A 127,621-nucleotide genomic window follows, 5' to 3' on the forward strand; every position below is an offset into this window, starting at 1 on the left:
AGAAAATCTTGTTGGAATTACAACTGAAGAATGGCTTAATTCATCCATAAATGTAGAGGGATGCCGTCCTTACAAAATTATCTTCCAATCTCCACTTATTCAAGACTCCTATTATCAAGAATTTCCTTCCTAGGGGGCACAGTGTAGGCACAGATTCCGATTCCCAGCTCTGTCATTTCCTGGCACTGTGACTTTGGGCAAGTTACTTCTCTGTGCTTTTATTCTCTCGTTAGTAAAATGTGAATGGTGATATGTCACTTGCAGGGTGTTGGGAGGATTAAATGATTTGCCTGGAACATAGACAGCATGGTTCACGTGGTGCTCTAAACCTATTACATCTGTTAAGTCAGAGTGGTTATTGCTGTGGGCATCCTGTCTGTTTCTCACTTTAAAACCCGGTTCCAGTGTTTCACCATTAAGCAAAAGAAAAATAACCTATGGAAATTTTCTTAATATGATCTGTTACTATTATACTGTTTTGTTTATCTAGAATGTATATTGACTTTTATCAAATGCCTTTGCCACATCTGTTGAAATCAACATACTTTTTCCGCTCCTTTATCCATCAAAATAGAGAATTACATGAAGAGATTTCCAGTATTAATCCATTTTGGTTTATTAAAATAAGCCTCTCTTGGCCATGGTGCTCTCTTTTACACATTGCTAGACTCTGCTTAGCTTTATTGGGGCTTTTCATATCAGTATTCTTAGGAAAGACTAGATCTCTTAAATAATTGTAAGAGCTACCCTACCCATTATTTTATACCAATGGTGTGCTTGCTTCATGAAGATAATTCAGAGGCTTGACTTCTTTCTCTCTGTTCTAGAACATTTTTAAATAGCCTAAGAACCATCTGATCCTCAATAATTTAAAATTATCCAAGTGGAAACTGTCAGTGCCTGGTATTTTACAGCAAATGGCTCAATTTCTTCCATGATAATTGGTCATTTTCTTTTTTTTTTAATTCCTCTTGAGTCAGTTTTATTAAAGCCTTTTCTTAGAAATGTATTCATTTAGCCTAATTTTTCCACTTGTTAGAAGATAATCTGTGTTCGGATTTACTGGTGACAGAAAAACCATAAAAATTTTCTAGTTCCCATTTGTTTAGTTTTTGTTATTTATTTCCATAGGTTTATTTATTAATTGTTAATTAAAAAGAAAAATAAGCCATGGTTATATACAGCTCGCTCTGTGCTTTTCATAGACAACTTCCCTGCTCTGCCCTCCCCACCCAATCAAATGCACAGTCTTTGACCGCCCTTATCAGTGCCATCCAGTATGAGCAGAAGCCCTAGTGCTACATGAGTCAGGATGCAGGAAGGGGAGAAAGGCGAAGAAAAGCCATTGTCAGTGGGGCAGGAGCCTTGAGAGGCTACGAGAATGACTCTCAACACTAACCACACATCAGAATCACCTGGGATGCTTCTAAAATAAATGGTGATACCTGGACTTTTCTCCAAACTAATTAAACCTGACCCTTCGCGGGTAGAACCCGGGTGTCAGCATTTTAGGTCTCCTCAGATGATGCTAATGCGCACCCAAGGTCGAGAATAAATGTGGAGCGAGAGAAGAAACAAAACCTTCAAAGGAATGTGGCCACACCATCTCTATCCCACATTCCCTCAAAGACTTCGGCCCTAGACCCAGTGGGTCCCATGTGTCTGCTTTGGAGATTCTGTTTTCAGACACAATGTCTTAGGTGTCTCTGCAGGGGTATGAGAAACAGGGTCACGTCCTCACCACCTAACACAGGCTTCTGGCATTAGAAATGCCTCAGGCGAAAAAAAAAATTCCATACACAAATATACAAAAATTCTGTCCCAACAAGGTGGAAGAGCAGTGCCTGCGGCACAGAAACCGCAGAGAGCCGGTTCTTGTAGCTCACTGCTCTCCTCTCCTCCCGGGCAAACGCACCATTTCCTCTCAGATAGATTTAGCATCCTAGGATAAATCCTGGGAGTAAAATCTCTATGACTCTCATCCATGACCTAGAAGTGATAACAAGGCAGGATGGCAGTTTCAAACTGGATATATGGCTCAGAAGAAAGTCTCTCGACTCTCAATCAAGATAGGGTTGAAACTTTATTGCGTAATTATTCGCCACGCAACCTCATTCCACTCCCCGCAAAATAACCCAACCATCGTTTAACTAACCCAGCAGGTCAGTCTTTTCCTATTTTATTCTTCCATTTTTTCCTAAGGCTCAGTCACTTACCTTTAGTGCTGCATGACAATGTCAGCTAGTCAGGCTTTTGAAATTCTCCATATTTAATCTAAGAGTAATTTTATACATTTCACATGACAATCAATGTCAAACCCCCAAACTCCAGCCTCCCTAGTAATTCAGGATGGAGTCAGACAGACTAGTCCAGGTCCCAGCACTCACTGTGTTTGTATCCCTGGACACATTTTCAAATTTTAGTTTCAAATACTACCTTCCTCATGGGACAGTTATGAAGATGGAATGAGATAACTCATGAAAAGTGCTTGACAGTGCCTGCCGCCTCGTAAACACTACGTCCACTCATCCAACAGCTGTTTATTTGCTGTGTTATGCAGTACGCATCAAGGACTAGGCTGGGCTAGGATATGGTGATGCGGAAAATCAAACTTGATCCCGGCTTCCGTGGAGCTTACGAACTAATTCTCAATAAATGCCGGCTGTTATTATTTCAAGATGCTAAGAATGGGAACGACCCTTTTGCTGCTAAAAATGAACAGTGTGAGTGGTACAGCAAGAATTGGCAACCTTTTACTTGGGCTTACTGACTCCCAAATGGCAGGTATTTGTACGGTTAAGTTTCATGGAAAGAAACAAATGCTGCCCTGAAGGGCTGGATAGCTTTCTGACTTTGATTAAACTTGAAGGGACAGGGATCGGGGAGGTGTAGATACAGGCAAGAGATGACCAACTTCCTGCTCCCAAGAAGACTTCCCAGGGCATTGTAACTTCCACTTAAGTCACTTCGCCTCTCTGGGCTCTGGTTTCTTCCCCTGCAAAGTTCAGAGACTGTGCCAGACTCTAAGATCCCTGCCAGCTCCAACATTTTCCAGTAATTTTAATTCTTTCCCTAAAACAATGATAATCCGGGTCTGCCGGATTTAACACGGCAGTACTGAAAACAACTCAGCAAAATGCTTTTCCGCAGACTGAGATTTTAAGTAACGTTAACAAAGATACACACACGGAGGCTTGTAGTTACCTGCTCCAACATTCACTTTCCCTTTCTCCTGGGCAACTGAACCCAGTTTTATCTGGAGTGTCAACGTGCCCAGCTTGCAAGACCTTATTCTCAGCCTCCCTGGTGACGCTGGCTAGGACGTTACCAAACTGCAGTTAGCGACATGTAAATTGGTCTTTCCAGTACATCTTCTTAAATGGGGAGGGTCAGGCCTTGTTTTTTCCCTCATGAACAACAAAACGAAAGGAATATGTGGGAAGAAAAATGCTACTGAAATATGCAAAAGAGTTATTCTCAAAAGTCAATCTTTTAAATAAGCTTTTTGCTTAAACATCACCATAACCCAGCAAGTCATATGCATTCTCTCTAGAGGATGAGATGAATGGTTCTTACACCCACTACACTGCTGGGGGGGAAAAATGTCATCACAGACTAATTGCATGCTTTTCATCCAACATCCATTCACAAATGTTTATGATCATTGAAGATTTCCCATGCACTCTTCTGTCGTCTATAAAGAACAGCCAAAAATCCTTATGTTCTAAGTTACATTTTTATTAGAAAATGTAATGCAGTTACTCCAAATGGAAGATTTTATCTACTTTCATTTAAGAATTCTAAAATGTACTTCTAGGACAAAGGCAGCTGTATTAGTCAGAGTTCTCCAGAGAAAAAGGACCACCAGGATGTATTGTCTAGAAAAAGAGATTTATTTTAAGGAATTGGCTCACACAATTAGAGAGGCTCTGCAAGTCCAAAATCTGCTGGGTAGGTAGGTGGGCAGGCTAGAGACCCAGGGAAGAGTTGAAGTTCAAGTCCAAAGACCGTCCTCTGGCAGATCTCCCTCTTCTCCCAGGGAGATCAGTCTCTTTTTTAATTAAGGTCTTCAACTGACTGGATGAGGCCCACCCACATTATGGAGGGTAATCTGCTTTACTTAAAGTCTATTAATTTCCAAGTTAATCTCATCTAAAAACCACCTTCACAGAAACATCTAGAATAATATTTGCCCAAATATCTGGGTACCATGGCTTAGCCAAGCTGACACATAAAATTAACCACTACAGCATCTTAGGTAGTTTTATTCGCAAACCTTACTAATTTGTAAAGATAATCACAGTTTATGCAAATCTGTCGTAGAGGGTATGCAGGAAGGGACCTCAGTGGGGTCTGTGGCCATACTGGTCAGGGGCGGCTGTACCTGACCTTCCACTTACCCAGTCTTGCAGTAAACTCTCAGATGAGTCTGAGATTGTTACCAGTTACACATAAGGAGTAGCCACGCACATACCTAGTCTCCCAAGCAGTTGGAAAGAGACAGGAGGATAGAGGCACCCTGAATCCTTCCATCTGTCAACAACATGACCAGATCCCCACCCCCATCAGACGGTATCACAAGCAGCTGAGAAACCTCACGAGCCTTCAGGGCCAGAAACTGCACCAGCCCACCTGGGAGGATGCCACGGCGTCCCCCACACTGAAGAGCCATTCACAGGTAAGTTTACTATCATCTTCTTACTTTAAAGGAAGCAGTATCTTCTCCCTGTGTTGAGCAGGGTCTTGCAGTTGATTGGCTGATAGCCTGTTTGTAACCAAATAGAGCAGTGAAGCCACGGCAGCAATGTCACAGATGCCAAAGTCCACACTGAGCCCCACAGCACCTGGCACCACCCTGCATAACGTCTTTAACACGGGCTTAAAAACGCTCCCCGCATCGTGCTCAGAGCACACCACACAATTCAAAAACGTTCATCAGTGCAATCTGTTAAACAGGTGGAGAAAGTAGTAAACTGTCTTTTCAGTATAATTTTCAAATCGCTCAATTTCATAACGTTTCCCTCCCCCAGTGAATGTGAAAATTATAAATATCCTGTTGGAACAAAATCACTTCAGATTTCTTGCCCAACATTCCCCACAGTTTCTCAAAGTATCTGCATTTTTTTCCAGTTGAGTAACAAGTATCAATTATATGGATATCCAGTTGTCTTATTGGAGAAGGAAGGAAAGAGGGAGGAGGAAAAAAGAAGGAAAAAGTAGCCAGAAAAGGAAGAGAATGTGGAGGAGGAGGTGGAGGTGAAGGAGAACATGTATTAAATGTTTCAAATTATCCATGGGCTTGAATTAAGCAAAAAGGCTATTTTCAGATTAATAGGATCAAATTATAATACTTCTGACATACAAAGAAAACAGGTATTTCTTTCAAGTGACAGTAAAATATTAATAAAAGAAAAATTAAGTGTTAGAAGGAATCCACCCATGAACAAAACTGTGGTGCCTAAATCATGCCTCTTGACTACCGCTGACTGCAGTCTAACTTATCACAAGGTGTGGACCCCATGACAGTCTGAAATATTACTCATGGTTCTGTGAGACTGATAAAGTGGGCTTCTTTAAGCAGGTCACGTATCTAGAAGAATGGAATCTGCCACTGCAGTGTCTGATCAGCTTAAGTATGGAGACAATGGCAAACCATATGGACTTAAGGAAAAAGAAGTTACCTCTTCAGGTAAGCAAGATTTGAATTAAATAAAGAAACACAGATTTACAGGTCACAGAATTACAGGGTAAGAGCTGGAATTTGTCTCAGTGACCAGCCGCGTTTCTTTGTTTTCTAGAAATTGCGGCTTCAGTCCAGAAGGCTTAAGTGATTCCACCGGTCAGATAAGCAATAGAGCTGGCATTTAACCCAGACCTTAAGGCTCCAGTTCAGTCCTTTAAGTGGTGCCCCCACAGCTGATACTTCCAGGTGGGTGCTATGATCTGAATGCTCATGTCTCCCCCAAATTCATACACTGAAATCCTGATGCCCAAAAAATGAAGGTATTATAATGGGGGAAAGTGATTAGGTCATGAGGTTAAGGGGTTGTTACTTTTCATAAAATTGCCCCAGAGAGATCCCTAGCCCCTTCCATGGTGTGAGGACACAGAAGGATCCGCTATGAACCAGTAAGGGGGCCCTCACCAGAAGGCGAGCATGCTGGTGCCTGATCTTGGACTCCCGAACTGTGAGAAATACAAGTCTGCGGTTTATAAGCTACTCAGCTTATGGTGTTTTGTCACAGCAGCCCAAGACAGTACGTGAAGTAACTCTGGCCATTTACAAAGTGTTTTCATCGAAAGGTTTAGCTTCTCTGCTTCAATAAATACAATTCATGGTTACCAGTGGTCTCATAAAAATTGAGCATATCAAATCAAAGCCGACCAGAAATCAAGTCTTTGCTGACAACTCTTCAAAAGTGTGCACCAATACAGGGGATGTCAAAGCATGAGACACATTCTTTACCCAAAGAATTAAAAGTTACTTGAGAAGATCAAGCTATACCTGAAACAGCATCGAAGTCATGATATGTGGTTCAAATTATTAGTGTTAAAAGATTTCAGAAAAGGTCCATGAAAGTTAAGACTTAAATGAGTAGAGAGTTCCACTTTCAGCCATGAAAGAATAGTAACTGGAACTGGACCAGTCCTTTCACTATAAGCAAATGTTTCAGAGAGTGGACAACACACCTCAGGACTGTGATCCCTGAAAGACGGGAAGTAAATGAGGTGAGCCGTATGAGCACCAGTTTCTATGACGTGGAGGCATTTACCAGATTCCGGTACACAGAGGGCAAATACAAAGTCTGGAGGAAGCAACGGTCTGGGAGAGCTGCAGAGAAAAGGATCAGAGTTCACGGAGGCTGAGACATCTGAAATCTGCACTGCAGGGCACCTGAGAGGAGGGAGCTATGCAGGAAGAGAGGTCCAGAAACCTACAAAGGGGTCCATTTGCATCTTCGGCTCTAGACTAAGCTGCATATTCATGGCGTGAAACTCCATGAGCCAAGCAAAGAATTACCAGCGAAAAGTTTCCAAGGACCCGTTAGCTGAACAACTATCAAAATTCTCACAGGGCTGGGAGACATCCAAGATCTGAACTATAGTGGAGTTATATGGTGAAGTCGTTGAACTCCCAGAGAATTCCATGCCTTACAAACAGGGCTACTCCAGACCTGGAGTAAAGGCTCCTCTGGACCTGCCCTGATGAAGCTTTAAAAGCTCCAAAAGAATCAAACTGTTGGGACTGAAAGGAGAAACAGAAAATACACAGCTGTATGCAGACACTTGAACACCCCCCTCTCAGTAATTGACAGAACAAGCAGACAGAAGATCAGTAAGGACACAGAATTCTTAAACAACACTATCAACCAACACAACTTAATTACTATTTTTAAATGTTACAGCCAATCACTGCAGAATCTGTATTCTTTTCAAGAGACATTGACTAAGATAAATTGGATCCTAAAACAAGTTTAGATACATTTTAATTGAAATCAGAGCATCTTCTCTGACCACAACAAAATGAAGCTAAACATGAATAACAAAAAAGAAATTTGAAACATCCTCAAATAATTGGAAATTAAACACCACGCTTCTAATCAGCACAAAGATCAAAAATACAAGGGAAATTAAAAAAAATTTTGAACTCAATGAAAATAAAAACATGATCTATCAAAATATGTGAGGCAGTTAAATTAATCTTTGGAGAAAATTTTAGTATTAAAAGCCTATATTTAAGAAAAAGAAGACCCAAAATCAAAATTAAGCTGACATCTTAAGAGGCTAGGAAAAGAGGAAATTAAACCCAAAGTAAGTTGAAGAAGCTAAATAGCAAAGGTATAAACAGCAATCAATAAAACAGAAAGCAAAGAAATAAAAGGAAAAAAATCAAAGAAACCAAAAGCTGGTTCTTTGAAAGATAAATAAAATTGACAAAACTCTTAACTATACTAGTAAAGAGAAAAAGCACAAATTGGCCATTTCAGGAATGTCTTACAGACGTTAAAATAAGTAAATATCATAAACCGGTTTATGCCAACAAATAACTTACAAGAAATAGAAAAATTCCTTGAAAAACACAAACTGCCAAAATTGACATAAAAAATTTTAAAGCTCTCACAGTGAAAAGAAAAATGTGACATTGAATATATGTGTGTTCATGTATAACTGAAAAATTGTGTTCTATACTGGAAATTGACACATTGTAAATTGACTATAACTCAATAAAAAAAAAAAGTTAAAAAAAAACTTTTTAACTGAAGAGCCCTGTTTCTGTCAGTTTCTCAGCCCCCAATGCCTCTTCTTTGACCTGCTTTGTGACACTGGAGCTGGGCCCATAAACACTTCTCTTTTGCCGCCAGCATGGAGGGTACCACAGGGACATGGAGAAGGAAGGCGCCTTCACCCTTGAGACAGCGTGCTTTCTTCTTGCTCCCGTGGTGTGTGGCTCCTGGCAGCACTGGGGACATCCTGTGATGCACCCCTTCCAGCGAGAGCGGGGACAGCCAATGGTACTTACCCTCCAGTGACTGTCATCAACACTCCAGGTGCTTTCCCAGGAAGTTTCACCAGCATCACAAAGGAGAAGTTTCTAGAGTTTCAGCAGCAGCTGAGGAGGCAGCTTTCCAGTGAGTCTCAAACACACCCCAGAAGACAGTTTCCTGCTTGCCAGGACCAGCATGCGCCATCTCAGCAAACTTCTACACCATCCACAGTGTCACAGCCACCCCCTTTCCAACGAGACCTGAATCTCAGTCTTGCAGCAAAGCCCTGTTACAAATTTGCTCCTTCCTTGAGTCCCCTGCCCCAGCCAAGGAAGCAGCTGATCTCTGCATCCACCATTTCTGTATTCTTTAGGGTTCTCTTTACCCCTTAGTAGTTAATCATGCTATTAGTTAATAAGCCTTTAAGTTTTTTCCTAGTGTGGCTTCTGTCTCCTAACTCTACCCTGACTGACACAACTGATCTAAGATTTAAGAAACTCACAAAACCTTCCAGAAAACAAAGGAGAGGAGGGAATACTTCCCAACTGATTTTACAAATCATCATCCTGTTACCAAAACCAAACAAAGATACTGAAAAAAAAAAAAAAAAAAAAAAGCTAGATCAGTATTCTGCATAAACATAGACAAAAAGAACCCTTAACCAAATACAGGCAAATCAAATTCACTACTATATAAACAGGGTAATAAGCCCCACTTGGTCATGATACAGCTCAGGAATACAAAGTTATTTTAATATTTAAAACTCAAACAATGGGATATACCACCTTAATAAAATATAGGAGAAATATCTTATTAGGTGTAGAAAAAGTATTTAATAAAGTCAATCTCTAGTCATAAAAAATTCTCAACAAATTGGAAATAGAAGGTAACTTTCCCTAGACAAAGGGAATCAACAAAAACAACAAAAAACCCTCTATAAGCTAACATCACACTTGATGATGACAGACACTTCTCCCCTAAGATCAGAAATACGGCAAGGACATCTGCTCTCATCACTGCTTCCCTACCTTGTACTGGAACTCTCAACCAGTTCAGTAAGGCAACAATATCAGAAACAAAGCAGACGTACAGGAAAGGAAGAAGTAAAACTAACTGTATTCACAGGTGACATTACTATATATGTAAAAAATCCTGAAGAATTTATTTTTAAAAAAAGCTACTGGATACACCAGAAATTGACACAGCATACTATACTTCAATAGAAAGAAAGAAAGAAAAAAGGAAAGAAAAGAAAAGAAAAGAAAAGAAAAGAAAAGAAAAGAAAGAAAAGAAAAGAAGGAAGGAAAGAAAGAGAAAGAAAGAAAGAAAGAAAGAAAGAAAGAAAGAAAGAAAGAAAGAAAGAAAGAAAGAAAGAAAGAAAGAAAGAAAGAAAGAAAGAAAGAAAGAAAGAAAGAAAGAAAGAAAGAAAGAAAGAAAGAAAGAAAGAAAGAAGAAAGAAAAGAAAGGAAGAAAAGAAAAGTCTACTGGAATAAGTGAATTTAGTAATGCAGGAGGATTGCAGGTCAACATAAGAAAATCAACTGTATTTCAATGTATGCACAAAGAACTGAAAAATGAAATAAGGAAAAAAAACACCATTTACAACAGCATTGAAAAACCTAAAATATTTAACGATAAATCTAATAAAATATGTACAAGATCTGCTCACTGAAAACTATAGAAATTGCTGAGAGGTATTATGAGAAGCCTAAAAACAGGGAGATGTAACATGTTCATGGATTGAAGGGTAAATATTATTAAGCTATCCACTCTCCCCATCTATAATTTCAATGTGCTCCCAATCAAAATTCCAGAAAGCTGTTTACAGAAATATATGAGTCTAAAATTTATGGAAATGTAAAGGACCTAGATTATCCAAAGCAATTTTGAAGAACAAAGTTGGATAAACTGAGTTCAATATTTACTATAAAACTACAGTAATGAAGACAGTGTGGTATTTGCCTAGAGATAGACACATAGGTCAGTAGAACAGAATACAGAGTTTATTACTGGCTGTACAGTCAATTGATTTTTGACAAAGGAAGGTCTTTTCAGCAAATGATGCTGGAAAAACTAAATATCCATATAGGAAAAATGAACCTCAATCCTCACCTCTCACCATGTACAAAAAGTAATGCAAAGTGGATCACAGATCTGAATATAAAAGCTAAATATATTACACTTCTAGGAGAAAATTCCCGTGAACTTGGGGTAAACAAAGATGTCTGAGGATACCAAAAAAACACCTACCATAAAAGAAAAAAATGATAAATTGGACTTCCAAATTGAAATTTTATACTCTTCAAAAGATATAGACTTGGAGAAAAAAAATCTTCTACTCAAAATGTATAAAGAGCTCTTATAACTCAATATTAAGACAGAGAACAAAATTTTTTAAATGAGCAAAAGATTTGAACAGACATTTCCCAAAAATAAATGAATGACACATAAGCCCTTGAAAAGACGCTCAATATCAAATGTACATATTATGAAGCCACAAGAAAGGATTAAAATTGGAAAGAGTAACAATAGGAAGCCTTGACAAGAATGTGCAGCAACAAAAACTCTCAAACATTGCTAATGGGATTGTAAAATCATACAATTATTTTGGAAAACAGTTTGACAATTTCTTATAAAGTTAAACACACACTTTCTGAAAGATTGAGCAGTTTCACTCCTTGGTATTTACCCAGAAAATATGAAAACATATGTCCACACAAAGACTTGTACACAAATGTTTGTAACAGCTGTATTTGCAATACCAAAAACTGGGGGACAAATTGTGTTCTACTCATACCACGGAATAATCTTTGAAATAAGGAGCAAACCGTCGATATACATGGCACATAGACAAATTTCAAAAGCTTTATGTTGAATGAAAGAAACCATTCACAGAAGAATACTAAGTGCATGATGTCACTTTTATAATGTTTTGGAACAAAGAAAACTTACCAATAGTGATCGAAATCGGATCAGTGGTTGCCTGACATTGGGGTCGGGGGTGAGGGAAATGACTGCACAGGTGTACAAGAGAGCTTTCTGGGGTGATGGAAATGTTCAATATCTTGGTTGGGGTGTTGGTTACCTGGGTGTATCCATTTATCGGGACTCACTGAACTGTACACTTAAAATGGGAATATTTTATTGTATGTAAATTATACCTCAATAAAGTTAATTTTTAAAAATATGTAGGGACCTAAACTGGAAATCACTTAGACTTGAGTTTTAACTTTAAAATTTTCTCTGTAATCTAATTTATTCTAATATTTAGTTTCTTGTCTCTAACAGTAATACAAAATTTCATGTCAGTTTAGCCTACATTAAACCACTACAAATTCAAAAATTGTAGAATTCGTTCAACAAAGCTTTAAGCTTTCATTATAAAGAATTCCAGAATTTACTTTATCCACATGAATAACTGAGTTGTTTCTACGAGGTACACTAATGCTTAGATGTAAATTACACTGCATTAGAAATCTGCTCACCAGTGCTTAAACATATCTGTACTTCAACGAAATAAATGCATCTAACTAAACAAAATGTTAGAGGATGATCCAATTCTGTGAACTAGCAAAAGGCTAAGGGTTCTTCTTCCAAGCACAAGGTGATAAATGTATTCATTCGCTATTTTAGTCTGTCTCCAGCGCCACAAGAGAAGACAGATCATTAAAGGCACAATGAAATGAAACACAAGAAAACTGCTACAATTTACCTCTGGACCCCCTTCCAGCATTGGCTATGTGGGGTTTCCGTCCTCCTTTCAGCCACAGAGAGTTACAAGGGTCACAAGACCAAAAGTTGGATTCAAAAGAAATAAAAAATGCAGATGACTCAATTAATCCACTGCTATTTATTAGTGTAGAAATAGCTTTGGAGGTAGTTTATTAATGAGGCATTTTTCAAATCATCCCACTCATCATGTCTATAATTCAAAAGCATCATCTTAAAAAGGAAAAGAAAAACACTTGTTAGTGTGTAAGCATAACACGTTGAAGTGGTTTTCAAAAAGCAGCACTTCCAGTGTCCTTCAGCTTCCTGGTGCGGCAGCGTCACCTGCGAGGAGGTCGCCAGCTCCCTCGGACACGCGGTCAGCATGAAGAAGTGCATCACAGTGATGATCACATTGCTGCCATCTGCATGGTCACTTGCAAATAAGATGACGAGAGCTCCCTCAGCTTAATACGAGGCTTTGAGGTCTGAACACCCAAGCCACTCCTAAGGACAGGACCGACGTACACAGGGTCCTGTCTGCAGGACATAACAGGTCACGTCAGAGGTTCATCCATTTCCCCTTGGAATTAGTTAAAAAAAAATCTTCCAGGGGGTCTAGCAAAAATATTTTTTTCTCCCCATTTCTCTTCATTATTTTTAGCCTCCAAAAGGCTCATCTATTGATCCATCAGAACAAGAATTGGCTCTGAACCAAAACCAAAAAAAAAAGAAAATCCCTGCAGGGTTCTGTGGCACTTCATGAGTATCAGTGTGCAGCTTCCACGTGGAAGTTGTCAAACTGTGCGAACTCAAAGGAGTGCGTTCCTATCGCGGCCCAGCCGTGCTTCGGGAAGGTCACGGACACATTCTTCCAGAGAGGCCGGCCATTCAGCAGGCCAGACGAGAAGCCACCCTGGAGCGGGGAGAAACACAGCCCGTGAAGACACGTGAGAATGATCCTCTGGAGTCTGTCCCTTAATGGATGGCCCACCTACTTAGTGCAGCAAACAGCCTTCTCACTTAAGACATAACCACAGCAAAACGATTCCACAAGGTTGAGCAAAAGTTTGAAATGCAGGGAAAATTCTCCCAGAGGAAATTCTTATCTATTTATATAAACAGTTTTGAAGGCACAAGGAAAATCTTAATATTTTCTTGTACTCCACCAAAGTGCTGTAAAACTGGAAGAAATGGAACACTTTTCCTAACATTATGATAAAATTTTAGACAAAAGCTCACTAAAATAAAAAACATCTGTTATTTATAAGTAGTTGCAAGTACATGGGTGGTGGCTTACAGCCACCAGCTCTTCAGACAGGACTGCTGAAGCGAAAATGTTTGTTTAAGATCTTCATTCAGGAACCTCGGCCCTGCCGGGGGAGTAGTAATTAACCTTAGTTTTATTGTTTTATCCCCATGTACAGAGTATCGTTTCAAAGTCACATCAAGAGCCCACCCTTAAGTTAGAAGAATAGTAGCCATCAGTTAACCCGATGATTTGGAGGGTGGGAGAGGGGACGGGGAGAGGAAGGAAAGAATCCATAGGAACAACTCACTGATCACTGACAGAGTCCTCCGCAGACAGCTGCCATTCCTGCTTAGCTAAGCGCCTGGAACACAGCGAACAATGCACATGGACCCTTACTATCACCGTCCAGCATGCTTCTGAGCGTATGTTCACAGCATACTCCTTATAGCTACACTTAAAACTAGCTAATTTCAAAGGGTGAAGAGCTGAAGACCCAAAGTACTAGGCCAAGAACCAAAATGAAATCTGCTCTTAAGTCAGAGAATTATCATGGGATGGGCCTTCATTTAGTTCTTTTATTTAATATATGGAGCCACTGCCAAAGTAACAGGATTAAAAATCAAAGTCACAGGTTTACCAGCAGCGCTAGGGCTGGACTTGGAGTTGCCCAACTCCGCATTCAGAGCCACACGCCCTTCTGTTACTACACACCTGCAGTGGTCTTCAGCCCTCAAAGTGCAGGCTGAGTATCTTCTTCCACTTAGTGAATGGTGAATATTAACACTGAGCCAAGGGACTCAAGTATACAAATCACATTAAGCGCGAAGCCTGTGTCTAACGGCACCTCATCCCATCCTCCCCTTGCCCTCGCTCCCCAGGCCTCGGCCATCCTGGCCTCCCAGCTGCTCCTCTCCCGAGGCTGGTCACAGAAGTGCCCTCTGCATGGCTGCTCCTCCCACCAGTCGCATCTCAGGACAAACATCACCAACTCTAAACAGTCTTCCTGGACCTCTCACTAGAGAATCTGGCAGGGGAGCTTCTTTACCTCATTATCCCATTTTTCTTTCATAATTGTATTTACTTGTTCATTCAGAGCAGGAGTCAGCCAACTATGGCCCCCAGGTCAGCCACCTATTTTCATAAACTAAATGTTATTGGAACACAGCCACCCGATTCACCTACTTACTGTCTGTGGCTGCTTTCCCACCGCCAAGAGCAGAGCTGGAAAACTGCAACACAGACCACATGGGTCACAAAGCCTGAAACATGCACTTTCTGGCCCTTTACAGAAAGAGTCTACTAGCCCCCGTCCTCGAAGAAAACGGGCACCGAGAGAGCCGGAACCTCATCCGTCTTGCTCACGGCTGCATCCGCAGCACCGGGAACAGTGCACGTAACAGATGCTTGATAACAAGGTGTCCAGTGAAAAAATAAAAAATACTTGACTCTAAAACAACCTACTTCCATTTTACAGATAAAGAAACAGAAGGTAAAAAAGTGAAATAACTTGCTGGAAGTCTCAGCATATGCCAGTAAGGAAAGATGAAAGCTGTCTGGTTCCAAACACACCCACTGCTAAGAGTATTAATTTGACTCATTAAGTGCTTACCACATAACAGGTACTGTACCAAACTTGCAAATATTTACTCATATATACATATATATGACTCCATGCACAAGAACGGTGTGTCTTCATGATATTATGATGAGAAATAGAGGCTGAGCAACAAAATATTTTCAAGTCTATTGCTCTAACCATCAAGCAGCAGTGCTGAGATAGAGCATCTGGTGTGTGTTGAGAAAAATTCAAAAATGGCCAACGTTAAAATGAAAAAATCCTAATACTGGCAGTAATTTGGAAAATGAACATCATAAGAGATGTTTTGTTTTTCATTTATGGAGTGAATTTTTATACACCAAATGTTACTTAATGCACTGAGAATCTAGGATGAATGAGAAAGACAAGGTCCCTGCTCTTAGGGAGCTTACATTCCAGCAGACGGAGACATACAAACACACACATGATAAATAAGAGCTTAGCAATAAGTAGCACGTGAAGAATTAAAACAGGTTGATGTTACAACGAGTGCCTGGGGGACCACTTTAGATTGGAGAGTTGCAGAAAGATTCTCGGAGTGCGTGTGCAGAGCTGAAATGCAAGGGAGAAGCAGAACTGCCCAGAGTTGACGGAGCAAGAAATAATGGGGTAGTGGGTGGAGCAGGTGTAAGTCAGCAAAATCCCCATCTATCCCAGTAGCAAGATGGGAATTGATTTCTAAAAGCAGTAAATCCCACTGTATTAGAGAGATACCCGAAGAAACAGCGAACATCGTTCAAAGTGGCTGTGTCGGAGGAACAGAACAGAGTAGGGTGAGGAGGAAGGGACAAGCGGCGAGGCAGGAGGCAGCTGTTTTCAATAAGCCCCTTTGATTTTGTTAACTATGTATGCAAAGTATCTTTAGAAAATTAGGAAATTTACCTTTTAAGTCTCATTCATGATTTCAAAAAATTCATAGTTACTAAAAATAAGCCTAACAAGAAATGTGCAAAAACTACAAAAATAAAACTGAAGGACATAGTGGGAGATTTTAATAAATGGTGAGATGCAGCATGTTCCTGTGACCATGTTCTTGAGAGGGAAACACATTATTCTAAACAAATATATTATTTTTACTCAAATTGATGTATAAATTCAGTGTAATACTAGCAACATTTTTCATGGAACTGAAAAGATGTCTTAAAAATTCCAATAGAAGAGTAAATATACTATAATAGAAAAGGTAATTTTAAAAAGAAATAATGAGGAGCTTGCCTCACCAGATAACCACTCATTCATTCAACAAGGATGCACCGGGCTCCTGCTCTGTGTGTGCACCAGGCACTTTTCTAGGTGCCGGAGAGCCGGCAGTGACTGAAACAGAGAGGTGCCTGTCGTGAAAGGAGCAGGTCCTAGTGAAGGGAGCAGGACAAACACACAAGCGATCAACAGAACATGCATGATGCCAGGAGGTAGTAAGAGCTTCGGAGAAAAATAAAGGAAGGAAAGAGGGGCAGTGAGGGACATGGGGTACTATGCTACATAAGGTGCTCAGGAAAGACTCAGAAGGAAGGAAGGGAGTAAACCACATAATCAAAGATTTTCTAAAGTAGACACAATTTAAAATGTGATACTGGATAGTAACAGACAAAGCAATTAAAGAACAGAAAAAAGTTCAGAAATAAGCCTCTGCACATGTGATGAGTTGTTGTATCAAAAAGGTGGTCTTTAAATCAAAAGCAAAAGGACAGTTTATATAATAAATGATGTTGGCTATCCATTTGTTTTAAAAAATATATATATATATAGGGCTTTTCTCCTTATGATTCACAAATAAATTCCAGGTGGATTAAAAACTTAAACACACACAAAAAAAATCCTAAACTTTGTTTAGCTGGAGGCAGAAAAATGTTTCTAACCTTAAGAAAAGGTAAGGCCTTCTTAAATAAAGCAAAAAAGCAATAAAAAAAGTAAAATATGTGACAGTACCAAAATTTAAAATTTCTATTCATGAAAAAACCATAAGCAAAACTGAAGTACATGAGACAGAATGGAAGAAAATATTTGTGGCATATACAGCAGACAATAGGTTACTACCCGGAATATATAATAAATTCATACAAATTCGTCAGAAAAAGACAACACAATAGGAAAATGAGGAAAGAATGTGAATGGGTAACTTCAGAGAAGAAAAAAAAACACAAATAGCCAATAAACATAAGAAGATGTGTGACCTCCTTAATTATCTAGGAAATAAAAATCATGTCTATTAGTTTGAAAAAAAATCTTTAAAATCGATAATATCAAATATGTTATAACTGCTATAAAAATTGATATAGTTTGGCTAGCAATAGGGAAGTAGCTGTTAAAATTTAAAATCCAATTCCAAGACCTAGTATCTTCCTAAACAAACAACAGCACATGGGTACCCCAAGAGGCAAGTAAAAGATCCCTCCCTTCTGCCTGCAAGTAAGCCAGCCCTTACTGCCTCAGTTCACTGCAAAAGGGGAGAACTGGGAGCCAGGTTATGCCCATCAAGTGTGACACAGTTAAATAAACTATGTTACACCCAAACCCGACATTCAGTGCATGTTACTGTTACTGCCAGAAAAATCAGTAGTCACTTTTGCTGGTTGAGTAAGAGAACAAGTTCAAAGCTATTTGAATTCCATTTTTAACATCTACTGTAACCTAGACAAACTTATGACAGGACTCTTTTAGCCAAGAGCAGTACATTATACAGAGGACTTTCTCCACACAGCATCCCTTGGAAGCATGTCAATCAATTACCGATGATCAACCAGTAAATTGACACATATTTTTAGATTCCCATGATACTACAGTTAATCCGGTGTCAATCTTCTCTGACAAAAAAAGAGTCATGGAAACCAACTTCTAAAAAAAATTGTCTTTATAGTTGAAGACCAAATCATTCTTAACCATCAAAAATAAACTTATGTGGCTTTGCTTTTATACCTGTTAGCTCCAATCAGAATCTTGGTTTAAGAAAACTTGAAAAAAATAGTTCAATTATTAAATTTATCTATTAATTACTCTTGAGTTTAAAAAACAGAAACAAAATTTGAAAAAATAGTGGGGGTGATAAAGTCAGCTGTCGATGGTTCTCACGTGGGCTTACCCAGACACACACTGTCATCCCAGGGACAGTGGTTTGCTGGTATCGTGGCAGATTCTCTGCCTATTTCCACTACTTATCACACTTTCCCCCTCCCATCTGGTAACAGAACATGCTAAAAAGTCACAAGGAAAGAGCAGTTTACCTCCAGGCGTTCTGATCAGCAATACTCACCTTAATAGTTAAAGTGAGCGTATACCACTTTTTTGCTGTAATGTCAGCACGTCCTACAGTATATATGGTCCATCCAGCTGTAACACAAAAAGATTATCCTGATACATCTTTAAAATCTAAATCACAGAATCGCAGAACTCAGTGGGGGTTCTCAGGTGCATTTGTATGCAGCAGAATCAGCCTTAATAAAATTGACGTTTCCATAACTATAACTGATTCTAAAGCAAAACATCCTTCACTCAGGCATGCATTCAACATGCAGAGAGAGCCAACCCCAAGCCATATACTATATATGAGCTCACAAAAGAACTAGAGAATAAACTTACAAACTAACTATGGTACAACAGTGTATTAGTGTGTACAGTTCAGGTATATATATGTACACCCGATTGGATTAAATACAGAGGATAAGAAGGAACAGTCAAAAAGTACCATAAGCGTTGCAGCTAGTGTAACTGGCCACATGGTAACAGCATTCACTGAGAATTACGCAGAGAAAATAACCATTTTTGAATGCATTATATTTGAATGTCCGAGAGAAATCCAGAATGAGACGTCCGATGGGCAATTTAAAACACAGAGCAGTGGGGACTGAAGACACAGATTTAAATTCCTAGTCCCAGTTCCGCCACTAACTCATTCTGAGACCTTGGGCCAATCAGCTGTCCTCTCTGGCACTCTGTTTTGGATTGGAAAATGTGAGGTACCTTCTCGATCGGTCATGCTATGATTATGCAATTCCTATTCTAATTTTTTTTTACACACTCCTTCTTTAATTGTTATTTTATAATTGAAGCCCTTTTCACCTCAGGAAGAGGCAAAGAGGAGTAAACTTTAGGACAGAAGAGTTTTTATTAATGCAGGATAAAATTCAAGAGACTGTGAATCAAGAAGAGTCACCAGCAATAAAGACCAGTTTCAACAAAGCAGTGTGTGCACAAACCAAAGTGAACTGGATGGAATTCAACCTGAACAGGCTCTAAAAGTGCCCATTCTGGATAAAATACTATTCTACTAAGACAAGGACTATTCAGATGAACGAGAAAAGTCAAGCTGTTTTCAAGTTACTGACTAAGCCAAGAAGTAGGATTTCTCCATTGTAAGCAAATCAGTCCTTCCCCTTACATTTCCATAAGCACACCTGCAACATTCTGACAGTCTTGCTTTTATTTATAGTATTTCCTAGGCATCCTCTCGGTACTGATACCACCTCACCCCCAGCCTACGGTAGTCCTACCCTGGCAGCCTAGTTCTCCTCTACAATAGCCGAAAAGCTTTGCACAATTTTCTCTTTCACTGTGCTGCCTCTCTCTGTACCAATTAATTAACACTATAATTTTGAATTGTTTGGTATTTGCTTACTTGTGTTAAATCTCTGCCCAATTAAATGTCCAGCACACTGGGGTATAAAGCTCTTTTGTTACTCCCTTAAGTAGTAAACAGATACAGCAACATATCACATAGTGAGTCACGTGCTATAGAGGAAGCTACTTACCTAGATCACCTGTAACTCTGTAGGTTCCATCTGCAAAAATCCAGAAGAAAACTCCTCTGGCACTTCTAATCAAAATGCCACCTTTATTCACTCTTCCAGCAATGAACACACCCCCCTTCTCAGGGGTCTCTATATAGACATCACACTTTATAGTCAGATTGGACCTGCAGAAGGGAGTGTTAGTGCTTTTAATTATGTCATTTCCAATGTAGCACAAATGGCTCATTTCACAGCCACATGCTTCCAAACTTCTCATTGAGGTGAGTACGTGATTTGCTAAGCCTACACTTATGGCAGGGATGGCCTTCAAGAATCTTCACTGATAATGGTTTTAAGCTTTACAGGATTAAAGTCAAGTCATTTCATCACTCTTTTAATGACTTACTACTGGAAAATAATATTTACTGTTTTCAAGTTTACTAAGAACATATTTCCTATCTCTCTATAATAAAACAATTTCTCATTCTAAAAATATAATAAAAGCCATTTTCTCTAGGAATACATAAAAGGTAAGTTTTCACATAATTCTGAGCAAAGAGGTTTATTAAATTTCCATCAGCAGAGAGAAGCAAGAAGACTACTAGGAGCCTTTGGGAGAACATAAGCTACATTGGGGCTAATTTTTACGTTTAATCCTAACAAGACTTAAAAACTCCAGAAGAAAGATCTAAAATTATTTCTCTGCAAAGACACAGTCAACTCTACCCTGACTCTATAGGCAGGGGTTTTCAAACTTGAGCAGCGTTGAAATCACCCCAGAGGGCTCGTTCGATTCAGTCTGCTGGCTCCCCCACAGGCTCTGATTCAGTAGGTCTCTGGTGGGCCCCTTGACCTTGCATGTCTAACAAACTGCCAGGTGATGCTGACGCTGCTGGTTGGGGAATTTCACTCTGAGAACCACTTCCCCCTATAGAGCATCTCTATCTACACAGAGGCAGGCAAACTCTGGTCCGGGGATCTCTGGTTGACACCAGTATATCAAAGGAGGGGAAAGGTTCAGCCAGCCAGGAACTATCAGAGCTTTAACAGTGAGCTCTCCTCCAGGCTTCCTTCTAGAAACGCTACTAGACGCCTTCTGCAGCGATGCACCACCCCGATCCAACATGAGCAAGGAAAATAATTCCCCTCCTACTCAAATTCTAACTGCAAATGGGAAAGAGTTAGAAAGCCTGCACACAGCCAAGCAGTACAGCAAGCAATTTATCTAAAATAAAACTAAGAATGCCAAGAAATATATTTTAGAAATGGGGAAAAACTGAATCTTGAATTATGTGACTTTTTACATTTCTCAGAGTTTCTAGTCAGTGAATTTTGCACAGTGCAATTTTACTACGTAAAGGAAAATATAAAAAAGAAGCACCTACAACAGGCACACAGCAATCAGGAAAGTTCACATTTAGTCATTTAACCAAAGCTGGACTACTTTATGGGAAAATCAAATGCTACGTAACTAAAGCCCAGTCTCTCTCGTGTGTCCTCCCACAGCAGAGGGGGCTTTCCTCTCTGCAGAGCATCCCCAGCACGAAACCACTGCGGATCAGCCTCGCCCAGCACATCCCCACCTCCCTGCTGGTTCATCCAAAGTCTGAAAGTGTACAGGTCCTGTCAGCACCACAAACTTATTCTATTTAGAGTTAAAATAAGAGAAGATCAAACGTTTTCCTTTTTTTTTTTTAACCTTACATTCCAAAATAAGTGATTCTTGCATCAGAATTTACAGGCAATTTTACAGATAATGAAGGAAACTGAATAAAAGTCTGGTTCAGTCTTCCACAGCCATAATCTCTCAGAGTGCTGAGAGAGCAAAAACCAGCCAATATATTAAAGCAAATTTGATCAAAAGGATGCAGAGTTCAGATGTGTGCAGCAAAAGATAGTTTTGTGATTGTCTTCAGATCTCAACCAAGGCTCACTAACAAGGTGGAAGTCCTAAGGAGCTTTGGTAAAGTCCACCTTTTATAGTCAAATTACTGTGCTGATACTTCACTAAATCTAAATATGAGAGAGGAAGTTCTGCCATAAACGCAGTTCTAAGAACCGATGGCACTGTGCACACGTGGCGCCGACTTACTCAAATAGCACCTGACTTTCCCTCTCCTACTCTCAGGAAGAAGACAGTGATTAAAACAAGGCTGTGAGGTGTATTCAAAAGAGCATGGGCTACAGCACCAGACAGACTTGGCCTCGTGTTCAGGTTCTGGAACTTCAAAGAATGGGATCTTGAGTAAATCTAGCCCTGAAGCCTCAGTTTCCCGATCTGTAAGGTAAAAAGGATGCTACCTCTGCCATAAGGTGGCTGTGGAAAGCTCACAGCAGCGTTTAGCGTTGCCCAGTTTTCAGTCCCTCCTTCCCCTGCAATAAAGAGGCATCACAGCCAGAAAACAGCAATGACCGTAGGATGTCTGTGCCTCTCGGAACAGATCCGGCTGCCTCAAATCCAGAACAAGGTAACAGCAAACAACACACAGTAAATAGCATGAGACCAGATTTTAAAGGGTCTTGGAAGTCAGGCATAGAAGACTAGACTTCTCAAGACTAATATTAGAGCTTGGGACTAGAGTTGGGATTTATAATAGGGAGGAAGGCAATACGGAGGGATAAAGACTTTCTGCAGCATCCCACAGGGGAACAATTCAAGGTTCTTTTCTGAATTATCTTCCCTTTCCTGTCCAATTCCTAAGCTATGACTTGACTGGTCACGATAAGACTGGTGATTTGGCATTAATAGTTACTATCACCAAACCTGGAATGCTTGTGTTTTATGTTTCACATTGGAATTACACTAGTTAAAAGAAAAAATAGAAAAGATACACCTATAACAGTTATAGTAAGTCAATACATTGGCATTTCATAACTGACTTAAAGGGGAAGGTGAAGTTTTGGTTTGGCCATTATATTTTGAGTGAAGAATAAATACATCTTCTTTCTTTGTCAAATGCCCAAAGACAAGAGTGGAGTGCACCAGCCAACTAAAAGCTGATTTGCTTTTCACTGTTGCCATCTACTGTCACCTGGTAAATAGATTTTCCACCAAGGCTCAAACAGTGCAATTCAAGTGTGGATCCAGCAGGTGGCAACACCAGATCAACATATCAATTCACCAGCAAAAACAAAAACTTAAAAGCAACAGGCAAATCACAAAGTCTGCTTATAAATAAATTTTAAATTATAATTAGTCCCCAAATCCTCAATTTCTATACTAAGATCAGTCTTATCCTGCAATAATTATTATTAAATTGGGCAAGGCCACTGAGGCAACAGAATAATTGGCTGGTTTGTGACCAGATATTCAGCAATTACCACAAACCTGTTAGGTTCTTAGACAAGGAAGAACGTTAAAAAGTCCTGGCTTCAGAATGTGCCTGACAACGTTACAAGGTTATTCCAGCCAGAGCAATGTGAAGGACGTCAGTTTTACATACCACTGGTAATCTCCTATAACACTGATCGTGTTGAACGCATCAGCAGCCCAAGTAATGGGTCTTTGATTGAGAACCTGGCGCAGTGTGAAGCGATGCTCTCCAGGGTCTTCAATATTCATGAAGTATTCAAATACGCCAGTCTGATCAGCAAAATTTGGAGCTTCACTAAAAAATGGGTAATCTGTTCAGGACACAATAAGTTCTGTTCAGTATCAAATCCTTACAGAGTCTCTCCTTTCTGACATTTTCTGGTACATTTGGAAATACTTTGAAAAGTTTTAAATAAGTAAATGATACTTATAACCAGTAAAAGTTTAGGGATTTGGCTAATAAAGAGCGATTGACTTTTATATCATCATTATTAAATATCACTATGGTCAGCTTGACATCAGACTTTACATATTTAATCCATGCAACTGCCTAAGAGGGAAGGTGATGAGTTCTGGAATAAGGCAGACCTACATTCAAATTCCAGCTCAGCTGGTTCCATGCGCAAGTTTCTTAACTGCCCTGTGTCTCAAGTTTCCTCATTTTCAAGGGCCAGAGGACAAGAAAATTAAATAAAAGAATGTATATAAAGTGTGTATAAAAGCTAGCACTTAGCAAGGGTTCAATATGAGATAGTTTTGTTGTTTCTAATATGTGTCAAACAAGGTTCTAAATCACTGGTCACAGTCAGCAGCTGAGAGAATGTCAGAAAAGGCTGACTGCCAAGTTCAGAATTTACAAATGGCAACTTCTCTTCTCTTTCCAAAATGGAGCAAAAACCAGTTTGGGGTCTAAATTAGTTTTATTAAATTATAGTCCTACAATGACGAAGGCTATAGAAGATCAATTTGAGTTGTAATATCTTATAGCCACTTTGCACTTCATGCTTTTTCAAATGTTTTCAGACTCGCCACAACATTTCAGACATCAAAAACCCTATAAAGCACCTTGAACAACATGAGGACTAATCCGCATATAACTCACAGCTGGCCCCTCCCCATCCGAGGTTCCTCCGCATCCTTGGATTCAACCCACCACAGACGAGGGAGAGCTGCGGTATCTACCACTGAAAACTGCCCACACGTAAGGGGACCTGTACGCATCAAACCTGTGCCGTTCGAGGGTCAACTGTAGCTCTAAGGTCTGGCATATAGTTTTTTAACTTTAGTTTTTAGTTTATTTTGCAGCCAATAAAGCATTACATTTTGGATTTGAAGACTTGGAGTTGCCTTTCAGTTTTCAGGTCACAGAATACACGGTTTTGGTGTTGGCAGAAGTTTTTTAGTCATTAATTAGGCATATCCCAAATCCCACACAGACTCCTCGCCTACTGAAGGTAAGAAGCGTTCCCTTTGCCAACAGACAGCTGAGCAACAGACTGCTGCCCCTCTCGAGGTTAGCATTAATGGGTCGTCTATGAGGCCACTTCAGAGTTGCAAGGGAACAAAGCACCAGGCTCCCCCGAGGCTCACGGTGTGTCCAGGACAGAGTCCGCAGGGCCTGGTACTCCAATCAACCAGGAGATCATTTCCTGGGAAAGGAAGGTGAGACCCTGTGGCAGGGACTGGAGCGGGAGGGAGGAGTCTCCAACCTCGTGGAACAAGCGGCCGGGCAGCAACAGGAAGTTCAAGTTGCCCTCCAGCAACGGCAGTCTCCCTCCCGACCTCTCTCCTACAGCTACAGGTTTTAGGAGCAGAGAACAGGGCACCTGGCCCCTGTCTGTGAGGTCAGGGGTGCCAGACAACATCATCTACCAGTCAACAAGTTCGTCGCTTACTGAGTGACCTGGGAATGTAACCACAATGACCGTGCCTTCAAACTTCTCACACGGTTCTCCTAAGTGACCTATAATCAAAAGCTTTTCTACTAGCTTTAGGACAGATCTTCCGAGAAAACCAGGAGAGCACAAATATCAAGCTCCCAGGCACAGCCAGAGGGCAGAAAGTGGGCTGGGTTACCCAAGAACAGCTTCACTGCCCGTGGCGCTCAGTCTGCGAGCACTGTGGGAAGACAGGCATTTAAGTGCTTTAGTCTCCTCACATGCGGAAGACGTCAATAACGGCGTTCATGAAATACGGATAATGGGACAGTAGCAATGTTACAGATCTTAACTTTCACCCAGAAAAGGTTATTAGAGTTACAGATGGTCCCCAACTTACGAGTCTTTGACTTTTTGATGGTGTGAAAGCAGTGTGATTCTGTAGAATTGTACCTCGAATTTTGAATTTGGAATTTGGATCTTTTCCCAGGCTCACGATACACAGTACAGTCCCTCTTGTGATGCTGGGCAGTGGCAGTGGCAGTGAGCGGCAGTGAGCACAGCTCTGCCTCCCACACGATCACGAGGGGAAACAGCCAACACAGTTAGAGTCTAGAACCGCTCTGGACCCAGACTATTATTGCTTTTCCCTTTCAGTAGAGTATCAATAAAGGACATGAGACGTACCACACTTTATTATAAAATAGGCTTCGTGTGAGATGATTTTGCCCAGCTGTAGGCTCGTGTAAGTGTCCCGAGCATGTTTAAGGTAGGCTGGGCTGAGTTACGAGGTTCGGTGAGTTAGGTGTATTTAATTGCATTTTTGACTTAGGATATTTTCAACTTACAATGCATTTATCCGGACGTAACCCCATTGTAAGTCAAGTAGGATCTATATAACTTTCATTCTGACAATAACCTCTACCATTTTTTTTTGGCACTGAAAATTACAGGGCCCTCAACTTGCAATTTATCTTGAAGTAACCCAAGAATAACATCCGTTCACCATGCAGAGACTTACACCTAAGTCAATGTACCTCTCACAGCCACCCCATCACGCACTGGCGGGACAGGTAGAAATCCGTCCACTATTACTGAAGATGGACACCAAGTTATGTCTGAGTACCAAAACTTACCGACATTGAAGTCATCGTTGTAGACACAGGGGAAGGGCTGGGACTTGGGGGGCAGCGGGTAGCTGCCTTTCCTTCCCGTGGTGAGGGTGGTGAGTGTGAACAGCTCGTCCTCCTGCAGTTCCAGCGTGAAGCTGCCACCGCTGTTGAGCTGAGAAACGAACAACACCGTGTTCAAGCCAGTTGCTTTGGCTGATCTCATCTGGGCCAAATGACTCTTGAAAAAATAAGCTTAAAGAAAAGCCAAACTCATTTCTGTTAGAACTTCCTAACTACTTGTGAAAGACACACTCAGTATCAAGGCTCTCGGAATCTTTTTTAAGTTATTTTAAAGACTTCATAAAATTAAACTTTGTAGAAAGGAGCTTGAAAGAATTTACTTCACGGAAGGAAGACTAAAGGACCCCCAAATCTATTTCTATTAGTCTATTCTCTTCCATTAGGCTGTCAGATCCCTAAAGCTGGTGCATAATTCAACACATGTAACTAAGAGCTCTTCTTATCTACATTTTAGAACTTAACTAAGGTAGAAAAATTCATAAAATCTTACTGTTGACTCAGCTGTTAAACACAGAAATCCTTTACTACTAAGAAAAAAAGTCCCACTCATGATATGTTCAATATATATTTCAATTAGTAAGTTAGGTTTATGTCCCATTTATGATCTTGGCGATTTAATCTCTTTAAGCCATAATCTCCTCATCTTTAAAATGAGGGGGGAATGCATACCTCACAGGACTGTGAGGATTAAGTGAGATAATGTTTATAAAGTTCTGAGCCCACTAGGGGAGGGTGTAGCTCAAGTGGTAGAGCACATGCTTAGCATGCACAAGGTCCTGGGTTCAATCCCCAGTACCTCCTCTAAAAATAAATAAACCCACTACCTCTTCCCCTGCTAAAATAAAATAATTAAGTAATATGATAAATAGATAAAATATTTTTAAAAAAATAAATAAAGTTCTGAGCTCAGTGTGTGTGACCTACAAGAAACACTCCCTGCTCACAGCTGTCCTATGGTAAATGTAGACACTGAATGCTTTGCGTAAGTGATGTAGGTATTAAATGTACGTCCACTATATGGAATTTGAGGTTTTTTCCTACTCTGAATTAAAAGGGTTTATATCATAACTTTGCTTTAATAAATTATTGGTCAGATCTATGAACTATCTAACACCATGTTCTGACTTAGTAAGAGTATTTTTCCTATGGGGAAATTCAGCTTTATTGAGCTATTTCTAGTAATGTGTTGTGCAAAAAGTAGAAACTACACTTTTTTTTTTTAGAATTTAATATATTTTTTTTAATAGAGTTCCTGTCAGTGGGGAGGGGGGTGGCGTTCCCATGGTGGGGATACAGCCGTGCTGCTCAGCCCCCAGAGGGCAGGGCCAGGCGCCATGCTTCTGCACACAGCCCATCGGCTACATGTCCCACCAGGAATAGCGTATAATCATTGACACTGAGTAGGGGAGTCACAGAGCGTTCATTACCAGAAAGAGTAGCAGCTTTCTGTCAATCAGATGAAGTGATATGCTTCATTCTTTGAAACATTTCCTGAGAAACCTCTGTGTGCTAACAATCTCTCTAGGAGGCACCTGGGACAGAAAGCTAAATAAAGCAGAGGCCCAGTCCCTGAGGCACCCAGTGTGATGGGAAAAGTGTCTGCTAGGTAAGCACATATCCCTCAGTGGCCACAACCTGAGACTGGTGGGGAGGGTTCCAGAGGAAGCAATACATGTGAAGAGTCTTGAAGGCTGACAAAGATATGAGCAGAAGGCATTCTAGGGGGAAGAAAAAGCATGTGCAGAGTCACAGAAGCCATTAACTTGGCACGCCATGCTCTGAAAAAGGCAAGAAGTTCAGTCTGTGAAGAGCGGCCAGTTTGGCAGGACACAGCATCTAGAAGGAAAATCAGTCTTTTACCTCATGAGGTGGTAACAAGGGTCACATGCTACACTAACAGATGTGAACCTAGAGGGAAAATTGCTGAGGCGTTTTGAGTACAGGACTGAGAAAAATCAGATGTGCATTCTAGACACATCATTCTGGTAGCAGCGTGGCGTGGAGAGAGTCAGATTAGAGTCTGAGAATACAAAAGGTAGTTTCTGAAATCCAAGAGAGAATGAGGAACTGAAACAAGTGGGAATGGAGAATAAGGAACGGGTAGGAGAACTATGTGGGTGGTGGTGTCTGTACTTGGTCACTGATGGTGCACAAAGGGTGAGTGGGAAAGACAGGCTCAAATGAGACTCAGATTTCTACCCTGGGCTACCAAGTGATGATTGGTACCATGCACCAAGACAAACTAAATACCAAGAGCAAACACACCTACCAAACTTCTATACTGCCTTCAAGAGGACTTCTACCAAAAAAAAAAAAAAAGAAAAAAAGAAAATTGAGAGCAACTTTATCTCTATTATGCTTCAGCCATAAAATCAATTATGAAATTAAAAATTAATTCATTAACCAAATGTCTATTTCCTTTTACTGTTGCAATGCTCAGATTATAGGAATTTATTCAAAACTACCCATAGAGAATCCAGTTGTTTGAAAAGAAATCTCTCAGATGGTTTTCCAAGTTTGGTATACCACACCTGTAGCTCTGGTATTTCACTCTAAGGAGAAAACACACACAAAAGGCACAGTTGAGTAATTCATCATCTCCTCTTTGAGGATTTCCAAAATCAGTACCAGTAAGAATGAGCCAATGACAAGCGCATTCTATTTCTATTTCCAAAAGACCCACCTCAAATCTTACATAGTAAACGTTTTGAAAGTAGGAAGACATTATTCAAGCAAATACTTTATTTCCTATAAATACTACAGACTTTTGGCAAATGTTTACGATTTCAGTGCCTTTGCTTCAAAAGTACTCATTACTATATCTGTATAAAGAGCTTTTTAAGAATCTCCCTGCATTAAAAACAATTCTTATGCAATTAATAGTCAGAAAGGGCACTATATTTTCGTATTCAAAACTAACAATAGGTAGAAATAACACGAATCTTGTGTCCCTTTTTTTTTTTTTTGGTACAAAGTACTACAAAGATCAATGTTTGAAAGTTCCCTCGACTACACAAATGATGCTCTACCAACAAGAACAACTCTCCTGCAAGTAACCTTTGTTAAGGTTCTTCACAGCCACAGAGAGCTTTACCTCCTAGTGACTTCTGTACTGTTTCACTAAAACCAGTCAGCAGAGAGAAGACACCAAGGCATTTTTCTATTCATATTAATAGTTTATAATATAAGACTTCACATAAGAACTGCTAGTCTGTGAAAATACAGAAATTCCCAAATCAAAACCAGAGTAAAAGTTCCACACATTTACTTACAAAAGAACCCTTAAGGACGAAGGTAGCAAATTGTTGTGACACATTGAAATAGGGAAGAAATGGCCGTATACACATGGAATGTTTATGACTCTGAGGAGAAAAAAAAAATCATGTAAGTTATCCAAATGCTATACATGCCATATTAGGGGAAAAAAATCAAACATTTAATGCCCCAGATTAACAGAAGTGGTACACATTAGGTGATAAATACAAGTACATTTCAAATTTTTAAGGTTCTTTTTTAATTAACAACTCTTATTGAATGTCTATTGCGTGTGCCTAGTCAAAGTAAAACTCAATGGCATTTTGACTGAATTGAACTTTGAATTCCAGAATCACTTGGTGGCACAGACAAATTAATTCTTATCACTGTTTTTCAAGTAAAATACATCAATACAGTTCAGGATGTTTTCACTGAAAAGACATCTAAATACACCTTCAGATACACAACTGAGGTAAGCTAAGTGCATACAACAAATCTCATTGCCAACATCATCTTTTACAAAAATAGTCACTACATCACTACTATGGGCTGGGATCAAAAGAATTCTGAGACATAATCCTTACTTTAGGGGATTCAACAATCACAGAGCACTTACAATATAAGGTTCTGGGCCAAGCTTTGTGGGAAATCTTAAAAGTACAATTATAATTAGAGATTCCAATACCCTACCCTCAGGAATTGATAGCAAACAGACAGAAAATCAACAAGGATATAGGTATTTGAAGAACACTACCAAGTAACGTGCCTGGATTGACACCTACAGATCACTTCATCCAGCAACTGCAGAATGCACATTGTTTTCAAGTGCACAAGGAACATTTACCAAAGTACACCACATTCTTAGTCATAAAAGATGTCTCAATAAATTCAAAAAGATTCAAGTTACACAAAGTATGTTCTCTGACTACAATAGAATTATATCAGAAATGAACAACAGAAAAACCTCTGGGAAAATTCCAAAATATTTAGAAAATAAATAACAAATTTCTAAATAATTCTTGGCTCAAAGGAAAAGTAAAAATAAAAGAAGAAATTAGAAAGAACTTTGAGCTGCACAAAAATGAAAACACAACACATCAGGACTTGTGGGATGCCACTAAAGCAGTAGTTAGAAGAAACTAGCAATTAACACCTAGATTAGAAAAGATGAGAGGATCTGAGACTTCAGCTTAAGTTTCTAGGAAAAGAAGAGCAAATTAAAACTAAAATAAGCATGGGGTATGGGATTAAGAGATACAAACTACTACATATGAAATAGATAAGCAACAAGGATACAGCACAGAGAAATATAGCCATTATTTTATAATAACTTTAAAGGGATAATAATCTATAAAAATATTGAATCACTATGCTATACAACTGAAACTAATATAATATTATAAATCAATTATATTTCAATTAGAAAATTAATTTTAAAATAAAACCAAAGTAAGCAGAGGAAAGAAAATAATAAAAATGAAAGGATAGATCAATTAAACAAAACCCAGAAAAACAAGAGAGAATAAACAAGAAACCAAAAGCTGGTTCTTTGAGAAGATCGATAGAACTGAATAAACTTCTAGCCAGACTAATCAGAAAATCAGTATAAAAAGAAAGAAAACACAAATTGCAATTATCAACAATAAGAAAGGTGACTTCAATACAGAGTATATAGATATCCAAAAGAATAATGGGGAATAATATCAATAACTTTGTGCCCAGAAATTTAACAACGTGAATGAAATGGACAAATTTCTTGAATGACACAAAAACCCAAAGCTCACTGAACAAGATATGGACGATCTGAATATCCCTGTATCTGTAAAGAAAGTTGAAGTTGTACTTAACAACCTTCCCCCAAAGAAAATTACAGTCCCAGACAGCTTTACTGGGAAATTCAAGTCAATCTTGGAGCTTTGCTCAAATAGGAAGTAAACGCTAAGGCAGTGTTGTAAACTGCCTGCCTCAGCATTGAGAAATGCCCCAACGATGCACACAGAGCCCATCAGCAAAGGCTGGGACACCTGCCAGTTCCAAACATGAGGAAATCTGCACAGTCATGATCTGACCACTAAAAAAACTGAGCAGAAGCTTCAGTGGTCACATATGATAAAGCTTAAAAACTACAGAATTTGTTCAGGAAAGTCACTCAGCAAATAAACAGCAACAACCATGACAAAGAGCAACAACCAGGAATGCTAGAGAGTGAAAAGAATCTGATCTTCAGAGCCGCCATATTATTTCATGTACTATATCTAGTTTTCAACAAATCGTCATGAGATTTGCAAAGAAACAGGAAGGAATGGTCCATATATAGGAATAAAAACAGTTGAAAGAAACTGTGTCTGAGAAAGCCCAGGCATTACTTTCTAGACAGGAGACTTACAGATAAAGACTTTAAATCAGGTATTTACATATGTTCAAAGAACTGAAGGAAACCACATCTAAAGAATTAAGGAGAGATCTGCTTCCAGAATGGCAATGTGAGGAGCTCCATGAAACTGCTCCCAGCAAAACTGGTGAAAATTATTTAAATAATAATAATAAAGTCTCTGGAAATGATCCTAAGGGCATGCAGCAAATATAGAAACATTCAAGAAAATCTACCAAAACTCAGTAAGAATATCAAGAGTTTATGGCATTTGCAGCAACATGGATGAACCTACACATGATCATACTAAGTAAAGTCAGACAGAGAAAGACAAATATCATATGATATCACTTAAATGTGGAATCTAAAAAAATGATACAAATGAACTATTTACAAAACAGAAACAGACTTACAGACATAGAAAACAAACATGGCTACCAAAGAGTAGGGCTTGGGGGATAAATTAGGGGTTTGGGATTAGCAGATACAAACTACTGTATACAGAACAGATAAACAACAAGGTCCTACTGTTATGGCACAGGGAACTATATATATTCAATAGTTTGTAATAACCTATAATGAAAGAGAATATATATATGTATGTATAACTGAATCACTATGCTGTACACCAGAAAAAAACAAGATATTGTAAACCAACTAGGCTTCAATTAAAAGGAAAGAGTCTATAGCATTTAATCCTCAATCTACTCCTTCCCTGTCCCTCTTAGCCAGAGAGACAGAAACTCCATGCCAAGTAGGTGCAGCCCAGAACACAGTGCTCCCTCCCTCCCACCTCCCAACTTAAGGTGACAGTATCTTCCTGGGAGAAGCAGGATGTCAGCATTTCTCACCCCGCTTCCCCTCAGTTACTTGATGCCAAGGCTAAGCACCTGAAAGTGTGGCCAAGAGGCTGGGAGTTCCCTTCCTCTACCCAGCTCCTATTCATGGACTCACCTTAAGCATGGCACACTGAGAATACAGGGATCCCAAACCTCCACCCAGCAGCCTGCTCCTAAATCAGAGATGTCACTAGGAGAGAAACACACCCTTGCACCATACCCAGCTTCAAGTCTGAGCTCAGGGATTTTGTCCAGGGGGACAGAAAGGTCATAAAACAAAGAGCTCAGAAAGTCTCCCCAAAGAAACTGATTGTACTTAACAGAGCATGGAGAAGTTCAAGAGTAGGGGTGCTTTCAAAAATAATGAAGGTTTTGGTGAAATGCAAATAAAAAGATGATTAGCTTCATTAGATGCATAAGCCAAACCCCTGCCCAGCTAGTTTGACAAGAAGAACCACAAAAAGAGACGGCTAGGAAGAACTCACTGGAGGTCAGAATAAACCTAAAACACTGATGTCAAAATCCACCTCTGCAAATAAGTTGGATTAACAGATACAAGCTAGTATACATAAAATGGATAAGCAACAAGGATTTACTGTATAGCACAGCGAATTATACACAGTATCTTGTAATAACCTATAATGGAATATGATCTGCAAAAAAAAAAGAATCACCATGCTGTATGACTGAAACTAACACAATATTGTAAATCAACCATATACCAATTAATTAATTAATTAAAACAAAGCTACAAATAGACTGAAAGTAAAAGGAGGGGGAAAGATATATTAACAGAACCCACAAGAAAACTAGAATGTCCAGAGTAGTAATAGACAAAACAGATTTTAAAACAAGAAAAAAAATGTCTCCAGAGAAAGACGTTTCATAGTGACAAAGGTCAGTCCAGCAGAAAAATATAAGAACTATAAACATATATGCACCTAAGAAGAAAGTATGATATTAATAAAACAATTTGGAGTTGTATCAAAATATACTTAAGAATAACTAACAAAAAGAAGTGCAAGACTAGTACACTGAAAACTACAAACATCTTTGAAAGAAATTATATAAGACATAAATGAATGGAAAGATATCCCACATTCATGGACTGGAAGATTTGAAACTGTTATAATGGCTATACTCCCCAAATTGATCTACAGATTAAACATGATCCCTATCAAAATCTGAGCTGGTCTCACTACAGAAATTGACAAGCTGATCCTAAAATTCATACGGAAACACAAGGGACCAAGAATAGCCAATGTGAAAAAGTAACAAAGTTGGAGGACACATGCTTCCTGATGCCAAAATATACTACAGAGCTACAGTAATTAAGACAATGTGATGCTCACAGGAGGACAGATACATAAGCCAATGGAATGGAATTGAGTGTCCAATGGGGGAAAAAAAAACCTTCAGTTATTGCCAGTTGATTATCAACAAAGGAGCCAAGACAGTTTAATAGGGAATGAATAGTCAACAAATGGTGCAGGGACAATTAGATACCCACATGCAAAAGGATAAAGTTAGACACATTTCTAACTCTATATTTTTAAAAAATGGATCAAAGATGTAAATATAAGAGCTAAAACTATAAAACTCTTAGAAGAAAGGATAGGTATAAACTTCATGACCTTGGATTGGGCAATAATTTCTTAGATATGACACCAAAAGCCCAAGAAATAAAAGAACAAATAGATCTACTGGACTTCATCAAACTTTTGTACTTCAAAGGGCACCATTAAGAAAGTAAAAAAAAAATTCAAAGAATGGGAGAAAATGTCTGCAAATTATACAGAGAACTCTTATAATTCAATAATAAAAAGACATACATCCCAATTTTTAAATGGACAAAAGGTTTAAATGGACATTTCTCCAGAGAAGATATGCAGATGGACAATACACACATGAAAAGATGCCCAATATCATTAGTTACTAGGAAAATACAAATCAAAACTAAAATAAGATACAATTTCACACCCACTAGGACGGCTATAATCAAAGAGACAGATGGTAACAGCTGTTGGTGAGGCTGAGGAGAAATCAGAAGCGTCACACAGTGCTGACAGAAATATAAAATGGTACAGCACCTTTGAAAATCAATTTGGCAGTTTGTCCCTCAAAACGTTAAACATAGAGCTACCATTCCACCCAGTAACTCCACTGCTAGATATATACCCAAGAGAAATAAAAATACAGTCCACAGAAGAACTTACACACCAATCAATCTCAGCCTTATTCCTAATTGTGACACACTGGAAACAACCCACATGAAAATAAACTGAGAAATTAATAAATAAAATGTGGCATATTCATACAACTGAATATCATACAGACATAAAAATAATGAAGTACTGACATAGAACCATGAAGACATTAAGCTAAGTGGAGGAAGCCAGACACAAAAGGCCACATATTCTATGATTTCATTCATATGAAATGTCAAAAATAGGCAAATCCACAGAGACAAAATATAGAATAGTGGTTGCCAGGGGATGTGGGAGGAGGGAAAATGGAGTAACTACTAATGAGTATGGGGTTACTTTGGGGGAAATGAAATTCCCCAAATGTTCTGGAATTAGACAGTAGTAATGGTTGCATAACTCAGTGAATATACTGAAAAAAAACACTGAATTATACACTTCAAAGACTGCATTTTATACTATGTGAATTAAATTTCAATTAAAAATCAATTAACATAATTTATCATTTTAATAAAGAAAAACCACATGATGCTTTCCATAAATACATAAAAACCATTTGACAAAATCCAACATCTATTCCTGACTTTAAAAATTGCTAGGAAGGGAAGTTAACTTCATCCTGATAAAGGTTATCTATGAATAACATCATATTTAGTGGTAAATGACTCAATGATTTCCTCCTAAGTTCAAGGACAAGACAGGGATATCTGCTCTCACTGCTTCTATTCAACATTGTCTCAGAAATTCTAGCCAGTCCAATAAGGCAAGAAAAGGAAATAAAAGATATCCAAATTGGAAAGAAAGAATACAATTATTTTTATTTTCATATTATATACAAAAATATCTAATGGAAATTACAAAAAAGCAACCAGAACTATAGATGAGTTTAGCAAAGCTGCAGAAAACAAGATTATACAAAACTCTACTGTATTGTTAAATACTAGCAACTAAAAGAATTACAATTCTTTAAAATATCATTTTATAATAGAATTGAAAATGTTAAATTTAACCAAAAATTTTGACAAAAGATAGGAAAGACCTGTGAACTGAAAACTGTAAAATATGGTTGTGAGAAATTAAAGAAAACCTAAACGAATTTGAGGATATGCTTTTGTTAGTGGTTTGGAAGACTCAGTGTTGTTCATATATCAATTGTCTCCATATTAAGCTATAGATCTGAGGCAATCTCAAATCAAAATTTGAACAGGTTTTTTTTGTTTGTTTGTTTTGGTAGAAATTGACAAGCTGATTCTAAAGTTCATGTAAAAATGCAAATGACCTAGAAGGGCCAAACATCTTTGAAAAAGAACATAGTTCAAGGGCTAATACTATCTGTTTCTAGGAATTATTTTACACACACACACACACAAATCATGGTGTCGGTGTAAAGATACATAAATACAGATTAGAGTCCACAAACAATCTTACCTATATACGGACAACTGATTTTTTTTTAACAAAGGTACAAAGTCAATACAGTAGAGGAAAATATAGCCTTTTCAACAAATGGTGCTAGAACAAATGGATGCTCATATGCTAAAAAGGATATTCACTTCTTAGATACCACACCAAGAGCGTGTTCCATGACAGTAAAATGAATAAATTGGATTTCATAAAAATTTTGAATTCCTGCTCTTTCAAAGACACTATTAACTATTAATAAATAAAAACAAAAGCTACAGACTGGTAGAAAATCTATACAAAGCATATATCTATAAAGGACTTGTATCCATAATATGTAAAGAATTTTCAAAACTCAACAATAAGAAAACAATCCAATAAAAAATAGGCAAAAGATGTGAATAGACACTTTGCCAAAGAAGATATATGAATGGCAAATCAGCACATGAAAACCTCAACATCATTAGTCATTAGGGAAATGCAAACTAGAACCAAAATGAAATACTACATCATACCTATTAATAGCTAAAATTTTAAAACTGATCACATCAAGTGTTGGCAATGATAAAGAAAAACTGGGACTCTTATTATGCTGCTGATGGGAATTTAAAATGATACAATCACTTAGGAGAACAGTTTGGTGACTTCCTAAAAAGATAAACATAAACATATCATATTATCCAGCCATCCCACTCCTATGTATTTACCCAAGAGAAAAGAAATACATGTTCATATAAAAATTGGACACAAATGTTCATAGTTTTAAGTATAATAACCAAAAAAGTAGAAACAACACAAATGTCCATCTACAAACTGAATGGACAAACTGTGGTATGTCCTTACAGTGGAATACTACTCAGCAATGACAAGAGTCACGCCACACAGATGAATCTCAAAAATAAGGTTAAGTAAAAGCAGCAAGACAGAAAAAAAAAAAAAAAAAAAAAAAAAAGCATATACTGTATGATTCCATTGATATAAAACTCTAGAAAATGCAAACTAATCTATAGTGACAGAAAGCAATGATCAGGGAAGTCACAGTATATGGGCAGGAGTGGCACAGAAGGAATGTTTATAAAGGAACATGAGTACTCTTTTGTGAGGTGATAGATATGTTCACTGTCTTGATTGTGATGATGGTTTATTGTGTATATATATATATATATATATATATATATATGCTAAAAGTTATAAAATTATGCATTTTTAGTATATGTTTGAAGGGGATTAGAATATGCCACCCCCAAATATGCCACTTTGGTATAAAAATTATTTTAAGTTGAAGATATTTGAGACTCAATAGATGCAGAAGATGTCTTCTCTGAGCTTCCCTTATCTGACTAAAAGCAGCAACTTCTGGGAAATAAGGCTGCCATAAATTCCTCTTCAGGGTGGATCTACTCCCAGAAAGGAGGAACAGGAATAAAACCTACCCCAAATCTCCAGGGGTGTCTATGGCCCTGAAGGAGAGGGAAGAGTACTTATACCGGTATAGACAAACATTATCCACAAACTTTATCTCCTATTTGTTCTCCTGAAAACCCATTTATCATTCCAAAAAGTCATTTACTTTCCCATAAGTGTCCTTTTCCCCCCTGCCCACTAAGCTAGGTATATAAACCTAAACTCTAATCCTTTTGAGTTACTCATCACTGAGTTTCTCCCACAGGTATGCATATTGCAAGCACAAATAAACTGTTTTCTTCCCCCTGTTAATCTTTTTTTTGTCAGTTTAATTTGTGGGGTCCCAGCTACTGAACCCAAGAGGGTATAAGAAAAGGTTTCTTCCTCCCTTCCATGTTTTTTATTATATGTTAATTAAATTTTAGTAAAGCTGTTTTTTTAAGAAAGGTGTTCAGTTGTGTTTTACGCCATTTTTCCAACACTGACAAAGTGAATTAATCCAATAAAAACAACAAAGAATTACCATAGTTTCAATGATGATGGTAAGGTTACCTAAGCCATCTGTCAGAGCTACGTAGCTTCCTCCTTTCTCTAAATGGCCCACTGTCTTCAGGTAATACCAACCTGGTTGAGTAAACTGTGTGGTGTGAGCTACAGAAAAGCAGAGAAAGACCAAAATAAGATTAAAGTAGGTGGTAATAGAATTTCTTCAAAAAATAAAAAGCTGTCTACTGATTCGAGTCTGAAAAAGAACAGAACATGCCACCCCAAAACATGCCGCTTTAGCATGTGGATTATTTTGAGCTGATGACAACCAAGGCCCAGCAGTCCAAAGGAAAACTTTTATCTCTCCCTTAACTGCCTAAAAGAATTTAGACAGGAAACCCGGCCTAGAAAGAGAGCTATTACCAGAGATAACTTTCTGTCTGACAGACTCACCTCCATGGCAAGGCAAACATCTGCTCTTCTCTTCCTGGGAAGCCCTAGGCCTCTATCCCGTTCCATAGCTCAGGAGGCTATAAGCCTCAATTGCCTGCCTGCCTTTGAGTCTTAGATTTTTATGAAAGTTCCATACATACAAAATCAAATTTGTTTTTCTCCTGTTGCTCTTTATGTCAATTTAATTATTAGATCAGCCAAGGAACCTAGAAGGGTAGAAGGACAAATTTTCCACCCCAGATCTGATTGAGTCTAACAGCTATTTTCTGTTTTGGAGAAAAATACTTGCCAACCTCATATTTCAACTTTTGAATAATAAGTCCAGTTAAATGGTACAATTATGGGAAGATTCTTAGAATGACCAATAAAAATAAATGAACCATACTCTACCAGTTCAAGAATATTGATTAAACCTTTTTTTCATGATTAAACTTTTTTTCCCAAGATTAAAATAAAGTTATACCACCCCAATCCTTGTTCATCTCTATTTAACCCATCCTAATTTAACTACAAATAAATAGAGCTTAAAAACGTTAACAAAGCATTTCAAAAATGCTTTCTGGTTTCAAACAAGTTTATTTCCACAATATGTACTTATCAGACACCTCCAAAGCTGGCCCTGGAAATGTACTGAGCAATACCATGTCCCATTTTGAGAGGTGACAAAATTAACCCCCAAAACCAGTGAACTACAAATGTACATTAGTTCATCTAATAATGTGGGACCATCTATTGCAACATTTAAGGAGTTAACCAACAAGGATACGTAAGTCCAACTTAATATTTCCATATTTTTCAAGGAACAATTTAAGGAGTTTAGAATAATGTCATGATTATATGATTAATGTCATGACTACAAATCTCTGAGAAAAACACATCAACTAAAAAAGACCCTGGTCTTAGAATAATCAAGAATGGAATACGGAAAGTACTCTAGTTACCCAAAATATTCTTACAAAACACTGAAAAATCTTGCTTAGAGACATACTTTAAACACATACCCCACCACAAACACAAACAAACACACATACACACACACACACACACACACACACACACACACATACTGTTTGTATAATCCCCTCTAAGTGTTTTCTGCTTTGTCTCTTAGAGAGGAATTCAGGGAGTGAGAGATGGAATCCTAACCATACCTGATATCCAGATAGGAGCTTCTACAGCATAGTGCCCGCTCCACGGCTCCTGCGCAGTCATCAATCCGCAACGTCCGTATGGCAACTGCTCATAGTAACTAGCTACCAGATTCCAAGCAATTGTGCTAAAAGATTCATATGATAAAAGAGAAACACCAAAGCAGCTTGTAATAAAAATGTGAATGTCTAGAAGCCTATAGTAAAATAGACCTTATCAGAGTCTATACAAATATAGATGGATGGATGGATAGATAGATAATCAAAAAATGACCACCCAAAACTGCTGGATGCATCTAAATATTTTTAATGGTAAATTACATAAGTACAGTACAAATGTATATGAACTGTACAATTTGCACTGAGGAATGGTGTAACCAGAAGACGAGTCATGCCAGAGCAGTACCAGACATGTCACAAAGGTGAGTCAAATACAAATAAAGGCTTTATCCACACCTGCTTTCCTTTTTGATGGTCAGCCTCTTAATGATCCAGTTTCATGACATAATTTTATGAACCTGACTCTGAGAAGTTGCAAAGTTTTAAAATTGAGAACTCTTAGAGTCTGACTGCTTAGGTTCGAATGATGGTGTAGGCAGATAGGGTAGGAGGGTAGGGGCTCCACAGAGGAAGAGAATCAGACATAACTTTCTTGACGTAAGAGAAGCCATTTTAGGCCTAAGCCATTTTGTGACCTACACCTGGCCACAATGCTGCCCTTGCAGAACAGGTCTCAGCAGTTACTGATTTTAAGGGAATAGAAGAATGTAAGAACAAACAGCTATCATCAGGCCAGGGAAATAACTGTATCAGAGATAATATATTAGCTGTGAAGACTCCCAGTTCTGTTTCAAAGGTAAAGCTTATCCTGAAGCACATTCCTGAGCTGTTTTGCAGGATCCAAACTCTCTCGAAAACTCAACCACCAGACTAATTGGAACCTAAGAAATTATGATGCTGACCTTTGCTGACCCTTAGGACTTCAATTAACTAAAACCTGGACTCTGTCAATTGGTCCCAATTCTATGCTAAATTCTCCTCTGCTCAAGCGCCTTCATGAATATGCAGGAACTCTTACCCCTTTATGAATATGCATGAACCCTTAGTTTAAACTTCCCCAATTTTGCTGTTTGGTGAGACACTGCCTGGGAAAAGATCCCTGGTGTTCTCCATACTTGCTAAAAGTAATAAATCCTTCTTTCTCCCACTCTTTGGCTTGGCTTGGTTGTGTCTTGTGACTTGACACCCACCAAGAAGCGAATCCAGTTTTCGGGTAACAATGGTTCCACCACTTAACCTCTCTGGACCTCAGTTTCCTCATCTGTAAAATGAGAGTAGTAACTGTACCTATCTCATGTGACTGCTGTGAGGATGAAATGTACTGTGCACATGAAGAGGGCAGAACAAGGTCTGGGCTGTAGCACTGCTGTGATTCTGTTTCACCTACAAGTGCTAATTGGATCAGCCTGCTGCTCTGAATTTTGGTCCATTCTTTCAAGAGTGCACAGCTGGTGCTGAACCCTAAGATTGTGACTCTCTGGTTCTCAGGAAAATCCAAGGGCAAAAGGTAAGCTCTGGATCCTGGCACTGCAGAGTTCCTCAAAGTTTGAAGAAAAAAAAAAACAGAGTTTACCTATAGAATTTAATTTTTCTTATCTTATAAGTCCTCACCCAGCATAAAATGACAGACTGGCATTCTTAGAAAATCAAAGCCTTCTAATTCGTCAACACAAAACATAAACCCAATTTTCAAAAATCCTTACCACCAGTGAAAAATTTTAAAGTTCTCATGATTTTAGCCATGGATTGGAAGATGCATGGTGTCTACTCTGGCTATTGATAGAAGTATAAATTAAAACAAAATATCTAGAGAGCATTTTGCAGTAATACAAAAGCCTTTAAAGTCTATATACCTATAGACAGAGGGAAGGGTATAGCTGAAATGGTAGAGCACATGCTTAGCATGCACGAGGTCCTGGGTTCAACCCCCAGTATCTCCATTCAAAACAAAAAGAAAACTAGTAATAAATAATTAAATAGACCTAATGATTTCCCCCATAAAGTCTATATACTCCTGACCCAGACATTCATTCTATTTCTAAGAATGTACCCTAAGGAAATAATCATAGATGTACACAGAGATATTTGTATATATCAATCATTTCAGGGTATGAAAAGCTGTTCATTAAAACAGAACAACTTCCATCTCCAGGAAGAGGAGGATATCAGCGAGGTATGGTGTAATGTCTACATCAGTGTTTCCCAAATTCGCGTGGCGTCAGCATCACTGGGGGCACTGACTAAACAGAGTCCAAGCATCCTTCCCTGGATGTTCAGATTTGATAGGTCTGGGCAGTTGCCAAGGAATCAGTATACACAGGTATCTCAGGTACTTCTTAAAACAAGGCAAACTGGGAAATTCTGCTTTAAGTAATGAAATATATATAAGCATTAAAAATGATGAAATAGAGGAAGTATACATATTTATCTATAAAATAAGAGGAGAAAATTTATAATACCTTGTTAAGTAAAAAACAGCTTACTAACTAAACATTTTGTAGTACAGGGTCAATTATGAATTAAAATTTTACACATAGCAATATAAATGGGAGGACATACACCAAAATTTTTTAGGACTATTACTTCACACATGGCAAGATTTTCGGTGATATTGTTTCCTTTTTTGCACCTATACACAGTTACTAAATTCTCTGCCATGAGTATGTATTACTCTTAATACCAAATTAAATGATGAGAACCAGACTCTCCACAATAAGCATCTTTTCTTTAAAAAAGAAAAAAAAAAGACCAAAGGCTGTAAGAAGAATGTGTCAGCTCACATTAACATCACAAAAGTATGTATTGGCTGCTTTTGTTCTATTTATCATTGTTTTAGAAAGGTAATTTGAATCTAATTACAACTAAAGCTTCTCAAAGCATTTAAAAAATGCTTCCCTGAGAAAGAGTGTGTTCTCCCTTAAAACCTCTGTTTTGTAAATAGACAGTAACACAAATGAAGTGATGCTGTGAGGAGTTATCAGGCAGCTTGGGAAGTAGATAATGCACAAGACAATTTGCCTGTCTTTTCAAAAGGTCACTCATAAAGAAAGAAGAAGAAAGGCAATTATTCTAGATTAAAAGAGATTTGTGGGGCATGACATCTAAATGCGATGCATGGTGCTGTACTGGTACTTAGCTTTAAAAAAAAACTATAAATGACATTTTTGGAGACATTTAGGAAAATTTAAATATAGACTGAGTATTGGAAATATTTTTTAAATGCTCCTATGCTTTTAAATTTCAAGCGATATTGTGATCATGTAGGTGAATATCCTTTTGGATAATCTAAAATCGGAGACACATCCTAAAATATTTAGAGGTGAAGTGTCAAATTATCTATAATTTACTTTATAATTATTCACTAAATAAATATATATACAGCTTGTCTAAATAGAACTACATGAATTTTACTCTATATAAGTAATATCTCACAAGTAGGACTTCATTCAATACAGACTATATTGAAATATAGAAGAATAGATAGATACAGCGTGAAAGAAAAGTCAAAATGGAGTTGGTGTTGCCAAGAGGACTCCCTAAAATGGAGCCAGAAGGTCACTAAGGAAGTGTGACTTATACACATATAGGCCTGGATGGGATCTGACCTTTTGACCTGTGAAATCATCCAGAACACCTGCCAGAAACTCAAGATACTTACTGGGCATTTACCCTAAACTAACCATGACAGTCCATCTACTACTTATGGGACCCCTGTCCTAAAACCTGTGATTCCTTAAGGACAGATATTTTCTGACTCATATCAGAGTCAATCACAATTCTTGCCAGGCAACGTTAAACAGCCTCATGGCTTTTTGTCCTTATAAGCCCCTGACTCTCTCTTCCTTGAAACACTCTTTCAAGGTTACCAGAATCTGTGTCTCCCAAATTGCAAGTCTTTACACCCCAAATAAGCTCTATTCTTACTTGTGCTGCTTAATTTTTTTTTTTTTTTTTTTTGGTTGATACAGCTTAGGTGTCAATATCGGGATAGATGAAGAAAATAAGACAAATGTTTATAATCACTGAATCTAGGTTGTGAGAATGTGTAAATTCATTGTATTCTTTTTCTGCTTACTGTCTTTTGAAATTTTTCAAAATAAAAACCTTTAAGAGTTTTTAAAAACTTACGCAGTCATGTAACCATTGATATAATTCTGATTCAGTATGCGACCCCAGCAGCCTGCACCCACATCATTATTTGAAGTGCTAAAATCTTCAGAAGACCAAAGCTTCTTCTTAGTCAGCCTCGCATCCTTTACTGTATGGGTCCCAGGGTAGTGAGCTCTAGAAAAGAAAGGGTGGGAGGAAATGTCAAAAGGTCAGAACATGGCACTTACATCTATTTGTTGAGTGAATAAAAAATACATGTTTTCTTTTTAAAACAATAGGCAGCTTCCAGATGGATGTCAGACTGACTGTAAGCCTCTGCTTCCCGTCCTTGTGTCTCAGGATGCCCTTAGAATGAGATAAGCCTATAACAACACACAGAATGGGAAGGAAGATCATCAGTGGATGAGAATTTGCTTCTGGAAACATAATACGGCGGGAAGAAGTGACGGGGGAGGCAGCAGAGGAGGCCAAAACCTAGAACATTCCGAGATGAATGAAATGGAGACAGAATTCAGACTTCCCAGGGGAAGCAGAGAGCTTGGGACAGTAGAAAAGAAGGAGTAAGAAGGAAGCCAAAAATAAGACAAGGAGTCTTTTACATAAAGTAGTGTCTCGTCCCCTGCTCCCACCCCTAGCAGACAGAGAGAAAGAGAGCTTCCAGTTATTCCCAGGCAAAAACAAAAACAACAAAACCCCCAGAGAATTCTTCCTTAACTAAAAAGAATAAACCACTTTGGGAAAAAATAGAAGTTATTATCCCAGAGCATTGGTGGTTCTCAACCTGGGTGACTCTGCCTGGAGGAGAAGACAGGGCAGGACAGGATTTGCTACCGGCATCCAGTGAGCAAAGGCCAGAGATGCTGCTAAACATCCTACAACACCGAGGACAGGTCCCCACAACAAAGAATGACCCAGCGAAAATATCAACAGTGCAGAGGCTGAGAAACCCTGTCCCAGAGTAATGAGCTAGCATTTGCTAGAAGTCAGTCAGTTGAAGTATAAATGTACATTTATTATTCCAAGAGTAAAATATTGCTGTAATGATGATTGTGGAGGCTAATTATTGACTAAAAACAATTATGAGATTTCAAATGTAAAACAGAAAATAGACTGACAGTTAATACAAGAGTAAGACAGCACATTAGCTAAGTAACTTTAGGGACAAAAGCGTATACTGTTTAGGCCAAGAATTATTTACAAAAATGATATTTAATGATAACATATGCAGAATAACGGAGATTGCATTATATTACAATTCTAATCTTCCTGGTTTGGTGTAGCAGTATTCACAACATTAAAAGAAAGATTGTAAAGAACCTGTTTCAGTTTTTAGTTATTTAATTTTATTTAGGTCATGAATCTTTTAAGAAAAAGCCCTATTTGGGAATTCATTATATCTGGTAAACATGAATTAAGGAGGCACATTAGTCTGGCATTCCAGGATTTCATGAAGAAGAAAAAAATGTACAGTAAACAAAATAAAATGAAGAATTAGAGAAAAATGAGGTTCCATTAAGATTTTGTTGAGTCACTACACTCATTTGAAAATAGGCATCTATTCAGTAATATAAAAATACACCACAGAGACCTCAAGAGAAAGCTAGCACCTAACAGAATTAATAAATTATTATTCCAGCACTATAATTCTCAACTAGGAAACTATGACTACTAATTTTTGTAATTATATAATTTTAATAAATTTTTACATTTTAGATTCATTCATATATCCCAGAACTTCATTCCATAATCATGATATGAAGCTTTGATGCCTCAAGCAAATACTAATTTTCAAATTCATCTTGTCACTCACCTAAATATATGTTCAGTATGTCTATGGCTAAAATACATTTGTTTTAAAAAAAATAAATAAAAGCCTGGAAAGTAATAAGCTGTCATGTTCCCAGTGATCTCTAGATGTTAGGGGTATGAGTAAGCTCTGTCACTTGCCTTCGCTAGTCAAGGTCATTTTAATTTTTGCTACCAAGACTTGCACGTCCCCCAAGCAGCACGTGGCCTGAACAACAGATGAATGTCCAAGTTGTTTTCCAGGCACTCGGAGTTGGCTACATCTTTTTTTAGCTGAGCCAAGAGTCAGCTGTGTCTAATACGAACTGAGCTGGTTAAGAATGGATGGGACTACTGACCCTTCCACTCGGCATTCATGAGTGCCCCCTTGATGACCTTTGGAACGTGCAAAGGTCTATACCGTAGTTACACCTAGGCAGAGCCACAATTACTGCACCTTTTTCTAATCTCCTTCCCTCACATTCCCCACACCTCAAACCGCCTTGCTTCTTTATTCTCTACCCCTTAAATATCCTAAGTCCCTTGTCTTTAGAAAGGTGGATCTGAGATTTGTTTTCCCATCTCCTCACTTGGTTGCCTTGCAAATAAAGCCTCTCTTTGCAACAAACCTCAGTATCTCAGCATTTCTGCTTGCTGTATACTGTGCAAAACAAACCTGGTTCAGTAACAAGTATCTATGTATATATGTATGTATAATATTCAATTAAAATTTTTAACGAATCAGAATTATTAGACAACAGAGGTACATGAAACTAAAATATGAGACTTATAGAATATTTATTAAAAAAGAAGAAAAAGCTTTTTAGAAATGAAGACTAAAGTAGAAGGAACACAAAACAGAATAAACACTGTAGAAAGCACAATAAAGGAAACAGAGGATAGTAAGGATAAAATTATGTAAAAGCAACCAGAAATAAAGAGATAAAAAAGAATTGAGAAAAATACAGAATAAAGACAACATGCAAAGGAGATCCAACATGTGTAACTGGGGCTTCTAAAAAGAAAATCAAAGTAATGGAGCAGGATAATTATTTAAATTAAAATTTAACTAAAACTTTTTGAAATAATACTTAAATATAGATATTAAAAGGGCATATACCATGTATCAGGAAATGGTAAATAATGTAAAACTACTAGCCTTTGAAGTTAAGAAAAAAATATCTGTTGGCCATACAGGAATTATGCCAAGTCATTTATAAGCAAAGGAAAGTAAGTCTGGTATCAGAATTCTCAACAGCAACATTTTATGTAAGAAATCAGTGGAGCAAATTTTATGATACTCAAGAATTAAGAAAATGTGAGTTAAGGATTTTATATCAAGCCAAACTGTCCTTCAAGTATAAAGGCCACAGATAAACAGTAATAAACATGTGAAAGATCAAGAAATACTGTTTTCATTCGCACTTCCTGATATAGTAGATAGTAAGCTTTCTGGGACCCAAGAAACTAAGGGAGATACTTCAGCAAAAGACTTGAAGGTGAGCACTGAATACACTTAATGGTAGAACTAGACTAAAAGAGCAATTAAATAGTGTATAAATATTATATATTCTGACAATGTGTAACTAACAGAGCTGAAACAAAATAAGAGGAAAGTGAAAGGTGAGTTTGCCAATTGGCTGGGAGTAAAAGGTTACATCTTGTAGCTGACAAATCAAGATAGTTCAAGCTTAAGCTCATGTTAAAAGTACAAAGATTAAGAAACTCTGGTAATTAAAATTCCATTGTAGGAGAGAGAAGGGGAGGAATAAGACATTATAAAATAATCTTAGTATTAATTATAGTAAACCAACAGACAATATGTAAATAGAGAGGGAAACAAAAGTCCTAGCATAAAGCAGATCTCAACTTCAGCACTATTGACATTTTGACTGGATAATTCCTTGTTGTGGGGGAGTTGTCCTGTGCACTGGAGGATGTTTAGAAGCATTCCTGGCCTCTGTCCATCAGGTGCCAGTAGCACCTACACCAGTGACAATCAGAAATATTTCCAACATTGCCAAATGTCTTATAGGAGGCAAAACTATCCCCAGCTGGGAACCACTGGCATAAAGGTATCAATATAAATGTAATCAATAGAACCAAAATCAAATCTTGCTAAATAACAAAAAAAAAGTATCTCCTTTAAAAAGAGCAAAGAAAACAAATCACATAGCAAAAGATTTTGTATTTGTGTATATACAGCACAAATCTTTAAATAACAAAAGACAGTATAGTAGAGTAGAAAACAAAACCTTCACTTATATCAGTAAATATTATTGGTTTGCATAAGATACCCACATCAATAAAGATAAAATGAATTAAGCATCCAACTTATTACTGAAGATACAGTAAGACTTATACTTTCATTTAAATATTTTTCCTAGTCATATATATTCAAGATCAACACAACTTTTTTCCCTTCAAGACTTGAGCTATTTATGAAACTTTTAACAATAAGGGCAAAAATTATACACTAATTTCAATGTATGAGATGTTTAAATATATTTTATTTTTCTTGCAAAAAAAAAAAAAAAAGTTAAGCCTGAATCCAGTCTAACCACACCTCTATCAATTTTCAAAAAGAAACAGGAGAGAGAGAGGCATGTTAAACTAAACTACAAGGATGAAATCTGTAAAATGCAGACTGTGAGAAGCTTTACATGACAGACAATCCAGTTTCTTCAACAAATAAAAGAGAAAAAAATGGAGCAAGAACCAAAAAATTAGAAGAGACTTAAATATCAACTAATCAGTGTATGATTCCAAATTGGATCCAAATTGAATCAAATAAAACCATAAAATAACAGTAACAGATGTTTGATAATATCAAGAAAATATCTCATTTTTAGAATAATAATGGTTTTGTTATTGTAAAAAGAAAGAGTTCTTGTCTTTAGAGATTCGTGGTAAACATTTTTATAGAAGAAATAATATAAAGTCTGGGATTTGCTTCAGAAATAATGTGGGGAGGAAGAAGAGAGGACTGCACAGACGTGTAGATGGAGAACTGTCTCCAGGCTCACAGTTATGGAGGTTGAGTGATGGGAACATGGATATCCACCATGTTACTCTGCCTACTTTGTGAATGTTCAAAATTCTTCATAAAAATAAACGTACACGTAGATCAAGCAGTCTTCACACAAAATAAAGAACAAACTCCACATATACATGTCTTCTATTTTTCAAATGTTTATATATGCTGTCTGTTTATGTATGTTGTCATGATAGGTAAAATTCAAACTCATTCAAAAAATAATAATAATACTGGAACTCAGTAAGGTCAAGGCCTAGAGGGCTGAACGGCAGAATTAGACTAAGCAGCAGTGTCACAGCCATACTGCTAAGGATATGTGACAGAAGCCCTGGTCAGGGATCATACCATACCATTTACGTAAGTGTTCATGAGAGAACTCCCAAGCACAGGAAGTCTGAGGGTTGGGAACTAATTTCACGACACTGCCTTTATAATTTCTAAAACGTAAATACTACTCTATCCCTTGGTCTAAACAAAGCCATGCTTTTATTACTCCAAACATTAACACAATATTTTAAAAGTTACCAATACATTACACTGTCATAGAAAGATACCAAAATACATAACAGTTCCAAGAAAAAGGAATGAAATATAATTTATACATGCTTTAGTTAAGTAAATACGAGAAACCCACCTTCCAAAAATATAATCAAATGGGGACAGGTCAAAAACCAAGGAACAGTCGGTATCCAGAGCAAGCAATCAGAAACTGTTAGTTTTCAAAGCAAATCGCTCCTTACCCTATAACATCAATCACCTCCAAGAGCTCGGGGTCATGCAGCATAGAAGCAGAAATGGGCTCCCAGAGGTTATCGCTCGCTATGATTTTCACTTGCTGGAGGCCTTGATAGTTCAGCATTCTTCTTAACACCTTTCAGAGAGATAAGCAGAACACAGGGAAGTTTGCAAGTGAGTTTTTAGCTGCTGAATTATGACCAAGAGAGCTATAGTGTCTTCAAAAATCAGCACTCTGGATAATAGCGTCCATATTATTTCTCAGTAGAAACGTGCTTTCAGTGGGGGCGGGGGGCACCTCATCACTAAAATAACCTACTTCACAGGAATGGAAAAAGAAAAAAATACTCAAGAGGTAAAGATGTTTTATATGGATTTTCCCTCTGACTTTAATATTATATTTAGTCGTAGAAATTTGGGTGGCAGGGTGGAAATTTTTTAAAAATAACCACTATTATTTTGGTATGCATTCTTTCAGAATTTTCTTATGCAGATACAATAAATTGGGATCAAATTAAACAAAACATTTGGTAAAATGCTTTAACCTATTGTCTCATTTTGAGTATTTTCCAATGTCTTTAAATAAGCTGCCATTACTGAAATATTAAAGTTCTTAATATTTTGTACCATACTAGAAGTAGAATAAGAAATATCAAATCTTTCATAGGTGTAGACAGGACAGGCAATAAAATCTGCCCATAGGACTATCCACCCACACAATTAAAAGTAACAAGCTAAGCTCTAATAGATAAATCAACAAAGCTCAGAATACCTACTCTGGTATTTATATTTAGCTCTGTACTTGGGCCCCATGAGGACTCTAAACGAAGCACAAGATGGGGTCCTTACCCTCAGGTGAAAAACACACTCACCAGAACACTAAAACTAACAGGATGTACTAAAAAAACAGAGAATAGTATATACTGAAATGTATGGATTGCCAATATGTAAAACAAGAGCAGAGAAAAGTAAACATCATTTCACCCAGGAGCAGAAGGATCAGATTTCAAACCAGATTCTGATGAATGAACCCACTGCTATACCTCTAAGCACTTGGAACTGTCTGGATCATAGCAGTAGGTGCTCAAATGAATATTGGTTGAATTAATTAAGATAAGAAAGAACAAAAAAACTCACAAGCTCTCTTTCACATTCTAACTTTTCTAAACTAAAGAAATTTCCAACAATGTGCTCTTTTAGGAGGCAAATAATATAAGTGCTAAATCAATTCTACTCAGGAAGCAATATGAACTGATCTTTAATAGTAAATCGAGACCAATTCTCAAGATTCAGTAGGACTGAGAATCCCTATTCCTCTATTAGGAGACCAGCTTTCAGTTTCATCATCCTGAAATTCTTGTTCTTACAGAAAGGAGGGACAGCGCCTTAGTCACAGTTGGATTTATCACTATATCTAGTTTTTCTAGGGCTATTCCTAGACCATAACCTCTAAGACTGTTAACTTTTTTATATGGTATATTCAAATATACTCCAAAATATACAAGTCTGTAAGTTGTGTTTTATAAATAAGTTACCATCCCAAACTCAGTAATGAGTTAGCAGCATTCTTTGAGCAAAGTTGCATCTAATATGTTTCAAATGTTTTTGCTGAGGAACCTTTCCCTTTCCTCTCAAAAACACATTAGATAGAAATCCAACTTATAAGATACACCAAAGGGAAGCTGTTCTGATTGAATTGACTAGGGTATCCAGAGACTCACACATCCATTTCCACCCACAACCCTCAGATACTACATGGGATCTTCCAGACACAATTTTCAAACCACATCACTGAAATCCAGAGTAAATCATAAATACAATGTAAATAGCAAAAATAAAAGAGACAGCAGCCTTGCTATCTTTTCATAAACTGTTTATTTGCACTGTATTTATTCCTACTCTTAAAAACAAATCCTTATTATTCCCAGGGCCACCTTATTATAGTATGTGAAATATATATTCATTAATCTTACCAAATCTGAATAACAACGCATTTGCCATTACTTAACTCTTCCCAATAGGTATTTTAATAAATAGAATACAGATTCTAATAAATCTTGCATGGACCTGGAGATTATCATACTAAGTGAAGAAAGTCAGACACAGAAAGACAAATATTATATGACATCACTTATATGTGGAATCTAAAAAAAAAAATGACACAAATTAACTTATTTACAAAACAGAAACACATTCACAGACATTGAAAACAAACCTATGATTACCAAAGGGGAAAGGGGGAGGAAGGATAAATTAGGAGTTTAGAATTAGCAGATACAAACTACTACATATAAAGTAGATAAACAACAAGGTCCTACTGTACAGCACAGGGAACTATATTCAATATCTTATAATAACCTATAATGAAAAACTATATATTAAATAACTGAATCACTCTGCTGTACACCAGAAATTAACACAACATTGTAAATCAACTATACTTCAATAAAATAAATAAATAAATAAATAATAAAGTCTTGCTACAAAAATGGCAAATGCGAACTAAAAGTTTTTATATCTATCCTGAGATATTTACTGCTGGAAACTAAGGATTAAAAGAAAACGAAAAGAAGTCTAAATTGTTTAAAACACTGATGATGAGTCTTAGTACAGCAATTAATCTTTCAAATCAGGTAAGATGAATTAGAAAGCAATGGAATCAGCAACAGAGTCTTAATAGTAAAAAATAAATAGTAAAAAAAATTAGTAAATAATATAAAACAACCAACTTAGTTGCATATCATTACTTTAAAAGGAAAAGGAAACCAAATTCTAATGCTTCTAATGTTTCCTTCAAATGAAATAAACACAGCCAAAGAGAGACAGATATATAATCCCAAAGGGAAAAAAAAATGGAAATGTCAAATTTGGGAAGATACAAAGTTCATTACTTTTTACAAGTAAGACCCTGCAGTGACACAGTCCACAGGCACGAACTTGGCTCCTGCTTTGTCCTCTTGCTGCTCTCACCAGACCTGTACTCAGAGCACTCAGGACTTTCCAGTAACAACTCTTGTGCATCAATCTCATACGAGCTCCATTGCCCTACCTCCCATAACCATGCACCCCACCACCACCACCACACTCCTACCACTTCACTGGGAATCCCTGGAGTCTGGAGTTGACTTTGAGTTGGCTCTGGCTCTGCCTGCAACCAATCCTCTCAAATTTATGCTCTCTCCACCCCACAGCTGGTGATTAAATTGTGCCATTACTCCAGTGAACATACTGGCCTACTAATGACTCAGAGCCCACTTGTCTAATCCATCTTTCATCACTTGCTCTTCTCCCAAATCACTTTTCTCAGTCTTCACTTCTTCCCAATGTCACACCCCTGCCTTTGCAACCTGGGGAGTTCCCATCCATCCCACCTTGAAGATTCCGACTACATGTCACCTCTTCTAATAGACTCCCCTCATTCACACAGGCAGAGGTGTCATCTCCTCTCTGCACCTTCTGACAGCCCTGAATGTGCTTTACTCTGCTAGAGAAATTATGGCTGATACTTTAGTTGTCCAGATGGGACTCTCTAGCCCCCAAATGTGAAACTCCTTTGGGGCAGAAACAGTACTTTTTAGCCTTATAGTCCAAGCACGTGTACACAATGCCCGACAAACTAGGTGTTGAGTGAATGCTTCCTGGCTGACTGAATGAATAAATAAATGAAAGAAATTTAGCAGCTCTTACCTGCTTAAAAACATAAGACACTCAATTTTAAAGAAAAAATTTTCAAACTGAAAGAAAATATAACCACGAAATTATATTTCTTGGAGAAAAGACACATAAAACAAGACAAATATAACTAAAAAGTAAACTAGAGAATATTTCCACCTGAAAAGGTCAACTGTCATTTGTGTTCCAATGACAGGGATCAAGGAAAATTCAACACAACTCCAGACAAAGGCAATTCAGGGCTTACAGGGAATTGCATATGCTGTAATCAGGAATAAAAATATTATTAAAATTTTGCTTGAATTTTATGCCACAAACAGCAAAACAAGTAACTGTGCTGTAAAAAAAAAAAATACAGTGTTCCTACTACTAACTTCCATGGAACCATAAAGGAATTATTCACTAATAACTTAAAGATAAAAAGATTTTAAAGTTTTACAGACCTTGATATAATTGATGTCAAATGACCTCTCATTCCAAATCTGCAGAACAGAAAGTCAAAAAGTCAGAATGGAAAGTTCTGTGTCAGAAAGTGAACATTATCATTAAGATGCCTCTTCTTTCACCATCTTTCATATCATCTGAAAAGCCATTTTTCTTACCTTACGGAATTTCCTGTTATTAAATTTATAGATATTTATAAGACAACACAATTTTAATTAAAAGATTATTTTTAAAAACCTTAAAATATTTGGTGGGTAGTTTTCAAAAAGCTACTGATTTCAGAGATTTCTAAAAATGAAATATCCATTCAATCATTCAACAAAGACTGACAAGGCAGTGTGTGCCAGGGGCTACGGCAGGCACTGAATAGTTAACAGACACAGAATAGTTAGCAAAGTACCACAGAGCCAAATTAGGTTTTAAAAATTTCAAATAAATGTCCAAAAGTTAATCATGTTCTAAATATATTACTGACCCCAATATAATCGATGTCCAGGTCATGATAATGCTTGGCGCCCACAATCCAGGTCACGACATAGTAGGCAGTCAGCTGACGATTTACATAAGGCCAGTTGAAACCTTTCCCCAGCCATCCCGGGAAGGACCACGGCAGCCCTGCGGAAAGGAAGACGCAAAGTTGGAGTGGGCAGAACGGTGCTGGCACTATTAGAAACAAAGGAAAATAAGCCAAAAGGAATGAACACAGGCTAAGCAAAAGCCAGTACAGATCTGACTACAGGAAAGACTGTAACCCACGCACAAATTCTCAAATTCTCTCCCAGTCTATGAACACAGCAACTCCTGATTGATCCCTAGAGTCAGGCTCCACAATTCCAAATGCGCTTTCAAGAAAAATACATAAATAAAAACAAACAGCAACAAAAACAAACACCTCCCCAATAATACTCACTTACCGATAAAAGGAAATGTAACATACAATGCAACTTAACATCCCCACCTCCTGCTAAAAGGATGTTCAATATTCAGTTTCTGTGCTCTGAGGTCAAATCAAAGTTTTAAAAGGCTTATGCTTAACTACTTCGAGGAGGTAAGTATAATACAAATTCTTCTTTCACTAGCGCATCGTCTTACAACTTGAGGCTACTTAAAATGCTCATCAGTCAGGTTATCAAAGTTGGCAAAATAAATGCCAATGACTCAATAGGGAAACATACATTATATGATATAGAACCACATCCACATTCTCATAATACCCTAGTTATTATTTTTAAGTTTAAAAAACTAAGGAGAATAGAGAAGTACTAATTAGAACCCTAGTTCTGTTACAAATATATTAAAATGAGTTTAACATTAAATTCCTTAACTGTTAACATATATATATTACCAATCTAGTTCACCACTGAAAAAAGTACAAAATCAAAATGACAAAATTCTTATTTTTCTAAACTCAGGAGGAATGCCTAAGTGTTTCTACATAAGAAATGTGACATTAAAATAATGGAAACTTTTAAAACAATGAAATGTCAGATACACTCTGAAGGCCTACCATGTGTAAGTCTCTGTCAGAACAGGGCTCAGCATGCCAGATTTTCTGCATTTAAAATAAGAACTGACCTGGGCAGCCACACAGTGGGCGAGTATGTGCTGAAGTCAATGATGCTTTTGATTGCTCAAAACAGTTCTGGAATCTCTTACAAAAGTCCATTTAGAAAGAACACACTGACCCCTCATTTTTTTTTTAATTTAGAAAAACTCATGCTTGCCCTTTAATTTAATGATTGAAAATGACTTTTAAAATAACTTGAAATCAAGTCTATAGAATGAATCTCATTAATCTCACTTTAACTTGGGCTGACTGTGTAAAACTGTCTGAAGAAAATCAGATCAGATTTCAAAATCTCATTTTTCAAAAAAAAAAAAAAACTCATCAGATTTCAAATGATGAGAGTATGCCACCACTGTGTGTGTCTGAAATCTTTAACAGATCTGTATGCTGCTACAGGAGAGCAGTGAAAGGAATGCAGTCCCATTTGAGAAACCATCCAGTGATTCTGCCACTGGAACCTAAGGTCCACAAGGGCAGGAATTGGGGCTGAATTGTTCCACATCCCTAGTGCCTAGAAGAGTGACTACCACATCCTTGAGGTTGGAAACAAATCAACAAACACTTTTATATGTACTGCTTCTAGAATTGGGGTCTACTACTGCAGGTAACATACAATTTTGCAAATAGTTGGATATACTACTGCATATAGCATACACTTTTATAAGTAGAATTGCTCTTTTGACAAATTTTGATGAGAAATTTTGTTGAGAAAATTAGTTTAGCATCACACACACAAAAACTAGAATAGAATTAGGTTCTAAATCTGATTTTGCCATTTACTAATTCTCCGACCTCATGTCAGTGGCATAACCTCTCTAAGCCTCCACTGCTGCAGCAAAATGGCACAAGAAATGCCTTACTCCAGAGGTATGATGAAGATCAGACATAATACACATGAACAAAGAAAGAATCATGCCTGGCACATGCTTTGCTTCTGGTACCACAATGGTAGTATTAATAGCATTATTAGTGCTTCAGGATTAATAGACACTCCACATACATGATTCAGAATTTAAAAGTTAAAGGAAAACAGACTGCAAAAGTGTAGCAAACATCACTTCTTACCCATGAGTGTAATATTAGAGTTCCGCTTCTTCGCTTCCTTCATTAACCACCACTCATATCCTCGGAAATAATCCTCATCTAATGCATAGTGCATGTGGGAGGGCTCGGTGCCATCTGAATGGGAGACAGCAAAAGAGAAGGGAAACTATCAATGGAGCGTTGGAGGACCACCCTCCCCTCTGCACATCCACACATTTCACGGAAGTCGTGTTCCAGATCCAATCCTAAAGTGGGGCAAATAAGAATAATCTTAAATAACTTGAGGATGGATGATCAAAGCATATTATTTCATCTTTCATTACCCTAAGCATCATAAATAACAAAACTACAACTTTCTATTACAAGCAGTGTTAAGAGAAATGTGATCAACTCATATACTTGAAAATTCCTAGGACTACATTCTGCCGGGATTTAGTCTCACTGGGATTTTCAAATCCCCGTGTCCAGCTTTCAGTTCAGATCACCTCAGCTTCCAGCTTCTAAATCCTAGATGTGAATCCTGGGCTCCTAAGCCCCAGTTCCCATACCCTATGCCTTGAGGCTGTAACATGCCTTGTTATACCAAGACAACAGAATTTTGAGAAAAAACGAATAAATACACACTCCCACTGTAAGAAAATTCTATACTAACCTCCACAGGGTGCCAAGGTAGGTAACTGACGTCAGTCCCCACGTGTTACCACATTTCACAAACTTCTGCCCTTGTTAAGAAGGGCCTCACAAGGAGAGGGGCCCTAGCCCTCTTCTTCTTAAAAGGTAAACATCAGAATTCCTAAGAACTTCCTGCTTCTGTTTCTCTGCCTCTAATTTAGCTTCAGCAAATGAAGATGACCCGTCATTATCAATTCTGCATAAAAGGTTTGACAATAAAATGTATGACTTCTTATAATAGCTTGGGGATAGTTTTTGTTATGGGGTTTTGTTTTGTTTTTGATTTGAATTTTTCTTTCAGTATAAATTAAATACCAGTACCACTATACAGACATATCTAGTGACTTGCAAGTCACTAACAGGAACACAGGCATATAGATAATACTCTAAAGTTCACTATGATGAAATCTGGCCTATAAATAATAAGCCATGTACAATCATTGAGACAATGATCTTCTTCCTGAAAACCAGAGGCCCATCAATTTTGAACTGACTCCACAAAGCCAATCAAAATGGTGACAATGAAGAGTGAAAATTTAGTAGTTAAAAATTTTATTTTTAAAAGACAAAAAAGCTGTATCTCTGAAATACTGATTACTTATATTTTTGTCACATATTTTATTTAAAGCGAGTAACACCTTACATGTTTTATACATTAAAAGCTTTCTTTTTTTAACTTCTCAATAAAATTCCAAACTGTCCCTAAATGCTGTCTAGTGAATATTAGTTCATAAAAAATTGCGGATGTGTTTACTACTGATTTTTCAACTAAATAGGTAATCTAAAGTCCAAATCCTGTTTTGTATAGAAAAATGAATATTTTAACAATTAGAATAAAAAAGGAACAATAAGGAACAATCTAAACAATAACCAAAATCAAAAGTGCTGATATCATTTATATTCTGAAATCACAGTCCATAAGTTTAGGTACAGATTCAAAGGTTGGGGGAGAAACAATCCCATTCCCCAAATACTCCTACCTGTTGTCTGCCCATCACCACCTATTTCAACTTTTAGAATATGCAAAGAGGCACCGAAGTTCGGCTGGGGAAAGAAGTAACAGTATTAACACTGTGATTCATTGTATGAAGGACAAAACACTTCAAGACAATTACTAATCACTGCCTTTGGTTTTACAGATGAGAAAACCAAAGCAAAACTTCAAATAAATAGTAACTTATTCCAAAAGTAGTTTGTCAATTTTTTAAAGACCAGAATGGTGAAGGTGATTAAGGTCTATTGGTGAAATTCACCACAGTTTCTAAAAAAAAATCACAGGTACCATTAAATAATTATTTTTTCTTTACCTTAAAGAGATAATCCAATATTTGAGAACGATAGGGCTCTGGGTAATTTACTAGAAGTCGAGAGGTTGCCTAAAAAAAAAAGTTTTCAAAAGAATGAATAAAACAAATCCAGTCATGAATACTTTTTCACAGTGTTTATGCACACCATCTAGCATGCCCATATTCAGCCAGCTCTTGGGCAGAGCTGAGCTGTGGAAAGTCATTTCCCAGGTTATTTGTTTGTCTGCCTTTGTTTTGCCCATTATGAGGCAAACAGGGCTGTTGTTTGTCCAACAGCTAAAACATGGGTTCCAAACAACAACCAAGTTACTCCTCTACTGAGATGAGGGTTGGCTGGGAGGTAAGCTTGCTAAGACTATTGATGAATCTCATGGTTACAAGTTTATCTTAAGGACCTTGACTCAGACAGTGGTTATTAGAGGAAATGAAACTTAGCTTCTCTATGTTAAGGCTGTTTGTTAAATACAGTATCTTGACAGGATGGCAAGGATATTCATTAATATCAGGTAATTTCCCCCCTCAGCATCTTGTAGAGAAGTACTGCAATCAGTAATGCTTAAAGAATCCTTTTCTCTCCTCATCCTTATTAGAGATTTATGGGTGCTATCTGTTGTTATTCACAATGACCACACAATGACCCCCCCCCCAGGCCAAGCTGTCCTAAGGAAACCTCACACAAGACTGGCATCAGAATGCATGGACAGAGAGTAATAGAAGAGCCAGGCAACAACACTCGATCACACCCAAACCATGACTGATAACTGCTTGAACAAAGAAATCACCAAAACCAACAACTGACCAATTATGTATACTTTAGGGAGCAATATAGGTAAGGGGAATAAAAGAGATAGGTCTTAATATGACACAACGGTATGTCCCTACGCTTGGAAGCCAGACAAGCCCTAGGTTCAAACCACTGACACCTCGCCAGGTGCATGGCAATGGCAAGGGCCAGACCTGGCGCTCACGGGGCTGCCGTTCGGTATTACGCTCTCATACATGCTACCACTGACATGCTGGTGGCCCCCTGTTCTCCCCCTCACACCCAGCCCCTCCCAGCCCCCGGCACTGAGAAGCAGGCCCGTGGAGCTGCTCTCCAGCCACCTCAAGCTCAGCAGAGCCCCAGCCATAGCATTTTCCCCTAAATTTGTTTCCCTCTAATGTATCTGCTATCTTAGGAAAAGAGCATCTGCCCGAATCAAAAACATAGGATCACCCTTTCACCGAACTTTCCATCCATCTTCAGTCACCAAGACCTCCTTAATCTCTCTCAAATCCACCCACTCATCTTCAAGCCCACTACCTCCATCTAGGCCCTCCTCAATTATTAGAACAGCCTAAATGGTTTCAGGGTCTCCCACCTGCCTCCCAGTATTCTATCCTCCAAACTACTTACCAGATTAATCTTCCCAAAACACAAATCTAACCATGAAACTACTCTGTTTAAACCTGCCAAGGCCTCCTCTCCCCCAAGAGCTTTCAGGATAAAGTTCAGATTGTTCAGTTTTATACTCAAATCCCTTAATTATTTGGATTCTAACTCTGACATTTTATCCCTTATTATGCTCACACCTTCTATCTAGCTATAGCAAACTAGTTTTCTTTCTTCTGTCTGGAATGCATTCCACACCCTCATTTGGCCAATTCCAATTCATCTTTCACCTTTTGGGTCAAACTCCATCTCTTCAAGGAAGGATCCCTCCTGTTCCTCCCCACTGCAGGAGCCTCTCCTGCGGACTGTGGACTCCCTCGGCACCAGGTGCACATCTCTACCATAACTCTTCTAACCCTGCAGCCTGCTCACTGCTTTACTTCCCTGTCTCTCCTCTAAGTTTCTCAAGGACAGGGACTGTGTCTTATTCAAGTTCATAACACGACTTACTCCCTTATTCAGTAGTATTATTTAATATCTTTTATGTTATCATTTGTTGCACATAATACAGGCTTTGAGTCAGATGGCACTTGCATCATGATTACGTAAAACAAACAATGTGACCAAGAGCAAATTATCATAAAGTGGGTTATGTTACTCATTCAGCTGTCCTAAGGCTAAAATAAGAAATACGTAAAGGACTTATCACAGTAGCTGGCACACGGTAAGTTCTCAAGAAATGACAGGCTCTGTACACACAAATTGTTTTTTAAAATATAGTCACTGTTTACAGACCAACAGAGGCTCAGATACTGAAGTCAGCACTCTTCAGTGAATGAATGCTGTATGTGCACACTAACCTACCCTTGACCCAAGGTAAACAACACTTCCTTCCCCACATTACGTTAACAATATATATTATTGTTAGAACAGTGTGTTTTGCTGTTTTGGAGTTATTTCATCCTCTACGCTTTCCTGTCCTTAACATTGAAAGTGCCAACTTTCAGCAAACACACCACATCATTATGCTATCACAAGCCTATGTCATGCCTAATGCAAAAGCATGAGTCAATGGCAATAGTCAGTTAGGAAAAGTATAGCAAAACGTTGAAATGTACCATGAAGCAATAACAAATTACCAAATTGCTCATCATGCTCCCTGAATGAGGCCTGGAGCTGTTTACAAGCAGTTCAAGAAGAAGTCTTAGCACAGTACTGGGAAAACAGTAAGCTCTCAATAAATGGCAGGCATTGTATACCCAAACTGGAACAAGTTTTTCATCTAAAGTCCTTGGGATAACTTCCTCTCCCCTAATCTATGAAACAGAATGATATTAACCAAAATTAATCACGTGGCAGATGCCATCCTATGTGTCTTGACATCTATCCTCACAATGTTCCTACCAGGCAGGTGTCACCATATCTCGGAAAAATACCTGAGATACAGAAAGGTTAAATAACCTGCCCAAGGCCATACAGTGAATGGGAGGACCTGGAAAAGACCCCTAGCAATCTGCTCTAAGTCTGCGTGTAACATACTGCCTTCCATATCAGGTATGAAAATTAAGTGAGGACATTCCAAAATTTACTACCACAAACTGTGCTAGGTACCAGGGTCTCCAGAAAGAAGTTAAAAATGGTGTGCAAATATACTGTTGAGTCATTTTCATTCAATCAGCATTTACTGAACTTCTAGGATGAATAATGTGTTTCACATACATACACTATCATAACAGATAAGAGTTTCCCACTCTGAGTTACAAAACAATTCTTCTCATTTTAATAATTTAAAAACTGAGTTAATAAACATAAAATAATGAAAGGTTTCCATTTTTCAGCAAGTTAAACAATGGATTTAATATCAAAGTAAAGATACTAGGACACATGGGTCCTCATTTTATGAAATACTGGCAATTCCAGGTTTAAACCACAAAAATAAAAAGGAGAAAGGTAGTAGTAAGAAATTAATACATTAGCTCATTAGTCTACTGTTTACCTTGAAATATACACCAGCACCTATGAGTGAGGTTGCAACATTAGGAAATAAAAGTTTAAAAATCAAGAAGAATCAGTTGGGTTAGGGAATAGGGGTTTTTTGGTTTTGTTTTTGGGGGTTTTTTCCCTGCTGCAGGTCAGATCTGTGATCAGACTACAGACCAAGTTACCCACTGGCTTTTTCATTTTGTAATGCAAGTGCCTAACTTAAGCTCTGATGGCTGTGGCACCCACTTTTATAATTATGTTTTACGGTATGTCTATTTAAAAATAATCACCCAAGTCTCTTTGGTAACTTGCAATATTAGAGTATTACTAAGTTAAATGATGAACACTCATTATCTATATAGATTATTTCCAAATAATATACAATGCTGAAACATTAATTACTGAACATAGGTTTACCTACTTTTGGTTTCTTATTACAGAGAAACTAAAGATATTTAGATCTGGTAGTAAACATGTCCTGTGCTATACTGGAAAACTGTACTACAGAAAAAGAAGCATATGCTTCTAGAAATTATAAAATACATTCATAAATTTGCCAATCTATAGATGCTGGTATAACACAGTTCACAACTGCTTACTTCCTAATCTTCAGTACAAATTAAGGTTTCTAAGAGTTAAGCAATCTCATTAATATATGTAATTAAAAATACTGGAAATAATATGAGAAGCAACTCTACGCAATGAAAGCAGGATGCATTTTGGGTAAGAAAACGTATGAGGTATGGAGATATATTTTTGTTAATGGAAATTAAAGTAATTTTGCCCTAAAGTAGGCAAGATGAGTGGGTATAGAAAGCTGGGAAAAGAAAGGGGGAGAGAGAATTTTACTTTGTGTAGTCAACCTAGTTGAAATAAATTTATTATAAGGAGCTTTTAAAATAAATTTTAATAAATAGTGTACTTATGTAAAACTAAAACTTAATCTTCTTTCAACTGCTAAAAAGATAAATTTTTATTGGACTATGGGTATATCTTGATAAGATTGTGAAAGGTTTTTCTTTACCTTTCAAGTAATCTGCCTAGGAAACAAAGAGTCTGTGTTTTATCAAAATAATAGTCTATGCTTCACATTATCTTTATCAGATCTTTAATTACTTAAAAACCTAAGTCTTCTCTATTAAAAGAGCAAAAGCTGTGGGTAGGGGGAGAGGGGTTAAGTTGGGTTAAAATAGGTAACTTTCTGTACTTGCCTACAAAGTCCTTGTCATTTTGGTTAAATGGATAACCAAGTATTATTTTACAGTGACCTGTGATCCTATTTAATCAAGTGTTTAAACATCTTTTGGTATTCTTGACAAAATTCCCAAAGTAAAATTCTAAATGAAGTCTTTTGACCTCAAACTAATTTGGAGATTTTCCAGAGGGGCCCTGAAACACCTAAAAGATTTGTTCTTTCTCCTTATAAAAAGCGAGACATTAAACTAATTAGGCCTATTTGGTATGTTAAATTTCATGGGAAGCATTGTCAAATAAGATGTAATGCTAAACTTGCTCTAGGCTATACTTGTATGGACATACGTAGTTATACGTATTTCAGAAATTATATGACATTCGTAGATATCTGCTATGTTCCGTATGTTACCACTTGTAATTCTAGTTATCTTAAAATGTTGAATGTCAAAGAAATAACCAAATGTCCTTGTCGATTGCATTACCATAAACTTCCAGCCAATCTTTAACATGGTGGTTTTTAAGTCTTTTTGTCATTTACAGTGATTTTACTCTGATGTTTTTGCAAAAGTGTTCTTCCAAAAGTGCTTCATCTTCAAGGAGACTTGTAGAAAGGACTCTAACAAGTACAGGTTCTGGTACCTTTCAGATCATACTGATGAACAGGGTAAGAATTTACAGAACTCTGTAAAGGTAAAACAAGATTCATAAAGCTGCTATCAAAAGATCAAGATTAACAGGAATTAATTACACTGGACTGAATGAACTGATGAGGATCATTATAATTTCTTACGACTTTTTACTTGAAACATTGTGGTTCTTTAATGTTTTATTTTTTCCAGACTTAAGGAAATCTTTTTTCCTAAGTTGACTATGATTTACAGCAATTTGGTAAAGTGTATCCTTGTAAACAAAAATAAAAAATCTCCCCCACCACCACCATGATCCCTCCAGAACTCAGAAACTCTTAGTGAGAATTCTTATTTTCACAGTAATATAGTTATTTGCATAAGTTCAGCAAGAATCTGTCCTCCCTGCAACAGGACACAACTGGAAGCACTGGAATGTCTACTTGAGAGAAATGTACACAGATTCAATATGACCAGACAGATTTAAGGAACTAAGGTTGACTAACGGAGTCAATAAAGCCCTTTGGAAAAAATCAGCCTGGTAACTTGCTTACAGGGTTCCCAGAAACCTTACCAGATAAGTAAGGAAGGTCACTTCCTGGCAGATGCAGGAATCTCAGGATATTTTGGGGACCTCGAGAAGAAAGAAATTCACCCAGATCTATCAGTATTGCAGGTGAAATCTGATGGTAAGTTCATGGCTTGGTTTCCTTGCCTTCAGAGAGACTTTTATTTAAGAGCCCAATCTGAGATTCCTTGCTCAAAGGTCTAGCAGAGCACACTCAAGAGAGCCCATTTGGTCAATCACTATTCTTGCTGTACTTATATAACCGGGCCAGGCTGAATGAGACTAGACTTACTTTGCGAGCAAATTAGCTTTATTTTGATTATCTCTGATAAAAACTGGGGCAAAGGGGTGACTGTAGAGAGAAAAATTATGCTTCAATAGAAAACTATGGTAAATCCTACGGATATCAGATTTTTGTTCTGTTAATTGTCTTTACAGTTTGTTTCCTACCTATAAACTGGACTGAATACTGAATTCTTCTCACTTCCTATGATATCTGGCTACAACTCTACAAACTAACGTTTTCATTTTCTCACTTTTCTGACTTGGAATTATTAGGAACTAAAACTGCCCTTTTCCTGAAGCCATGCAAGCTGAAGTGAGACAACCTGATATAAATGCCAAAGAAATCACCACAGCAGTTCACGCATGAACAATCTTCATGTCTATTGCTGTGTGGGACACTCAGAAAAACCCCTCCCCGGAGATACTCAAACTGCAAATTAGGAAAATCTTTGATTGTCACCATCTATCTCCACACTGGCTGAAGATGCTTTAAGCCCTACAACTAGAAATCTCAACTAGCTACCCTCAAGACTCAGACTAGGTTTATAATCTGCCGCACAACCTAACCATTGTTTTTCTTTTCTTTCCATAGAAATGCCTCTTATTAAATAGCCTAAATCAGACATCTGCACCATATAGGCCTAATTTTATAAGCACACCCACATCACTGCCTCTTGAAACACAACCCTTAAATTGAACTGACCTATTCTAAGAGAGTAGTTAAATGAGATACGATGCAATCCACCAACTCAGGATAGGTTCACACCTACTGGCCCAAGATGTTAATCACAGTATTATGCTAACCTCTGAACAGATTCTTAGGGCCCCAAGATCACTGACCTGGTTTCAAGGTGGGGCCCTTTAAGCTTGGAACAATGTCTACAAATTGGATTTCAGGCTACTGCTTGTGTAATTATAAGGGTGCTACTATAATCCTATTTAGATGTGTACTTCTAGGTTATAACATGCCTTATCCCTGACTTTTAGCAAATCAGCTACTCAGGCAGTTAATGTCTTCACCATTGACTCCAATGCCTAGCCATCAAGGGTGGTTTGTAGTGTAATCCCTGGCAGTTGGTTTCTCCTTTTTTTTGTAATGTAAGTGCAAGACTTAAGCCTTGATTTCGAGGCATCCACTTCAAAGAGGTACCCCACTTCAGAGCCGGCTATCACAAACATGTTGATAGCCACAGAACTAGGTAAAGACCCAGATGAGGAGAGACCTCTGTTTTTTGGTTGATTTGGCTAGCTGACCATCATTTGGGCCACTTATTTTTTCTCTCCCTCCACTTTAAATTTCCACTCTTAAGTTTTAACTCACCAATAAAAAGTAAGCCCACAAAACCCTAGGCCCTCACTGTGGACCCTAATGAAAGCAGAATTTCAGACTCCCCGACCCTGCAATCTCCCTGTGTGGCCCCAGGTGTGCCATGTGCATTCCAGAATCTGTGAGTAACAATTTTTTTTTCCCCAAAGTTTTCTGATGGTTATGGCTGAGGGCATCTTGCAATCATAACAAGAACCACAAGGGCGGGTGCAGCCACAACACTGGTTATTGATAAGCTGAGATCAGCCTGAACCACCTACCCAGCAAAGCAAGCACTCAAGCTAATTTTGAACTGCATCTAAGGATACAAGCGCCATCTGACTCAACCCAACGAACAACCCATTCAAGAGCTCAGCCTTACCACTGTCAAATAAAATCAGCTCTAGCTATGATCTGTGGTACAAAATGGAAAACCCCTCTCACCCAAAGGTCAGCCACCATAATAAACCCCACGGATCCAAAGGCAATAAACAGAAGGGGATAAAACAAAGACAAGACAAAGGTCAAACAGGAAGGGACAGGGCCAAGTAAACTGTTAAGAGCCAAGAATAATCACGCTACTGTAGCAAGCTCCCAGGCCTAGGAGCCACCTGTCCTCATGACTAGAGAACCAAGGAAATTACTAGCTGTGCCAATAAAAATTTTGCATTAAGCCGAAACAACCCTCCTGTCTCCCTTAACGTAAGTGTTTTAGAATACCCACATAACAGGAACTAATCCCAACTGACACAGCCTAGAAATGACTGAGACATGTCAATTAAATGTAATTAGTATCCTGGACAGGATCCTGCAACAGAAAAAGAGCAATAGGTAACAACAAAGGAAATATGAAAGGAAGTATGGACTTTCATTAATGTTAACAATATTGGTTGGGACAAATGTATCTTACTAATGTGGGATGCTCATAATAGGGAAAAACTGGCTGCAGGGTATATGAGAACTCTGTACTGTCTTGGCAACTTCCCTGTTAATCTGAAACTCTAAAATTAAAAATTTATCACATACAAACACACAAAGAGCTCATCCCTACCTCCAGAGATCCTTGGATCAGGGAAAAAAGTTCTCTCAATAGTTAGTATGCGAATCAACTGGTGCATCTGTTAAAAAACAGATTCTCAGACCCCACTTCGGAACTACAAAGTCAGGGGGCTGGAGGGAGCCCAGAGTCTGCATTTAAACAAGCACACCACGTGATTCTTATGCCCTCTAACGGTGGTGAGTCACTGTTTTGGTTGGTGACCCAACATTTCCCTCTCCTCGCATACAGAAATCCACCAATGAGGCACTAACCCTTCCAGATGGCAACTCACCCTTTGGGCCTTGATCATCAAAGAGAAAAACAGTCCCCCAACAGTAAACAATCCCAGACTATCAGCTGATACTAGTGTAGCCTGCCGGAAGGAAGGAAAGAAGGCAGGCAGGCAGGCAGGCAGGCAGGCAGGCCAGAAAAAAGAAAAGAAAGAAAAGGGAGGGAGGGAGGATCCTAGTTTCAGTCCTCTCACCTTCCTACAGAGGCCTTGGGGGCATCTGCTGTGCCTCCAAACAGAAACCTATCCGCCACTTGCCCCTTTGAAAGAGCGCAACCGCACGCTGACCTCCTTTCCTTAAAAGAGGCACAGCCAAAGCATCCCACTGGGAATCCTCTAGGCAAACAGATGCTCCCCGGGTCCCTGGCCATCTCTGGAGCGACCCTCCCAAAATTGCCCTCTCCGCGGCGAAAAGGCCCGAGGCCCCAGGCCCCGTCGCTAAGGTTAAGGGAGGATCTGAGCCCCAGCCTTGTCACTATCTAGACCTAAGACATACTCGGTGGACCTCCGGATCCTCATCTGGTAAACCTAACTGCCTCTACAGGTTCATTTAAGCGAACAACCGCAGATCCCAGCTCCACAGCAGGAGCGTCCTGACAGCCGGACGACCGGCGCCCGCCGGGAGCGCGGCCGCGACAGGAGTGCGTCGAAACGCGGGGCTGCGCCGCGGGGGCTTGTGGGGCGGGAGGGGGCGGACCCCCGGCGCCCCCCGGGGCGCCCCGCTGCCCTCAGCTCACCCCCCCGCCGCTGACTGCGCCGATGCCGTCGAACTCCCGGCCCAGCCCGTCGGAGTCGTCGAGCACGTACGCGCCGCCGGGCGCCAGCAGCGCGCACAGAAGCAGGGGCACTGCAGCTTGGCGCGCCGAACCCGCGGCGGCCGTCATGGCTTTCACTCGGCGTTGCCGGGAAGCCTGGAGTAGGCGCTCAGCCATTGTGTGGGTCACATGACTCCGGCGCCCAGGGAGGCGGGTCCGGCCGCCGCCATGATGGGGAAGGGCAGGAGGCCGCTGGCGCCTCGGCCGCCATGTTGAGTGAGGGCCGCGGGTCACTGACGCAGCCGCTGTAGTGTTGTGGGAGGGCCGAGCGAGCCTTTTCTAGACGCCCCTACGTCAGGATCTGACTCCAGCCTTCACGGGTATCACTTCGCTGCGTCTCTTCCCACTTCACCTACTGGAGCACTTTAGCGAAGAGAAAGTGACTGTCCAAGGCCTGCCAAGCGTGGACCTCCCCCAGCATCTCCGTGCGCTTCTGCCACGTGCCAGCAGGTGGCAGAGCAAGAAGGAGGACCAGGCTTGCAGCCCTTATCCAAGCCCTAGTTCACCTGTCAACCTTGGGGAGTCATTTAGCCTTCTGAGCCTGAGTTTCGCTTATGTAAGGGGAAACAGGAAGAGCACTCGCATGGAGGCCGTATGGCTAAGTGAAGTACAAATGAGATAATCAGCACGCAGTAAATCTTAGCTGGGTGCGTAACACAAATAGCAAGAGTTAACTGACAAGGGTCTTCACCTTGGTGACTGCTGTTTGTATTTAGCATTTAGCTTCTTAAGCTGCCTTCCACTGCCAGTTGAAATGGTTCCAGGCAGATAACCCTAAATTGGGTAGGGAAGTTGTGAATTGTCTCGGGATTCCTGCCACATCCGCTGTTGGTCTGGGATTTCTGATTTTCTTGGTATTGAAGCTAATTGGAGAGACTCTTGAGAGGCTGCAGAGAAAGCATTTCTGATCCCCAAATCTCGCTTGGCAGAGGCATGGAGTTGGTTATCAGTGTCCGCACAAACCCTGGAGACATCAGAATGACAAGAAGGCCCAAAGTCTGTAGGAGCCTTTGTCTTCAGGGTCCTTATTTGGAATATGATTCTTTTGCTCCTTAATTGCAAACCTAAATTTAAATGTCAAGACCACAAGAAAGATGAGCGATCTTTCCATTTAAAGAAAAGCTATTGGTAAAGTCTGATAGCAGTCTCTTACCTTATACTAGGAGGGAAAGTGTCTAACTGGGCAGTCCCAAAACACTCATCAGGCCCTTCTGATGTCTCTAGGTTCTTAATGAACAGTGTGCTTGCTCTTTCCACCTTCTTAAATCCATTATGCTTTACCAAGGACAGTCCCAGCTTGTTGCTGTTGTCCTAACTTAATTATTAGTAGTCCCTCTTTCACTCTCAAAAGTGTCCTGGCTTGGATAGTAAGTTAGGTAGTCCCCAGTATATTGGCCACCTGTTTTTCTTCCATTTCTTCTTTTCTCTGTACAGCACATGTCTGAACTACCTTTACGACAACTACCATGCTATGGTTCAAGTCAGTGACTGTTCAGCTTCCATAAAACCACCTTCCCAGAACTCACTCTAATCCATTTGTTCTAATACAGTATTTTAAGCATGAGCTGGAGCACCAGTGGATGCAAGACACAGCTGATAAATCAACTAAATGCTAAGCTTCCCACCAGCCCTGAGATTTTATGTCTGTGGTACATATATAACATATGCATAATAGTGTAACTAGAAGGGAAATACCAAGGTGAAATAGAGGAAAATATTCAAGCAAAATTGGGAAGTTGAAACCAGTACCCAGCATACGTCATCCATTTACCTGGTATTTGGAAGGCACACCACAAGTATTTGTGCAATGTGTGATATTCATAAAAGAGGAAACACCATATTTAACAGAAAATGTGTCCTCACTTCCAGGACATACCACTAGTTCCCATTACTTCATAACCAAAGTAATTCCTTACCAGGGAAAGTATCTCTTGTTTCAGATTTCCAATCTATGTTCATGAAACCATTAGACAAGAGCATTTCTAATAAAAAAGCAATAAATACAAGCTGAGAAAGAGATCTTGGACTTCAGGCACAGCACTCAGATTTGCTGAGAAATGGCAGTTATCAGCCAAGTGATTGTGTATTCTGCCTCCTGTGCTTCTGTGGTTTCAGGGTCCCTGAAACAAACAAGACAGTAGGAATGGCATGTCTCTCAGTTCTCAAATTTCAGATGAGTTTAGAAAGAAAGGACTTCTGAGTGTCACAACTGTACTTCAGCCACATCAAATCTCTTAGTTTTCTAAAAGGAAAAATGTGATCAAAGTCAGATGGTCTCTTGAGAAAGATGAGAGATCTTGCCATTTAAATAAAAGCTATTGATAAAGTCTGTTAGCAGTCTCTTATCCCACTTTAGGAAATGGTTTTAATAGTTTTAGAAGTCTGAATTAGGCTGCCAGAAATTCAAAGGCAGAGGCCAAGTCTCCTTCCTCTTTGTACTTCTCAAGTGCAGTATCCAACCCATAGTAGGTACTCAATAAATATATATATATTAGTTAAATTGAACTTAAATAAAAATCACTGTGATGATGGAGCCTCTAAGCACTGGGAAAGGATGGGCTTTTAAAAAATTTGTTATTAAGACAACTGGATAACTATTTGGTAAAAGATCAAATTTTAGATCTATGTCTCTTGCTACACATAAGTATAACCTCCAAGTGGCTAAAGCTCTAAATGTAAAATATGAAACCTTATAAGTTCTGTTAGAAAACGGGTAAATTCCTGAACAACCAGGGGTCTGTATAGGACTGAGTATCTCAATACAACAAAATAAAAGTTTGATTTTTATAAAATCACTGAATAATCATATAAGGGGATAACAAAAAATAATTATTTACAGAAGTTGGAAACATCCCTTAAAGCAAGAGCCCCCGGAACAGGAAGTATGAAGTATTTTCTTTTCATGAACTATCCTGTAATACCTGCTGTTTCTCTGATCTTTCCAACATTTACATAAGTTGCTTGATCGCAGTTGTTAATTACATCACTCCGTGTTTACTGACTTCTCTCTGTTAATTCTGACCCCATGGAAGACTCAAATGCTGTATGGGTTCCTTTCCCCACTCACAACCCCTCTCCCCAAAATCAGGAGAAGATAATTTAGACAATAACATGCTTTTCCACCCCCATCTCAGACTTTAATTATTGCCTTATGCTATGGACTGAATTTTTTCCCTTCAAAATTCACATGTTGAAGCCCTAATCCCTGATGTGACTGTATTTGGAGATACGCACTATAAAGAAGTAATTAAGGTTCAGTGAGATCATAAGGGTGGGGCCCTGATACAATAAGATTAGTGTCCTTATAAGGAGAGACATCAGAGTGCCCGTGTGCTCGTTCACTCTGTTCACTCTCTCTCTCTCTCTCTCTCTTCACCCCCTCCATCTCTCTCTCTCACCCTCCACCCTTTCTACCCCCAACTCCTGCCATGTGAGGACACAGTGAGAAGACAGCTGACTGTAAGACAGGAAAAGAGCCCCTACCAGACACCTTGATCTTGGAATTCCAGCCTCCAGAACTATGAGAAAATCCATTTCTGCTGTTGAAGCCTCCCAGGCTGTGGTATTTGTTATGGTAGCCTGAGCTGACTAGTACACCTACTGTCTGTCTGTACTGCTTGCATGTGCAAACCATAGGATTAAGATTTTTTTCTCAGACAACATTTTTTAAAACATTTTTTATTGATTTATAATCATTTTACAATGTGTCAAATTCCAGTGTAGAGCACAATTTTTCAGTTATACATGAACATATATATATTCACTGTCACATTTTTTTCTCTGTGAGCCACCATAAGATCTTGTGTATATTTCCCTGTGCTTTACAGTATAATCTTGTTTATCTATTCTGCAATTTCAAAATCCCGTCTATCCCTTCCCACCCTCCACCCCCTTGGCAACCACAAGTTTGTATTCTATGTCTATGAGTCTATTTCTGTTTTGTATTTATGCTTTGTTTTTTTGTTTTTGTTTTTTAGATTCCACATATGAGCGATCTCATATGGTATTTTTCTTTCTCTTTCTGGCTTACTTCACTTAGAATGACATTCTCTAGGAGCATCCATGTTGCTGCAAATGGCGTTATGTTGTTGGTTTTTATGGCTGAATAGTATTCCATTGTATAAATATACCACATCTTCCTTATCCAGTCATCCGTTGATGGACATTTAGGCTGTTTCCATGTCTTGGCTATTGTAAATAGTGCTGCTGTGAACATTAGGGTGCAGGTGTCAGACAACATTTTTTAATCAGCAATAAGTAACCACAATTATTAGAAACTTCTGTTTAAAATGAGTTAAGAACAGGCCATAAACCCAGAGAGTTAGCAGAGTATTTTGGTTATAAAAAGGGAAATTTTCTTGAATATTGACACTTGCCTGAATTAATCCTGTGTTCATGATTTACTTCTACATGGAACCACTGCCACATTTACATCAACTCAACAATATATATACTTAATTAGTTGTCTGTTGCCGTGTAACAAATTGTCCAAAGTTCAGTAGCTTAAAGCAACAAATATTTAGTACATCTTAGTTTCTGTGGGTCAGGAATTCAGGATCACCTTCACTGGATGATTCCAGCTTAGGATCTCTCATGAGGTGGCAGTCATGATGTTAGCAGGAACCGTAGTCATCTGAAGGCTTGCAGATTTGCTTCCAAGATGGCTACTCATATACTGTTGGCTCAGTCAGATCCCCACAATGTGGACCTGTTCTCACCACATGATAGCTGGTTTCCCTCAGACCAAAGGAACAGAGAGAGAGAGAGAGAGAGGAAGAGGAGAAATTCACAGGGTTATTCTGTCCTCGTCTCCAAAATAGCACACCATCACTTCTACTTTATTCTCTTTGCTGAGAGTGAGTCACTAGATCTAGCCCCAACTCCAGGGGAGTGAGGAGGGAAATTGGGCTTTGCCTCTTGAAAGGAGGTGTGTCAAAGAATTTGTGAACATATTTTTAAAATCATCACATGTACCCATGTCACATTTCAGCAAACTCCTCATATGATTATTAAGTATGCAGTAATTAATATTCTGTGGGCTTATTTATAGAAATGGGTATTATAAAACAACATAAGGAATTTACTCAATCACTACAAAGATGTGCAAAGATATTTTAGCATCCTCTAAGAAAAGCACTGAGGAGAATAAAGACGTTAGCATTATTTTCTATAAAATGACAAGTATTCCTATCATTCTTGGATTTTCACTATAATCTCAGCTCTGCTCACTCTGTGGATTCTGGTATGATCCCCAGCTTTGGGTAAAAGAACCTGCTTTCACCAGCCCTGATGCCACAGAACCCACAGCAATTAGCTGGCTTCAGATCTTCCCTCCTGTCTGTCGCTAGTCCCTCTGCCCCAGGTGGCTCCGTTTTTTGCCAGTCGTCTCTACTTCTTCTCTGCTCTAGCCTTTGAGTTGAACCTCCATAAGTATCAAATATTAGTGCGTGTCTTGTCTAAATCTGAATTAATGAAACATTTTTGAATCTTAAATCTTTAACTATTAGCTGGTTACCCCTACCACAAGCAAATTCAACAGAATAGATAATTCCACAAGGATTTACACTTATTATCCTGACTTCAAAAGTTAAGCTAATCAGCAGCCTACACTAACCACAACACATCAGAGGAAGCTATTTGGAGTTAATCTTCTTAATGTATGGTTAAGTTATTTCAATAAATGGGCATAGCAAAGGCATTGAAAGTTATGTGTGTAATTTACAGACATCAAGAAATACATATTAAATCTTCTAAAAAGATATTTAGGATATTAAAGTCTAGTCTTTAGTTTGATAACATATCTCCATTTTAATTATTACTATACTTATGTTCTGACTTAAGCTTTATGTTAAAAATATAAGTCTGAAACGAGAGGCTGTATTAGCTCAACTTTTTTTTAAGAGTAGAGCCAAATGAACTAATGGTACAATGATGAGATTTAATGACTGATGCAGGGGTAATACGGCTGTAGGGGAACAAAATTTGCCACCCAAAATGTGTCACTTTGGCATGAGGATTAATTTAGGCTGGTTATTTTTAAGAGACGGACGACTTGGGAAGTTTTTCTTGTTACCTCCCCCTTAACTGCCTAAACAAATGTGGATAAAGGGCCTATTCCCAGAATAGAGCTATCCCCAGAGAGATCTATAAATACAGACTAGGTGTGCTGGGGGAAATTTGGCAGGGCCTTTTTTTCCCTCTGAATTCACTTATTTAAAGATAGAACACAGCCATTCAAAATCACAGAACACATTATCAACACAGAATAAACTTGGAGAATTGAATTGTTATATTTCATTCACATTAATAAATACCTTCAAAGAAGCAAACATAGATTTTTGAGATTCGCTAAGACACCATGACACCAGTAACTAAGAGTTTCTAAGTTAATGGTGATATTGCCTGATTTTCAGGTTGAAAGATAATAATAACCTATACATTTAAATTAGATGGCAGCAAACGCAAAGGCATCTTTTGAACTGTATAGTGTGCTGTAAGCAGGAGTTTACTGTACAGCATTCCATCACTCTCCTGGCCTCAGGGTATACATAGAACGCATGCTGGACACCCACAATTCACATCACATGAATTATCCACCACTCACAAGGTGTGAAATCTATCATGCATAGAGTCTACTCAGTGTCCCACGTTTTCTGCACAGCCCAGCAAACACTGGTTCATCAAACATTTGTTTTTCCATCTCCGTGTAAATAGCCCTCCTCCCCTTTGAAGGCCCAGACCACTACCTGCAACATCCTCTTTTGTCTTTAGCCGAAGATAAGAACTAAGGTGAGGAGTTCAGCCATTTTGGTGGGTTACTCAGTTTTCCCGGGCCACTCCCATGCATACATTAAAGTTTTGTTTTATTTTCTCCTGTTAATCTGTTTCATGGCAATTTCATTCTTGGGCCAGCCAGAAGAACCTAGATGGGTAGGAAAAAATTTCTTCCTTCCCAACAGGGTTAAAGTACCCAAACCAAGCAAAAATTTGAACAGAAAGTATTTCTACCCTCTTCCCTTTTCAGAGGTTCTATTCTCCCTGCTTCCCCACCTCCCAATGTCTTACCCAGGCAACCACCCTGTATACCAGTTATTCTCAAACTTTGGGCCGTCAGAAAACCATTTGCAAGGCTTTTTATAATACACATCACTGAACTCCAACCCCCGAGTTTCTGACTCCCTGGGCCTGCGGTAAGACTGAGAATAGTAGTTCTAAGGTGAGTCTGCATGTCCAAATACTGAAGACCAGAAGGGAAAGTGTGTATCTCAAGAGAGGCCAACATTGACAGAGGGCAGCCTTGGGAACTGAGGGCTGAGCTACAGCCCTCCAGCCTTAGCAACATACAAACTCCCTGGACCCTAGATGCTGTGATGGGCTGAACTACGGTCACCTAACTCTCTGCCAAAATCCGTATGTAACTGTCACCCCGTCCCCACCTCTAGGCTTGCAGGGAAGGGTACACCAGCAGTGAGGATGCAGGTGTTAGAGCAGGCAGATAGCTAGATCTGATAAGAGAAAGGAGATTGCTGGCCAAATGGCAGGAAACCATACATCATGTGAACAACAGAGGTCCTTGGGCAGACTAAGAAAAGCAGGGACATCAGGACTGATAAGAAACCACACATTTTGGAGAGAGAAGTGTCCTAGAGGCAGGCAAAGAAACGATGGGAAAAGGCACGAATCTCCAGTGTCCTAGTGTAACCTTTTGCTTACTATGCCCTGATTACCATAAAATTAGCCTTGCAAATTAGAAGTCCCCACCATGCACCGACACCATGGCACTTCTGATCCAGACTAAATAAGGACAAAAATCCCTCCTCCCCTTAGGAAGGTGGATCTGGAATGAAAATCAGGGACTACAACCTCAAACCCTTCTCTCCCCCGTGAATATTTCGACTATTTATCTTTGCACCCTTTGTAACCAACTTGCCAAAGACATTTAGCACAGCTGCTCCCCTGAGCCTGCCTGCTCTCCCCTCAAGAGCTTTATTAGCTAGCCCTTAATAAATCCTCACTTTACTTTCTTGACCTCTGTGTCTCAAGTCTTGACTCTGAATTCTTTCTGCAATGAGACAAGAGCCTAATCTCAGCGACACAAGGTCCTTGTCTCAAGCAACCACATCTGAGCTCTTATGACTTCCTCTTTCACAACCCTAAGCCCCAGCCCCACCAGGCAGGAAAAACCTTTATCTATTTTGGGGGGCAGGAAGCTTTGCTTTATGTCAACAAGTACTCTTCCAAGCAGATTCTCTGCACCTCAGTCCTTTTCAATCTCCTGAGTTGCCTAAATCTTTTGAAACTCAAAACCTAGGCGTTTCATACTTTTCTGCCAAGAATTTCTTCTCTGAGGCAATAAATGCAAAATGGCTAATTGAAAGGTGGGGGGAAGGCTGTACAGGGATGGGTAAAAGGAACTTTGGCTAGGGAAACAAATCAGTATTTCAGAACATACCCTGCCATGTTTAGTTGCTGCTTTTGTGAACACTTTAACTAATGAAATTGCACCAAAAGGAAAATGTGGCCACAAAGGACCCTTCATCAGCAGATTAGGCTCTTGCCCTGTCTGCCCCATGGAGAAGTTGGAACTGGGCAGAACCACATTCTCTTCCCCTTTTTCCCCATGGGCAGCCCAAGTCCCCTTCCAAGGGCCAGTGTTGAGAGTCCATTTTGTGACCTCAGGGGACCAGATACCTACACACCAGGAATGCCAACTCCCTTGAGGCAGTATTCTGAATAACTGCTAACTGGCTTTTCTCACGTTGGAGTTGTTCAAATGTCAGACACTCTGAATGCTCTGAAATTTTCTTCCTCATTAGCTAGCCCTGTGGTTGAAAATACAGTACTGCCAAATATTCTGGACTAAAGAAGCAAATTTATCAAAAGTTCTTAAGTGTCTTGATGTGTAGAAATGATAAAAGCTTCAGCACACATCAGCCACATTTTTTCTCCTATTGAATCAGAAGGGAAAGTTTGACTGTGATTCTTGTGTTTTTTAAACAACATTCTTTTTTTTCTTTTGAGGAGCAAAATACATAAATATTTGATGTGGATATGAAAATACCATTTCCCTAAAAGCAGAAGTATTGTCTACTTAGGTAAAGTAAGAGATTTTGAGAGTCATGAGATAACCTGTGCATAGAAGCCACAGCTAAGTGGATGGGCAAAACCAAGCAAAAATGAGAATTTTGGATTAGAGTCACAAGTACACTGAGATCATTGCTTTCATCTTTTTAAAGGCTTAAGTTTCTCACTATTAATTTTCTACATGGTACTTAAATTTTTCATTATTTCGGTAAAAATAGAAAGTATTCTGAATTTTTAAGTTACTGTATGCTAAATTAGTTTTTAAATGTACTTTATAAATCTGAATTATGACTTTTATCATTCTCAGTGTAAGAACTCCAGAGGAAGTATAAGAAACCTATTACATTCCTGTTTCATCCTGAATAACCCCAAGGTTAAAAGTCTTGGTTATATCATAAGATCGTCTTTTCAATCTCTGGAAAGAAATGAAAGGAAAAAAAAAAAAAAACTACCAACAGGAATCTGCAATGTCCTTTTATAAAAACAGACTCAAATTGCTATGATTACAGTTTTTAAAATTAAGTTAAATGTTTCCATCCCAAATTAATTCTGTCCTTATAAAGTAAAATTTCCTCCTCCATTTGTAATAAAAGTTTAGGAAGGCAAGATTCAAAAGTGATATCTCTGACTTATTTATATGTCAGAAGTTCTAGAAGCTAATTTCACTTCCTATTACGCCACTTACAGATTTGGCAACAACTGTCAACATGTTAATATGCTACATGAGTTTTCGTTATAACAACCCATGTCTTTCTCAGATAAAATTTCAAGTTTCACAAAATTATTGATTCACCTAAGCCAGTTAGTTCAACTGGTTTTAGCACTGTCTGGCAATCTCTGAATTCTCCAAGAGGCGAATTAAAGGAGAAAATGGTTCTATAATAAAACACTATATAGATAATCCCAATGGTCCCTTTTAAAAAAAAAAACTTTACCAAGTTGGCTACCTTGGTCCCATGGCAGTGAACATGCTCGTAATACACCCAACCCCCATTCTCCCCTGCCATTTTTCTCCCAGGATGTTCACCACCCTGATTCCTTCTACAGCATCCTCGTCTATCTCACACATCCAATGACTGAGCCTATCTCTTTAGTATTTCTCTTGGAGTGCCTACCCATTTTTACCATTGATTTGTGATCATTATTGCTTTCTCCTTCACTCGGTGATAAACTCCTTACAGGCTATAGCTAGGTCCTATATATCTCCCAGCACAGTGAGGACACTGTGAGGACACGTTATCTGTGTTGACTGAATAAATAAATGAGTGACTGAGGGAATGAATGAAATTCTAGAACACATTCTATTAAATAAAGCAATATAATATTGATATACAATTGTAATTAAGATGCAAAGAGAAAAGTGAGTTATAAAAATTATACTGCAGTAAATAATAAATAAAACATCTTCTAAAATATTTAAGAGGTTTCTTTTGCTCAAACTTGGATAATGTACATCTTTGTCATTAAGATGCTGCTTCCTCATTGGTTTGTGGTGAAATGTGAGTGCAATTTCCTGTCCCCTCAACAACGTTGGTTTCTTTACTGGATGCAAGCAGATTTATCGGGCTCCTCGGTGGACAAAATCATCATCTCAAGAAACATGGGTAAGTGTAAGATTAAAAAATAAACTAAGATTTTAAGTGGATAACATACTTTTAAATAATTGTCAGTAATATTTGCAACGTTTTATGTAGCTTAGGCTGTATCAGTGTGGTAATGAAAATCATTATAGGACAAAGAGAACTGGGGATGACATATGGTTTCTACTTTGAGCAGTGGTAAGGGATGTCAAAATTTACGTTTAGAAATACTTACGTAAAACTATCGAAATACAAAGAAAGATGTTTATGTTCCATTTCCTCTTCAGGAAACCGTATATTAGCAAACTGAAATAAGTGGTTAAGAAGAAATCTAACAGCTCCTGGCTGTAGAGCTATCTGGCACCACTTCCTCTTCAATACAGTGGTCTAGGGATAATTTTCATACCGTCAGAAACAATGTGAAATTTGAAAATAACATCTCCATACTAATAAATATTTATTAATAATTCTTAATAGGTCACCATCACAGTGTCTGACACATGGCAGAGTCTTAGTAAGTAGCTATTCAACTGATAAATGAATGTTTCCTGTAACACTTTTTATCTTCTGATCGTTGTTATCAGTAATTTGTACTATTTGTTTTAGGGACCTATGGGTTATCTTCTTTAGGCATTTGTTAAAAATTAAAATCAGAATTAAAAATTTATCCAAATTTCTCAGTTCTAAAAATAATTTACTCAAATATTTCTAAAAACAATTTTCTCAAAATTTGATTTAAGTGGAAAAAACCCCTTGGATTCACACAAATTAATTTAACAACTCTTATCTGCAGAGTTTGGTACCATATGTGAACTTTTACTGTACGAATTACACTCTGAGTGCCTTTGGCTTCTTTGTTGTGCTCTGGATAGATGATCAAAGTTGATCTCCTTTCAGGACATGTAGGGGAAAACACAAAACTACTAGTGTTGTCATTAAAATAATATCCATTAGGGAGGAGAGTGGGAAGGGACAGACCGGGAGTTCAGGATTTGTAGATACTGACGTGTATATATAGAATAGATAAACAGTTTATACTGTACAGCACAGGGAAATATATACAAGATCTTGTAGTAGCTCACGGTGAAAAAGAATATGAAAATGAATATATGTATATTCATGTATGACTGAAAAATTGTGCTCTACACCAGAAATTGACACAACATTGTAAACTGACTATAACTCAATTGAAAAAAAAAAGCTAAAGGGAATCTCTAAAAAAGAAACAGTATCAGTTAACGTATAGTGAAGGCTACCATGTGCTCGGTACTTGGCTGCATGTGTCACCTCCTTTAATCCTCACAAGAATTCTATGAAGTGGTCGCCATCTTACACCTGTGAAAACTGAAACTTAAAAAGATGAAGAAACGCACATGGTGAAAAATTTCCCAGGAGCTGTGGAGAGTCTTTCAGTCCCCAGAGCCCACACACATAGCCACAAGCCCCCAAAGCCACTGCCTCTGTTGCCCGACCTGGAAGATGCCCAGTGTCTGCTTCATCAAAGCTTTCAGTCCTATGGTCATTTTAGTCAAGGCAGGAAATGTTTTTACAGAGAAAGAAATCTATTCCACTGAGAATTTTGTAAATCTGTCCCAAACTGTTTTTTTCCTTTTTATCTATCTTATCTTTTTTAAGAGAAAAGATGGCTATCTGTTGAATAACATGGACCAAGGAGGAGGGGGCAGTTCCTGCCCATTAGCCACTTCTCCCAGTCCTGCTTCTAAGGAAGGCTATTTTCATGGTTTAAGCGTTGTACCCCAGACACCTGAGCCCAAGGATGGATATGATGTTGTATGTCCTCAGCGTTCCATCCATCTGCTTATTCAATTTTTCACGAACCTCAGATGTTTTTCTAGTGTCATTTTCCTTCTTTGCTTATATTCTTTAGAAGTCTCTTTAATGAAGATTTTGGGGGTCAATGTTCTCCGTGGTAGTTTATCTTAAAAAGTCCTTATTTGTGCTCTTATTTTGAAATTTAGTTCTGTTGAGTATACAGTTATAAGACGAGATATATTTTCATAGCAATTTGATAGTATCAGTCCACTGTTTTCTGGATTCTGGTATTACTGCTGTTGAAAGGTCCTTTGTCGATTGAAATTTCATCCTATGTAGGCAGTCCATCTTTTTTCTCTGGCTCTTTTTTCTTTGTCTGGTGATCTGCCGCTTAATTGCGATATGTCTAAGTATAGACTTCCATCTCTGTTGGTTAGTTTGTTTTTCATCTTACTGGGGTTTGCCAAGCTTTATAAATCTGAGGTCACCATGTTCTTCATCAGTTTTAGACCACTCTCAGCCAACTTCTTTTCTAGTATCTCCCACCCGACTTTCTCTCTTTTGTCCTTATGGAACTTCAATTATACATATGCTGACCTTTTACCTTTATCCTCCGTGTCTCTGTGGTATTTTCCCATCTCTTTAGCACTCTGATAATTTTGTTTTATTTCTTTAGCTTTATCTTGCAGGAGACTAATTCTCTCCTCAGCTGGAGCTAATCAGTTGGTTAGTCCCTGTGTTGACTTTTAATTTTAAATTACATTTTTTTTATTTCTGAAAAGTCTGTTTCAACGTTTTTAAAAATATGCCCAGTCATCTTTTATAGTCTCTTGCTCCTTACTGATGTGTTCAAATTCCTTCTTTTATTTCTGCAACCATATTAACGTACTTGTTTTGTGTTATATATTGATTAATTTTATCTCTAACGTTTTCGTGGATCTGATGCTCTTCTTGTTTCTGCTGAATCTCACTCATAATAGCTAATTTCTGTATGTGTGTATGTGTGTGTGTTGTCTTTTAGTGTGGTAGCACTTTTTATACATCTAATTTTAAAATCAAGGGTGTCCCTGTGTGTGTGTTTATGTGTGTTTTAATCAGCTCATATTTGCTAGAACTCTATCTGAGAATATTTTAAAGCCTGGGTGGAGGGAGCTTTCCTCAAGGAATGATTTGTATTTATTTCTTCCAGGTGCCTAGAATATTTCTTTCTTTCATATAGTAAACTTTTATTTTTTGGTGAATTCATTTTCATATTATTTAAATTATTTATTATTTGTTTCATTGTGTTTCTGTGAATTACCTGTTAATATGAGAAGAAAGAAGTAAAATCATGTCATTCCTTAGGAAGGCATATATGCTCCATTTGTAGGTTATTTAGATGTTAATTGTCAAGACTTTGTTTGTTTGTTTGTTGGTTTTGACAGGTGGGAGGCAATTAAGTTTATGTAATTAGTTTTTTTTTTTTTGATAGAGCTACTGGAGATTGAACCCAGAACCTCGTGTGTGCTAAGCATGTGCTCTACCACTTGAGCTGTACCCTCCCCACCCCCATCAAGACTTTTTATATTTCATCTCACATAGCTTTTTTATTCCACTTTTTAACTTTAATTGCAACATAACCTGCATGCAGGAAAAAATACACATATCCTAAATGTACAGCTTGGTGCATTTTTACAAACTGAACTTGTTCATGGAATCAACACTCATATGAAGAAATACTACATTATCAAATTCTCAGAAGTCACCCTGGTGCCCTCCTCCTGTCCCTACCCAGCCCCTCCCCAAAGGTTACCACTACCTGACTCCTCTCTCCCTCTCCTTTTTATAACAATTAAATGTTTAATATGACACTCTACACGGCTGTTTGCAACAATGCAGACTGGCTTTGTCGGGCAGGAAGAAAGATGCACAATGGTTCTTCTTGTCATAAGGTGTCACATGGAAACATAACACCACATTGTCACTGAGCATGAGACATAATGTGAGATGATAATTCTCACAAGTTTTTTTGAAGCCCACATAGTTTAACACAGAGCTTAAAAGTGATGTCTTTTAGGAAGTGGAGGGTTGTTTATTTTATATCTAATTTGCACAAATGATTATTCATGTCATTCTCTTTCATTAGAAGGGGACTTGTACTAATCCATTGATGCTACAATTTGGGTGGAAAATAGAAAACATTCTCTTCCTTCTCAAAAAAGCCAGTCTGCACTGTTGCAAAAATACCTCAGATTTCCAAGGTATATTTATATAAAAGTAAGAAGACAAAATTGTTAAGAGTCAGGAGGCTTTAGAGTTGCCACCTAGGATTGTAGCCAAATTCTACCATGATTAGACAGGTAATTTGGGGCTGATTGCCTGACATGTGTCTCAGTTCTTCATCTGTAATATAGAGTTATAATAAATAGCACAGAGTTGCCATGAAACATGAAGTATAAGATATATGCATGCCATTTAACATGGTGTCCAGTACACAGAAAGCCCTTCATAAATGGACCGCTACCCTGATTTCTGAAAGCCTAGATTAACTCTACCTGATCGTTAATCAGACAAGATGTACCCTTCATGCCTGCCATTTTCTACCCCTCTGCATTGCTTCTGAGCTTCACCCACGTTATTGCACATAGCAATAAATTGTTCATTTTCATTGATATATAGCTATTGTGTTAATAGACCCCAATTGGTTTATCTCCTCTACTGCTAACGTGCATTCCAGTCGGGGGATATCACAAACAGTGTTACTGTGAACATTCTAATTCTACCGCACGTCTTTCATTAACTATATGTATGTATTTCTATTGAGCATATACCTAGAAGGAGGGTTGCTGAGCCATATGATTTGCATAAGAGCCAGTTTTCCAGCCAACAGTATGTAAGCATTCCAGGTACTCAGCATCTTCACCAACACTTGGTATTGTCTTTTTCATTTCGTTTATTCTGGTGGGTGTGTAGTTGTATCTCATTGAGGCTTTAGTGTGTCGTTCCCTGATGACTAGTAAAGTTGAGCACGTAGACCCAGTATTAATTCACTGTTGGCCTAAACTCTGCAGGACGAAACATAGTGTAGACTTTGACCCCATTCCCAAGTGAGAACCAGCCAGAGGCTGTGAATACTCAGGGATTTTATTATAACTCCTCGTAGAAACAAAGCTAAGACTGGAAATTTGCCAACTTCCCTGCTGTCTGTCTGCAAATATTTGTAAAGTTTGGTATTTTGCTTATTTTGAGGGCAGAGGCTCCTGGATCCCAGCACGTGTGGGATGTCTGAGACCACTGCCTGTTGCTCTTTCTCTGCAGCCAAAGGCTCTAGTGAATTCCTCCAGACCCACATATGCCTTAGGGTATCCGGAGCTTTATGGCTCACTTACCTCCCTGATCTCAGCTCCTGCTTCCCCATCCCCTGCTTTTTTTTTTTTTTTTTTTTTTCTCTCTGGAAGGTTTACCTATTGATTTAAAAGGCTGGTTTTCACATTTTATTCATAATTTTAGGTGCAGTAAAAACTAGGCGATTTCAGGAATTTTCATTCTCCATTTTGTGTTAAGAGTGACATAAACTAAGGACCCTGGGTATGGTTAACTCTTCCAGCAGAATCCTGGCGTCTTGTGGTGGCTGGTCTCTTGTGCGAAGGGCTCACTGATGCTTGGAAAGGGGTGGTTTTGAGGTCCTGTAGACCCCACAGCACACAAGAAGGCACGTCTTCCTTCCCCTGCGCAATGACTTTACAAAGCTTCGTGTGAAGAACCCCATCAGATAAATCATCCAGAGAACAAACAGGCCTCACTAGCACAGGAATAAAGACAGAAGTAATTCTCTAGTCTGTATGGAGAGAAAGATGGATTCTCTGTTCCCATGTGAATCTATAACATCAGACCGTTAAAAAAAAAAAACTAACCTAGTAAACAATCAGGTATAAAGGTAGGAACTAATGGTCACAGGATTTTACCCAGAACTGAGAACATTCTGCCCTCGCTTCTGCAAGAGTACAAGAAAGATAAAGTAAGTCTGCCCACAAAGGAAGCAACAGAAAAACAAATGAGGGAGTATTCTCTAATTATTTATGAAGGTTCAGCAAGCTGCTATATTTTTAAATATTTCATTTTATCAAACTTCTTGGGACAGCTTTTTCTTAGCTAATAAGCTGATTTTGAAAGTGCCTTATACCTAGATTGCATATGAAATTAAAAAGTTGAAATCCTGTAATTGTACAGTTTATCATATGCTCAAAAGCATTTACTGATTACAAATCATTGAATTTGCCATCTTTTTTTATTAGCTCCTAAAATGAGTTTTTAACTTCAGTTTTGTGTTCTTAGATTACGTCCAGTGAGAGGTAGTCTAGCATCCCTGGCATAATTCTCATTTGAAATAGATCAAATATCTCAGCCTGATTTCATTCGCTGAAGTCAACTAGACAATTTTCCCTTTTTAAACACCTTCAATGTAATTTAATGCATTTTGATATCTTTGAAATAAAAGGAAATTGTTTCAAAAGTCCTGATGTCTCTTTTAAACATCTAAACTACTCTAGTTTATTTTTAATTACAGAAACAAAGGCATTTTAAAAAGAGATAATCTCTGTGAAAACAAAGCCTTACCTATTCATGTTTGCACCAATCTCCTCTGAGTTTCATGAAGAAAACCAAACTGAAGACAGCACTCTGTAAAAGCTTGTGGATAACCTGGTTAATCCTCTGGGGTCCTTCACCAGCATTCCATGATAAGAAGCACATGAACTTCTGCTCATTAAAAAAAAAAAAAAAAAAAAAAAAAACTGATCACCTTAGTAACTGCCAGGAGCCTGGATCCTGACTTCCAGCCATTGATATCTGTGTGAAAATTGATTTACACCCATCCTTTAAAACCACTGATGACTTAATCAGAACTTTGGAAAGCAAAGAAAAATGGAAGAAATCTTGGTAAAAGAGAATTAGATTTTGAAAACAAACTACCAAGAGGGAAACTTACCTTGCTATTTACCATCCAAGAGCAAATGTAACAGGCATCGTAAGTAGAAAAAATGAACAGCACATGTACTGAGGACCAGCATGATCTGGATCACTATTTGTTTCCAGTGGTTTACATCTTCGTGCTAATAGTCAGCGTCCCAGCCAACATTGGCTCTCTGTGTGTGTCTTTTCTGCAAGCAAAGAAGGAAAATGAATTAGGCATTTACCTCTTCAGTTTATCACTATCAGATCTGCTGTATGCATTGACTCTCCCTCAATGGATCGATTATACTTGGAACAAAGACAACTGGAGGTTCTCTCCGGCTTTGTGCAAAGGGAGTGCTTTCTTCATGTACCTGAACTTCTACAGCAGCACAGCGTTCCTCACCTGCATCGCCATTGATCGCTATTTAGCAGTTGTCTACCCTCTGAGGTTTTCTTTTCTAAGGTCCAGAAGATGTGCATTCATGGTCAGCCTGTTCATCTGGGTATTGGAGACCATCATCAATGCTGTCATTCTGTGGAAAGATGAAACAGCTGTCGAATATTGCGATGCCAAAAAGTCTAACTTTACTTTATGCTACGACAAATATCCATTGGAGAAATGGCAAATCAGGTTCAACTTTGTTAGGATGTGTGTAGGCTATGCGATACCTTTGGTCATCATCCTGATTTGTAACCAGAAAGTCTACCAAGCTGTGCGGCAAAATCAAGCCACGGAAAACAATGAAAAGAAGAGAATCATAAAACTACTTATTAGTATCTCATTGACTTTTGTCTTGTGTTTTACTCCCTTTCATGTGATGTTGCTGATTCGCAGCATTTTAGAGCGTGATGTGAAATTAAATGAACATGTATTTGACCACAACAAGTCTGGGAAGCAGGCTTACAAAATCTATAGAATCACAGTTGCATTAACAAGTTTAAATTGTGTTGCTGATCCGTTTCTGTACTGTTTTGTTACTGAAACAGGAAGATCGGATATGTGGAATATATTAAAATTCTTTACAGGGAAGCCTAATAAATCAGAAAGACAAAGAAAAAGCTTACTTTCTGTATCTACCAAAGATACTGTGGAATTAGACATCCTGGAATAGAACCAAGGAATTTTTTTTTAAGATACACAATATTGTATCATCAAGATTATATTCTGAAAAGGAAATCTAAGCATGAAAGGGGACTAAGGTCTTCCAGTTGAGAGATTGTTTTAATCCTCTCCAATGGAAATATTTTTTAAAGTGTACTGTATAGCACCCTGATTTTTATTAAATGAGAATTAAACAAAATTTAATGTTTTCCTAATGACTCAGGAGTGTGATTGTTGGTGGCAATTGTTTTTGTACGGTGCTCTAATCTCTCCGAGGTGATTGAGGTGTATGGCACTGTGTGTCTTGAAACTGGTGACCTTTGTGTCTGGTTGGTGTGATTTTCTCACTCTTTCTATGGATTTCCAGCTATTGACTGTCCCTTTTCCCAGCCGCAGTACGTGCCTGTCTCCAACAATCCCAACTACTAAATACTGCTACTGATCTTCTCATTGGTTAACAAATACTTACAGAGCCGGCTCTAGGTACTAGATTTCGTGTTAAGTATTGGGGTTACCAAACGAATGATCTCAGGAAGGCTTTTGAAGCAAATCTGAAGCTTTGGAAACCCAGTCACCGAGTTTGTAGGAGTTCTTTATACAGTAAAAGTAAATAAGCTCTGAATGAGAGTCTGAAGGCCTCTTCCATGAAATAAAGTACATGAGCTTTGTGAAAGTTCTTTCAGCTCCTCAGAGAACCTCTTCACTTTCTTTAAAATCACAACATTTTTAAAATTTTGATTCTTTCTAAGTTTGCAGTTGAGTAAAGTATAGTTGAAATTACCAGATGTCCAATGTCTGGACAAAAAGACATTTATCATATGAAATTTTACATTCAGAGACTTCTCTTGGGGCTTAGAGTATTTAGATAATCTTGATATAATATTTCCATTCTTCAATGTTATGATTGAATAAACAATTAATTACCACTTGTTTCTGTTAACTTTGAGAGCTTGATTTATTTTTTAAATTAGTACCAATTTTAAAATAGAGTTTGTGATATACAGCATGCGGACATTTCTGATTATCACATTTTTATCTTGTCCTGGACTTCTTTTTGCCCAGTCATCACTGTCATCATTTGTCATTTATACATGGGGCCTCTGTTCTTTTCTAGTGAAACCCATCCACAAGTTGCTATGGAAACACAAGAGCTACTATAACTCCCTGACCCGGGAAAGCCTTTGTGATAAGAAGCTGCTTTGTCTAGGTCCATCGGGTGACCCTGCCATGAATCAGAAATCTGCTCCTCCAACAGGCACAGCCACACACAGATAACACATACTCACAGACACACGCAAACAACCTACCTCATCACACAAAAACAAACAAAATTTCCCTGGAGCCATTTAGCCCATGTTTGTACTGTTTCATGAGGCGTGTAACACCAACAAGAACACATATGACCTCCTTCCTTCTCAAATAATTCGCATGAGGGTATTTTCATTTTCTTGTTTACGGAGTCAGCAGCTGGGGAGATTGTTAAGATTCTCCCTCCTCTTCCCTCCTCCCTTCTTTATCCCTCAGCCAGAAGTGGCTGCCAAGGAAGCCGTGATCAGAAGACTCGTGTCTGCATTGTTTCCATTGCTCTACTATTCTGGAAAAATCCAGATCTGACGGAGATGTTCTATTTACATCTCCTGGGCAGACAACTTTGGCAGGGGCTGGGGGTGGGGACACAAGAGTATTTTGATGAATATTTGTATTAATATTTTTGTATTTTTCAAAGTAAAGAAAAACTGATGCTATTTATTCTTTCTTCATAGTGTAAACATCTGATTCAATTCAAGTTAAAAAAAATATTTTGACCACTATTATTTCCTTGATTCTTTGGCATTTCATACAGCTCACTTACGGAGCACAACAGGATTAAAATCATGTGTTTAGTTGCATTAGCTGAATGCTCCTTTTTTGCAAGAGTAAGTTGACAACAGCAACATCAGGTCAAACTTGGGTGAGGGAGAAATGATGTAGGAGTTCAGATTCCTTGTCTCCAGAGAGCCTTTTCTTACTACATTGTTTGTTGCTGGCCAAGAAAAATCACACAGGGGCCCCGTCTACAGCCACTAGGTGTCGATCATGTTCTACTGAGGACCTTACCGTTCTTGGCTGGCTGCCACTCCCAAAGAGCAAAGACAGGCTTAGGATGACATTTTCCATCCATGAAACAAGAAATATCCCCTCTGAATGGGAAATAAATGAGGGTAAATGCTGAAATTCTGTTCGCATCTATTATTTTTCTGCTTTCTGGAAAGCTGAGTAACCATCCAATCACTTGGTTTAAACTCCATTTGTCATTTTAGTAATTTTTTCCCCAACCAGTTAAATTGGTCTGTCTACACGTGAGAGAATATGGGCTAAATTGTATAATTTCTGGAGGATTGTGGCTATAACATTGATGACTTGTGCTAATTTATCTCTCTTACCCACTTAAGAAAATACTGGTCACCTTTCATATACAGAAAAACAGAAAACACATGAGCTATAAGCAGTCTGCAATTTTGTCTACTGTCATGAAATCATTTATTTATGAAGTCAAGATTTAATTCAGTGTATGATTTCAATTTCTAATTTGTTATTGTTGGATCTCAGCACTAAAAACTAACATCTATTATTTTGAATTGTTTAAATCTGTTATTCCCCAAAGAACAGTAATATAATCATGTTCTAATGCAACAGCATTTGCATATCATTAAACATATAATGGCCTATAAGCTACTTTTCCTAATCTCTTTATGAAGCACCAGTGGATTTTTATACATTTAAAAAATAGGTCATGATTCCTCCAATAGTATTGTAATTAGGTGTTCAAAAAGCAAGCCAGTGAAGGAATAGGCTAAGGAAATGTCTATGTCAGTGTTCAGTGCAAGCTTTAGAATAACAATATAAATTTCGTTATCTAGGCAATATGTGCTTGATTAATTTCAAAATCAAATACAATCAAGAAATCTTGCTCTGCACTGACTGGACGCACCCACGCTATGAAAAATATTAACTTCAGTTCTCAGTATTTCATTGATCTTTCTTGGAAACGTGATCAAACCTGTAAACACACTTCTAAAAGAATCCTTTTCAAAATGATGGTGATATTTCTAGTCTTGACCCAAGACTGTTGGTACCTACTAACAAATAGGTTCACTTGTAAACCTTGATTTCTTTTGACAGTTAAATGGATCAGATCAAAGGATTGCAATAATGGACTTCCAAGTGCCTCTGTAGAAATGCCACAGAGAGGTACACCAGCAACCTTTAGAAGCATGTGCATAAAAAGTGCCAGCTCTATTAAGCTTTATTTGTGCTTTTTAAATATTGTAACAATAAAAAATAATCTCATACTGCTCATCCACTCATGGAAATGACACTTGCTGCTGCTAAGGAAAGCTATTTTGGGTCTTTAGGGCAATGCCTTCCCTGCTTCTCTGGCAGCTCACTTAAGAAGAGAGAGTGTGATACCCTGTGTTCAGAAGGACTATGGGACAGAAAAACCTAATACTTTTGTCCAGTCCTCCTTGGATGAAAGAATTGCCAGAGCAAAGCAGGGTCTGGAAGAAGCAGAGATTCTTCCTCTTGCTCTACAAATCTTGTTCTGATCCCTAAAAGGACTGTTGTTAAGGGTCTTGTTCTCATTGGTAACCAGAATTGTCTGTTGAGTGATTAAATAATTAGTTAATTAATGTAAAGAACTAGAAATAGTGCAGTTGTGCTCTTTGCCCTAAGCCCAGAGTTCAGTTTCTGAAGCCCTTGAAACTATTTGTATTTTCGATTGAAAAATGTTAAGGTTATATGGGGAAATAAGGTTAAGGAGACATAGTTTCCTTTTAAGAAAGCTTTTTATGAATATTTGTATTAATATTTTTGTATTTTTCAAAGTAAAGAAAAACTGATGCTATCTACTATGACATTTTTTCCATCTTAAGTTGGTAAAAACAGGAATTGTCACATTGACTTCCATCTATCGTTCCTTACTCAAGAGAAATTTTTTTAAGCTATCCTTAGTAAAATGTCCACAAATTGACTTAATTTTGCTGCACACTATATACAATGACATGAGTCTCTCTATTTTCTATAGAGAACATTGCTGCCTTTTCTTTAAGTCAACGTAATTGTAACTTCCAGCCCACATAACCACCAAGCTATAGGAAATTCCATCTCAGTCATTGCTGGGCTGTCCCCTTTCAAGTTCACACCAGATCACAGAGATTTACACGATGCTAAGAAAATGGAGGAGGGGCCTTTGATTTCCCGTCTCTAAGCATCACCAGTGGCAATGACATCAGCTAAGCTTTCAGTGATTCTTTGAACCTTGGTTATTCTTTGCTGCCTCCCTGACTATCCTGGGACACAGTTGTGAATGAAAAAATGCATTCAAACCGTATCAGTAAACAAAGAATGCTGAAGCCATCAAGTCACCCCTCAGTGAAGACAAGCCTGCAGCCCAGCCTTGGCAGCCACTCACAATGGTGCACCCTGAGGGGACTCAGAATAAGAAAGGACAGGATGCTGGCCCTAGATAGCTAGATGCTTGTCGAAGAAATGAATTCAATGAGCCCAAATGTTTGCTTCGTCCCATACATAGAAAAGCCTAAATTCTTTAATTTGAGATGCCTGGTTTTCTTTAGATAACAAGTAATCTTTTATTGTTCCAACTACCTGGTCTTTGTTGTAAAGCTCCTATATATCCTAGCTCCTCCCCTACCTCTTTGGAGCAGCCCCTCAGAGCGATCTGAAAGGTTGTCATCCCAGCTTGAGTCCTCCCGCCGAATAAAACATAACTCTCAACTTTTAGGCTGCGCATTGATTTCAGTCGACACAGTGTTCATTGACAAGACTGAGTAGAAGCCAGCTAATGATCCAGACTCTTATGCATCAGGGAGATGCAGGGAGATGCAGGATTCCCTTCAAAATCCACGTGGTTCTCGACTTCAGGAGTGGAGCAAGTACCTAAGTTAAGCCAATCAAAGTGTGAAGGAAAAGCCGGGCTGGGCCAACAAGCTAACTCACAAATCTAAGTGTAACAAGTGTCGGGTTACTGATCTGAGTTCTGCTGGCTAACCCGTAAATCTAAGTTAATTAGTGTCGGTTTGCTGATTCCCTGTTCATGTTTTTTTTGCTAGCCAGCTGGATTTTCAAAGAGACATATCTGGCCTTGAAATGTTGGCTTGCTGCCTCCCTGCCTCTACTTTTGTGACAATGATGCTGCTAAAGCTGATCCATGCCTATTGGCCGAATACCCCACGCTTGTAATTAACCCTATAAAACCTCATGCACACGTCTTGGAGGTGTTCAGAGCTTCAGAGCAGAAGCCCCTCTGAGCCCGCCGGTGTAATAAATCTGAGTACTCCAACCCTCCGAGTGGTGCTTGTTGGCTGGCCTGTCATTTCCATAACAAAAGTAGTTCAGTCCTCTAGAACAATGATGGCCATGTGACTTAACCTGCTTAGAATGCTGGGACAAAGGCTCTTTCTTTTGCTCTGGATGATGTCACATGCAGATGAGATTCCTGCAGTCTCTGTGATCATGAAGGAGCCAATACATGGAAGAAACAGGAGCTCAGGGAATCAGAGCACTGGAGCTGAGTCCTCTGATACAGTAGTTCTCCGCGCACTGCAGTTACCAGAACCGTATAAGCCTCCCTTTTCTTCAAATCAGTCTGAGTCAGGTTTTTTTCCTTCCTTGAACCCTAAAGAGTCCTAATGGAATGTGGATTGTGGAAGTGAGAGTGATGTAAGTTCCAGGCTAAGATCGTTGAGTAAACAGGGCTGAAGAGGTGTGGTGGAGAGGGCCATGGGGACAGCTTGAGCTTGGGAAGTTAACAGCCCTTGTTATTAAATGGTAGCAAAATAACTGCTTACACTGTTCTCTGCTACGTCCTGGTTCTCAGAAAGTGCCTGCCAAGGCTCTGGCATCAGGGAATTGTTAGGAAAAATTCAAGACATTGGAGTCTTTGGGCTTCCTCTCACAGACCTCAATAAGGTCCCACATGAAAAAGGTACAATAATATAATATTTTGTGAGAGTTTTCTTGATATATTTTCAGATCTAAAAAAACACTGGGGTCCATCCAGGGGCCCATCCACTGAAGCAATGTGTTTTCATGCTTCAAGAAAAGGGAAGATTATAGCTAGAAAAAGGAAGTCAATGTTAATTGTGAGTCATTAGTGAGCAGAGTTTCAAAAGCCAAATATTATGGAGAAAGAATTTTTTTTAATCCCTTAGGCTCCCATTTCATACCAAGACCCAGGCCTTGGTGATTTAAATTTGGAGTTTTCTCTAAGCCAAGGGAAGCGATGATGCAGTTGTGATGTAAATGAAGTTCCTATTATGCAAGAAAATAGAAAAAGCCTGGCCTCAGACCCCAGGGCACTGTAGGGAGGAGGCAAGGAAGAATCCAAATGAGGACCTTTGAGGCAAATGTTGAACCTCGTGGCCTGAGGAGCAAAGGAAACTTCACAGTGGGTGGGGGAGAGCAGTCAGTGCTGCAATCTGCTTTCCCTGTAGGCAGCAGCAAGCCTCTGGGAGAAGTCCTATAGTCATCTTGATTCACTGCAGTGTAGTACAAAACTAGAGATTAACATACAGTTGTGCAGGTTGAGCACTGCACAAGAAATCCATGTCTAGGTGGAATCATTCATTTCACAGATCACAGATTTGCACATTTATTATGGCAGTTTTAGAGCATATGGCAACAAGGTGTTCTAAAAAAAATCAGCGTGACAATTTCCCAACACTGGAAGGAAAATGTCTTAAGGAAGAAACATCTTGTTCTAATTTGCATGGATGGACTGCCATGTGAGCAGCTTACCCTGCCTTTCCCCTGGCACCACAAGGTTATGTAAGCCCCTTCTACTCCAGAATCTTCATAGGAGGAGCTAGGATGGGTGGAGTGTATTTGAAAGACTGAGCATTTAACCCAAAGTAGGTGAGTTAACCCAGTGAGACACTTGAAGCAGAGAGAGTTGGAAATATCTTTAATTCACAATCAAAGTAATATTTTCACCCTGCTACCCAGCCAACTGCTGATTCAGACCAGTAACAAAAAGTAAAGCTACTTTTTGTGTGCACGATTGAGTCATAATGTGGTTATTGTCTCTCAGATGCCCAGGCTTTGGCTGAAGGTGGCCTGCTGGAACAGAGAGAGAAAGCATACCTTTCTTTCAAATAACCCTGTCTACCTGTGACCTGTTACAGGCCAGGTGGACTACAGGTCCAATCACAAGTACACTGGTTCTCAAAGTAAAATGTTTATAACTTGGGAATCTTAGTTTAAAAGACTATTATTCAATAAATCTGAGCTGGACACTGAGATACTGCATTTCTAACAAATTCCCAGGTAACGCCTATGCTGCCAGGCCCCGGGTCCAGGTGGCGAGTTAGATGGTTTGAGTCTAGAACAGTGGTTCTCAGATTTTCACAGAATCACCTTGAGGGCTTGTTAAAACTTTGTAGTGGGCCGCTGTGATGTTCTGATTTATAGTAAGAAATGTGTATTTGTTCTTGATCCCCATTTCCAGCACAGAGCTCCTAAAACCCTTGTAATTTCCTAAGTGATGTTGACTGAAATATATGCACAGCCTAAAAGTTGAGAGTTATGTTTTATTTGGCAGGAGGACTCGAGCCGGGATGATCACCTCTCAGATCGCTCTGAGAGACTGCTCCAAAGAGATAGGGGAGGAGCCAGGATATATAGGAGCTTTACAACAAAGACCAGGGAGTGGGAACATTAAAAGATAGCTTGTTAACTGAAGAAAACCGGACATCTCAAGTTAAAGAATTTAGCACTTTTCTATTTATGGGAGGAAATAAACATTTGGGCTCATTGAATTCATTCCTTTGACAAGCACCTAGCTTTCTAGGGCCAGCATCCTGTCCTTTCTTATTCTGAGTCCCCTTAGGGTGCACCACTGTGAGTGGCTGCAGAGGCGGGGCTGCAGGCTTGTCTTCACTGAGGGGTGATTTGATGGCTTCAGCATTCTTTGTTTACTGATGTGGTTTGCAGTATTTCTCATTTACAGTGATAAGAGCCCTGGAGTGTCTCTTTTTCTAATATTTGGCCTTTGACCCATCCCTGAACCAGGGTTCCTGAAACCTTTGGTGATAGGAGCGTCTTTGTTTTAATGAGGTGACTGGGTTTCTGCTGGTTGGCTCCTGGATAAAGGCCAGCGCCTGGAAGAACAAGCCATGATTAGAAGCTTGGAATTTTCAATCCCACCCTCCATTCTCTTGAGAAGGGAGAAGGGCTGGAAATGGAATTCATCATCGTGGCTCTAGAAAAATCCCTGAAGTATGGGGTTCTGAGAGCTTCCAGGTCGGGCAACAAATCCATGCCAGGAGGGTGATGCACCCCAGCTCCACAGAGATGGAAGCTCCTGCGCCTGGGACCCTCCCAGGCCTTGCCCTGTGAGTCTCTTTGTTAGAGCAGGCAGATAGCTAGATATGAGCAGAGAAAGGGGGACACAGGCCAAATGACAGGAATTGGGCAGAAAGGAGGGGCACGGGCCAAATGCAGGAAAAGATACATCATGTAAGCACTAGGGGTCCCTGGGCAGAGAAAGGAAAGCAGGAACCCTTGGGCTGATAAGGGATCACACTTTTGGGATGATGAGTGGCCTGGAGATGAACAAAGAAAGGTGAGAAAAGGCAGGAATTTCCAGTGTCTGAATGTAACCTTTTGCTCATTATGCCCTCATTTCAATAAAATTAGCCTTGCTGATCAGAAGTACCCATCATGCACCAACGCCATGACACTCCCGATCCAGTCTATATAGGGACAAAAATCCCCCCTCCCTTTGGGAAGGTGGAGTTGGGATGATAATCAGGGGAATATAACCCCAAACCCTTCCCTCCCCAATGAATATTCCGCCTATACGTTTTTACACCCTATGTAACCAACTTGCCAAAGAAACTCAGGGCAACCGCTCACCTCAGCCTCCCCGCTCTCCCCTTGACAGTGGACTATCCATCCCTTAGCAAATCCTCACTTTATTTTTTTAACCACTATGTGTTGTCTCTGAATTCTTTCTGGGACCGGACAAGAACCTGGAACACCGGTAACGTCCACCAACAAAACCTACGTCTGTGTCATCTGTTATCACATCCTTTAATAAACTGGTAAACATAAGTGTTTCCCAGTTCTGTGAGAGTTCTGTGGGACTGCAGCAAATTAATTGACATGAAGGCAGTTATAGAAATCTCTGATTTGTATCCAAATTGGGCAGAAGTTGTGGATAACCTGGACCTCTGCTCCAGCCTAACAAAGCCCTCTCCCAGGCCCTTCTTTGTTAATTACCACCTCTCAGAGATAATGTATTCCCCACCCCCACCCCACCCCCGCCACAGGGAAGGTGCAATGTGCACAACCCGTAGGCAAGGAGTGTATCTGTGGGTCCTGCCCGCTCCCAAGGCCAGTCCCTGCCTTCAGTTTACTGAGAGACAGAAGTCAGCTCCCTTTCTAGAAATGAGCATCAAGTTTTGCATATTGTGGAGGTAACAGGGATCGTATTTAGAAGATATTACAAGGTTACACTTTCCATTCTCATACGAGTGATTTTCTCTCAGAGTCCATGTATCATTAAAGCCCCATTTACTGCCCAGGAAAAAGAAATAGGTACCAAAAAGTCGGAGTTCTTGAAAGAAGGTATTACTTGGTGATGCCCCACTGGGTGTAAAGATGAAGCAGATATACCTTCTGATTCTGGGAGGAAGCCGTGGGGTAGAGAAAGCTAGAGCAAGAGAGAGGACGCTCCCGGGGGGTCAAATCAAGAGAGGCGAAGAGGAAAGACAGAAACAGAGGGGACTCCTGCCCCACTTCCTGTTTGGGGCTTGGGGAGGAGACCTCCTTGTGGGGCCAACTGATGCCCTTCAAAGTCCAATGATCCCCTATTCCTGGGCTCTCAAATGTCTGCCTGTGATTCTTCAAAAGATAAAGTACATTCTTTACTTGGCGTGTTTCCCCTAATAAAGAAATAGCCCCAGGTAATGCCTAATCTCACAACAGCTCAGGCTGGCTTGTTTCAGCCGACCTTATCAGAGTCATAAACACGCTGCCTTTCACTGACCCTAAACCTCTTACCTCACCTACGATCAATCAGAGACCCGTGCACACGCCGAGCAGGTGCCTTGTGACCCTACCTTACAAAACACCCCAACAACTGTCCCTTGGTGCTCACACAGGCACCTCTCACCTGTGTGGCCTACTGTTGTCTGTAGCAGCATAACTATTAAACTTTTCCTTGTTCTTAAGCTTTCCTCAGCCTCTGATAAATTCTTTTACCAACCCGCGCCACCGGCCCATCGCCACATTGTGTTCCCATAGCACTCCCTCAGGAAACTCCTGCAAAAAATGAGAAAACTGCAACAGAACAGAAAAGTAGACATGACAGTGACACAGATGCAAAAAAGACCTACCTGGAAACAGGTCAGCTCACGCAAGGCAGGGAAGGTGTCCAGACACTCTCACGTGCTCCCAGGGGTGGAAAGGTAGGGAAGAGCGAGGAAAGCAGGGGGAATGCCATGGGTCAGTCTGCTGGGGGAAGGTGACCTTGTGACAGAGTCTGTGCCGTGGAAGATGTAGACTCAGGATGGAGGGAGGCAGCTGAGACCCAGAAGACCTGCAGCTCTAGTGAGGACCAAGGTAAGGGGGAAACACTGACCATCAGTCGGCCACCACGTCGCAAGTGCGGTGTCAGCAGTTTCTACCAGGAGGATTCCCAACGGATGGACAGACATCATCTCAAAGGCCACAGAGGGCCAGAGGACAGTGCCAGGACCAGCGGTGGACATCACCGCCTTCCTCACAAAGAGGACAGGTTATCCTTCCTTCCCACCCAGGAGCCATCATGTCAATTTCTAAGAGTCCTAAGAGGAAACAGGAATCTTGAATTTGAGTATTTATCTAAAAGGCGCTAAACCAATCTTTAAAGACTGTTTAAGCCAGCAGAGATTGAAATACCCTCCATGTGCAAATTTAAGGTTTTTTTCCCACCTTCGGGGGGAAGGGGGGTTGGGAGGGTGATAATAGTTTCTTCCCCACAGCCAAATGTAGATGCATAAATGTGTTCTTGAAACTCAACAAGTATTTGGCAAATTGTGCGGGATTTTGCTGTTACGTTCATGTCACATAAGCCTAGTTTACCTGAGCTAAAGTTTCATCCACTGGAAAATAATAGCAGAAAACAGAGCTACTGTGAAGAACCCAGCAGCAGCATTCTGGTCCTGGGGCGCTGGAAGTGTGGGTGGGTAGATAACAAGGAGGACTGAGTACTCTTCAAAATCCTCCTTCCTCTTCACTTCAAAACTCATTTCCCCCACCTCGGACATTCATCTGATGACAATGAATCAAACCTTCCAAGGAGGATACACATAAAATTTAGAATGCTAATAACCACAACACCTAGCACCACAGCTTACTTACAGCAGGCTTGGAACTGCGTTTATTTGGTCATTTGATGTGCTAATTAGATTTGAAGAGAGATATCCTGAAAATTACATGGCATACTTGGTCAATTTGAAGAAGGGAAGATCAGATGAGATCTCCTAGGAATATCAATGCAGCTAAAAGGGCCAGGGATGGTCTTTCTTTGCAGGACCTTTACTGCATGGAGAGCAGACTGCGTGTCTGCCATCCTGAATGTGCTGGGAACAGAGGATGAGCTCACGCTGAGGCGCGACTTTCTGAATTGGAAGTTTGGCCACTGTTCCTCCTTTTCTATATTTAGCTCTAGTAAGGCCTTTGAAGAACATCTGGTACAAAATCCTCCTATTACAGGTAAGGAATCTGAGCCCACAGACGTAAAATAATTTACAAAAGGTCACACAACTTCTAAATGACAGAGGCTGGAATCAGCTGCAGGTCTCCCAGATCAGGAGTTTTTCCTTTACACCTCCTGGATGCAGGTGACAAATTGATCTGTCAGAGTTGGGGAAAAAACTTATTGGCCCAGAAAAGAAAAGTCCTGGGGCAATTTCAGACATGGCTGAATTCAAATGCTCAACTCAGGTTGCCAGGAAGATACGTGCACCATCTTTAAGTTCCACATTTTGCTGTTTTGACTTTAATGTCAAGTCAAAGACGGCTACCGGCATCTCCCGGCTTAGGTTCCACAGCAGAATATCCAGTGGGAAGAGAGTCTCTTTCTTGATACTTCCAGCAAAAATGGTTTTGGTTCTGTTGCCGAGTCCAAATTCGTTCTGCTCGCCTCATGACAGGCCAATAAATCGGGAGACGAGGTGTTGGGGCAAGGAATAGCGACTTCATTCGGAAAGCTGGCAGACCGAGGGGAGGGCAGACTAATGTCTTGGAGAACCATCCTGCTCTAGTCAGAATACAGGCTCCTTTTATACAAAAAAACAAGGGAGGGGGTGTGGTTGACTGTTGCAATCTTCTTGCTGCAGGCATTCTTTGTTCTTGCAGCTGTTCCCCGTGGGCCAGGTCATGATGTCCCTGTAAACCTCCAACAAAACAAAGGTTATTTTCTACTACAGTTCCCCTGCCTTTGTTCCCCACTTTAAACCCATCGCTGTGGTTAGAGGTGTAGGGTTCCCAGTTCTCTCATGGACCATGCCTATTCCTGGAGGGTAGGATGGTCACACCCCAAGCTCAGAGGCTGCAAAGAGAAGAGAGAGTGGATTCTCAAGGGAAAATCAGACTGTTGTTACCAAAGTGAGGAGAGAAAAGAATCTGTTTCTGCGACGGCATCTTTCTAAGATGTGAGGTCCAGATACACCTGTGACACCAAACAAACACCATGTGTTATTCTCAACTGAAAGAAATGTTAGTTTATTTAATCTTATAAAAAGGAAGAAATTAGACTTCTTTGTATAGACAATAGACACCTTCCACAATGTCCATTCTGGAAGGTAATGTCAGCAAGGATCCTGGCAGGCAACAGAGTGCTCGCTCGAATTCTGACCATCTCAGAGAGTTCAATAAAGCAATAGTTACAACAGCAAGGGCAGGTCGCAGGGGAGCCACAGGGGTGGTGCAGTACATGAGATAGTGACATCTGAGCTCCCTGACACCCCCGCCCTGCAGGGGCAAGAGGAGGGAGTGGTTCCCAAATCCGTAGGCACAGAGGACTGCCTGGAGGGGGTGGCTGGACTGAAGTTGTGACCTTTAATAGGGGTACAGCCTCAAAACAGGAGCTGGGGAAACAGCAAATACCCAAACCATCCTCTCCTCCCTCCCTCCAACTTTCTGCAGGAGCTCCCTTTTGGATGCCCCATCAGGAGGCTGGAGGCAAGGAATCCCAACCTTGTGCTTCATAAACTCAGCCTCACGGGGCACAAAGCTGGGCAGACAAGGATCAAGATTGGCTCCAGAGGAGGAACAGGCAGTATTCAGCTTCTCAGCTGGACTTACACTCCATTCATGTGCCAGATCAGGGAATATCTACGAGCTGTCTGAACACATGCCCTTGTCTGAATTCTTAAAATGCAGCATCACCTGCTAAATAAGCATCTATAATACAAACCCTCTGAATTGGATGGGATTGTGAACACACGTGACAACAGCAACAGTGCGGTCCACTGGGGCTTATTCTTGGTTTAGGGTCAAAAGACTTGTTCTAGTGTTTGTTCTTTTGCTCGTTAACTTTGTGGCCATGAGCAAATCAGATAAGAGACCCAGTTTCCTCTTCTTTAATACGAAGATAATGTTTCCCTTGCCCATCTGATGGTTATTTGTCATTCAGTACAAATGAAATATAAGATACAAAAGTGTTTGGGGAGTGATAAAGTACTCATTTCATATTGACCGTTGCAACACTTGTATGTGAGTGTAAGAAAGAATGTTTTACTTACAGGTATCAGTTTTTGTAATTCTCACATCAAGAAAAATGCTAAAGCCCACTTGACTCATTCTGTATGTGGCAGTATTTTTTAACTATGTGAGGGTTGAAATGAATTAATGAGAAAGTAACCTCCAGTGCACTCCAGGATTGCATTAAGGAAATGACTTACTGGGATTCTGCTTATTGCTGGAGAAAAAAAAAAAAAAAACAAAGGTTAATCGAGTTTGCTGCCTGACACTGTGGCTCATTGTCTGTGTAAGAGTAGGCATAAGCGCAAAACATCCGTGTGTGTCCCAGCGAGTTATGAGAGTCCTTTGAAAGCAGTACATTAGCCGTGGACCTTCCCGCTATCTCTCCCCTGCAGTTTGCTGAGAACGTTTTCCATAAGATAACTAGGCTTATCACAATCCATTTCTGCACTGTGGGCTCCTGGGATGATTGCCTAGATCTTCAAACCCCAGATTTGGAGCTGTGGGTTGATTAAAAGCCACTTTAGAGAAAATGGCGACACTCCCCTTGTCCCCTCTCACTTCCCCCTTTCTTCTCAACGCCCATCCCTCTATGAATATTCTGATTCCTAAGACTCTTTCGATCAGATTCCCTTATTTTCCCTGTTTCTTGGGAGCTCATCAGTGACAGCGATCATGGGTACACTGAGTGTGCTATGTACTGAGAACTCTACACCCAATATTTTACTTAATCTCCCCAACCTTCATGTGAAGTAGATGTTGTTATCTCCATTGCACATGAAAGGATTCAAGTTTGGAGAAGCTAAAAGCAGAACAAGAATTTGAACCCAAACATCTGAGTCCAAAGCTTGTGACCTTGACCAACATGCTGTATAGCCTATTTCCATGTCATTCTAGCAGACTTTTTTTCCTCCTTTCTCTCTTACAGTAAAGTCTGACTGACCCCCATTGAAGAAGGGGTCTTACTCTGATCAAGATGGAGAAGGGGTTTTATTCCTTTTATTTCAGGGGAGACTTATTGATGCAGGATAACGAATGTGGCGTGTGAGGAGGGCCGTGTCCCAGGTCTCGGTTGAGCCCCTGGAATGTGCCCTGCCAAGTGTGGGCCCTTGGCTTCCCGCAGGAAAGAATTCAAGTGCGAGCCACGTTTGAATAAAGATTTATTTAAAGAGATACATACCGCATAGAGCATAAGGCAAGAGAAGGGCAAGGAGAGAGGTGTGGGAATTGGGTGCTCAGGCTGAAGTTAAAGTAGGTACATGCTCCATAGACAGAGTGTGGACCGTCTCCAGAGAGGAGGGAGCGGAAAAAGTCCACTAGGCTTGGTGGTGTCAGTTTTTATGGTCTCAGTAGCTTCACACGCCTCCAAGTGGGACCATTCCAATTGCCACGGGAAGGGGCTGAGATTACCAGGAATTGGGCCACAGTCCATTCTTTGGCCTTTTCCGGTTAGCCTTGGGGCTGTCATGGCACCTGCGGGCATGTTACAGTGAGCATATAATATAGCTCCAGGTCTCCTAGAAGTCAAACCTCTTAATCCTCAAGGCCAACTAGGAAGTGAATCTTCCACCATTTTGGTGATAAATTGCTGTCATTCCTTGAGCGGCTGTGCCCTGTCCCCTTCCATCCTCTCATGTACCCATTGCAGATTTACTGCAGGTACCTTACTGGGAAAGGGACGGCCACGGTCCCCTGAGGGCCACATGTTAACAGCTGAGAAGGGAACAATCGCATTGAATTTCTGTCCTCTGTCAGTCACTATGAAGTCTAAATTCTAATTACTGTGATATCACATAAAATTCAAGGCCATCAGCAAGATAAATGATCAAGAGGCAGAGTACTTACCTTTGCATTATGCTGTTGTGTTTAAAAAAAAAAACACAGAATTTTTTAAACGTAAAAACGTAGGAGAATGTGCAATGCCTGAGAATCTATATATGGAATATAATCTATTTTTCCTAAATGATTTGAAGCCCAATGATACAAACTTTACACTTGGTAAATTTCCCCATCAATTTCATGCTATCCATATTTCATTTTCTTTTACTTCTTAAGTACGTTGTCAAAGTGGATAAGAAAAAAAAAATGTATACTCATCTATTTTAAATGACATAAGGGATAGTGAACAATTTAATAAAAGAAAAAGAAAACACTTGATTCCTTTATTAATCCTTTGATGAATTTTTGTCAGGTGCTTAATTTTTGCCGGGTGCTGGGAGCCCTGGGAGGCTTATCGTCTAGTAGGAGATCCAGGACAAGCAATGTAATACAGTGGATGTTACCGTAAGAGTTAAGTGAGAAGGGTGGGTGGGCATGACCACGACTGGCTCAGTCTCGGAGGGTCCAGGGAACGTCCAAGACAATGTGCCATCTCCTCTGGGATCTAAAGCCTGGGTAGGCATTAATCAAGCGTGGGGAGGGTGTTTCAGGCTGAGAGGCAGCACAGACAAAAGCCCTGCTCCATTTTAAGGAAATGAAAGTCGTTCAGTGTTGTTGGAGCTGACTGTGAGGGAGGAAGTGGCCAAAGATAAAGGATGGAGAGAAGCGGAAGTTAAATCTCACAGAGTCTCTTAGCTTAGATACATAATATGGACTTTCATATTAAGGTCAGTAAGTAGCCGTTAGAAAGTTTTAAGCAATGGATGACACGATCAGGTTTGTGCTTTAGGAAGATTGTCCTTATCTCAGTGTCCAAGAGGACCCTGATCTGGGTTAATGTCCTGGTGGGGTATCACTGACCTTCATCTCTGAGGAAGCTGAGCCCCTATTTTCCTTGCCTATGTTGGGCCATAGATGTTAAATACAGCTATGTTTAAACTCTGCATGCAAAAAAACCCATATTCAGGTTAAGTATCAATTCCTGTGAGGACGAATGTCTGTCCTCCCAGAGTCGAAGATGTCTGTTGTAATCAACCTGCTACCAAAAAGCTGGCCAGTCTCCTTGGTCTCTGCCGCTGGCCAGATGGGCATTCAGGAGCATCATTGGCTAGATCGGGGAGGGGGGCCCATGCCAATCTCTGTCTCTGTCCTGGGGCCCACTGTCCAGCACAGTCATCCTTTCCTGCTGATTATTGAGAGACCCCTCTGCAGTGAATGTTCTCTGTCGGACAATAGTGTCTGCATACTTGTGCCCAGGCCCATAGGTCAGTCTACAGACCTCTTCCTCAGACTTTCTTGTGCCTAGTTTTCCAGTCCCGCTCCTTCCAGACTCTAGACCAGCCATCCGTACAAAACGGATAACCAAGTCTACTGCTCATCAGTGTTCTATTGGGTAATTCCCTGTCTCTTCCTTGGTCCCTGGACAGGGCTGAGATGCAGCTTTTCTGTCTTCACAGGGGATGAACATACAGAGTTGAGCCATCAGTCACACATAGTGGCAGCCTGCTGGCTAACAAATCCTCACACTGGCTCTCCTTTCATCCCTTCTGCATTCCCCTGGTCCTGATCTCTGGGATTATACGCAAGCCCTTTGCTATAAGCTGTGCTTCCAAGGGAGCCCAGGCTACATGGTTGGTTTCAGGAGTCAACCTAGAAATCGAGCCATAAGGACGGGATTTTCAAGCTATATTACTAGTGGAAGTTACGAGTGCCCTGTGTGGAATGCACGGGAGCTGGCTGAATATTCATCCCAGGCTGTAAATGTTTAACTATAACATCCTACTAGTAACAGCTATAAAGAAAATGCCTAAATGTTCTAGATATATTTTCTCATCCTCACAAGTTCAAGGGGCAGGAGCAGGGATAAATTACTGCGTTGTCACGCTTTTCTGAGCATCTGGAAGGAAAGCTGTATCTGAACTGTAGGTGATCAGGTGTATTCGTTCCCTGTGAAATATTTCAGCATTTCTTCTTTCTGATGATTTGATAACTGATGGCATTTTTTTTTTTTTTTACTTTCATTGATTCCATGTTCTAAATCAGGGAAACTCTGCCCTGATGTGTACAATTGAATTGCCTCAGTGCTTAAAAAATTGATGCCTGCGTGGACTCCACCTTTCAAATCAGAATCTCTGAAAGTGGGAGCCCAGATGTCTGTTTTAAAAGCTCCTCATGTGGTTGTAATGTGCAGCCAGGGTTGATTACGGCATTTCCAGACGAACAAGAATAGGGAACGGGAGGGGAACTTACATTCATTGAGCAAGAACTAATCTTCCTTTTTTATATATATATCATCTTATATATATATATCATTTCAGTAATAGTGAGATGGGAAAGTGTAATCAGAATTCTTCTTGGAGGAAGAGTCCATTAGTTTGATAGAAATACGTACAAGTATTTAATGCTTGGGTTAAAAGTTGAGTCCTCCCAAGGGCATGCTCAAAACAAAGCATGCATACGACAAGGAAAGGAATTAGATGGCCTTTGAGGGACTGGAGAAGAGAATACAAAGAAGAGGGATAGGAAAAGAGAAAGCACAAAGTAGCCTTCTGTAAGCCTCCAAATCTTCCATGACTGAACCCCCAGTGCTTGGGGTAAAGACATCTTGTTGACCCAGAGTAAGTGCTAAGGTTTCCGTCCAGGTGATGCAGTCAGTATGAAAGCAGGTGCTGGGTGGTCAAGACTCTCTCCCAAGATCTAGGTCTCAACGTGATAATAGCTAATATTCTGTCTATTCATCGAGAGTAATTTAGACATTCAAGAGTTGCAAAAAGAAGTTGAAAGATGCCATTGCATTGTGACAGAACAGAACCTGCTGAAGTCAGGAGATCACTTTGGTGATGGACTCACAGCTAGAGCTACACGTATGAGGCTCCACAGAGAGTCAGTGAGACCAAAAATGCCCCCAAGGATGCTAGGCTCCCGTGGGTAATTATGAACCAACACTTCTCAAAGGGCATTCTGTGGAACTTGAGTTCTAAGGATGCTAGGTGAAAAAAATTTATTAGGGCTTCAGGGTCACAGAATTTTGATAAAAGGACTAAATGAAAGGACTTCCAAAGCCTTTCATTTGTTAAATGAGCCTGGTGGCGCTCTAAGAGGAAGGCATAGATTTCAGCTCCCCTGCATGTCCTCATGAAATATCTCAAAGGCCCCAATTCCTTGAGAGTCATTTTGGGAAACACTACTACAAGCCTATGTGTAAATAACTGGTGACAAACAGATGTTTTTGCCAGAAATGACCAGAGACACGAATATATAAGGACACACACTGATGCATTTTAAATTTGCCTTCTTTTTCAATCAAAAACAACGAAAGTAAGTTGTTTTCCCTTTTTCTAGAAATCAGCCTTTTCCAAAACAAGCTGTTAGCCTGCCAGAGGCATCGTGTATTCCGTGGCTGTTTCTCCGCCAGTGGTTGTACATGATGTAATGGCTCTGCACGGTTATTTCACTGGCTCCTTGAAACTGAAATTCCCCATTGAGAGTTGGAGGAATACACGAGAGAACAGTAGGGAGCCCAAAAGTAAAGAATTCATCCTGCTGAATGTCTCCTCTTGTACTTTCATGATGTGACTCCATACACTGAACGCAAACCAAGAAGCAGTTAACATTTAATAGCGGGAGGTTATACATGGATTGTGTCTCTGAGTCAAGTTACCTTACTGAAGTGGAAAGCGTGTCGTGTTATAGCTGTGGAGTGAGAGGCAGGAGACCTGGATTCTTGTCCCAGTGATCCCACTCTTGCTGTGTGACCTTAGCTAAAACCCCAGTTGTCTCATCTCTAAAGTAGGGGTTAGATGACCCTGGCCAGTCTCTTCCAGATTGAATCCAGGTGATCCTGGATAACTGCATGATAATAAGGGTAAGCCACTCCAAAGTGACTGGAAGAAGCCTTGGAGGACTCAGAATGTGCAAAAAGGGCCCTTCTTAGGAAAGACCCCCTTCTCAAGAAAGAGGCTCCAGAATTTTTACAGCCATGATTCTCTGTGGGTCTGGGGGTAGAGACAGCGGGATGCTCAGCTTGAGAAAGCTTCTGTCATTCCTAGAGCTCCTTTCCCTCCTCCATTGGAGGTTGCACGATGCTGGGAAAATGCTGAGGGTTCCAGGCCCTGAGTCTGTACACGACGTTGCTGTCCCGCCCTGGCTCTTCACGTGAGTGTGCAGCCATGATGCCACTCTGCTCAGCCATGGTGGCCAGGGCTGCGGTCCTCCATGCCTGCTCAGTCCTCTCCAACACAACTGCCACTGCCCCTGACTTGAAGTTTACACCTTCTTTCCCTCTGCCCTTTACTTCCTCATGGATGACTAGAGATCTCACCATAGAGCAAACGCTTTTCTAAAGGTTGTGAACACCTCAGTTTGTATAAATGATATCACCTTTGTCCCAAACCCCAAGAATGGTCAGCAAGCCTGTTCTTAGAAGTTGTAAGACAGCAACATGATAGAATTATCATCTGCTGTGATATTAAATTCTCAGTAATTCACCGATTTTGTCCCCTTATTAGAATTTCTGATGTCTGACTTAGAAGGTTGGAGTGGCCAGGAGGTATAATTTTTGGACAAAGCTCTTCCAAATGACTCTATCCTTCTCTCCTTCCTCTCCCCACTCCTCAACCCAAACATGAGGCCCCTCTCCTTTGGACCTTCAGCTCTAAAATAAAGAGGCAGGACATTTTTTGTTGCTTTAGCAATTTTTGTAAAGTTCATTTCATTTGGAGCTCTAGACTTCCCGTGTGGAATTACGAGAACTGTAGCAAAATACATTTTTGCTCATGTGACCTTTTCCCATTTTAGGTATCTCCTTCTCACATGTCTCTCTTATAATACTACTGCTACCTTCATAACTCAAGCCCCTGGACTACTGATCTAACGTCCATTGTGGTCTTTCCATGTCCCTCCCTGCATCTTCTCATCCACTCTTCAGACAGCAGCTAGAGGAATCTTCAAAAAAGTCTGGCCAGGACTTGTCCCACTGAAAGCTCTCTTGGCTTCTGTTGCTCTTAGGATGGATTCTAAAACTTGTACTGTGGCCCACAAGAGCTGTGAGGTCTGACATGATCTTAACATTATACCAAATCTCACTTGTGGCCACTTAGCCCAGTCCTCAAGCCTCCATCACATCAACCTCCTCCTTTTCATCTTGCTCCTTTCTGCACTGGGCCAAATGCTGGCCCTTCAGTCTGGGACCCTCTTTGCCCCATTTCTTTATGATGCCAATTACAAATAGTCATAAAATTTGGGTAAGGGAAGCATGCCACTTCTTAGGTTGGGGAGTGTATGATTAATACTTCGCACCCTGTCTGAAATTTATTTTAATGAGTGGTGTGTGGTGGAAAAGTTAAAATGTTTTTATATTTTTTCACATGGGTGGCCAGTCTTTTGGCACATTAATCGAATGACCATCCCTCCTTTACTGTGCAATGCCAACTTCTCCATATTTCTCAATTCTAGGATGCACCTAAGACTGTGGCTACACTCTCTTTCCTCTTTTATTGAGCTTTTGTGCCTATTTCTATACCATTCCCACACCATGTTAATTATCATACAGCTTTATAATAAATCTTTATATCTAGTAAGGAAATTCTTCCTCCCCTTATTAAGTTTTCTTCTTCAGGAAATGTGTGTGTGTGTGTGTGTGTGGCCCTTTACGCTTCCACTGGGATTTTTGGACCAATTTATCAAGTTCTCTGAGGTGACCTTGTTGAGATGCTAATTGGAATTGCATTGAATTTCACAGACAAGTGTTGGGAAATTGTACATATTTATGACTTTTCATCCAGGAAGTTAGCATATGTTTCTATTTTGTGTAAATCTTCTTTTACAGCTTTCAACAAGGTTTTGTAACATTGTCCATAAAGATCTTAGACATCTATGTTAGACTTATTGCTAGGTCACTTCTAGATTTTGTCCGATTTTTGATACTGCTACTGCAAATGGTGTTCTTAAAAATGTATCCTTTCATTGCTTGCGGCTGACATACAAGAATGAATTCATTTTTCATAAGGTAATCTAGCAACTTTGATGAAGTATCTTATTAGTTCTAGTTGTTTGCCTTTAAATTCCTTTAGTTTCCCATGTAGATATTAATTTTTGCTTACAAGGAATGGTAATTTGATTTGCCTGTCCTTTTAATTTTTACCTATTTTCATGCATTATTGTGCCAACTAGGACTTGCAGAATAATGCTGAATAAAATCAGCATAACAGACCTCCTTGTCAGGTTTCACCGTTAAGTGTAATATTTGTTCTTGGTTTTTTTATGATTGCCCTTCTCAGGTTAAAGAAATTTGTTTTAAGTTTCTGTTATAAATTAATACTAGCATTAATAATTTATATTATATTATGAATACTTTCTCTGCATTTATAGAGATTAACATGTGGCATGAAATGAGATGGAAGCATTTCTCTTTTTCTATTTTCTAGACCAGTTTGTGTGTGATGGGAATTATTTGGGTTTTTTTTTTTTTTTTTTTTAAATTGTGAGAACTTGCCTGCAATGTCATCTGGACCTATGGTTCTATTTTTTCCATTCTTCCTTTATTTCTTACTTCTGCAGATTTTCTTTCTATCATGTGAAGTCAGGAAGCACTTTTTTTTTTATTGCTATACGTTATATATAGCATCCTGAATTCCTACATGCTATGCAAGTTTTTGTATTAACATGATCCACCAGCTTTCTAAAATTAGAACTCTTGGATTACTTTTTGAAAAAAAATTTTTTTTACTTACTACTGTAAAACGAGGTCTCTATTTTATTATGTATTCTTGCTAGTCAATGCCGATATATGGAAGGCATATTTGCATTCATTCCTAATCACTTTGTTAAACCCTTCAAAATGTACCCAGCATCTTACCAGACTCAACAGTAAATAATAACTAATTTCACAAATGGAGAAGCAATCAGACAGTCTGTGTCCCCTGATGAAAGAACACAATAGCACTATAATCATGCCCCAAAAAAGTGAATAAACAAACCAACCAACCTGAATCTGATGCAACTATCAATTTACAGGAAATACAGAGGAACACAGTAAACTACACCATGATGTTATGTAAACTACAGTCATGTTATGGGGATCTCTACAGGTCAAGCAGCCTATGCTCTTCACCAAACACTTTACAAGGGATAAAATGGGATTTGGGAGAAACACTAGATTAAAAGATACTTAAAAGACAAATCTAAAAAAAGAAAAAAAATGAAATTATAGTAGTTATGGCTGCACATGGGTGAAAATTGCTTTCTTAAAAAAGAAATGTAACTACTTTTAGGGGAGAGGGATCTAGTACGTGGAAGGCTTCTGAGGTAGCTGACAAAGTTCTATTTCTTGACCTGGTGGTGGCTACAAGAATGTTTGCCTTTTAATAATTCATTAGAGTACAATTTTGCATCATAGAGTTTTCTGTATCTATGTTTCATTTTACAATGAAAAAGATGTAAAACAAAAATCTTTATTTGGTCCTTAGGGGATAATAGTACTACCATTCAAAATACGACTAAGTGCCACTAAAATTAATTACTTTGGGGGATCCAAGCCAAAAATCTAACCTTTGTATTCCTGTCTAGCACCTGCTTGATTCCAAGGGAGAAAAACTAGTTCAAAGCCAACACAGCCAAATATCTAAGCCTCTTTAACCTTCTGACTCCCCACCTACTCACATCAGTAAGAGGAAGAGGCCTGCCCCCTCCTCTGAATAAAGTACATTCATTCATCCCTGCCCCCAGGATGATTGGCAGTGGGAAAATCCCTTTTCTTTCATGAAAACTCTCACTTCCACTCACAGTGGGTAATCTGACCTCAGGGCAGCAAAGGAATCATAATGGTTGTTAGTGTGTTTCCCAAAGTCTGGGTTATTCAATATAAATAACAACACAAAGGGGATGCCACCATTTGAATCTAGTTATATAGTTAGAGAAAAATCATTTTTTAGCTCTTCAAAAGTATACTGTGTTTAAGGCCAATCTTAATTTTTGTCAGAAGCAAGTCATTATCATTTTATTCTGAAATACACTTTGAGCTGTATGGTAAACTCTTTTCTCCTTTAAAATAAGTTAATTGATGTGATTTTTATTCTTAAATCTTATCTTAGTTTTTTTTTTCCCCCAAAACAAAGGAACTCTCATCTCAACTTCTAGAAATGGAAAAACCAACAACCTTCAAAAGATAATTTTCTTGTCTATCTCTATTGCTGCAAACCAGATCAAATAGAATTAAGTTTTATCTCTATTAGACACTTGTTTTAACTAATTCAGGTCATTTTTTAAGAAAATCCCTTCATTTAGCCCTTGGTCCCTTCTATAAATCTTAATAACCATGTAATAATGACACTTCAAAGACATTAAGATAGTCTCTAGGAAGAATCAGTCCAATTTATTTGTCCTCACTCTTTATTATTGAGTGTAATAGAGACCACAAGCTGCCCACTCAAATCCATTCTTTCCTCTTTCCTGGACCCATGGTTAGAGTAGATTTCCCAGTTTCCTTTGCAGTTGTTTTATGTGACTAAGTTCTCATCAATGGAATGTGAACAGAAATAATATGGACCCCTCCAGGGCTAGCTCATTAAAACCCCGACTCACACTCCTCCATGTGCTTTCCTCTTCCTGGCTAACTGGGAAGGAGACCATAAGAAAAACTTGGTGGCCATGTGCGGAAAACAGCAAACTCACCATCATACCTAGACCCCTGAGAAATCATGCCAGTGCTGCCACTGACCTAAACTCCTTCCATGAGAGAGGAACGCATTTTTATTTAAGCCACTGAATTTTAGGGGATTATTTGTTTACCATCTTCCTTAATCAATATGGAAATCATTACATGAACCTGAGTGCCACAGCCAACACTTAAAATGTATGGTACAGGCCAATATTACTGGTGAACATAGGTACAGGCCAATATTATTCATGAAAGGTGCAAAAATCCTCAACAAAATACTAGCAAACAGACTCCAACAACACATAAAAAAGATCATACACCATGATCAAGTTGGATTCATCCCAGGGACACAAAGATGGTTCAACATATGCAAATCAATCAGTGTAATACACCACATCAACAAAAGAAAGGACAAAAATCACATGATCATTTCAATAGATGCAGAAAAACCATTTGATAAAATTCAACACCCATTTATGATAAAACTCTAACCAAAGTGAGTATAGAGGGAACATATTTCAACATAATAAAAGCTATTTATGACAAACCCACAACCAGCATAATACTCAACAATGAAAAGTTGAAAGCCTTTCCATTAAAAATTTATAAGACAAGGATGCCCACTCTCACCATTTCTATTCAACATAGTATTGGAAGTCCTACCCATAGAAATCAGGCAAGAAAAATAAATAAAAAGGATGCAAATTGGAAAAGAAGAGGTATGACTGTCACTACATGTGGATGACATGACACTATATATAGAAAACCCTAAAAGCTCCACACAAAAGCCACTAGAGCTGATAAAAGAATTCAGCAAGGTTAACAAGATATAATATTAACATATAGAAATCAGTTGTATTTCTTTATATTAACAATGAAATATCAGAAATAGAAAGTAAAGAAACAATCCCTTTTAAAATTGCATCAAAAAAAAATTTAGGAATAAATCTGACCAAGGAGGAAAAGACTTATTAGTGGAAAATTATGAAACATTGATTAAGGAACTTAAAGATGACTTAAAGAAATTGAAAGATATCCCATGCTCTTGGATTGGAAGAATTAATATTGTTAAAATGGCCCTACTATCCAAAGCAATCTACAGATTTAATGTGATCTCTATCAAATTATCCAGGACTTTTTTCACAGAACTAGAACAAATAACCCTAAAATTTATATGGAATCACAAAAGACCCAGAATTGCCAAAGCAATACTGAAGGAAAAGAATGAAACTGGAAGAATAACCCTCTCAGACTTTAGACAATACTACAGAGCTATAGTAATCAAAACAGTGTGGTATTGGCACAAAAACAGACATATGGATCAATGGAACTGAACAGAGAGCCCAGAAATGAACCCACAGACTTCTGGTCAATTAATCTTCAACAAAAGAGACACGAATATACAATGGAGAAAAGACAGTCTCTTCAGCAAGTGATATTGGACAGCAGTATGTAAATCAATGAAGTTAGAACATTCCCTCACACCATACACAAAAATATACTCAGAATGGCTTAAAGACTTAAATATAAGACAACACACGATAAACCTCCTAGAAGAAAACATAGGCAAACATTTTTTGACATAAATCTTATCAATGTTTTCCTTGGGCAGTCTACCCAGGCAATAGAAATAAAAGCAAAAATAAACAAATGGGACCTAATTAAACTTACAAGCTTTTGCACAGCAAAGGAAACCATAAACAAAACAACAGCCTATGGAATGGGAGAAAATATTTGCAAATGATGGGACTGTCAAAGGCTTAATTTCCCGAATATATAAACAGCTCATTAATAAGAAAAAAAAAAAACCCAATCTATAAATGGTCAGAAGCCCTAAATAAGCAATTGCCAGTGAAGACATACAAATGGCCAATATGCATGGGAAAAAATACAAAATATCACTATAATTATCAGAGAAATGCAAATCAAAACTTCAATGAGGTATCACCTCACATCAATCAGAATGGCCATCATTAAAAAGTCCACAAACAATAAATGCTGGACAGGGTGTGGAGAAAAGGGAACCCTCCTACACTGCTGGAATGTAGTTTGGTGCAGCCATTATGGAAAACAGTATGGAGATTCCTCAAAAAACCATGTGATCCAGCAATCCCACTTCTGGGCATATATCTAATTTGAAAAGACACCTGTACCCCAATGTTCATAGCAGCATTATATACAATAACCAAGACAGGGAAACAACCTAAATGTCCATGGACAGATGACTAGATAAAGAAGTTGTGGTATATTTATACAAAGGAATACTACTCAGTCATAAAAAAGAATAAAATAATGCCATTTGCAGCAACATGGATGGATCTGGAGAGCCATCATTCTAAGTGAAGTAAGCCAGAAAGAGAAAAAAATACCGTATATCACTCATATGTAGAATCTTAAAAAAAAATAAAAATAAAAATAAAAAAGAAGACAATAATGAATGTATCTACAAAACAGAAACAGACTCACAGACATAGTAAACAAACCTATGGTTACTGGAAGGAAAGAGGGTAGGAAGGGATAAATTGGGTGTTCAAGAATTGTTAATATTAACTACTATATATAGAATAGATTTTTAAAAATTTCTTCTGTATAGCGCAGGGAACTATCTTCAGAATCTTGTAGTAACCTATAAAGAAAAAGAATATGAAAACAAATGCATGCACATATATGTATGACTGAACTATTATACTGTACACCAGAAATTGACACAATATTATAAACTGACTATACTTCAATAAAAAAATAAAATAAAAAATACAAAAAAAAATGTATGGTATTATTAGCTTGGTGTTCAGAATGAAGGAAGGAAGAAAATGGGTATCTCAGACTGGAAAGCTAGAGCCCTGTTATCCATGGGGAAAGAAAACTTAATAAAATTATCATATGATAACTCAGAAGGCCGACCAAGAGTGTTAAGTCTGTAGCTCCAGGGAAAGCAGTTGGAAAACGTAAGACTGTTAGTGTATGTTGGTTGCTATTTATTGCTTTTAGCAAATATTATAAGAAAAGGATGAACTTGGGCAAAAGATAACTGACTAGTTTGCCTGCTGTAGTGGAATTAAATTAAAAGAATCTCAAAATTCAGGGTTTCTAAAGGCTGGTAAAACTGATGATTTCTGTACCTCAAATACTATAAGATAAGATTTGTAGGTCACATATACACACACACACACAAACCAAAAAGGGGGACCTAGCCCAGTGACAAAGATAGTATCAAAAGTGTTGCCTTGCACCTAAGACTATCATTTCAGACATCAGCGTAGATTCCACAAGGGCGAGGTAGGTGGGTTGAGCGAGGAAAACAGAATTTAGAACAGACCTAAGGGAGAATTTGGAGCTTATCTGCTAGTACATGAAACTGACTGGAAGCAAGTAGGTCAGAAGCCTATCATGGTTTTGAGCAAACTGTATTGCCCAGAAACCACAAGCTTGTGTCTGAAAAATTACTCTTGTACAGCAGCAGAAAGTGGGCTCTGAATAGTGTGCAAACTCTTTATGACATGAGGATGTGACCATGAGGATGATGGACAAGAATATTCTCCAGGAGGGCAGAACCTAGGGCCACTGAGAACAATGGACAAGAAAGCACTTTGCAAAGGACGAACCCAGAGTCTATCAAGACATTTCCTTCTAAGGGTTGGGGTTCTTTACAATATGCCCCTCAAACAGGGTTCTATCATTGCTGTGGACCAAGGACTGTTTTCAGAGTTTTTATTATCCTGTGGACAGGTTATCCTGTCCACTTTTATACGTTAGGTAACTTGTCTTTTAGTTCAAAGGATGCTGGACCTTGATGAACCATATCTGGACCTGAAGGAGTGGTCTGAACATCACCTGGAGATCCCAGACTTTGAGACAGATACAATAATTGGATAAAGTTTGGCTTTTCTCCCCCAAACAGTACATGAGTATGTTTTATGTAAGAGATGATGGTGGCCAAAGAGACTAATTGTGACAGATATTGCCAGATGCCTACCAAAATGCATTCTCTCTTTCTTTCTGTGCACACAGCTAGACTTCATTTCTCAGCACCCCCGGTGGAGAAGTGACTAAGTTCTCTTCAGTGGAATATGATTAAAGCAATACATGTCACTTTCAAGCATGGCCCATAAAAACCTCTCACGCTTGCCCCTCTGTGCCCTTTCTCCCTACTGGCTGACTGATGTGACAAGGTTTTGGATGACCCCCAGATGTCACATTCTGAAGTTGGCGGAGCCATGGTCAACCTGGATTCTTAAATAGCTGGGTGGAAAGCTGCCATCAGCTCAGATCCTATCAAAATGGTTTTCTGTTTTTTAAGCCACTGAAACTTGGGTTACATTTTAACTGCAGCCTAGCATACTCTAACACATGCTAAGACCCAGTAATATCTATTTTTGCACAGTTTGTCAACTTTCCAAAAAAGGCTAGAGTTGATTCATTGAATCCAAGACCTCGACACTGTCCCTCATCACCATCCCATCCCTTCAGGAAGGGATTAGATTATATGGTCTCTTTTTTTTTCTTTCCTGCATTTTTTTAATTGAAGTATAATCAGTTACAACGTGTCCATTTCTGGTGTACAGCATAATGTCCTAGTCATGCATACACATACATATATTTGTTTTCATATTCTTTTTCATTAAAGGCTATTACAAGATATTGAATATAGTTCCCTGTGCTATACAGAAGAAACTTGTTTTTTTAATCTATTTTTATATATAGTGGCTAATGTCTGCAAATCTCAAACTCCTAAATCTATCCCTTCCCACCTCCCTTGTATGGTTTCTTTTTATTTCTTATGATTCTCTTAAGAGGCCACTCTTAATCCCTATCTCTTCTCTCCCTCCTCCACCACTGCTCACTTCGCTCGTTCTCTCTCTCTCTCTCTCTCTCTCTCTCTCATCCCTCGCTCTGCTTACATCTACCTCTCTACCTACTGCCACACTCACAAACGTTAAATTCATGACCACTGATACAAATTGATCTATAGTGGTGGCCAGCAATCTCATTACATACATTTCCATAGTTCATTCATTCATCCAATCTCTTACAGAACTATGTCATATTTTCTTCTCTCCACAAATCTCCAGTTCCTCTACCCTCCTCCTCACTCTCAGCTGAGGAGTTTACATTCTATTTCAATAAGAAAACAGAAGCAATCAGGGGAGAATTTCCATTAGCTCCCACCAAGCCTCTACTGCCTACCTTCATCTGTTCTCGTGTAATTTGTCTTCCCTCCTGGGTGAATTGTCTGTGCTCCCTTCTAAAGCCAAAGCCTCCATATGTGCACTGGGCACTCTTTCCTCTTACATCCTCAAGGATGCTACTCCAAACAACTCTCAGTTCTCTCCTGCACATCAAATTTTCCCTCTGTGCTGCGTCTTTCCCATCAACACATAAAACATGCTGCAATATATCTCATTTTAAAAAAACAAAGCTCCATATCCTCTACTGTCTTATTTCTTTGCTAGCTTTTATATATCCCTGGGTAGGAAAGTGTCTATATTCACTCTCTTCCTCTCTCTAATTTCATTCGCTCTTGAACCCACTCCAAACGGGCTTTCTTCCTCACCATGTCATTGAAAGAGTCGTATCATGATCTCTGATGACCGTCATGTTGCCAAACCCAATGGTCAATTACTAATCTTCATGTTGCTCAACCTATTAGCAGCATTTAATATGGTCTATCATTCCTTTTTGAAATACTTGATTCTCTTGGCGTCCAGGGACTCCTTTTTCTTGGTTCTTTGCCCTCCTTACTGGTCGCTTCTCCGTCTCTGCAACATCTCACGTAGGAATGCCTTGGGGCATCTTAGGTTCACTCTTCCCTATGTACACTCATTCTCTAGGAGGCTTTGTCACATTTCATAGCTTTGGCCACTCTCTGACTCTCAAGCACACTGCTGCTAAAGGGCTTTGTACTTTTTTCCTCTTCATTTGTTACCTCGTGGTTCACTCTTCTGCAATTTCCTCAAGACTGTGCTCAGTTGTCCCCTAATCAAAGCTAGACAGATTTCTATTTCTCAGCTAGATATTTCGCTTGAACCCCAGGCTTGTCTATCCAACTGCCTTCCTGTCAAAACTAACTTTCCCCAAAAGTAGACTAATGATTATCTTTAAACATGTTCAATGAAAGTAGCTCCAATTTTGAGTTGCTTAAGCCAAAACTTTCATCCTCCTTGACTGTCCTCTTTCCCTAACATTCTACAGCCAGTGCATCAGCACATCCTCTTGCCTCTACCTCAAGTTATATCCAGAATCCAGCCACTTCTCACCACCTCCACCACCATGATCTCTCACTGGATTACTACAATAGTATCCTGACCAAAAGTGCTTATTTCCTCCCAATATCTATATTCCCTCCTTCTATACTAATAGAATTTTAACTGGGTACCTCGTCTTCCAGAATTTAGAATTCCTAACATTTTTTGAAGCTTGGCATAGCCAAGGGGATGTCAGCAGAAATGCCAGTAGAACTTTTAGGAACCTTCTTTAAGAGATAGTTGTAAGATAACTTTTGTAGCTTCCTCTTTATCTTTTTCTCATCCTGCTTTCTGCTACTCAGATAACTGTTTAACCTGCAGATAGGCATCCCTGCATTTACTGTTTTCCATCTTCATTCATGCCATAAGTCTTTAGAGCAATGAGTTGGAAGGTTTCTGAATCCCTGAAGTCTGGATAAACAAAGCTGCCATCTACCTCTAGACTCAGACCTCTGAGCTTATGAATGAGAGAGAAACCAACTTCCACTTAAAGCCTCTCTTATTTGGAGAATGCTGTCTCTGCTCAACTTCATCCAAGCCAATATGTCTTCTGAGTTTTTCCCTGCTTCTGCTGTCACTCCTTTATAAACTCTTCTTCCCAACAGCATCAGCCAGAATAATACCTTCATAATCCCAGTTGGCTCATGCCACTCTTGTGGTCAAAGCCTTCCAGTGGCTTCCCATGCTACTCCCATCATGGTCTCATCAAAGCCCTTGCTAAACTGTCTGCACTTCCATGCTTTACCCCCATTGCCCCTTCTCTGCCCTCATCTCTGTCCACTCCTTTCCTCACTTGTCTCATTCCAGGCACAGTGGCCACTCTCTGACTCTCAGGCATACTCCTGCTGAAGGATTATTACTTTTTTTCCTCTTCCTTTGTTATTTTGTGGTTCACTCTTTTGCAATTTCCTCAAGACTGTGCCCAAATGTCATCTTATCAAACAGAACTTTTCTGACTACCTTATCTAAACCACCACCACCACCACCACCACCATCAGGACATTTCCCGTAAAAGTTGGGGTTTTTAGCTTCTTCAGAAAATGCTGTTGTTCTGACAATACTGGGCCCAGTTCTCACAGGGCAACAATGGACTGGAGCCAGGGATAGCATCAAGGTGGGTCTTAAGAGAGCTTTAGTTATTCTTCCCGTATAATTTCCATCAGTACTTTGCCTTACGCTCTTGACATGAACAATGGATGTTGTGTTTATTTTATGAAAACTGCTATGCAAACTTAGCTTCAAGCACCACCACTCTTGACTCCATCTCATCCTCAGCCCCAGGTAGATGGTCATCCTTCTAAATACAAAGCCTACAGTTGCCACTTGCCAGATATTGGGTGGCACAGGAATCTATAGTTCACACCCTCACACCCCCTAAAAATCTCCCTGTTGTCATGTAACCCCCTGTTTCACTAATACATAATTTTGTTTGGTTGCTCAAAGCATAATGGCTTAGAGTATTTAGTTCTCACAAATGTATAAGGTAAAACTCAAAGATTAAGAGGCTTTTTGAGGCTCAAAGAATTGATTCTTCAATAGTGGAATTCAAGAGACAGCCATTCCATATGACTTTCTATATCTGATGCTCTTGAGACAGAAAGGAAGGAGGCAGGGCACAACCATTAAAAGAATGACACAGCAATTGAAGATGGGACATAAACTGGTTAAAACCCAAGTAGGCACAAGATGGCGGAAGACTTGGCTTCCAGTAGACCTTGAGCTTCATCATACGCTCGTTGAACACATTAGCATGTTAAACAGCACTCCCACAGGTGCCATGACAGTTCTGAGGCTGGCCATAAAAGGCCAAAAAGTGAGTGGTGACCCAATTCCTGGGAAACTCTGCCCCTTCCCCAAAGTAGTTGGAATAATCCTCCCACTTGTTAGCATGTGAAACTACCCAGACCATAAAAACTAACCACCCCCATACCTTGTGGCCGATCTCAATTTCCTAGACAACCGCATGCTCTGGGGCCACCTCTTGACTCTCGCCTCTCTCTGTGTCTTGCCTTCGAGATGACCTGCACTCTGTCTATGGAGTGCATATCTCCCTAAATAAATACACTTTCACTCTACCACGGCTCGCTCTTGAATTCGTTCCTGCGAGAAGCCAAGGATCCTCACTGGATGGAGTGCATCCCAGGGACTCACCTGGGACCTGGGACTCACCTGGGACCTGGGACATGGCCATCCTTTTGTGCCCCATTTCCCTGCAACACTTTTAAGGCTCAACTCTGTCTACCAGATTATTTTATGAAGCCATATGGCTCATTCCTGGGGAGTTGTTTGATTTGGTTCAGAGCCCAAGTCTGTTTTCTTTTTAAATGTAAAAACAGGCCAACCAGGCTTTGAACATGTGCAGAGATCATTGCAAACAGATTCATCTTCCTTAGTAAGGGCTCTAACCTTTTGTGAAAGAACAATTTCAAACAACTAAAAGGTGAATTGTATTACTGAGCTCGTAAATGCTGTGTTTAGAAGTTACTGAAGACAATTGCTAGTTCAAGTGAAGTTCAAATTCCTCAAAGTGAATAACTTACAAAAAGTTTAGGTAGAGTTTGGTAGTGCCCTGTTACATATTTATATCATTTGTATTAAAGAAAAGTGTTGGTGTTTCCATGTTAATTTTATCATGTCTTTATAAATGTTTTTAAAATGAAATTCTTGGAAAATGGTAATCAAAACTCCTTTGAATGCATCTCACAAACTTTAATTTCAGCAGTTTGTTCAGGATTAAGAACTATCATAAAGTAATTTCTTTCATTCATCCATCAAAAATCATACAACAAATATTTATCTAGCACTGCTAGTCACTGTTCTAGGCAACAAGTTCAGAGCAGTGAACAAAAGAGCCAAGTCCCCAGTCTCATGGAGATTATAGTCTTATGGGGTAGAGGGTGGGAGGAGAGACAGTAAACAAGTAAATGTATAAGAGATGGGGCTACAAAGAAAAGTACCAGCTAACCAGGCAGAGATGGAGTTTTATTCACATTTATGCCACCAGCATTTGAAGCCTTGAAGGAGCTTAAGAGGACGATGGATCAATGACTTAATGTGATAAACTCTACAGGCAGAACTTCTGATCAGACAGAGCATTTGCTCTACAGCCATAGAATGATGGGTGGGGCATGCACAATTTAGCTCCATCTCCCACTAACTGGGGTCTCATTGTGTGTTGGCTGCAGGTGGTTCCCAAAAGGAAAAGTCTTAGGAGACAAGTCAACCCCTCTCCCACATCTCATATACCAAGGGCTGCAGAGAAAATTCACCACCTCTAAAAGCTTAAGATCTTGTAAAGTTGAGAACTTTCCCAATTTATCTAAAGCCAATTAGTCCTCTCCTTAGAACAAAGTCGACCTTGCTGGGAATGGAGTTTGCAAGATAAAATGTTTTCTGATAAGTTTTCTTTGCTCCCTTTAGTGTCCTTGGGGGGCTGTAATCATTTACCCAGGGTCCCCTTTTATTTTCCCCAGGGTTTTGTCATCCGTCTAGTCACGTACAGTAGTCACTGTTTCATCACGCAGACTCGGCACTTCTTGATTTCGGATCCCGTGCTGTGTTGGCTGTGTGGCTGGGTCTTGGCTCCCTCAACAGTTTCAGGAAGATGGTATCTTTACGTGCAGAATTTGCTTACCCTGAGCAGAAACTGACATAAACAGACATGCCCAGATGCTGAACTCAATATTTTTGTGAAAATTGTGAAAAACAGTAGCACCCTTTGGCCTTGTCAGGAGCCACTGACATGATCTTTCCAAACCACAACCCCTGAGATATCAGAGGGTACGGTTGCCCCACCTCCGGCCAACCAGGGCCAGGGTGGGAACCAGAGGCTGAGAGAAGAAACGGGTGGCCCAATTCGTGACAAATGAGCCTCAGAGGCAAGACTAGACTGTGAAGTCAGCAAAGTTGCTCAGGGCTGCATCACGACTGCCGTGGGCACCAGGCCCTTTTGCCTTTGGGGTCTCCTTCCTCCATTAAAATATTAAAAATTGTATTTTGTGACTGTTGGTATTAAAGAGGAATATCATGCAGGCTGGATTCATTAGTATAGATTCATTATGATTATAGTCAATTTTTGTTATTTATATTAAAAGTGAAATTAAAAGTTTTGTGGGCCCCTGAAAGTATTGGGGGCCCTAGACACTGTGTTTCCTGTGCCTAGTGGAGAATCCAGCCTCTGGTTGGTGCTTTAAGCAACTCTGCTCTTCTTTTCACACAAACATCCTAGGCACCTAGGACTTTCCTGGTTCCACTGCCTGTCCTGCCCGCTGACCCCATCAGAACATCTTGGCCAGTTACACATTGAGGAAGGATGTGATAAACCAATGGACTTCCTGTGTCCACTTCCTCCTCACCCCCATGGGACCTGGCTCCAGCTGCCACTTCTCCACCAAAACTGCCCCTACTGAAGTCACCAGGGGCCTCTGCATCGGCAACACTCATGGATGACAGTCAATTCTAAGACTATGGACCTTTCTCAGACATTTGACACCATGCTTCATTTAATTTGATTTTCCTGAGTGCCCACAATGTTTCAGGCTGTGTGTCAGATTTTGGAGGCATACTTATTAAACAGACATGATTCCAACCCTTATAGGGCTTCATGTGTAGGAGGGAACTCAGATAACTAGAGAGTGAGTAAAATATGTTTGGGGGATGCTACAGAAGCACAAAAGCCCCTGACTTGAGCTTGAGAAATCAGGAAATGCTTTTTGAAGCAGAGAACACTTTACCTCAGACCTGGAAGATGAATAAGAGTTCATCTGGTCATGGGAAAGAAGAGCGCTCTAAGCAGAAAGAGCAGATGCACTCTGGTAATAGAAATTGGTCCCATCTGGCTGAAGCCTACAGTGTGTGTGTGGGAGGGGAGCTTGCACTGGGGAGTGTCATGAGCCTGTTGGCATCTTAGGGAGATGACTCTGGTGTCAGTGTGGAGAGTGAATTAGAATGGGGTGATGCTGGGATCAAAGAGAGCCAGAAGAAGGTTGTGGCTGGGATCTGGACGGAAGATGGTAGTGTTCTGAAGAAGAAGCAGAGGGAAAGAAGAAAAGAAATTGGATTGAAAAGATTGTTTATGGGACTTGGTGATAGATTGGATTTGGAGCTAGGGGAAGACGGATGGCATCTCTTTGGGTTCTTAGTGGCAGAAAACAGAATCTTCTTTTCTAATTAAGCAGGAAGGAGTTTGTTATAAGATACTGGGAGGTAACACAATCTTTGGGAGGACCAGAAAACCCAGCTGGGAAGGCTCACAGATGGGAAGAAGGTAGTTCAGAGTAATGCCCAGCCAAACCACGGGACTGTTGGAGCAAAATCATGGCTGCTTGCTGCTTGGCTCCCATGAGACTACCAACTGGACACCAGAAGCTTTAGCCTAGAAGCACTGGATGCCTGCGCACCTGTGTTTGCTGCGAGAGGCTACACCCCCTCTTCCAATGGCGGGCCATATTGCTCACTTCTGCCTCCTATTCTTATGAAGATGTGAATGCTGTCAGCTACAGTTGGTATCTCTGCACCAGCTCCCCTCATCTGAACAACATAAAAAAGGTGTTAGAACTCTTTAGACATGAGCTCAAAGGTTAAATAATTCATACCAGGTCAGCGGTGGGGCAGAGGTTTGAAGCTGCATCTTACTCCACAGCCATGTTCTTTCTTCTCCTCCAGTCTGTCTTTCAAGACTCACTCTTGCCCTGACCTCCTCTGGAAAGGCTGATCCCCATCTCTCTGCCCACAGGCTGAGTTAGATGCCCTTCTGCTGGGCTCCCCTAATACCCTGGGCAGCTCTGGGGAAACCCAAGCTAAAGTATGGGGTAATACTAGTACTCACCTCACAGATCTGTCAGGAGGGGCAAATGAGAGAATGTACTGAGCACCACCTTTGTCTTATAGGAATGCTTGGTAAATGCCAGCTACCAACACCTGCATCATTGTCATTGTCAATATCATCATCACCATCATCAGTCTTCTGCAAGAGAACTGAGATTGGCCTTGTTCAGAGACCTAAGAGAGGTGACACTAACATGCTAGGCTTACTCCCTCCTTCTCTTCCCTCACACGCTTACTCAGTGCAACGCTTAAAATGTCTATGAGCAAGGAGTAAATTACTGATAGTATTGGTAACTATCATTTATTGAGTACTCACTCTGCAGCCAGGTACTAGTTACTTTGTACACATTATTGTAGCACAATGTCATCCCAGTGAATTTACCAGATTAAAATAATCAGGGGCATAATTATCCTAATAATAAGAGACAACATATGTTGAACTTTTGCTGTAAACTGAGGAGTATTCTGGGAGCTTTACATTTATGTAGTGATGTAGTATCTTCCCACTTCACAGGTGAAGAACTAGGTTCAGAGAGAGGAGGAACTTGCTCATGACCACACAGACTGGACAAGGTGGAATCTGGGTCCGAATCCAGATCTGAACCCAAGTGCCCATCAACAGATGAACGGACAAAAATACGACAGAATATTACTCAGCTATAAAAAAAAGAATGAAATTCTGCCATTTGCAGCAACATGGCTGGACCTAGAGAATATTTTGCTTAGTAAAATAAGACAAAGAAAAACAAATACTGTCTGATATCATTTATATGTGGAATCTAAAAAAATAAAATGAATGTATAGAGCAAAACAGAAACAAGCTCTCAGATATAGAAAACAAAACTAGTGGTTACCAGTGGGGAGAGGGTAGGGAGGGGAAAGACAGGGATAAGGGACTAAGAGATGCAAACCATTATGTATAAAGTAGCAACAAGGATGTATTGTATATTATAGGGAATTCTAGCTATTAGCTTGTAATAACTTTTAATGGAGTATAATCTGTAAAAATACTAATATAAATAATATATTAGTTTCAGGTGAGCTATACACTTGAAACTAATATAATTCTGTAAATCAACTGTACGTCAATAAAGGAGAAATGGAACCCAGACCTGGCTGACTCCAGAGAGCTTGCTCATTTCATTAGACCACAGCCTTCTCTTCGTCACTGAAATTGCTCCAGATGGGACTGTGTATCTGGGAGATGAACACTTTTCAAGGTAATAAAACATTGTCCTTCATGAGAACTGAAAAGAAGACTACCACTCAGCCCAAAAAAGCAAAGTTTGCAGCAAATCGAACCCTGACACAGTAGTTTTAAGGAAAAAGACATGAGTCACAATTCAAAATAGCAAGAATAAAGCATGGGATTCTGCTTATGCCAAAACAGATGCAGGGACTTGGTTTCAATGTGGGAGGAGAAGTTCTGCTGAAGTTAGGATGCCTAGAGAAAATGGACATCCTAAGCATGTTAAAATGACTATTTTCTGAGTGCCTAAAAGACAGAGATGTATGGGGTCTATTGAATAAATTCATATTATATTCTACCCTTAGAGAAGCTATTCTTAATAATTTATGCCAATGTTGGACTCATACTCAGAAAATTAAAATTTGACCTTTTCTTATTTTCTATGTTATCATATTACAAAATATTCCACTGAATCTTCCAGGTTAAAATTATACATTATCCCCAAACATTCTTACTATCTAAAATTACAATACGAAAACAGAGTTGTTTTACCAGATCTTTGAGCTACAAGAAAATGAATTTGATAGATTGTCCCTCCCCCATTATTATTTGCAATCATTATACTAGCTAACATTTTCCAAGGGCAGCTTGTTCGCCAGAAACTGAGCTTTGAATTTTACATTATTGCAAGTAACTTTTGTAACAACCCTAAGAGGAAGGTACTATTATCTTCATTTTACAGAAAAGGGAACTATGGATTTAGAGATGTTAAAATCTTGCACAATATCTCTCAGCTGCTATGTGAGAAAGTGAGATTTAAATCCATAATTAATTAATGTGTTATAGTTTGAAAGGATTATTCACTCAGGCAGTGCCCTTTCCATGTGAACCCAAACCTTCAAGTTCCAAAGCAGCTGAAATCAGGCTGGACAAAAGTGACTTAATGTATTAGTGATTTAGTGTATAATTTCTGGACATCTTAATAAAGTCTTCTAAGAATCAACTTCTCTAGTGGGCACAGGGAGACCTCATTCTTAATTATTGGGGGTTTACAGACAAGTTGCCTCCCTGTCAGACTATGAAAGCCATCACATTGAGTCAAACCAACAGATTCAAAAATGTATGCTTTTCCAAACACAAAGTCAAAATTCACTCTTACAGTATGCACTTACAAATAACCTGCACCACCCAGTGACCCTGGGCCGACCTGGTGACCCACGGTGACTCTGCATTTGGTAGGAACCATGAAATGGATTTCGTCAAACACCATGATCACATTAGTCTATCTGACATGCAAATACCAAAAGCTGTTTCCAGCTTGATTGCTGAAAACTGAAATGAAAACTTGAAGAAGTGGAGGCACAAAGTGTGGTGTCTTCATAATAATGCCCCTCAATTCAGCCTGATCCTCTGGTAGTGACTCTGCACTTCATATCTGGCAATTTACCTTTCCTGGGCCTGCCTGCCAGGCTTAGTCAGCACAGCAGTAGCCCTGCGTCCTTCCACTCAAGGACCTCTGATGATTTTTTTGAGTCATCAGGTCGGTGGCCCCCAGCTAAAGCTTGCCCACCCCATGGAAGCTACTTATGACAGAGGAAAGGTCCCATAAAAACAATCACCTATAAATATCAGAGGTGTCTGTTTACTATAGAACCAACAACAAAAGTTGTCTCAAGAGTTGCACGGGCCTTGAGGGATATTTGTTCTCAAGAAAGCAGCGTGTTGCCACCCACAGAGAGTGACAAGATGGTGTAATCGCCGCCCTGAGAGCGAACTCCTCTGCCTTCAAGCCAGTGACTGGCAACAAAGTTCTTCATCCTTAATAGTCATCATAATGTACTCATGTGGTGATCAGATTTACTTCCCATTGAGTGACTAGACAAACTAAGAAACATTCAAGTTACTCATGGTGGTTTACGTTACAAGGCAGAGGTTGGAATCCAGCAAAGTCTTTCTTACACAGAATCTGTTCCACTCATCGATAGGCCATGCATGCCAGATCTGATGCTAATACTCAAAATTATTCAAGCATGATCCAAAAATAACACCATGTGCTCCCACAGATCCTGCTCTGACTGTTCTTAGAGAGAGGTGGGGCTGCTCTTGTCTGGGGCTGCCCTGTGGTCCAGGATCTTAAGTGAACAGATTGTCTTCTAACAACACTCCAGAATCTCTCCACCTCACAGCACTGTGAAAGGCACCATATGATATCTCTTATATGTGGAATCTAAAAAAATGACACTTATTTACAAAACAGAAACATACTCAGACTTAGAAAACAAATTTATGGTTACCATGGGGGAAGTGAGGGTGGAGGGATAAAGTGTGAGTACAGGCTTTGCAGATACTAACTACCATACATAAAACAGAGAAACAACAAAGTCCTACTGTACAGCATAGGGAACTATATTCAATACTTTCTAGTAGCCTGTAATGAAAAAGAATATGAAAAGGAATATATATATATATATGGCTGAATCACTATGCTGTACACCAGAAATTAACACATTGTAAACCGACTATATTTCAATAAAATAAATAAAAGTAAAAAACACCATGGACCTGTATTTAAGAAGAAATAGCCCAAAGGGCATTCTAACCACCTCCTTCTCTAAAGCAAATAGGTTTAGCCCAGACTCTTCTACCACAGTCTAGATTTACATTCTTTACCTTGAGGAGAAAACTGCCTTGAACAATATAAGATTTTTGGAGTCTCCATTGATCTATCCTTGGCCCTCAGGATTGCTAATAAAGATCTTGCACCATAATCCCAATGGTGAGAGTCAAAATCTTCGGATGAAATCCTCAAGCATTTAAGAAGGTGGTCATGGAAATCCAGGGAGTGTTTTATCCCCCCCCCCCCACCAACCATCCCTCTTTCCTTTTTAAATGACTAATTAGTAATTCGATCTCATTCATGGATTTCCCACCTCTCAAAAAACAAAAGAGGGAAAACAAGCATTCCTTCATCTATATAAAGTATGTTTTAAGAGCTATGGGTCTAATTTAGGAAGGACTTAAACTAACAGATGATCCCAAGAGATAGCATTTGTCAGAAATAGGGCTGCTGATCAGCTGGCCACTATTCAAGTTACATTCCTTGGCTTGTTGCTTTCTCTAAATACTATTCTGGTGTCTTGCTTAGTCATCAAAAACACCTGGGCAACATCAGCTTCATTCTGACAGAAACACCTCCTTTGAGTTATGATTCAGAGTGAGGTCCTTGGTCACAAGCAGAATTTTTTTCCTGCAACTTTTATGAAAGTAAAACTCTGTTGATCACATTTTTAGTGTCCTTCATTTAAGAATCCATTTTGTAAGTTCCTCTCAGGATTGAGGGACACCAAAATTTGTAACACTTTTCAATTAGTTCATAATAAAACTCCAGCATGTTTCTCTTAGTTTTTAGAAAGAGGAAAAGAAAGTGGAAGCATCAACCATTTCTTCCTCCTACAACAATTATTTTCCCACTCTCCTGGATGAGTTTCGGTTTTTCCTTTTATTTTTATTTAACTGACTTGTGTGTATTTTATACATAAGGCATAAGTTTCTATATCATATGCGTATGATTTTTACTATGTCTCTATAAATCCTATATCTAGGAAGATCATTTATCTATACATGATAAAAAATATATCTAGGTCTAGATCTAGATAGATAGGTAGATAGGTAGATAGATAGATAGGTAGATAGACAGATAGATAGATAGATAGATAGATAGATAGATAGATAGATAGATCGATCGATCGATCGATCGATCGATCTGGGTACCCTAGATAGCCCACCCTAGAAATCCCAGGGATGGTGGAAGCAGACTACATCAGGTCTCTGACAGAGTCCAGATTTTCAGCTAGCATCAGGTGAGCTTGTGCAGGAGGTGAGGATGTTCTGCATCCTAGCCTCCCTGACACCCCTCTGACTATCTACTACTATATAACAAATCAGCCCCAAGCAGTAGTTTAAAAATAATAACAATAATTTAT

At 39.3% G+C, this 127,621-nt stretch overlaps 2 protein-coding genes across 9 annotated transcripts; one reads left to right on the forward strand and one right to left on the reverse strand.

Moving 5' to 3' along the window:
- Positions 1 to 10,467: 10,467 nt before the first annotated feature.
- On the reverse strand, positions 10,468 to 67,770 carry GALC (galactosylceramidase). Of its 7 annotated transcripts, none has more exons than XM_032482465.1 (17): positions 67,544 to 67,770; positions 58,145 to 58,213; positions 57,818 to 57,881; positions 56,187 to 56,300; positions 54,030 to 54,169; positions 53,554 to 53,592; positions 49,444 to 49,574; positions 43,900 to 44,055; positions 39,715 to 39,839; positions 38,148 to 38,275; positions 29,423 to 29,512; positions 28,616 to 28,702; positions 26,094 to 26,241; positions 23,211 to 23,391; positions 19,789 to 19,952; positions 18,294 to 18,370; positions 10,468 to 13,110 (listed from the first exon to the last, which is right to left on the reverse strand). In XM_032482465.1, exons 1-17 carry the CDS (start codon positions 67,736 to 67,738, stop codon positions 12,964 to 12,966), a joined length of 2,055 nt encoding a protein of 684 aa, XP_032338356.1. In that variant the 5' UTR covers positions 67,739 to 67,770; the 3' UTR covers positions 10,468 to 12,963. The 7 variants fall into 7 exon arrangements, with proteins under 7 accessions (XP_032338356.1, XP_032338359.1, XP_014419964.1 ...); XM_032482468.1 differs by lacking the exon at positions 67,544 to 67,770 and adding an exon at positions 67,002 to 67,417; XM_014564478.2 differs by lacking the exon at positions 67,544 to 67,770 and adding an exon at positions 66,530 to 66,660.
- Positions 67,771 to 78,204: 10,434 nt separating this feature from the next.
- Positions 78,205 to 86,291, forward strand: GPR65 (G protein-coupled receptor 65). Of its 2 annotated transcripts, XM_032482470.1 has the most exons (3): positions 78,205 to 78,309; positions 78,763 to 78,799; positions 84,605 to 86,291. In XM_032482470.1, exon 3 carries the CDS (start codon positions 85,077 to 85,079, stop codon positions 86,100 to 86,102), a length of 1,026 nt encoding a protein of 341 aa, XP_032338361.1. In that variant the 5' UTR covers positions 78,205 to 78,309; positions 78,763 to 78,799; positions 84,605 to 85,076; the 3' UTR covers positions 86,103 to 86,291. The 2 variants fall into 2 exon arrangements, with proteins under 2 accessions (XP_032338361.1, XP_006190939.1); XM_006190877.3 differs by lacking the exon at positions 78,763 to 78,799.
- Positions 86,292 to 127,621: the final 41,330 nt, after the last annotated feature.

Source organism: Camelus ferus, chromosome 6 (genome assembly GCF_009834535.1).
Source record: "Camelus ferus isolate YT-003-E chromosome 6, BCGSAC_Cfer_1.0, whole genome shotgun sequence".
NCBI classification, from domain to species: Eukaryota; Metazoa; Chordata; class Mammalia; order Artiodactyla; family Camelidae; genus Camelus; species Camelus ferus.

Coding starts and splice junctions, on each gene's coding strand:
- GPR65 (XM_032482470.1), top strand. CDS start 85,077: ATGAACAGCACATGTACTGAGGACCAGCATGATCTGGATCACTATTTG.
- GALC (XM_032482465.1), bottom strand. CDS start 67,738: ATGGCTGAGCGCCTACTCCAGGCTTCCCGGCAACGCCGAGTGAAAGCC. Junction 56,301..57,817: donor TGGTGATGGGCAGACAACAG/GTAGGAGTATTT, acceptor TCTCCCATTCAG/ATGGCACCGAGCCCTCCCAC. Junction 18,371..19,788: donor CAGAGTTACAGGTGATCTAG/GTAAGTAGCTTC, acceptor TTTGTGTTACAG/CTGGATGGACCATATATACT.